The sequence below is a fragment of the Schistocerca americana genome, chromosome 8 (assembly GCF_021461395.2).
Source record: "Schistocerca americana isolate TAMUIC-IGC-003095 chromosome 8, iqSchAmer2.1, whole genome shotgun sequence".
NCBI classification, from domain to species: Eukaryota; Metazoa; Arthropoda; class Insecta; order Orthoptera; family Acrididae; genus Schistocerca; species Schistocerca americana.
In genome coordinates, this window is record NC_060126.1 from 52,630,108 (window position 1) to 52,774,286 (window position 144,179).

Here is a 144,179-nt window from a genome sequence, read left to right on the forward strand (position 1 = left end):
ATGGAGAAGACACATCATTCAATGCTGAATGGGAACTGCTTCCTGAACGCCACGTAAAGTGCTTAATACACCATCGTACTATTATTATGTGGAAAAAAAATATTCACTGGAACAGTATGGAAAAAACTGAGTTCAGGGAAAATAGATCAGTGACAAAATCTTTTATGGTCGACACCGCCAGTCACTTAATGTAATCAAGTCTTTCAACGAAGTGGGTGAATGATGTGCTAACAGATATGGCTGTCAAGATTGATGCTGTAAAACAAAAGTTAATCGTATGGAACAATCAGTTTCATGACATGGAACAGTTCTCATAACTCAAGCAGTCACTTCTCGACCAGACACCGAGCGAGGTGGCACAGTGGTTAGACACTGGACTCGCATTCGGGAGGACGACGGTTCAATCCCGCGTCCGGCTATCCTGATTTAGGTTTTCCGTGATTTCCCTAAATCGCTCCAGGCAAATGCCGGGATGGTTCCTTTCAAAGGGCACGGCCGACTTCCTTCCCCGTCCTTCCCTAATCCGATGAGACCGATGACCTCGCTGTTTGGTCTCCTTCCCCAAATAACCCAACCCCAACCCCTCGACCAGACCTGATTACCTCCGTTTAGTAACTGAAAAATTTCGTCATGAGGTCTCTCAGAGATTTCAAGACTTTGCTCTTTGAAGACTGGTTTCGATTTATTTGTGACTGCTGATGTACCTCCTCATTACCCCCAACTTGAGCTGACAGATGCACAGCGTAGCACCCTGCTCGATGGCCTTTTAGTCCAATCTAGGAATTTACAGGAATCCTGTAAAATGTTACTCCAAGAGCCATGTCGCTGATTGCACGGCGAAGTCGGTAAAAGGAGTGAATGTTACATTCAGTGTAGATGTGCGAGCTGTTTTCCTTTTTCTTTCTTTTCTCTTTTTTCTCTTGTAATAAAATCCCCCAACGTTGAGGTTTAACAGATTGTAATGGGCGTAATACCATGTATTTGCATCACGAACTATAGTTCCAGATGTATTAGATGTAGCTTAGTGCCCGCTGCTTCGATCGAGTAGTCTGTACCGTCTGCTATGATTTTTTTTTCTCTTTAACCAAGTTTTTATTTTGTTCACAAATTTTAATAACTTCCAAGCTTTTCGCGCTAATTAAGGTCATAGAAGTATGGTGTTTCACGAATGTGCTTCGAAAAGCGATTTTGGTGTCTGGAGTCCAAGGGTTTAGTCAATCATACCTTTTACGTTCTTTTGCTGATATTTCCATAGGAACTTTCCTTCCCTGACGTATGTTTTTTAATGTAGAACCGGGAAGTGAAATATCACTTTTCATAGATTTAGCTATGAAATTTTTTAATATAAAGTGATATTTTCTTAATAATTTAACCCTCTATTTCACCCCCCAAGGAACTGAATTTTAAAAAAGAGTGAAAAACTTATTTTTAAATTTCTGACGGAGAATCCGAATACCGACGTTCATAGATGCAGCTTCAAAAATGCTTTAGCAGTACTTTAATAATGAATTGTTTCCAAAAAATTATCATCCACTATTTTACCTCTTAATGGTTAAATCTCCAAAAACACCGAGACGTATATTTTTTTATATCTTAGAGAGAAACCAAATACTAATTTTTGTAGTTCTTCCTTCAGAATTGCTTTAAGAGCGCCATATTTTCGAAAAGCCTTTCATCCCCTGCTTCACTCCTTTTCAGTGGTATTTAGAACAATTCCTTCTTAAACGATATCTACAGTATAAGATCCAGACCCTCTCCAAATTTCATGTTTCTATCGTTAGCGGTTTGGGTGAGCGATGCTGTCAGTCAATCAGTCGGGACATTGCCTTTTTCAAATAGAGACTGAGTATTCGAAAGTTACGTTTTCCTACACATCCACATTAACTTACATTTTTCTACATTTAGAGCAAGCTTCCATTCTTCACATTTTCTCTGTCATTTCGTATACTTCCACAGACACTCAACGAGCACACCTTCACGTAACCCACAGCGTCATCATCTAACAGCCGTAAACTGCTGCTCAACTCGCCCATCAGATCATTTTAGTACGTAGATCTGGTCCTTTCATTAAACTTAAATTAATTTGTGTTTTGCGAAAAGCCGCTAATATCGAGTAAACAGGAGCGTGAGATTACGTGAGTTTTGTCGTTAACAATAGTGAGCTTCATTCCACTAAATTAAATGTTGTGCATTTCAAAGCACATTCCAAATTATTTCATTTAACTGCACTATACTATCTAAAGTCACTAACTGCAATATTTATACTTTTTTCCTTGTAATTTTAACTACATATGTGTACGCATTCTGTTGCAATGCGATTATTTCAGTATTACTTCTGACAACTACTGTTCAGGTCATTACTACCTTTTCGAACAATAATTGCTCTCTTGGGATGGTGACCGTAATTATTAATCATCTTAAACCATTTCACTTTAGTTGTTGTAGCCTAATCGATCCATGTGGTACCCTTTTGTGTTAGTACTGAGCGATTGTACTAATTATCAACAAAGACGACATAAAGTATAAGAGTGGCAGAGTAGTAAGAGAGAAATAAACTATTTTTCGGAATAGCTTGTTGTACACATCTTCCCTTCAATCAGGTTCAAATTTCTTCGGAAACGGTAGCCTTATTGCAAATTTTATTATTTCCGTTAGGCACATGCAAAACACGGTCAGTTTTCGACAGTGAACGATTAGTAAGGAACGGGATGTTACGTTGGTGCTTCGTCGTTGTGCTGGATAAGACATTTGGTCAAAGTGTGGAGCAGTAGCGGTAGGCGGAATGATGATACTGATCGAAGACACAAAAGAGACGACAGCGACAATGAGCTGACGTGTTGGACGCGGACTCGCTTTTATAGAAGCGGAAAGTACCGAACGACGTCATACGGCGCTTCTGCTCCGCGCAGCCGTCGGCGGGATGTGGGTCGGTGGCGGGCAAAGTGACCGCAGATCGCAATTACCCGGCCGTCTGCCCGCGTCACGTAATTACCCCGCCGCTCCGGCTACGGGCAGAAACTGCCAATTAAGCGAGGTACGTACAGACAGAGCAGTACGTGGCCAATTCGCTGCCGCCGTTAGAACTGCTGCACATCAGGGGATGCCCAGGCGTGTAGAAACTGAATAAAATTCACTGAGGACCCCTTCATATAGGTGCCAGATGAATATCGTAAAAAAAAAACAATTATGTATACGCCACAGTGTTCTCTACACGTTTAAAAATGTCTACGCCTACGTACAGACGCCACAAACCACCATAGGTTGCATGGCGGAGGCAACTTTCGACACCTACCACCCATTCCCTTTTCTGTTCCACTCGCAAATGGAGTGAGGGTGTTAAGGCATAAAGTCAAGCGCCGTTACGCAAGTCGGGAACGACAGAGACGATCTGGCTGTGAGAAGACGTCAGCCAATCACACGGTGACCAACCCCTCTCTAGGACGACAACGTTCGCTTAGGGGAGACAGGTAGTCGACCCAACTATATCCGATCCGCCGGCAACCCAACCAAGAGATAGTCAACGGACCCACCGACAAGACGACTTGCTTTCTACCCGACCAGTACAAAAGAAACTCCAAAGCCAAAACGTAATACTTTCAATGGTAAAATTTATCAACTGAAAGACGGATTGGCAGAGGGTAACAGTTTCACTGGGACGCTGGCTGACATTTTTGTAAATCACTTCGAAAACGAATTCTTTGACGAAAATCCTGATATCGCTAAGAAAATTGTATTACAGAAGGTATGTTGAGGAATCTATTTTATAATACAAAGGAGATAAAAATGATATCGAAAACGCAGAAAAAAAATTGAGCTCTCAACACCCGAAAACTAGAGTCACTACGGATTTTGCCCCCTCCCCTCCCCCCATGAACCACGGACCTTGCCGTTGGTGGGGAGGCTTGCGAGCCTCAGCGATACAGATGGCCATACTATAGGTGCAACCACAACGGAGGGGTATCTGTTGAGAGACCAGACAAACGTGTGGTTCCTGAAGAGGGGCAGCAGGCTTTTCAGTAGTTGCAGGGGCAACAGTCTGGATGATTGATTGATCTGCCCTTGTAACACTAACCAACACGGCCTTGCAGTTCTGGCACTGCGAACGGCTGAAAGCAAGGGGAAACTACAGCCGTAATTTTTCCCATGGGAATGCAACTTCACTATATGGTTAAATGATGATGGCGTCCTCTTGGGTAAAACATTCCGGAGGTAAAATAGTCCCCCATTCGGATCTCCGGGGGGGGGGGGGGGGGGGACTACTCAAGAGGACGTCTTTATCAGGAGAAAGAAGACGCGTCCTACGGATCGGAGTGTGGAATGTTAGATCCCTTAATCGGTCAGGTAGGTTAGAAAATTTTAAAAGGGAAATAGATAGGTTAAAGTTAGATGTAGTGGAAATTAATGAAGTTCGGTGGCAGGAGGAACAAGACTTCTGGTCAGGTGAATACAGGGTTATAAATACAAAATCAAATAGGGCTAATGCAGGCGTAGGTTTAATAACGAATAAAAAAAATAGGAGTGCGGGTAAGCTACTACGAACAGCGTAGTGAACGCATTATTGTGGCCAAGATAGACACGAAGCCCATGCCTTCCACAGTAGTACAAGTTTATATGTCAACTAGCTCTGCAGATGAAGAAGAATTTGGAAAAATATATGATGAGATAAAAGAAGTTATTCAGGTAGTGAAGGGATACGAAAATTAATAGTCATGGGTGACTAGAATTCGAAAGTAGGAAAAGGGAGAGAAGGAAACATAGTAGGTGAATATGGATTGGGGGTAAGAAATGAAAAAGGAAGCCGTCTGGTAGAATTTTGCACAGAGCATAACCTAATCATAGCTAACACTTGGTTCAAGAATCATAAAAGGAGGCTGTATACATGGAAGAATCCTGGAGATACTAGAAGGTGTCAGATAAATTATATAATGGTAATACAGAGATTTAGGAACCAGGTTTTAAATTGTAAGATATTTCCAGGGGCAGATGTGGACTCCGACCACAACATATTGGTTATGAACTGCAGATTGAAACTGAAGAAAGTGCAAAAAGGTGGGAATTTAAGGAGATGGGATCTGGATAAAATGACTAAACCAGAGGTTGTACAGAGTTTCAGGGAGAGCATAAGGGAACAATTGACAGGAATGGGGGAAAGAAATACAGTAGAAGACGAATGGGTAGCTCTGAGGGATGAAGTAGTGAAGTAGCTAAAAAGACGAGGGCTAGTAGAAATCCTTGGGAAACAGAAGAAATGTTGAATGTAATTGATGAAAGGAGAAAATATAAAATGCAATAAATGAAGCATCCAAAAAGGAATACAAACGTCTCAAAAATGAGATCGACAGGAAGTGCAAAATGGCTAAGCAGAGATGGCTAGAGAACAAATGTAAGGATGTAGAGGCTTATCTCATTAGGGGGAAGATAGATACTACCTACAGGAAAACTAAAGAGACCTTTAGAGAAAAGAGAGCCACTTGTAAGAATATCAAGTGCTCAGATGGAAACTCAGTTCTAAGCAAAGAAGGGAAAGCAGAAAGGTAGAAGGAGTATGTAGTCTATACAAGGGCGATGTACTTGAGGACAATATTATGGAAATGGAAGAGGATATAGATGAAGATGAAATGGGAGATTATACGATACTGTGTGAAGATTTTGACACAGCACTGAAAGACCTGAGTCGAAACAAGGCCCCGGGAGAATTAGAACTACTGACGGCCTAGGGAGAGCCAGTCCTGACAAAACTCTACCATCTGGTGAGCAAGATGTATGAGACAGGCGAAATATCCTCAGACTTCCAGAAGAATATAATTATTCCAATCCCAAAGAAAGCAGGTGTTGTCAGATATGAAAATTACCGAACCATCAGTTTAATAAGTCACAGCTGCAAAATACTAACGCGGATTCTTTACAAACGAATGGAAAAACTGGTAGAAGCCGACCTCGGAGAAGATCAGTTTGGATTCCGTAGTAATGTTGGAACACGTGAGACAATACTGACCTTTCGATTTATCGTAGAAGAAAGATTAAGGAAAGGCAAACCTACGTTTCTAGCATTTGTAGATTTAGAGAAAGATTTCGACAATGTTGACTGGAATACTCTCTTTCAAATTGTAAAGGTGGCAGGGGTAAAATACAGGGAGCGAAGGGCTATTTACAATTTGTACAGAAACCAGATGACAGTTATAAGAGTCGGGGGCACGAAAGGGAAGCAGTGGTTGGGAAGGGAGTGAGACAGGGTTGTAGCCTGTCCCCGATGTTATTCAATCTGTATATCTGCAAGTAGTGAAGGAAACAAAAGAAAAATTCGGAGTAGGTACTAAAATCCATGGAGAAAAAATAAAAACTTTGAGGTTCGCCGATGACATTGTAATTCTGTCAGACACAGCAAAGGACTTGGAAGAGCTGTTGAACGGAATGGATAGTGTCTTGAAAGGAGGATATAAGATGAACCTCAACAAAAGCAAAACAAGGATAATGGAATGTAGTCGAATTAAGTCGGGTGATGCTGAGGGAATTAGAGTAGGAAATGAGACACTTAAAATAGTAAAGGAGTTTTGCTATTTGGGGAGCAAAGTAACTGATGATGGTCGAAGTAGAGAGGATATAAAATGTAGACTGGCAATGGCAAGGAAAGCGTTTCTGAAGAAGAGAAATTTGTTAACATCGAGTATAGATTCAAGTGTCAGGAAGTCATTTCTGAAAGTATTTGTATGGAGTGTAGCCATGTATGGAAGTGAATCATGGACGATAAATAGTTTGCACAAGAACAGAATAAAAGCTTTCGAAATGTGGTGCTACAGAAGAATGCTGAAGATTAGATGGGTAGAGCACATAACTAATAAGGAGGTACTGAACAGAATTGGGGAGAAGAGGAGTTTGTGGCACAATTTAATTAGAAGAAGGGATCGGTTGGTAGGACATGATCTGAGGCATCAAGGGATCACCAATTTAGTATTGGCGAGCAGCGTGGAGGATAAAAATCGTAGAGAGAGACCAAGAGATGAATACACTAAGCAGATTGCAGTAGGTACTGGGAGATGAAGAAGCTTGCACAGGATAGAGTAGCATGGAGAGGTGCATAAAACCAGTCTCAGGACTGAAGACCACAACAATTAGTCTTTCTCCTCTTTCATTCCTTGTCCCAAGCCCATATTCTCCTGTAACCTTTTCTTCTACTCCTTCCCCTACAACTGCATTCCAGTCGCCCATGACTATTAGATTTTCGTCCTCCTTTACTTACTGCATTACCCTTTCAATATCCTCATACACTTTCTCTATTTGTTCATCTTAAGCTTGCGACGTCGGCATGTATACCTGAACTATCGTTGTCAGTGTTGGTCTGCTGTCGATTCTGATTAGAAGAACCCGGTCACTGAACTGTTCACAGTAACAGATCCTCTGCCCTACCTTCCTATTCGTAACGAATCCTACACCTGTTATACCATTTTCTGCTGCTGTTGATATTACCCGATACTCATCTGACTAGAAATCCTTGTCTTCCTTCCACTTCACTTCACTGACCCCTACCAAATCTATATTGAGCCTTTGCATTTCCCTTTTCAGATTTTCTAGTTTCCCTACCACGTTCAAGCTTCTGACATTCCACGCCCCGACTCGTAGAACGTTATCCTTTCGTTGATTATTCAATCTTTTTCTCATGGTAACCTCCCCCTTGGCAGTCCCCTCCCAGAGATCCGAATGGGGGACTATTCCGGAATCTTTTGCCAATGGAGAGATGATCATGACACTTCTTCAATTACAGACCACATGTCCTGTGGATACACGTTACGTGTCTTTAATGCAGCAGTTTCCATTGCGTTCTGCATCCTCATGTCGTTGATCATTGGTGATTCTTCCGCCTTTAGGGGCAATTTCCCACCCCTAGGACAAGAGAGTGCCCTGAACCTCTATCCGCTCCTCCGCCCTCTTTGACAAGGCCGTTGGCAGAATGAGGCTGACTTCTTATGCCGGAAGTCTTCGGCCGTCAATGCTGATTATTTATCAAAATTTTGGCAGTAGCGGGGATCGAACCCGGGACCGAAGACGTTTTGATTATGAATCAAAGACGCTACCCCTAGACCACAGGTACCCTGGCAATGGATACAGATCTTCTACACTTCTCACAAACTTGATCCCCCTCAGCCGCTTGTCTCTCCCATCCTTTCCCTCCCCCATCCACTGTTGCACCTGTATTCCCACATCCCACCCACTCTCCATCTCTCCACCTATAAAGGCACATTTGCATGCCGAGCGTGAGTTTCCTCGGAAACGCGAGATATTAATTAAATAAATAATCAGTGACAAATAAATAAAGCCTATGGCACACAACTGCAGCGCTGTGTCGCTGATAAAACAAAAGCACAATTACGTTACTCGTATGTTTGATTAAGAAAGGAGAGCTCTGGTTGAAGTGGTGCGAGAAGCACCTATTTTAGTTTATTGTCTGGCACACCGCCATATTTCATGTAATAGAAAATTACTGCGAGTTGCAACCATACTAGGCACTCGATTCTGAAAAGAATTTATATATTTAAAAGTAAGTAGGATTATGAACTGTAGGCTTATTCATTGAATATATCTGATTTAACTAACTGTGTAAATTTTTGTTTAGTAGACAATCACCTCTGTACGACGTTTTGGCATGGCTGGCAAATTATTGTAATATTGAGATTTAGATTATAAGTCCGCACCTACCGCAGCAGTCTTTGGAAACGATTTAATTACGAAGTCTGATTATTTCAGTTTTATTTCACGGTCAACTACGAGTAACATTGCCTTTACGAAAAAGCCATTGTCAAGCGTCTGATACCGAATAATTAAAACCTGACGACTCATAGGAGAGACAATCATACAGATAAAATAATTAATATTTTATTTTATTTAATTTATTTTATTAATTTTATATTGGCGACTGCGTGTCGGACTTGTTATTTTGCCATTTGTTACATTGTTCTCTTTGTTTCATGTGAAAAATCAACTTTCTGGACCTGGACTTGACTATATGAGAAATAACAAAAATCAGAAGATATTTTCCAATTATAAAATTTTTGCGGGAAGACGCAAAGAAGCTTCCAGCAAAATAAGGTAAGACGCAGCATCTTTGCATTAGCAGGCTTGACCAGACGTATAATCCAGTGTATTAGCTTTTCAGTAAAATTCTGTAGTGTTTCTTTTCCGCATAACAGTTTCAGTGATAAATTTCATTCTCAGTACTTTTCCCTAAACAATAACGTATGCAACAATACCAATACACGAGTGTACAATATGGCCGACTTCTGTACGATATCATGTAACATGGCCAGCAGCCATTACCAATAATCTCAAATTCAGTTTATATTTTTAAATTAACAGACAGCCATTGTTGCTACGACCGATTCATGCTCAACTGCATTTTATTTTAAAATCAGTGTCAAATATTTTCTTGAAACATATATCACGTGTGGCATGGTAATAACTAGAAAACAATACGCAGAAAATGGAACAGCAAAGACGTACTATTCAGACGCAATCCGACTCGGACGAGAGACAAATGTTAGAAAATGACTTTACGACAGCAACCGGTAGTGACGATTCATCAAACATTGACGCAAGTGTTGACGAAAATTTTGACAATAGGCCTTCCACCACAAAAATTTCAAAGTGTCAATCAGAGCCCATGTTAATGCATGACGTCACGTCTAATGACGCGGCGGGGGCAGAGACCTTGCAAACGGTAAACATTGCCGACATGTTACATATGCTAATGAAACAAAACGCCGAAAACATGGCAACCTTACAGACGCAAAATGAACAGTTAAAGACACAAAATGACGAAATCAAATCTGATCTCATAGCACTCAAGACAGGTAATGACACTTTATGCAAGCGTGTGGAACTTATAGACGCCACACTGACCAAACAGATGACTGAACTCAGTGCTAAATTTTCCCAGCTTAATACGAGACAAGAAAAGACTACAACTGACGTAGCACTTTTACAGACACAAGTAAAAAACCTTAATGTCACGTGTGAAGTTCTTACTGAACAAATCCAAACATATCCTTCAGTACATGACAACCTTGAAAAACGAATTACTGACGTACAGAATAAATTTGACAATGTTGAATAACACCTGACTGACATCTTACAATCTGATGCCACAGCTCATTTTCAAAATATTAATAAAGAATTTCATGATTGGGTAGTCAACAAAGACAAACATTTTGATAGATGCTTACGTGAAAATTTACCAACAATGGTGCACGACTCCGTAGCGCAATACATTACTAATAACAAACAGCTGATCAGTGACGCAGTACAATCCGTCACTGCACCCATGGGACAATTCACCGATCGACCACAGTCTGAATGTAACGAAAATATCAGTCAAAATGCACAGTTCAGGAACCAATATACATTCGAGTATGACACACACATACCGCACACGACAAACACACAAGAACAAAACACACCACAACTACAACACATACCACGATGTGCAAACACAAACACAAGCTATTATCATGGTAAACCACAGCAACATTATCGTAATTACTCGCCAGCTGGACATAGCAGTAATTACAGTGGGACAAATCCATATCATAATGCAAAGGAAGACGAAAGCTTAATGAAACACAGGCAATTTCAGATTTTTATCCCAGAAAAACGAACCATTCATCCGGTGATTTTTCTCAAATCTTTTAGTAACGCATTTCCACGCACTTGGAGTGACCGGAAAAAGATTTCATATATTGTCGGTTACATCCAAGGCGATGCAGCTGTCTGGGCATACAGTCAAGCTGACGTATGTACCACGTACAGTGAGTTTGAGCGTGCTTTTCTGAACAAATTCTGGTCGCAATCCGTTCAGGAGCGACTCAGAAGACAAATTTTAGAACCTGAAACTTTTAACAGTAAAAATGGTAACTTACGCAGATATTTCGAAAAATACTTGAACATGGGACACTTTTTAGACGAACCAGTCGCAACGCGAGATATACTCCGTGCGTTGAAGGCCAAATTGCCTTTCAACATTAAAGAAAAACTCCTACATATCCCGGATGACGATTCAGATTATTTTTTAACAGCTTTAGATTCGGTTGACATGTTACTTGAAGATCAGCGCTTCGCGCGGCAAAACAGCAGCCACAATGTTTACACTAGTGGTATGCAAAACATGCAGGCTTGCCAACACAATTCTGGCGCGCCCACAGTTGGATACGCGGTACAACAAAAACAGCAAACTCACATGCCGTCTCAGTACGGAAATCAAAATCAACACGCGTATTCCAATACAAACAATAGTTACAACAGTAATAACATTTCATGCGGCAATCCATACAAAAGGCACCGCGGTAATAACTACAACGGTAACAACGGATACAAAGGTAATAACAAAAACACAAACAGAAATAGAAATAATAATAACTACGAGCCAAGACAGCATCAAGGTTGGACTCGTAACGATCAGTACTTTCATTCAAACTCTGCTTTACCACAGCAGCCACCAGGTCAAAATTGGAGCATACCTTACGACCGACAGGTAAGTTATAATGCGCAACAGCAACAACAACCGCAAAAGTTTGGAGATCATAATAGGCAATATCCGAATGTGAATATAATAGAAATGACACCTGATGCACAACCTCAATCTGTGTCAGTACCTAGTACAAATGCTAATCCAACAAACTAGAAACAGTCACTACTTTGCCCCAGGTCGTGGCTGAAGAATCCTTGGGGGGCGGCTTCAATGTTAATCAGTTATTTGACACCACACTTGAACAACAGAATAATGATATGCCGAGTAATTCTAAACAAAAACTACCTGTTTTATTTATAAGATACAACCACAATAACAATATATCAGATGAACTTTTACAAGACAGTACACAATGTCGTTTAAACACAAATGAAATTGTTTTAGCATCCACTACTGGTGTAGTAGGTGGGATTCCAACTACTATTATCCTAGATACAGGTGCAGCTGTGAGCGTTTTATCTTTTAATTTTTATAAAAAGATGTGTGAATTGGAACCTGTGCCTGAGTTTCCTGCCCAAAACTGTAAAATAACTACTGCACTAGGTAATAAGTCATGTAGGGTTACGAAGCAAGTTTTTGTAAACGTTAAAATAGGTAATGGAACCGTACAATGGCCATTCCTGGTTGTACAAAACCTTGTGACAAATTGCATATTAGGAATAGATATTATGAGCGAGAAGGACTGCATTATAGACTTCTCCAAAGGTAAATGTATTTTAAATGATAAAAGCAGGGTAATTATTATTGATTTGGACAGGAGAACTCTAAAGCATGACAAACACTGCACAGGGTACAAGGTTCAGTTAGTACTTGACAAAGACATTCAAGACATGCAAACACACTCATCTGACGCAGAGCTAATGGACTTGAAAACATTGCTTGATCATAAGATAAGTGAAGCTACAGCTCTCAGTGTACATGAACGTATAAAACTACAGGAAGTGTTATCCAAATATTTACAAGTTTTTACCAAACGATTAGGTCTTATCAACACGTATGTGTACAAGATTGAAGTTAAGCCTCACAAGATCTTCTACCATAAGACATATAACGTACCGTTATCTCAACGACCTGCTGTGTGGCAAGAATTAAAACAAATGTTAAACTGGAAGGTCATTGAACCATCCACCTCACCTTACTGTAGTCCTCTACTTGTTGTCAAAAAATCAAATGGAAGCATTAGGTTAGTGTTAGACGCACGAGCTATTAATGAAATAATTTTACCGGTTCACACAAAACCTGAAAATTTAGAAGAGCAATTACAGAAATTTCTAGATGCAAAATATTTTTCCACAATAGATCTCGCTAATTCGTTTTGGCAGGTGGGTATCACTCCTGATTCTCGGAAATATACTGCATTTATGTTCGGGGGGCGAACCTATCAGTTTTGTGTTCTACCCTTCGGACTGAATGTCAGCTCTGGGGTATTCATTACAGCCCTGGATACCGTGCTTGGCGACGATTTAGTTGAGACAGTCACACACTATGTAGATGATATACTGATAGCTACACAATCCTGGAATGAACACGTTGACACACTTCAAAGAATTTTAGAAAAATTTGCACAAGCTGGAGTCACAGCCAATCTTAGAAAATCAAAGTTTGGTTGCAGTGAGATAAAGTATTTAGGACATATCATTAATTCACAGGGCATACGTCCGGATCCCAGTAAATTAGATGCTATCAGAAACTTTCCTAGCCCTCGAACTAAAAAGCAGTTAAAATCATTCCTTGGGCTATGTTCATTTTTCAGACGTTTTTTGCCACAACCACTTTTGAACAGTAAACATCTGCTAAATCTACTCAGAAAGAATCAAGTTTGGATCTGGTCGGAACAGTGCCAGAATGACTTTAATACAATTAAACATGCTTTAGTGAATGCTAACATATTGAGCCATCCAGATTTCAATTTAGATTTTTGTATGACTTGTGACGCTTCACGTACTGGCTTGGGCTGTTGCTTATTTCAAGTTGTAAAGAATAAAGAGGAGGAACAGATAAGAATTATTGGGTTTGCGAGTTGCACTCTAACTGAATGTGAGCGTACATACTCCACTACTGAGTTAGAAACACTTTCCATAGTATGGGCATTCAAGAAATTCAATTATTATTTATTTGGAAAACATACAGTAATTTACACCGATCACCAGGCCCTGACATTTTTGTTAACTTGTAAACTTGTACATCCTAGACTATCACGATGGGCAGTTACACTTCAGAACTACTCTTTTGAAATTAAGTACATAAGAGGTAAGGACAACACCATTGCAGACACTTTGTCTAGACTTCCACAAGGTATGAATGATACCAACAGTGACTTAGAAAATATAAATGACTACAGGATTCTCTTAATGCAAGACAAGCAGTATCACCAATATTATATTGATATGTGCAGAAACATGGCTGAATTACAAAAATCTGATCCTCACTGGTATAAAATAATAACATTACTGGTAGAAAAACACAATCATCCTTTGACTAAGTATTACAAGTTACACAATGATGTGCTATTTTACCGCCGACATCCAAATGCTACTAACTGGTGTGTATGCATTCCCAAAGAGTCTGAACGTAATTTAATTTGGCATACATACTTAGTATGGGGTCATTATGGGACAAAAAAGTGTTTAGCGAAGCTCAGTACATACTGTTATTTTAGCAATATGAGAAGAAAAATTTACAGGGAACTGAAAACATGTGTCATATGTCAAAAATCAAAACCTCAGAATTTATCCACAAAAACAGATTTACATTCTATTTTACCTAGTAAACCCCTGGAAATTCTGTGTACTGACATCAGTGGACCGCATCCAGCAAGCTCTGGAGGCGTCAAATATATCTTAGCTTTTTACGATATATTTTCTAAACATGTTAAACTTTATGCTTTAAAATCCGTCACTGCAAGTGCTATAATACGAAGATTCTCAAGTGATTACCTGACGCACGTGGGAAAACCTAAAGCAATTCTATCAGATAATGCAGCATACTACTCTGGGTACAAATGGAGAAATTTCTTGAAGGACAATAACATTAAAAGTATATTTATTTCGAGGTTTAGTCCACAATGTAACGCGACTGAGAGACTTTTCCGAGAATTAAATCGTTTCATGAGGACCTATATTTCATCAAAACATACTAATTGGGTGTCCTACCTAAGTCTTTTCGAAGACGTACACAATAACTTAAATATTTACGATACAAATTACACACCTAACGAGATCATGTTCAATTGCAAACAGAACGATCAGTGGATAGAACCATTACCTAAGTTGTCAGACAAGGAAATCACACCTGAACAGAAAATAAAAGAAGTATTGACTACATTGACACATCACGCACAAATACGAAACAAACATCACAGAAACATAATAAAAAGAAAACAAAAATTCGAGGTAGGAATGCTTGTACTACTTCGTACTCATCATAAATCTGTTGCACTCAAACGACGCAACGCTAAGTGGCATCTGCTACATGAAGGACCTTATGTAATTGTTAACATACCGCACCCTGGTGCGTATCTGTTACAACATCGTAGAACTAACAAAATTATTGGGCTATACGCACACCGAGATCTTAGAGCATTTCATGCTGAATAATGTCAAAGACATACCCATCAAAATATTGCTAAGCAACTCGAAAAACTCTGTTGCTACAACACAGATAATAAGTAGTATAGAAATTTTCATTTCAGCGTTCCAGAGTCGCAGTTGAAGACAGAAGAACTTTTCTTTCAACGCCGCGGCTCCACCGAGAAGACTGAATATTAAAGTAAAATTTATGATTACGTAGCAGTGAATGACATGTTAATTTTTCACGGAACATTTGTTATTGTAGGTACCACTGACTTGGTATGACACCTGACGAACTGACAGACGTCATCTGTGAAGCGTTCTTTTACTTTGAGAAATAGATTAGACGCACATCTCTCAACACGAAAAGCATCTATCAGTAGTCAAGGCCACACAGACACTCTACACACACGCACAAAACGCGAGGAATCGAACATTTTCTCTCTCTTACTATTTTGAATATTTATTGAGTAGCGAAAACGCCTGGTCTTGCCTACTGATGTAATGAATGTTGTGTCTAACCTATCTTAATTTCAGATGACATCACAAAAAAAACATCGATAATATCCCAGCAAAACCGCTAAAGAGGATGTAAATATCTGCAATTCATGTAATCAAATGTGACACAATGTAATAACATATAGCGATGTAATGATGATGTAAACATGTTTATGTGCAACTGTATTATGTTTATGCTAAGAAAATATGTGACGTGTGTATGTATAATTACTTTTTTTTTTTTAACTGATGTATTTGAACAAAACGAGTGCCAAAAAGACATTGCATAGTGAACCTCTGTTCACGGACATTAACGAACATTACTAACTCTGCAACTACGCAGAAACCTATGTGAAGGAAACGGTTAATGCCATTCATTATGCATCGTACCTATGTAAACGCGATGAACGATTTCCTTGATTAATAACTACGAACATTTAGGTGAGCTATATTCAGCAAAAAACTGAAAATGTGAAGTGAATAATTCGTGCATCGTCTAGTGACATTACTACAGTACCCAACTTCAAAATGTTAACTGGATTAAATGGACACAAAGTGCCTGTCCAGAAAACAACACGACGGGTGGAAGAATTTTGGTTGGAACTTCAGGGAATGAAATGTTCTCGAAATGTGACGGACACTCTTACCTGGACTGTCCAAGGATCGACGCCAGCTATGTGCCGTCCGAGGTTCTGCAACCAAGCTTCCACGGAATGTAAAAAACGAACTGCACGTGGACCAATTACTCGACGGGTTACGTCTGATCTGTAATAAGCAATGCTTTTACTCACTACGAACTGCATCACAACGACTATAATGGAAATAGGAAATGGACACGCTTATGTATTAATCACGTTGTTATACAACGATGTTACTGTGATCAAAAAACTTTACCACGGCGATACTAACCTGTAAAAAATTATTGTGCAGCAGATGAATATGAACTGTGATAACGACACGATGTGTATAGGTCAACGCACCTGAAACATACGGACATTTTTCTTTGAAGTATTTCAAAACAATACTATGTAACTAAGAACATTCAACAATCTAAGTTGTATTGTGTTATAACGAATATTGTAAATTTAAAACTAAGTTACCTGTCATAGAATGTAGTCTTCATATGTAGTCTTGGTTGAATATTTTCTTTGTGCAACGACTGAGAAACGCGCACACGAACAATATGAACTGCAATACTGTGCCGCGTGATCTAACTGTACGACATAACGGCAGTCACACAGACGCTTCTGCGCATGCGCGCACTCTATCTGCCAACATAAGAACTTTTACGGCGCACCCGCGTCATTCAAAGTTGTATATAATGTGTATAATGTAGGTCATGTAAATAGTTGTAGATAACTTAGATTTTCTTGTGCCTTTAGGTGAATTGCTCGCCTGCAGGTGTGTCCTTTCGCCTCGCAATTCAGGGGGCAATATAAAGGCACATTTGCATGCCGAGCGTGAGTTTCCTCGGAAACGCGAGATATTAATTAAATAAATAATCAGTGACAAATAAATAAAGCCTATGGCACACAACTGCAGCGCTGTGTCGCTGATAAAACAAAAGCACAATTACGTTACTCGTATGTTTTATTAAGAAAGGAGAGCTCTGGTTGAAGTGGTGCGAGAAGCACGTATTTTAGTTTATTGTCTGGCACACTGCCATATTTCATGTTATAGAAAATTACTGCGAGTTGCAACCATACTAGGCACTCGATTCTGAAAAGAATTTATATATTTAAAAGTAAGTAGGATTATGAACTGTAGGCTTATTCATTGAATATATCTGATTTAACTAACTGTGTAAATTTTTGTTTAGTAGACAATCACCTCTGTACGACGTTTTGGCATGGCTGGCAAATTATTGTAATATTGAGATTTAGATTATGAGTCCGCACCTACCGCAGCAGTCTTTGGAAACGATTTAATTACGAAGTCTGATTATTTCAGTTTTATTTCACGGTCAACTACGAGTAACATTGCCTTTACGAAAAAGCCATTGTCAAGCGTCTGATACCGAATAATTAAAACCTGACGACTCATAGGAGAGACAATCATACAGATAAAATAATTAATATTTTATTTTATTTAATTTATTTTATTAATTTTATACACCCTCCATACTCTTGCCCAAGGTGGCTTCCGCCAACTCCCCCTCCCTGATGATGCCCCAATCCCCTCCAAGTACCCCTCCTACCAACTTTCATCCTCCCCTTCCTCCCCATGTGGTTTTCCCCAGGGCACACTCTCTCCCTTCTCTCGATCCTCCCTTCCTCCCTCCCTCCTCTCCCCCCGGGCCTCCCCTACCCCTACCTTCTTTCCTCCCCCTCCCTCTCCTCTGCCACTGGCATCTGCACCCTCCCCTCTCCCTCCTCCCCCACCTTTTCCCCTCTGGCAGATCCCTGGATTCGTACATGAACAGTGAACATTCAGGTGCCAGAGATCATTGCCATCAGTTTCTTGTGTGCATTCGTGTTAGTGCCTTAGTGTTTCACCATCCGTGCTCCATCGTTCACATGAGTCATTTCTGTCGTTTATGCTCGTGTACAAGTGCTGAACGTTTTTTATTTTACTATGCCTGTGAACGGCTCCCTGTATTTTATTTTGTGTGTCTACTGTTTTTTCCCAGCGTTTTGTTTTGTTTTTCTATGTCTTCATATGTACTAATTGTAATAACTGTGACCGAAGAGCGGCGTAGTTTTGCCGCTGCCGGCCTACCTGTATAAGGTTTCAAAATGACAATAATGAAAAAAAAAGAACAACCAATTTGATGTGACGCAACATGTGAAGGTTGCTGTGTGTGGACGGGTTGCTCCTGTAACCAAAATTGCAGGTACGTTCTCGTACATTTGATGTTGATCAAATAGGACAAAGTAGGTTTGCATTTGTGAAATAGTAAATTAGTATCTTTATCAATTCAGATCTGAAGATGGTTCTAGAGGAACCAAAACCGGTCATGTGATTAAACATTTTTGCAATGAAGACGGATTATAAGTAACAAAATATTGGTACACAATAACACCATATGTTCCATGCTGCGAGTACGCTCACTCTGTTCTTCTCAAAATTCCCTAAACATTCAAAAATATCGACACAGTCATGCTGTATTAATATACAGCACGTTAGCTGTCAGCTGCAGAGAAAGAGGAGGTACAGCCGGTGGTTGAGCTCATCCCACGGCAGCTACAGGACTTAGTGCTGCCAGCTGGCTGCGCGCAGGAAGTTAAAGAGAAAGAAGAAAGTGGTACAAGCTGTTGTGACCAGGCGAAACAATTTTCGTCTGGCCACATCTACGGGTTCTTTGACTGTCCTGGGAGACGGCTCATCAAACTAGAATACATGAACTATTAGTTCATGCCTGATATAAATTAATAAAAAAATTACATACCTTTGACACCATTCTTCGCCACAGGAATACTGGATAACTTACAGGTGTTATGGTCTATCAAAGCGTCACTGATGTACTGATTAATAAACTTGTTTTCTTGAGTTACAATATTTAACAGTTTAATGAACAAGTCCACTATAAACTTGAACTGTCACGTTGGTCCTATACGCGACGCTGACTCCTTCAGATGAGGCCACGAACTGGGCAGAGCTGTCGCTAGCTCGGCTCTATGTTGACCTCAGTATGAGGGCGCTGCTGTGCTGAAAGAGGAGGCGAGGTATTCAGGAGGCGCATTGAACTGGGCACTCGATAATGTCTGCAGTATCGGTTCGCTTTGCCGACGTAGGTGAAGCAATTACAGTTCGTCAGGAACCGTACATTACTGATGATTGGGGTAGTGCAAAGGCCAAAGCCAGTGGGCTGTGCATGACTCGAAAGAAGTGATTTGAAGGGATGAATCACTCTATATTCTATGGTATTTTGACGGACGTTTTTGGGTTGGCGAATATCTGAAAAACCTGTCATCATGTTTAACGTATAGAGGAGGCAGTTTTACAGTAAGGGGGAGTTTTTCGTAGTTACGGTGTGGTCCCCTTATTGTACTTAAGAAAATTTAAAATGCGAAAGGATACGGACAAATTTTTCAGAATTGCCTACTGCATACAGCAGAGGAACAGTTTGTACTACAATGACAATGCACTATATCATAAACCACCATCTGTGAGGGAATGGTTTGTGTGCAATAACATTGCTAAAACGGACTGACCGGTTCACACTCCCGATTTGTATCCAACGGAACACTTTTGGAATGAGTTACCATGTTGACTTCGCTCAAGATCCCATCGTCTAATTTCATCACCTTCGCTGGTTCCGGAAGAATGGACTGTCACTCGTTCACAGACATCCACAAGCCTCATTGGAAAACTTCGTAGCAGAGCAGAAGCCCTCTTCAAGGCGAAGGGTGTACACAACTCTAATACGCATCCAGATACTTTTGGCAAGTATGACAGCAGGAAGTGCCATTACACCTGCAAGAAAAGGAGAGACGCTATCACGAAGATCCAGTCAAAAGCACACATTTCTGTTTGTACTCCATGCCAGGACCCACTGTAAAAAGTGGTCATTTAATAAAAGAGTAACAGATGTTTAACGCAATACAATGAAAGAACAAATTAGTGCATGAAACTGTCGTGCAGAGCGACGGGCGTGTGAGACAAGAAAGCCTTTCCATTCACGTCTTAACACACAGGTGAATGCGAGTCAGGCAGACATATGCTACGGTCCGTTCCTTGGACTCTTGCAGGTGGCGTAAAGATTTTAGCCGAACTTGATTAGTTAACAGCGGCCTCGGGAGGAAGTCCGTTACTTACGAAGTCTCTACATTATGAAAAAGAGCAGTACAGTGTACAGTTAGTGCAGTGCGAATTGCTTTGACCGATCTTACCCACCGGAGAAGAGCTTCCGACAGGTGTTTTGAAAAATACTGGAACCTTGTTTTCACAGAACTAACAGGAAACAAGAAGATCTACGATTGTTTCATGCGGGATAGTACAACAATACACGACGTCAGTACGTCTGTGACAAGATTCCAAGGTGTTTTTATGATGGTCATTGTAATATTGTGTACTTCACAAACCGAAAGATACGTAACATCGTATTGCGCAAACACACTCTAACTCGCTGCCACAGCTCTCGGGTTACCAAGCGACGTAATTGAAAAGAATTTGCCACCAGTCTGCGGAAGAGATAAATATGTGGGGCGTTCAGTAACTGATGCAATGTCTTTTCTAAAAGCGTTTTGCTTTATTCAGGATTCCAGTATAACATATTACTCCTCACTCGTTTGGTTACAAACCCTATTTTTCAACGTAATCTTCGTAAACTGCGACGGCCTTAAGCTACCTTACTTTGAGGGCCTGTATGCCCGTATGGTACCACTCTACTGGTCGACGTCGGAGCCAACCTCTTGCTGCATCAATTACCTCCCAATCATCCGAGTACTGCTTCCGAGGAGTGCACCCTTCATTGGGCCGAACACATGGAATGTGCGAGGTCCGGGCTGTAGGGTGGATAACGGAGAAGAGTCCAGTGAAGTTTTGTGAGTTCCTCTCTGGTAGGCAAACGTGCATGAGGCCTTGTGTTGTCATGGAGAACAAGAACTTCGTTGCCGGCCGGTGTGGCCGTGCGGTTAAAGGCGCTTCAGTCTGGAACCGCGCGGCCGCTACGGTGGCAGGTTCGAATCCTGCCTCGGGCATGGATGTGTGTGATGTCCTTAGGTTAGTTAGGTTTAATTAGTTCTAAGTTCTAGGCGACTGATGACCTCAGCAGTTAAGTCGCATAGTGCTCAGAGCCATTTGAACCATTTGAAGAACTTGGTTTGCATTTTTCTGGCGGCGAACACAATGAAGTAATTTCTTCTACTTTATGAGGGTAACACAGTACACTCCATAGTTGATCTTTGCACCATTATAGATGACGTCTAACAGAACACCCCTTCAATCTCCCAGAAGGCCGTAGCTATGATTGTAGCGGCTGAGGATGCTGTTTTCAACTCTTTCTTCGGACAAGAGGTGGTGTGGAGCAAACCCGTGGATTGTCATTTGTTTCCGGTTCGAAGTGATGAACCCACATTTCGTCGTCTGTGACGATGTTCGACAAAAAATTGTCACAGTGAACCTGGTAACCTGCAGGCAATGGTCCTTCCTTGCTCCTTACGGTCTTTTCAAAAATGGTTCTAAGCACTATGGGACTTAACATCTGAGGTCATCAGTCCCCTAGACTTAGATACATCAGACATTATTGTCATAAAGCTTCTTTTGTGTCTGCCCGAGGCAGGATTCGAACCTGCGGCCGTAGCGGCCGCGCGGTTCCAGACTGCAGCACCTAGAACCGCTCGACCACACCGGCCGGCTACGGTCTTTTGCTAGGCGGCGAGAAACTCAGCGGGCACACACCTTTGAGCACCCCAACTGGTGGGCGAGTGTGTCAACACTATAAAGAGACACGACCCGTTGGCCAGCGGGGTGTTTGATTGTGATCAGTCGATCACTTGGAATGAGAGTGCCTGCAAGTTCCAACACTGCACAGTCACAGCTGTGTGCGGCGGATAATAAGCTGCGTCTCTTTAAGTACATTACGCGGCCATGGCGTGCCTCTTTCCAGCCACGTCGATGTGACGAGGTCCTCCTTACTCGTCGTCGCATAGGCCACAGACTTCTGACGTATAGCTTCTTCCTCCGGCTCGACCACACTCCCATGTGTGGTGCTTGTAGCGTACACATCACTGCACTGTGCGCCACATTTTATTAAACGCACACGTGTCCTCTATTTTAAGTGACATTCCAGCAAATGTGGTTACAGTTCGAAAGTTTTGTGAAGTGTCCAACATTTTTGCCAAGATTTTAGAGCGAGATGATCTTAATGTGTTGACAGGGCGACTACCTTGCACTTTTTTTTTTTTTTTTTTGGTAAGTTGTCGGCTGGTCACATTGGCCTGTGCCGTTGTTTTAGCTACTCTGTCGCATTACTTCTGTTTTAAACCCTGGCACAATACCTTTCATCCTTTCTCCGTTGTCTTAAGGCGTGTGCGACAGAGTGATTGGGTGAGTAAATGCGATTGAATGCATGTGTTGTTTATTGGTTTCATCCTCACTGTGTGCAACAATTTAACGAGTTTATCCGCATTCGTTTCTTTTAAAACCATGCCGTTGGGCGCCCATAAAGTCAAAATACACGTACACATACAGACAGACACACACCGCCAACACTCCGGTAAGTCCCGGACTTAAAAAAATAACGCCGTTAGGAACTTCCTTGAAGGACGAGTGCGCAGAGATTACCTGCTGCGACGTACAACCCGTCAACTTCCTTTGTGCCTCAGAGGTTCCCTACTCTGGAACAGTCTCAGCCACCCGAATGGCGGGTTTTTCTGTACCTATTCGAGTCCCACCAGCATGAAGATGCTTGTTTCATGTCACCTGTTTTTTTTTTATGGTTGGTGATATACTGAGTAAATTATTAACACGACTGTATCCAAAAGCTGTTTCCAGGTTTCGTTTCCTCGATACATCAGGCATTATTGTCATAAAGCTTCTTTTGTGTCTAAATTTTCGCTGTGGTTTAATTCGCGATTCAATTTTTTAGGAAACTCTAAATAAAATTGATACGTGAATTTTCCATACAATGGCGGCTTTTTGCTTTTCAAGGTCCTAAGTCTGTCACTTGATTTATTGCTTCTCGGTACACAAGCGCTGCCAACATGTTCCAATATGCCGCGCATAAAAATGTGATTTTTCCGGGAAAGGTAGAGTCCGGTGTTTTGGATAACCATTGGGCTAGGGACCATTTTTATATCCAACAGAAGGATCTCCTTCCTGCAACTATCCTGCAGTACCAGGTTTGAATATCACGTACTTCCTCCAGCGTAGGCAAATTGAGCAAATCGAATCTTTCTTTTTCCATTAAATTCGGTCTACGATACGCCTTAAGAGGCGATCTAGCGGGAAAAAGCGTTTTTACCAATTTCGGCAGCTTCCCGTTTTCGAAGATGGTTATCGTTATCAAGAAACATCCCACAAAAACATGGTTTTTGGGTACCAAATTCGTATCATACATTCTAAGACGGTTATGCAGGGCAAATGGCTGAATTTCTTACGATATATTCCAAAGATTGCGATCTCGTACAACCTTGAATATTTTCTTCATACACTATGTGATCAAAAGTATCCGGACACCTGACTGAAAATGATTTACGAGTTCGTGGCGCTGTCCATCGGTAATGCTGGAATTCAATATGGTGTTGGCCCACCCTTAGCCTTAATAACAGCTTCCACTGTAGCAGGCGTACGTTCAATCAGGTGCTGGAAGGTTTCTTGGGGAATGGCAGCCCATTCTTCACGGAGTGCTGCAATGAGGAGACGTATCGATGTCGGTCGGTGAGGCCTGGCACGAAGTCGGCGTTCCAATACATCCCAGGGGTGTTCTGTGGGATTTAGGTCAGGATTCTGTGCACGCCTGTCCATTACATGGATGTTATTGTCGTGTAACCACTCCGCCACAGGCCGTGCATTATGAACAGGTGCTCGATCGTGTTGAAAGATGCAATCATCATCCCCGAATTGCTCTTCAACAGTGGGAAGCAAGAAGGTGCTTAAAAATCAATGTAGACCTGTGCGGTGATAGTGCCACGTAAAACAAGCCCCCTCCATGAAAAACACGAGCACACCATAACACAACAGTCTCCGAATTTTACTGTTGGCACTACACATGCTGGTAGATGACTTTCACCGGGCATTCGCCATACCCACACCCTGCTATGGGATCGCCACACTGTGTACCGTGCTTTGTCACTCCACACAACGTTTTTCCACTGTTCAATCGTCCAATGTTTACGCTCCTTACTCCAAGCGATGCGTCGTTTGGCATTTACCGGCATGATGTGTGGCTTATGAGCAGACGCTCGACCATGAATCTCTCACCTTCCGCCTGCCATAGGACTTGCAGTATATCCTGATGCAGTTTAGAATTGCTGCGTGATGGTCTGGATAGAAATCTGACTATTACACATTACGACCCTCTTCAACTGTTGGCGGTCTCTGTCAGTCAACAAACGAGGTCGGCCTGTACCCTTTGTGCTGTACGTCACCCTTCACGTTTCCACTTCACTATCACAACGGAAACAGTGGACCTAGGGACGTTTAGGAGTATGGAAATCTCGCGTACAGACGTATGACACAAATGACACCCCATCACCTGATCACGTTTGAAGTCTGTGAGTTCCGCGGAGCGCCCCATTTGCTCTCTCCCGATGCCTAATGACTACTGAGGTCGCCGATATGAAGTACCTGGCAGTAGGTGGCAGCACAATGCACGTAGTATAAAAAACGTATATTTTGGGAGGTATCTGGATACATTTGATTACATAGTGTATCTTCATCCGTTTCCGAGGTGCAGAGATTCAAATTTACCCTACGTGTACACGTAAAATACGCATGTAAAATGCACTGTGAGGCAGAAACGTAGTTTCTAAAGTGACGTAGCACGGAGAAGTATGTTGTAATGTGTCCCCATTATCATGAGAAGGGTTCTGAGAACCCTATGTTATTGCAATACTGCAGAGCACGTAAAATTTTTGTGCACATAACAACCGGTCTGAGGTGTAAAATTATACAAGTTTGCGTTATTTCAATTTCACATAAATAAACTGTCAAAATTTTACTGCCCTATAAAGTGAAATGCCATGCTGTAGCAGGGAAAGAAGCTAATTAGCAGAAAAATGCTTCTATCGGAGCACAAAAAATGCGAATATGGCCCTGTTTAAAAGAATGACTGAAAAGTGGAGTACCAGCTACCTCATTCCACCTTCCTCATCACCTTTAAAAATCTTGGCATGTGGACTTATTCGCACTGTTTCATGCTGAGAAAAGAAGAAATAATGGCAGTGGCCAAGAGACGGAAAAATAATAAATACTGCAAGACAGTAGACAATGGTTGTGGTATAGAAAGAGCGAAGAAGACAATGGCAGTGTGAGGCAATTAGAGGGACAGAGTGGCAATGGAACATAATTGACAGTGGCAGAACAGTGCTAGGGAAAGAGTGAAGGAGTCACTGTCAGAGGGAGAGAAATAAAGAGAAGGAAAAAGCGGAAGTGGGAGAGAGTCATTGACAATGACAGTGACAATGGCAGCAAGGAAGAGAGACGTGGCGACAGTGAGAAGGGTCAGCAGCAGTGAGGAAGAGTGAATGAGGTAACAGCAGTAAGTGAGAGCAAGAGGGAGACAGCGACACAGAGGAGACAGTAGGACAGAACGAAGGAGACAGTGCCCGTGAGACAGCTAGCGAGACACAAAGACATAATGACGAGTTGGGATGAATGAGTGAGTTAGCATGGGCAAGTGGAATTAAATGGGTGTGAGCAAGTTATAGGAATGGACTAGTGGGTATGTGGGAGTTACAGTTTGGGCAGCTTGTTGGGGTAAGAGGTGATCTGTATGTTACGAAGAGCGCTGCTATCTTCAGATGCTAATATTTTAGAGGAAGTTTTAAAGGGTGCTGTGGAACGCAGAGTGAGGCAGCTTATACCAAACTTTTCAGTCAAAGTCTTTGAAACAGGAGCATATTCGCCTTATTTATGCTCTGACAGGAGCAATTTTCCGCTGTTTGATTTCTACTAGACTCTTCCTTTGTATTCAGTCTCTCGCGGCTGCGGACGTGCGAGTCACGGCACGTGGACATCTTTTAGTGTTCGTGAAACATGATATTAGAATATAACTCTAATATTTGCGAGACTGAACTGGTATTCGTGAACTGGTGCAAATACGTTGGTGCAAAAATTTGCAGGGAGACGAAATGGAATGCTCACATAGGCTCAGTCTTACGTAAAGTAAATGACAAACTTGGGTTCATTCGTAGATCACTAGAGATATGTGTTCAGTCTACAAAGAATTCCCTTGCAAAACACTGGTGCGACCCATCCTAGAAAGCTGCTCAACCCTGTGAAAGTCGTACCAAATACGACTAGCAAAGGACATTGAACTTATACAAAGAACGTCAGCACGACTGGTCACAGGTTTGTTGGGCCCTTTGGAGAGCGTGACGGAGATGCTGAAAGAACAGAGCCGGCAGAGGCTTGCAGACACACGCAAACTGTCCCACGAAAACTTACTTAGTAAGTTACGAGAACCAGCATTACTTGATGAATGTAGGAACGTACTACAGCGCCCTAAGACTCGCTCCCACAGTACCGCGAGGACAGCATCGGAATGATTTCAGCGCTCACAGAGCCGTTTAAGCAATCATTCTTCCTGCGCTTCATACATACATGGTAAGGGAAGACGTCCTAATAACTGGTCAAATCTAGAGTGCCCTCTGCCATACACTTAATAGTGATTTCCAGAGTATGGATATAGATGTGGACAAGGAAACGCCGTTGTTAGTTCTCCGATTAAAAAAAATAAAAAAGTGGCAACCTGTTGTCCATAGTCCTACCAGAGGCTATGGTTTGGTGGAGCAAGAGCCGTCCCGTAGTCTGTGCACAGTAACTGCACACCGCAATCCCGTTGTCGCAACATGGAGAACGTCTTCTTGTTATTGGCGGGGTTGTCGGGGCCGCATTTATTCTTCTTAGACGCAGCTGCTACGGTCGCAGGTTCGAATCCTGCCTCGGGCATGGATGTATGCGATGTCCTTGGATTAGTTAGGATTAAATAGTTCTAAGTGTAGGGGACTGATGACCTCAGATGTTAAGTCCCATAGTACTTAAGAGCCATTTTATTCCGTTAGAGTTTGCACACTCCGGCGAATGGAACCGTGCTTCATCAGAAGGAAAAAGCTTTTCATGAGGAAACTCTGCATAGTGCAAATACTGCAGTAGACACTTGAGCTACTGACGTCGACTAATTGTATCTGAATTGTTCAGTCGACGCTACAGCGTTACGTTTTTAAGATTCCAGCCTCAGTGTGTGCAGAGCTCTACGAATAGATGGTGCCTACAGACTAGCCTCAAGTGCCTCCACGGTCTACATCTACATCTACATTTATACTCCGCAAGCCACCCTACGGTGTGTGGCGGAGGGCACTTTACGTGCCACTGTCATTACCTCCCTTTTCTGTTCCAGTCGCGTATGGTTCGCGGGAAGAACGACTGTCTGAAAGCCTCCGTGCGGGATCTGTCCAGCACTCTGTATGTTGTTTATCATCAACCATGACAAATTTGTGGTAGTAGTCGATTTATAATAAAAGTTGCGGACTACTGCACAGTTATTCGCACAAGTGTTAAGGAATAGCTATTAAAGCGCTCAAACATTTCTACGAGGTGGGTTCAATAAGTAATGCAACGCTTTTTTTGCTGAAAGCAAGATGCTTTTATTCAGGATTCACGACTGTTTTGGCTATAAAACTTTATTTTTCACTGTAATCTCCGTTCAGTGGGACGACCTTACGCCGACGTTGGATCCTACAGCTAGCTGCTTCAACGATCTCCCCATCATCCATGTGCTGCTTCCCGCGCAGTGCATCCTTCATTGGGCCAAACAGGTGGAAGTCGCGACGTCCGAGGCGTAGGGTCGAAGACGAAGAATAGTCCAATGAAGTTTTGTGAGCTCTTCTCGGGTGCTCAGACTTGTGTGCGGACGTTGCCATGGAGAAGGAGAAGTTCGTTTGCGTTTTTATGGCGATGAACAGGCTGATGTTGTTTCTTCAGTGTGGCACAATACACTTCAGAATTGATCGTTCCACCGTGAGAGAGAACAACAAACGGAATAACCCCTTCAAAGTCCCAGAACCGCCGCATTAACTTTACCGGCTGAGGTGCGACGTTGAACTTTTCCTTCGGACGAGAGGTGGTGGGGCTCCCCTCATGGACTGCCGTTTTGTTTCTAGTTCGAAATGATGAACTCGTGCTTCATCACCTGTGACGATATTCGACAAAAATTGTCACGATCTGCCTCGCAACAAGCAAGCCATTCCATTCGCAGCTATTTTCTCTCTCTCTCTCTCTCTCTCTTTACTGTCATTTTGAAAAATATTCAAAGGTGTGTGAAATCTTATGGGACTTAACTGCTAAGGTCATCAGTCCCTAAGCTTACACACTACTTAACCTAAATTATCCTAAGGATAAACACACACAACCATGCCCGCGGGAGGACTCGAACCTCCGCCAGGACCAGCCACACTGTCCTTTTGAAACCTCAGACAAGGAAGGCCGGCAGCGGAAAAACTACGCCGCTTTTCGACCACAGATAATACATTCAGTACAAGAGGAGACATCGAAAAACGAAACAAACACGGTGGATAAACAACAGTAGACACACAAAATTAAAATACATGAAGCCGTTCACAGGTGCAGTATCCAAATAAAAAACGTTCAGCACTCGGACACTAACAGAGGCGACAAAAATGACACAAGTGAACCATGGACTACAAACGACGAAACACTGAATCACTAACACAATGGCAAGCACAAACACTGGCAACGATCTCCGTACGAGTCTGGGGACCTGCCAAAGGGGAAAAGTGGGGGAGGAGGGAGAGGGGAGGCTGTAGATGCCAGTGGCAGAGGAGAAGGGAGGGGGAGGAAATATGGTAGGTGGTAGGGGAAGCCTGGGGGGAGAGGAGGGAGGGAGGAAGGGAGGAGGGAGAGAATGGAGAGAGGGTGCCTTTGGGAAAAACCCAGGGGGTGGAAGGAGAGGATCAAAGTTGGTGGGGGGGGGGGGGTAGATGGAGGGGATGAGGGCATTTGAGGGAGGGGGAGTTAGCGGAAGCCACCTAGGGCGAGGGTATGGAGAGCGGAGAGATGGTGAGCAGGTGGGATGTCGGAATATAGGCACAGCAGCGGAAGGTGATGGGAAAGGATGGGAGAGACAAGCAGGTGAGGGGGATCTAGTTTGCAGTAGGTGTAGAGGATCTGTATGCATTTGAGGAAAAGGAGGAGATGTGGGAACAGAACGAGGTCATACAGGATCTGCATTGGGGAGGGGAGGTGGATGCGATAGGCGAGGCGGACCGCATAGCGTTCCAGGATTTGAAGGGATTTGTAAAAGGTAGGAGGGGCGGAGATCCAGGCAGGATGGGTGTAGCAGAGGGTAGGGCAGATGAGGGATTTATAGGTGTGGAGGATCATGGATGAGTCCAGACCCCATGTGTGGCCAGAAAGGAGCTTGAGGAGACGGAGTGTGCCTTGGCTTGAACAGCCTGGAGATGGGGGGTCCAAGAGAGGCGAAGGTCAAGAGTGACGCTAAGGTACTTGAGGGTGGGGGTGAGGGTGATAGGACGGTCATAGATGGTGATATAGAAGTCGAGGAGACGGAAAGAAGGGGTGGTTTTGTCTACAATGATCGCCTGGATCTTGTAAGGATTGACATTGAGCAACCACTGGTTACACCAAGTGGTGAACCGGTCAAGATGGGATTGGAGAAGTTGTTGGGAGCGTTGCAGGATGGGGGCGAGGGCAAGGAAGTCGGTGTCATCGGCGTACTGGGAAGGGCGACGGGGGGTGAAGGCGGCGGCATGTCCGCCATATATAGAAGGTAGAGAAGAAGGGAGAGGACGGAACCTTGGGGCACACTGGCGGAAGGGTAGAAGGTGTAGGAATCCGTGTTTGGATGGTAGCAGCTCTTTTGTTGCTCTTTATTCTTTTGTTAGGCGATGAGAGACGAAGGAAGCACACTTGCTGCGATGATAGACGCTTTGCCCAACCACTCACCGCGCTTTTGTTCAGTTCCAGCTCTCTGTTTACCAATATATGCTCTGGTTTTCCGCGAAAAGAATCTCAATGACAGCTCTCTGCTTGGAACGCACCTCTGTTGCAGACGCCTCTTTGAAGGCTATGAATAGCGCTGCCGCTTGTCGGAACTTCATGAAACTGTAGCGGCTTAAGCGGGAATAATCCTCGATGTCCCACAACAAATTCCATATTTTTAAACCGAAATAGGTCAAGAAAAAATGTGTTGAATTACTTATTGACCCATCTCGTGATATTCACTGAGGAAATACTACATTCGCTTTTGTATGACTCCATACTATTAACCACAAACCTTAAGACATGGGATACGTATAAAAAATAGAAAAGTTAGATTTCTGGCACTTCAGCAAAAGCCTGCAAGCATTTAGTAAGATTTACAGAGTTACGATTCCCCCACCCTAACTTACCTTGGCCTCACCATTGACTGTCACCTCTATCCAATCCAAAACCCACAAGTGCCTCCGATTCCTCAAACTCGTCTCTGGCTGGACATGGGGGTTGAACCCCTCTACCATCCTCCACACCTACAAATCCTTAATCCGTCCCATCCTCTATTATGCCAGTCCCACCTGGATATCTGCCCCACCCAAATTCTATAAGCCCCTCCAGATCCTCAAGCGCCATGCACTCCGCCTTGCCTTCCATATATGCATCCCGTCCCCCATGTGGATCCTCTATGACATGATTCCTTTCCCCCACCTGCTCCTATTCCTTGAACATATCCGCATACTCTACACCTCCCGCCACCTTCATCCCCCTCATCTCCTGGTTGCTCCTCTCCAGCGTCCGCCCTCTGCCATGCCTTCACTGTTGTGTCCCCCCTACCCTCTACACCTTTCATCTCCTTTCCCAAGGTGGCTTCCATCAACTTCCCCTCCGGGGTGATGCCCTCTCTCCCTCCATTTATCCCACCTATCAGCTCTGATCCTCACCTCGCCCTCCTTTCCTTTGTCCTTACCCAGGTCTCCCTCTTCCCCCCTCCCATCCTGTTTTCACCCCACCTACCCTCTCTCTGCCTCCCTTCTCTCCCCCAAGTCCTTTTGTGTGTCCTTCCTCTGCCTTTCCCCATTCCCTCTCGTGTCTGCCCTGCTCCCCCCTTCTGAGCCCTCTCCCTTTGTCGGTTCCCCCCCCCCCCCCCCCACCTTTCGTTTTTCCTCTCCTCACCCCTTTTTCCCCCCTCATCTGTCCAGGTCTCTCTCCATCTGGCCTTGCCTGTGGTGTGTCATCTTCGTGCCCACTTTTTAGTGGAGTGTTTCCAGTGATTGTTAAGTGTTGTGCGTCTTTTCCGAAGTGTTGTGACAGGACACCATACCGTCGCAGGGTGTGATTTTTATATCTCTTGCGAACAGAAACCAGACTGTCGCCGTGTTCTTTAATTGTCTGTCTACTATTTTCCCTGTCTACTTCCTGTGTATTTTATTATCATCGTCCACCATTTGTTTTATGTAATAACTTTCTATAATTTTCCGCCGTTTTACAATTTACGTCACCATTTTATCGTCTGCTTTTATTGTTTCTTATCTTCTTATGTTTTAAAAATTCTGTAGGCTGAAGAGCAGCGTACTAAGTTGCTGCCAGCCCGCCCCCTTTGGGGGGAATCCAAATCCAATAAAGGAAAAAATAAAGATTACGTTTCCGTAGTGCCGCTGTTAAGGTACCATTCATGTTTGAAATTATATCCTTCCAAATTTGCGTGCACATTGAAACTGAATACATAGCGTCGCAAGTAACAGTTCTTATACTACAGACAGAAGTACTCTGGTACTGCGGAATACCAGGATGTTATAAGCGATAGGAAGCTTCTCATCGATATTCTTACATAGGAGTTCAAAATTTTCTGCTTAATTGATTACTTGATTACCTTGGGCTAACAAAATGTCGCTTTTATTACAGTCTTGTGTCAGGAACCACGTTCACGTCACGTTGTGAAGCCATCATGCAACTGACTCCTGAAACAATACTCAGAATCTTACGTCACCAGTTGTCAAATGTGTGAAATTTTAACACATGTTTCGGAACTACGTTATGTCGATATCAAATGCTATAAAACAAGGAAATCAATCAATAAATCTTAATACTACATGTACTGACAATCACATAAAAACGTTTATATCGTTTTGCAGTTAAAGCTTCTATGCCGTCAGGCATTGCGAAAAGTAAAACTCTAGTAGCAAAAACGAATTGTCAAACACAAAATTTTTCTTAGAACATCTCATATTTGCGTGTTACACTCCCAAGGCACAGTTGTAAACAAAGGCAGCCGCTTCCACCTACGGAAGATAGTACTTCCGTGCAACGTGTATATCACCGACCCCAACGATGCTACTATCATAAAATCTGTGAACGTTATACTTCGTTACAGACAGCGTGAAGGAACTGCACTTTGAGGACAAAGGATGGTTGTTGACAAATTTAGAGGAATACTTTTTGTGCGTTAAGAAAGGAATGCATCAGCGTGTTAACCGAGAAGACAGAAGTGTCGGAGGATTTCTGGTTCAACTTTAGCGATCTCCTCCTTCAGAAGCAGCCACCAATTTACTGGAATTAGCGGCCTCAGGTTTTACTTGTTCTGTTCACCATTCGATGCAGATGGACACGTTGCAACATAGGTGTAGTACCAGTTTTTCAAATTTACTAGGACTTGACATAGAATGTGTTGTGACCAGACGAATCTAGAATCATCCGGCTACAACTGTGGGTTCTTTGAGTGCTCATTGCAACTGTAACCGATGAAATATTAGTTCATTTTATTGCGTCAATGAACAAAAAGATTTACTTTGATACAATTCTTTACCACAGGAGTACTTGATAATTTACAACTATCATTGACTATGAAAACATCTTTTGATGCATGGAATCAAAAACTGTTCTCTTGAAGTATAACGTTCAATATTAACTCAAGTAAATGTTCCACTTCGACTTCGACTAAGGCAGTCGTACTAGATGACGTTGACTCCCGAAGCTGAAGTCACAAGCTGGCCCGTCTGTATGTTGACCTCAGAGCTATTGTCGGAGGGAGGGCTTGTCTTCTGGACCGTTGGTCGTTGCAGATTGCAGTTGGTCTGTGGTATCGATTCGCTTTGCGGCTTTGCTGTGGCACCGCAACTTTACAATAGACAGTACCATCGTTGAGGGAAGTGACATACGCCTCGCGGGAAAGTACTGTATTTGGTAAGTGAAAGATGCTACCTATTGTTTACAACTGTGCCTTAGGAGTATAGCACACCAACGTGAGATGTTCGAAGAAAAGTTTTATATTTGGCAACGCATGTTTGCTGCTGGATTTTACTTTTCACGATGTCTAATGGTATAAAATGATTAAGATAACTTATACTTTGGGACAATATAGATAATTCTGTGTTGTTGTAGTCAGTAAGTGAGGTATTGCCATTTATTTATTCGTTTCCTTCTTTTATAGCGTTTGATAATTTTGTGCTAAAAGTATCACATATTTGACAACTGGTGATGTAAAATTCTCAGTACCGATACATCGCTTTGTTTCATTCTTGTTCTCTACTATATTAAAGTATTCACATTGCCTTCCACGTCTTCTGCAATGACATGTTACCTGCGAACAAAACATTTTATGAATAATTTGTCACTGCTGTGAGCGCGTTTCTATAAAATTTTATGAAGCTTCCGGAATTGAGATTATCTTTCATTCGTGACAGCGTTAAGGCGACACTCACGACGAAAATTTTTTCCTTCAGCATCTGCTTCCTCAAACTACGATGGCCGCACTTACCAATGAAAGCTGACCTTTAAATATTTTAACACTCAAAAATTCATATCTAAAACTGTAACCTCTTTTCACCGCGCCCCTCGTCTCTAATGACTTATTCGTCGACAAGACGTTAAACCCTAAGAAATCAGCCTTTCTTCGAATTAATCCACCAGGATAGGTTCCTCATTCAGGTGTACATCATTTGATCTATGTACTCTGATGACGTCAACAGAGACTTGTGTAAGTGTTGGCTCTGAACAAGTGATAGATTTGTATAAAATGTTTGCCAAACCGCTCACAGGAACGCCTGGGTACATGCCGCTAACTCCTGCGGCTGTTTGCGAGGAATGACGTAAGCAACACAAAGTTTCCACCTGCTCATGTAGGGACGGCCACGGACGCGATGAATGTCATGTGAAAATTTAAGCTTCACCAAATATCCACGACATTTTAAATTTATTTTTATTTATTTATTTCTTTATTTTTTATTTGAACTGGAAAGAGCTGCCGATAGAGTCATGTGTGGGCGAAAATCGTTGTCAGCTAAAGTCAATATGCAAAAGCCGTTTAGGTTGCATGGCTCCTGGGGACCTGCGTCGGAAAATGGGAGGGTGGTCCTTATATGCTCTCGCCTTTCGGAATCCGAGCTTATGCTCCATCTATAATGACTACGCTATCGACGAGACTTCCTTCGTCCTTCTATATGCTCTCTTCCTTCCGATTCCGAGCTGTTGTTCGTAGCGATGTAAACACATACGCCGACGGGCCAAAACATAATGACCATTGCCCACCTCCTTGTGACGTCGCGGCCACGTAACGTGGTAAGGAAGATACAAGCGGAGAGGAGACGAATGGAGAGTCATGCTGGTGGCTATGTTGTTGTTGTTGTGGTCTTCAATCCTGAGACTGGTTTGATGCAGCTCTCCATGCTACTTTATCCTGTGCAAGCTTCTTCATCTCCCAGTACCTACTGCAACCTACATCCTTCCGAATCTGCTTAGTGTATTCATCTCTTGGTCTCCCTCTACGATTTTTACCCTCCACGCTGCCCTCCAATACTAAATTGGTGATCCCTTGATGCCTCAGAATATGCCCTACCAACCGATCCCTTCTCCTAGTCAAGTTGTGCCACAAATTTCTCTTCTCACCAATTCTATTCAATACCTCCTCATTAGTTATGTGATCTACCCATCCAATCTTCAGCATTCTACTGTAGCACCACATTTCGAAAGCTTCTATTCTCTTCTTGTCTAAACTATTTATCGTCCATGTTTTACTTCCATACATGGCTACACTCCATACAAATACTTTCAGAAACGACTTCCTGACTCTTAAATCTATTCTCGATGTTAACAAATTTCTCTTCTTCAGAAACGCATTCCTTGCCATTGCCAGTCTACATTTTATATCCTCTCTACTTCGACCATCATCAGTTATTTTGCTCCACAAATAGCAATACTCATTTACTACTTCAAGCGTCTGATTTCCTAATCTAATTCCCGCAGCATCACCCGATTTAATTCGACTACATTCCATTATTCTCGTTTTGCTTTTGTTGATGTTCATCTTATATCCTCCTTTCAAGACCATGTCCATTCCGTTCAGCTGCTCTTCCAATGTCATCGGCGAACCTCAAAGTTTTTATTTGTTCTCCACGGATTTTAATTTCTACTCCAAATTTTTCTTTTGATTCCTTTACTGCTTGCTCAATATACAGATTGAATAACATCGGGGAGAGGCTACAACCCTGTCTCACTCTCTTTCCAACCACTGCTTCCCTCGACTCTTATAACTGCCATCTGGTTTCTGTACAAATTTTAAATAGCCTTTCGCTCCCTTTATTTTACCCCTGCCACCTTCAGAATTTGAAAGAAAGTATTCCAGTCAACATTGTCAAAAGCTTTCTCTAAGTCTACAAATAATAGAAACGTAGGTTTGCCTTTCCTTAATCTATTTTCTAAGATAAGTCGTAGGGTCAGTATTGCCTCACGTGTTCCAACATTTCTACGGAATCCAAACTGCTTTTCCCCGAAGTCGGCTTCTACCAGTGCTGGTGACTATACGGGGCGCAAATGGGGAAGTACGCTGACATGAGCATATCTGGCAAAGGACAGATTGTGGTGGAGCGACAGGTTAATGGAAGAACTGGGTTGATTACGTGGGTTACCCTTCACCATATTTGTTACATACTCTTACTCACTCTTGCCCTCCTGCCCCGAAAACCTCAGCCGATTTTTGGCCTCCTTCACAACTTCCTTTGATCCAAATATCTGAGGCTCCTCGGCCATCTGGACTCTCCATCTTATTTTCGGTCTCCCTAAAGCTCTTAACCATTCGGATTTCTCCTCCGACACTTTTCTCAGTCTTGATCCAACCTCTCTTCCATAGACGTGTCCAGTCCAACTCATCTTCCTTGTCTTGGCTTCCGCAACAATGTCTGCTACATTATGTATCTCCAGGAACTCCCCATTTTTTCTTCTGCGCCATTATCCTCCCTCATAAGCTGGCTCAAATATCTTCCGCAGAATTTTATATTCGAAAGCCTTTACCTTTCCCTCTTTAAGCTTATCTATTTCCATGTTTCTGCCCAATACAGTAATACTGGTCTAATTATGGTTTTATATATCCATATTTTCGTTCCTCTTGACAAAATTTTGAATGATAGTAGGTTGTTGAGTGAATATGATGCTCTGTATGCCTCTTTTATCCTCTCTTCTCCCTGTTGTTTCTCTTAATTTCTGTTATTTACTCCGGCCCCACGTATTTAAACTCTTCCGCTTCTTCAAACACATGATTATCGATCTGCATTATTTCCCACCCTTTTGTCTTGTAATATCTTTCTACATCATTTTCCTCTAATCCAACTTCCTTAGCTTCTAGAAATAGCTTTCTTGTCTGTATTTGCAGGTCATTTATACACTTCTGGAAATGGAAAAAAGAACACATTGACACCGGTGTGTCAGACCCACCATACTTGCTCCGGACACTGCGAGAGGGCTGTACAAGCAATGATCACACGCATGGCACAGCGGACACACCAGGAACCGCGGTGTTGGCCGTCGAATGGCGCTAGCTGCGCAGCATTTGTGCACCGCCGCCGTCAGTGTCAGCCAGTTTGTCGTGGCATACGGAGCTCCATCGCAGTCTTTAACACTGGTAGCATGCCGCGACAGCGTGGACGTGAACCGTATGTGCAGTTGACGGACTTTGAGCGAGGGCGTATAGTGGGCATGCGGGAGGCCGGGTGGACGTACCGCCGAATTGCTCCACACGTGGGGCGTGAGGTCTCCACAGTACATCGATGTTGTCGCCAGTGGTCGGCGGAAGGTGCACGTGCCCGTCGACCTGGGACCGGACCGCAGCGACGCACGGATGCACGCCAAGACCGTAGGATCCTATGCAGTGCCGTAGGGGACCGCACCGCCACTTCCCAGCAAATTAGGGACACTGTTGCTCCTGGGGTATCGGCGAGGACCATTCGCAACCGTCTCCATGAAGCTGGGCTACGGTCCCGCACACCGTTAGGCCGTCTTCCGCTCACGCCCCAACATCGTGCAGCCCGCCTCCAGTGGTGTTGCGACAGGCGTGAATGGAGGGACGAATGGAGACGTGTCGTCTTCAGCGATGAGAGTCGCTCCTGCCTTGGTGCCAATGATGGTCGTATGCGTGTTTGGCGCCGTGCAGGTGAGCGCCACAATCAGGACTGCATACGACCGAGGCACACAGGGCCAACACCCGGCATTATGGTGTGGGGAGCGATCTCCTACACTGGCCGTACACCACTGGTGATCGTCGAGGGGACACTGAATAGTGCACGGTACATCCAAACCGTCATCGAACCCATCGTTCTACCATTCCTAGACCGACAAGGGAACTTGCTGTTCCAACAGGACAATGCACGTCTGCATGTATCCCGTGCCACCCAACGTGCTCTAGAAGGTGTAAGTCAACTACCCTGGCCAGCAAGATCTTCGGATCTGTCCCCCATTGAGCATATTTGGGACTGGATGAAGCGTCGTCTCACGCGGTCTGCACGTCCAGCACGAACGCTGGTCCAACTGAGGCGCCAGGTGGAAATGGCATGGCAAGCCGTTCCACAGGACTACATCCAGCATCTCTACGATCGTCTCCATGGGAGAATAGCAGCCTGCATTGCTGCGAAAGGTGGATATACACTGTACTAGTGCCGACATTGTGCATGCTCTGTTGCCTGTGTCTATGTGCCTGTGGTTCTGTCAGTGTGATCATGTGATGTATCTGACCCCAGGAATGTGTCAATAAAGTTTCCCCTTCCTGGGACAATGAATTCACGGTGTTCTTATTTCAATTTCCAGGAGTGTATTTTCAGTGAAAATGCTACATCATTCGCAAAGGCCAGTACATTCATTTTTATTCCCATGTTTATTCCCTCCTTCCTTCACTTTTTGCATCCATTGCTGAAGAGTTGAGGTGATATTCCATCTCCTTACCTGTCTTCTGTTTTTATGTCAGAAGCCATGGGATATTCTCCGTCCATTTTCACTATCCCTATTGTGCCTAACAGTGTAACTTTTAAAAGATTTTCTTTAGTACTCCAAAATCCTGCATTTTCTCTCACAACGTTGCTCTATTTATGCTATCGTAAGGTTATTTAAAATCAGCACACAATATTGCTATTGTTTCGTTGTAATTCCAATATTTTTAAATGACTTCTTTCACTAGAAATATCTAATCAATGGTGGATCGAGTCTTCATAAATCCCACTTGCTTCTCATCAGTTCCCTCTTTTAAAAATGGTTCCAATCTTTTCTGCAGAATCTTGGATAACATCTTGTAGGCTGTACTAATTAACGGGATGCCTCTATAATTTCTACATTCTTGTTTATCGCTCTCAGTGTAAACTATGACCGCTTTTTTCCAATCAGATGGGATTCATTCTTCGTTCCAAATGCTCGTCATGAGATTTTTTACCTGTTTTGCAGTTGTATCTCCTCCTTTCGTAAGTTGTTCAGTTCTTTTTCTACCTGCCCCTTGAGTCCTGTTGTTTTTTTAGTATTTTGATTACATATGCAGTCTCTTGCAATGTAGTCGGCGCAACTAAGACCTCTACATCTAATACTTACGTTGTTACTGCCTTTCTGTACTTCCGTTTTCAACATTTAAAAGTCCCTCAAAATGTTCCTTCCGAATTTCCTTACCTTTTGTCCTTTCCAAAACTGTATTACCACTTCTATCTTTTAACTGAATGTTCCGTCGGTTCTTGGTACTAAACATTATAACAAATGAAAAGCTCTAGTTTGCTTTTGTTCTACAGTATACTGTGGAACAAAAGCAAACTAGTCCTTTTATCCTTAACGCCATACATCCATTTTTTTTTTTTTAGGAACCTACTTGGCCTGTAAAAATGTCTTGCATTCCCTGCCGTTTTATCATCTTGCGAGCTTTTCAAGAGCCTTTCGACATGCTCACTCTTTTCCCTTCTCAGAATATTTCTAGTTTCCCTGTTAACTTTCTATGTGTATGTTCGCTTTCGTTGGATTCGTTGTTTACTCTTCTTTCTTCACTTTTTGCTCATATTCTTCCGAGAACCACAGATTTTTCATCCTTCTTTTTCTTTTTCCGCACACTTTAACTGCTGCTGCTTCCAAATTTGTTTTTTTATAATTTCCCGTTCGACTTCAATGTCAGGTTGTCTGCTATTTTTAGAAACTCCAATCTATTTTGAAGCTTAATGACAAATTCCCGTGCCTTTTCATTATCTTTCAATTTTTTCGCGTCGATATTCTATTCCATACATTATTAGCTGCCCTTGGTGTAGCTATTCGTTGCTGTACCTCTGTCATGACTAAGTACTGGTCCGTGCCTCCCTCAGCTCCTCTTAAGTATTTCACATTCTTTGCACTGCTTTTGTGGCTTTCCTCTTCCATGACATGCATGATCTATTGGGTTTTCTCGTTCTACCCTCTGGTGACACCCAGGATGTCTCTTGAACGTTCTTCTGAGGAAAGTACCAGCTCATAATCCTTAAACTGACTGCGCTCGCAGAGCTAACAAGTTTCACTCCCAGTTTCGGCGTGTAAACTCCCCGTCCTTGCTATTCCCTTTCAGATGGTCTCCCGAGCGACTGTTGCATTGGCGTCTCCAACAATGAGCTTCGTATTGTGTCCTGGTGACTTACTGATCTCCTTCGTAAATATTTCATGGAAACTGTCTTTCGTTTTATCCTTCACTCCTGCAGTTTGGGCATGTAGCGAAATTATTCTTGTGTTAGTGAATCTAGCTCTTAGTCTTATAACAGCAATTTTGTCTTCAATTGGTTGAAAATCTGTTACTGCCGCTGCATAAGCCTTATGCCTATTAGGTTTCTTGATGGCATTAAGTTTTCAATTGATAAAGCTTAAGGTTAAACTGTCTATGCACAACTGGCATGTCATAGTCGTTTTGTACACATGTCCTCCATGACAATCAGATAATGGTATACTCTCGAAACGCGTCATGACAACAAACAATAAAGGTATTCACAAAAAACATATAATAGTTTTGAGCAACCGTAAAGAATTATTAAAGTCTATTTCATAATTAGTTCCAAGTTTGGCGCTATTTTTCAAATTAAGCTGCACCATTTTGTCACCCTTCATTTACGAGTTTCCTACTCGAAATGTGGTAAAATCTGTCGATCCAGAAATTTGCAATTTCTCCATTTGTAGCTTATCAAACCTGCAGAGAAAATTGAAAAAGAAAAAACTGAAATTCGAGTGGGGAACCTAAACTACCCCATTACACATATATGGACCCCACTCTGTAATGCGACCCTGGCCACTAGAAGACACAGGAGAAGTATTGTGCTGTCAGTAGAGAAGCAACGACGGCAGAGTGGGTTCGGTCGAAAGACCACAGTGACTCGGAACGTTGACTGAGTAACAGATCCATGACGGACATTTCAATACTCACACAGCTGCCCAAATCCAGTGATAAGTGAAAATGCGAAGGCACAACCACAGGTAAGCCAAGACAAGGCAATACTCGTGCACTGACGGACAAACACCGTCAAGGGTTGCGGACGGTGGTCGCAAAAAATCGCATGAAATCATCGGAAGCAACTACTAAGTCCTACCAGCGGTCCAGCTAACACAATGACTGTGCTGAAGGAGTTAAAAATAATGGGGTACAGTGGCCCAGCAGCCCCTACCAAGTAACACACCCCTGTAGTCAGTGCTAGGCGCCCCTCGAGAGTGGTGTGAAGAGCGGTGACTGGAAGCTGCTGGCTGGCAGTAATGAATCACTCTCTACCCTGTGGCAATCCGAGTGCCTTTCACGAATGCCCGGAAGAACGCTGCCTGCCATCAAGTGGTAACAGTGCAGTACGGTAAGTTGTGTAGTGGTTCGGGAGTGCTTTCCGTGGTTAGGCTGTCACACCCTTATTCCTATTAAGAAAACGCCAAATACCGAAGGATGTGAAAACATTTTACAGCATTGTGGACAGTAACATCCCTGGAATAGACTGGCCTGCCCAGACAGCAGATCTGAAACGAATTGAAGACCTATGGATTGAGTTAGAATGTCGACTTCGGTCAGACACTAGCGTTCTCTGGTTTCGGCTCTTAAGGAAGAATGGGCCATTCCTCCACAGCCACTGCGACACCTCATAGAAAGTGTCCTCGGCAGAGTGTAGGCCTTCACAAAGGCGAAACGTGGATCGGCTCCGTCCTAAAGTCCACCGATAGATGACTGGATCCTTTCGATCAGGCGGTGTATACAAAACCAGACCCTTCGACAAGGAATTCACAGACACGCATGTTTCATAGCAATTGCGCTGTTTCTACGCCGTCCATTATCATACATACAGTGCAGTGCGACCTTCAACTGTTGGACGTATTTACATCACTAAACATTCTTTTCCTTCCACTGTCTGTTGGCTTTTAATTGCGGTGCACATCGCCGCTGTCGACGCACCTGTATAGATGTTCCCCGCGTTTACGGGAAGATAGTGATAACAGCAGTTCTACGAGTGATGTAAAACGGATCCGCATTCCTACACTTGAGCAAGGCGTTCTCGTCTCTCGGGAAGCAGAAGGCCGGCAGATCTAGCAACAGGTCTTGTGTGGAACGCTTTTTCTTCAGCCCCCCATACATGGTTGTTAGGTTTTTAAGACCTGTACTAACCTTGTCAAATCTGTACATTGTTCTGTGATACTTCAAGGTTGCGTCCAGGACACTTCATTTGCCTTGCAGACTTCTACACATTTCGTAGAACGTCGATAAAAGGATGTAGCATATACATATCGGCAGTACAGTACAAAGAGGGGCCCTGAATTGCTACTAGGAAATTTTGAACTGAATGAAAGGAATGTCTGTCAAGGGACATTTTCCATTTAAATCTCGTTACTGACATTTTTCTGTTCTGTTCCGAATCTACTGAGAATGATACTTGCAGAACAATGCACACGTTTTTGTGTGGTAGTCAACGTACTGATACCACAGTCTAAATCGTTATCGCTGAGCGAGAGCGAGTGCTGAAGTTCTTTTTGCATCACTTCGTTTCATTAACTCCTAATGCTACGAGGAAGCGTGGGTACTAAGAGGGTGGGTGAATTGTATATCCCTACATGATTGAAGAAAGACGATGTTCTGAAACTGACACCGCAAGTCGCACTGACACGTTTTGGTCTACGGAAATTCTTTGCGAATGGCTAGACTTGTCAGAAATTATGATACCAAGGACCAGCATGTAGTATAAATAAAGCAGAACACAACTGGTTTCGCGTTTCATTGACACAGGAGATCATTTTTAAGGACACTCAGTCTTTGTACATCACACTGAAAGTGACATAGCTCTATATTATCGATAGATGACAGAACTTCTCACGATCGGCGCATCGCCTGTCTGTATTGATTACTTCCCTGACTGACTGCATCTTTATACTACTAGATTTTTCTTTTCTTTCTTGCTGTGAAAGAAATCATCATCTGCACGGGAAACATATTTTTAATGTAGTGTTTTACCATTACCTGCTTCATTTCCACCTGCGTCTCTCTCTCTCTCTCTCTCTCTCTCTCTCTCTCTCTCTCTCTCTCTGTGTGTGTGTGTGTGTGTGTGTGTGTGTGTGTGTGTGTGTGTGTGTTTTTCGAGGTGGAGTGAGTGTGTGTATTAATATGCATCCTAAGACCAAAGAAAGACGACACACTAAGAAGGAATTATCCGAATGGGACGTGAACCGGTACATGTGATGTACATGTACAGACAAACAAATGATTGTAGTTTCAGAATAATGAGGTTATTTATTAAACACAAAGAGCTTCACAAACTGAGCAAATCGATAACGTTCCGCTCCGCCTCTGGCACTTACGCAAGCAGTTATTCTGCTTGACATTGATTGATAGAGTTGTTGGACGTCTTACTGGGGGATATCGTGCCGCATTCTGTCCAATTGGCGCGTTAGATCGTCAAAATCCACCGGTGGTTGGAGATCCGCGGCACCCTTACACTGCAGCCGTACGTCGACGATAATCTACGCCCCCTTTTGTTGCCCTTCATGGCGAGCCACCCTGGACTTAACTCATCAGCAGTGTAATGCCCGCCAGCACACGGCGAGAGTTTCTACTGCTTCTCTTCGTCCTTGCCAAACACTACCCTGGCCAGCAAGGTCACCCAGATCTCTTCCCAGTTGAAAACGTTTGGAGCATTATGGGCAGAGCTCTCCAGCCATCTGGGAAATTTGACGATCTAATGGGCCAGAAGGACATCCAGCAACTCCATCAATCAATGCCAAGTCAAACAGCTGCTTGCATAAGGGCCACACATGGACCAACGCGTTATTGACTGGCTTAATTTTAGAAACTCCTTCTCTTGGAAAAAAAAGACAATTTCCCTGAAATTGTAACCATTTGTTTCCTTGCAATTGTACAGTACGTCACGTCTGCTGATTCGCGTCTCAATTGGATAATTCCTTCAGGGTGCGATTTTCTTATTGCGTCAGAGTTTATTTTGTAAGTAGGCTGTTTATGTTTTCTTATTGGCAATGTTACGTAGCGCTCTGTATGAAAATCACTGGCTGTGCTGTGTGCAGTCTGTGGCTGGTTGGCATTGTTGTAATACTCGCCATTGTAGTGTTGGGCAGCGGCAGCTGGATGTTAACAGCGCGTAGCGTTGCGCAGTTGGAGGTGAGCCGCCAGCAGTGGTGGATGTGGGGAGAGAGATGGCGGAGTTTTGTAATTTGGCATGAACTGCTATATTTATATATGATGATATCAAGGTAAATACATTATTTGTTCTCTACTAATATCTTTCATTTGCTAACTATCCCTATCAGTAGTTAGTGCCTTCCATAGTTTGAATCTTTTATTTAGCTGGCAGTAGTGGCGCTCGCTGTATTGCAGTAGCTTGAGCAGCGAAGATTTTTGTGAGGTAAGTGATTTGTGAAAGGTATAGTTTAATGTTAGTCAGGGCCATTCTTTTGTGGGGAATTTTGAAAGTCAGATAGCGTTGCGCTAAAAATATTGTGTGTCAGGTTAAGCACAGTCCTGTATAAATTGTCCAAAGGGGACGTTTCAATTTGTCTTATTTAAAATTAATATGAGTGTCAGAGACATAAACTGTTCAGACCCAAATCGGCTTCGTTACTCTGGTATTCCCTGAGGTGAATTTCACCCGTTGTTCCTTTTCACATTTAGAAAATGAGATAACAAATAGTTCAAATACGACTAAAGCTACAGAAACAAGTACCAGAGCGACTATCGGAGATAACTCATCAAGTGTGGATCCAGTAAGGCTGTACTACAGTAATGCAAAAAGAAGCATTCACGTCGATAGACAGAAAGCAGCCACGTATTGACTGAGAAAAAACATCGTTTTTGTAAACAGTCACAGTGAGATGTGCGGAACATAATCCAGGGCATATCAAAATTGAGCATCAGCAGGTATTGGCTGTCAGCGATTAACATCATGAATGAGGTCACTACGCGCTCCTATCATACTGCGTTGTGGGCGTATGCGGGCGCGCGTTTGAGGATAGTGTGTGCTCAAGGGCGAGGTTAGTAGTGCTGTTCGCCACTTTGATCCATCTTCTTTTTTTTTTCTTACCCCGTGTCTTCAGGTGGTCACTATTAATATTACTGAATCCTGCAATGTCTGTGGTAGAGGGTGGACAGAAGCTTACTGTAGACACCGCTCCCCCCCCCCCCCCCTCCTCTCCTCGAACGGAATTTGTCTACTCAAACTTTCTACGCTTATCATTTTCCCGTATGAAAGATAGCGAACATTTTCGCAATGTTTGCGAATCTTTTAATTGAGGCGAGACGTGGGTACCGTTCCGATATTGACCTAGTCGGAGGTGGACAACCGCCTAAAAGCAATATACAGGTTGGCCAGCACACCGGCCTTCGTCGTTCGATTCGTGTCCGCAGGGACTCCCCAAATCCCACAGGCGGCTTGCTAACGTGCGCATGTATCCCTGCTTTCATATCAGAGTCGATCCACACTGGACGTTTCAAGCAGTCTGTAAATGGTAACACACGGTCCAGGCACATTGATGTAACCAAAGCCTATGTTGGACGTCAATGTGCAATAGCCATTCACAGACCAAAAGTGGCAGCACTAGCTGTGAAGGGTATATAAAGCGTGTTTGAAGGACGCGGAAAACAGTGCAGTAGTTCTCGTGATGCGGAAAGCGAGCCATTTATTTGAGGCCGAGAAGGGCATTATGATTGGATTTCAGCGCAAGGGTGGAAGCATTTCCGCAACTAATAAGTCTGTGAACTGTTCTAATTTTTCCGTGATTAAAGCATACCGTGCATGGCAAAATAGCGCTACCTAAAGCCGGCGACGAGATAGCTGTGCCGCGTGGGATTAGCCGAGCGGTCTGAGGCGCTGCAGTCATGGACTGTGCGGCTCGTCCCAGCGGAGGTTCGAGTCCTCCCTCGGGCATGGGTGTGTATGTTTGTCCTTAGGATAATTTAGGTTAAGTAGTGTGTAAGCTGAGGGACTGATGACCTTAGCAGTTAAGTCCCATAAGATTTCACACACATTTGAACATTTGAGAAAGCTGTTGCGTCACGGACCTTAGCTCATAGTGGTGAATGACGGCTGCGGAGACGTGTACGGGCAAGTAGACGTGCAGCTGTTGGGCAGGTGACCCTCTACTCTAGATGAACCACGCGGCTACCAACAGTGTCTCCTCAACGACCGTTCAGGGAACGTTGCTGCGTTGAGCCTCTGCAGAAGGCGCCCTGGTTCATCCATCCATGCTGACTGACCAGCAGCAGCGAGGGAGGATGGAATCTGCACGCCAGTAGCCAGTACCTCAACTTTCCGTCTGCTGAGTGGCGACAGGTGGCGTTTTCAGATGACAGATGGCCGCTAACGTGAACGGCGTGAAACCTTGCAACAATAGTCGGTATGCTCCAGGCCGGAGGATGGAGCGTTATGGTCTCGGGAATGTTTTCGTGGCACTCCGTGGGTGATCTCGTGTAAAGGGCCAACCATCACAAGTATACCTCTGTCATTGGCGATCATGTCCACACTTATATCAGATTGGTTTTTCCTCGGCGCAATGGCCTCTTCTGTCAAGACAACGCAGTCTGTCACAGGTGACATTGTGCGTGAGTGGTTCGAACAGTACTGCGATGATCTTGTCCTCGGATTTAAATTTAAACCCAGTCGAAAATCTGTGTAACCACTTCGACTGTCCTGTTCACGTAATTTATTCTCAAGCGACCACCTAGGGCAGCTGGACACGGCACTGGAGTCGGCTTGGCTCCACATCCGTGCCAGTACTTTCCAGAACATCACCGACACTCTTCAGGTCCCTTTCATAGCGGTCTGCGCTGCAAGAGGTTGTTATTCAGGCCTTTGGGAAGTGAGCATATTTATGTGAGTGGACAGTGTACAAGTGGACAGTGTATAAGTTTTACAGATGACGAATATGCCACCATAGTATTTCTTAGTGAGCTCTGAAATAGAAGTGCTGTTTTTCCTGTTTACAACTCTGGTACAAAGTTCAGAAGCAGTGAGGTAGGGAATTCAAAAAGAATTTACTCGTATTTTCAGTAAAAAAACCATGAGACTGCTACTATTTGCAGAATACACACTTCTTTGGAACATGCGATAGAACGGAGTGTTGTGAAACGGAAGCAGTTCTTCAGTTGGTACATGGCGATCTTTCCGCGAAGCACGTGAAGAATTTTACGTGTGTCTGTGTCCTACATATAAAGTGAGGCGAATGTTGAGTCAACGTTTCTTATTTCATTTTATTTTCAGCTTGTGGAATAGCTTCGAGCGAATGGTTAATCTGGAATGAAGTTGTTGAGTAACTGTGCCCATTACAGATATTACAGATTATGTCCGACGGAGAATACCTGAACTAAGTAAGAAATCCCTTGATCAGTGGATGAGATGGATCACTTTTATTAGGCACTAGCGTAGTCGGTTCACAAATTGACCGAAATGGAAAATGTTTCACCATTAACACCTTGACCAAACGCCACCGAACTGATACTCCATTGTTTCTATGCCTATGTAAAATGTTGAAAGTTCCTGGCAGATTAAAAATGTGTGCCGGACCGAGACTCGAACTCGGGACCTTTGCCTTTCACAGGCAAATGTTCTGCTGACTGAGCTATCCAAACACGACCCAGGATTCGTCCTCACAGATTCTGTTCTGCCAGCGCCTCGTTCGCAGCAGAGATTCTGTGAAGTTTGGAAGGTAGGAGACGAGGTACTGGCTGAACTGGAGGTGTGAGGACGGGTTCTCAGTCGGTAGAGTACCTGTTTAAAAAGGCAAAGTTTCCGAGTTCGAGTCTCGGTCTGGTACACAGTTTTAATCTGTCAGGAAGTTTCATATCAGTGTCCACTCCACTGCATAGTCAAATTTCATTCTATATAAAATGTTGATTAATAAAATTCAGTCTGTTTCCACCTAATTTTCAGTATTTCCAGCACAGGAATGACGACATTTTATTGTGTTCCAGTTACAAACTAGGTAATGAAAATTCGGAGCTAATTACAATTTAGACGATATATTCTGGAAACTAGGTGAAACATCACTCTTGCCCAGGTAAGTAGCCAAAGTTCATCTACCGTAAACACTGCCACAGTAACACCGTCGCGACCGAGAGCAGACCTGCTCCGTACTCCAGGAGGCCCACCAGGCGACTCCCCTTCTGGGCTACGACGATGCGACTTAACCACGTGGGGCTGTGAGCACTTTGATGTTACGTCGCGCTGTCGCCACTGGAGCGTTGGCACATGGTGCTCGAGAAGGTGGTGGCTGCGTCTTACGTGCGGCGATCGAGCTGTATGTACGCACGGAATAACAGTTTTCACATGTAAAGAACGGTGTGAGTATGTGTTGAGTACTGGGTGTGTCTGATGTTACTGGAGATCGCAACACACCATGACCACTAGACGCCAACGTCCGGCATACCGCCAGATTTTGGATTTTGGGAGAGGTCGCGTTATTGGCATGAGGGACACGGGAGCATCATGTCGGTAGATCTCATAGACAGCTGGCGCTACTGAAATATTACAGAATGAGTCGTACAATCCAGTGACACCCTAGAGCGACCTTCAGTGGAATAATCACGTAAAACAAACAATAGGAAAAGCAGGTGCCAGAATGACTGAGATTCATAGGAAGACTCTTACGTATAACTAATACACGATAAAAGTGGGTTCCAAGACTCTAGTTCCACTGATTCTTCAGTATCGTTCATCAATCTCGGACCCTCACCTAGTAGGACAGATAGGGGAGATAGAGGACATCCAACGATGAGCGGCGCGCTTAGTCACGTGGGTTCCAAGGCTCTAGTTCCACTGATTCTTCAGTATCGTTCATCAATCTCGGACCCTCACCTAGTAGGACAGATAGGGGAGATAGAGGACATCCAACGAAGAGCGGCGCGTTTAGTCACGTGGGTTCCAAGGCTCTAGTTCCACTGATTCTTCAGTATCGTTCATCAATCTCGGACCCTCACCTAGTAGGACAGATAGGGGAGATAGAGGACATCCAACGAAGAGCGGCGCGCTTAGTCACGTGGGTTCCAAGGCTCTAGTTCCACTGATTCTTCAGTATCGTTCATCAATCTCGGACCCTCACCTAGTAGGACAGATAGGGGAGATAGAGGACATCCAACGAAGAGCGGCGCGCTTAGTCACGTGGGTTCCAAGGCTCTAGTTCCACTGATTCTTCAGTATCGTTCATCAATCTCGGACACTCACCTAGTAGGACAGATAGGGAAGATAGAGGACATCCAACGAAGAGCGGCGCGTTTAGTCACGTGGGTTCCAAGGCTCTAGTTCCACTGATTCTTCAGTATCGTTCATCAATCTCGGACCCTCACCTAGTAGGACAGATAGGGGAGATAGAGGACATCCAACGAAGAGCGGCGCGCTTAGTCACGTGGGTTCCAAGGCTCTAGTTCCACTGATTCTTCAGTATCGTTCATCAATCTCGGACCCTCACCTAGTAGGACAGATAGGGAAGATAGAGGACAACCAACGAAGAGCGGCGCGTTTAGTCACGTGGGTTCCAAGGCTCTAGTTCCACTGATTCTTCAGTATCGTTCATCAATTTCGGACCCTTACCTAGTAGGACAGATAGGGGAGAGAGAGGACATCCAACGAAGAGCGGCGCGTTTAGTCACGTGGGTTCCAAGGCTCTAGTTCCACTGATTCTTCAGTATCGTTCATCAATCTCGGACCCTCACCTAGTAGGACAGATAGGGGAGAGAGAGGACATCCAACGAAGAGCGGCGCGCTTAGTCACGTGGGTTCAAAGGCTCTAGTTCCACCGATTCTTCAGTATCGTTCATCAATCTCGGACCCTCACCTAGTAGGACAGATAGGGGAGATAGAGGACATCCAACGATGAGCGGCGCGTTTAGTCACGTGGGTTCCAAGGCTCTAATTCCACTGATTCTTCAGTATCGTTCATCAATCTCGGACCCTCACCTAGTAGGACAGATAGGGGAGAGAGAGGACATCCAACGAAGAGCGGCGCGTTTAGTCACGTGGGTTCCAAGGCTCTAGTTCCACTGATTCTTCAGTATCGTTCATCAATCTCGGACCCTCACCTAGTAGGACAGATAGGGGAGATAGAGGACATCCAACGAAGAGCGTCGCGTTTAGTCACGTGGGTTCCAAGGCTCTAGTTCCACTGATTCTTCAGTATCGTTCATCAATCTCGGACCCTCACCTAGTAGGACAGATAGGGGAGAGAGAGGACATCCAACGAAGAGCGGCGCGTTTAGTCACGTGGGTTCCAAGGCTCTAGTTCCACTGATTCTTCAGTATCGTTCATCAATCTCGGACCCTCACCTAGTAGGACAGATAGGGGAGATAGAGGACATCCAACGAAGAGCGGCGCGCTTAGTCACGTGGGTTCCAAGGCTCTAGTTCCACTGATTCTTCAGTATCGTTCATCAATCTCGGACCCTCACCTAGTAGGACAGATAGGGGAGATAGAGGACATCCAACGAAGAGCGGCGCGCTTAGTCATGTGGGTTCCAAGGCTCTAGTTCCACTGATTCTTCAGTATCGTTCATCAATCTCGGACCCTCACCTAGTAGGACAGATAGGGGAGATAGAGGACATCCAACGAAGAGCGGCGCGCTTAGTCACGTGGGTTCCAAGGCTCTAGTTCCACTGATTCTTCAGTATCGTTCATCAATCTCGGACCCTCACCTAGTAGGACAGATAGGGGAGATAGAGGACATCCAACGAAGAGCGGCGCGCTTAGTCACGTGGGTTCCAAGGCTCTAGTTCCACTGATTCTTCAGTATCGTTCATCAATCTCGGACCCTCACCTAGTAGGACAGATAGGGGAGATAGAGGACATCCAACGAAGAGCGGCGCGCTTAGTCACGTGGGTTCCAAGGCTCTAGTTCCACTGATTCTTCAGTATCGTTCATCAATCTCGGACCCTCACCTAGTAGGACAGATAGGGGAGATAGAGGACATCCAACAAAGAGCGGCGCGTTTAGTCACGTGGGTTCCAAGGCTCTAGTTCCACTGATTCTTCAGTATCGTTCATGAATCTCGGACTCTCACCTAGTAGGACAGATAGGGGAGAGAGAGGACATCCAACGAAGAGCGGCGCTTTTAGTCACGAGTTCGTTTAGTCGAGAGCAAGGAAGGCGTTGTGCGTTAGGGAGAGGTTTACTATTGACATTTCGAGACAGTTATCTCCGGAAAGAGTCTGACAAAATATCGCTTCCTCCGACATACCTCTCGTTGAAAAAGTTTGAAAAATGAGAGCACTCTTCCCACGTGCCATGAGCAGGAGTGGGACAGAAAGGCGGCATCAGTTAGTATAACCAGAAGTACCCTCTTTCATACACTTGGCTTGCGATATATTGGTGTAGATGATGTAGTGTAGAGTGGTGACGGGATGGATTCAGAATAACAGTGAGGCAATAAGAATAGGCACGGGCCCATTCAGAGTGACAGGAGGCCGTAGGGATGTCGGACTGACTCTGATGAATAGACATGACTGCAGCTGAGATTCGGCGATAGGGAAGAGATTTCTGGAAGCCGGGTTGAGCTCGGAGTTGCCACGCGTCGTTCACCACTGACATCATACCACAGTTAACGGTTTAATACGACCCTGAGCCAGCGTCAGCTAGGAAACTGAGTGGCATTCTGTAGTATCCAGAGCTGAATCTCGCTTCGCTTTGTGGTGGTCAGACATATCAACGTGTCTTTAGATGTGCTGCTAAAATGTAGCACAGTGCAGCGGTTTTCGAGACCTATACCTCTCAAGCAATAGGCACCAAGTTGTGGGGAGGTATGTGTGTGATAACAGAACTGATTTGGTAACTCTTAAAGAGTTCTCACCAGATGTGATAAGAATAGTAACTCTGTTGAAACTTCCTAGCAGATTAAAACTGTGTGCCGGACCGAACTTCCTGACAGATTAAAACTGTGTGCCGGACCGAGACTCGAACTCGGGACCTTTGCCTTTCGCGGGCAAGTGTTCTACCAACTGAGCTACCCAAGCACGACTCACGCCCCGTCCTCACAGCTTTACTTCTGCCAGTGCCTCGTCTCATACCTTCCAAACTTTACAGAAGCTCTCCTGCGAACCTTGCAGATCTAGCACTCCTGAAAGAAAGGATATTGCGGAGACAAGGCTTAGCCATAGCTTGGGGGATGTTTCCAGAATGAGATTTTCACTCTGCAGTGGAGTGTGCGCTGATATGAAACTTCCTGGCAGATTAAAACTGTGTGCCGGACCGAGACTCGAACTCGGGACCTTTGCCTTTTGTGGGCAAGTGCCAAGGTCCCGAGTTTGAGCCTCGGTCCGGCACACAGTTTTAATCTGCCAGGAAGTTTCATATCAGCGCACACTCCGCTGCAGAGTGAAAATCTTATTCTAGTAACTCTGTTGACACGGCGCTGGTGAATGACGTACCAAATCGCATATTCCAGCAGGGTAATGCAATACCGCACGCAGCATTTCATAACAGAAACGTTTTGAATAAGGTACTGATACTTGACTGGCCTGCCAAGACCGCTTATCTATTACCTAGAGTCATTAACTGTGTAGTTCACTCATGGTAAGAAATCCCTCAAGATGGCATTCAGAGACTGTTTCCTTTTATGCCACAACGAATACAAGAGTGTCCTCGTGCTCCTGGGAGTCACACCTCAAGCGAATTTTGAAGATGGACATCAGCTACAAACGGAATGAAATGTTAATCTTTTAATACCCATTACTTGATAAACATCTCCACCAGCATCGAACTTGTGGTTAATGATGTAACGCTTCCCATTTCTACCAGTATATTTCATTAGAATTTTGTTTCTGTGTATGAATAAAAATCAAAATCTACTGAAAAAAGTAAATATAAACACCAAATCAGTTTCCAGCTCTATGAAATGTGTTACATTCATAACAGTAAATGACGACGTACTCAGAAGAAAATTTTCAAATGAGCATCAATTGTTAGTAATATTGTGTAAAAATTTGAATTAACTCGTCATAAATTAGTCACGTGTGTTTGAATCACTAATGTTTGAATCACTAAATTTCTGACAAAAGCCATATGTGTGAAATGTGTTTTGAGGATTTTCTTAATGTATAAAGATCAAACAACTAAAACAGTGCAGCTCTTCGAATATGGACACAATTTTATAAAACTTTTTAACGCTTGATTACACATCCCACTGTCCGCTGAAGTATCCGCTGTTCTTCCTGCAACATCTCGTCAACGGCTGGGCAGTCTCCACTTGTAATATCGTCCAGAGATCACGGTGCCACACCACAATCGGCAACGAGCATCGATAGCACAGACGTTGCCGATGTCTCCCTACAATCCGCAACGACGAATGGGAGAGGGTGAAGAAGACACGCCCCCTGTCTCAGCACTGCGGAGCCCCCACGCAGAGGTCCATGTAGAGCCGAGCTTCGAAGCGCTCCTGAAGCGATCAGCGTCGTCGATTAGGACTAGACAGTTTTCAAGTCTTAGATGCAAATGTAATTTTGTGAATGTTGGGCGTTGGGCTTGAAGAGAACAGTTTGTTAACTAGCGCATAAAATGATGCTTTAATAGTCAGTGCCAGTTGTAAGTTATCTAGCTCTCCTATGGCAAAGGGTTGTTTCAAGTTAAGAACATCTTTTTATCGTTCATGCAGGGAAGTGAACTAATCTTTCTTATGTTGAAGTTCAGATGAGCCATCTCCCAGAACGCTCAAAGTTTCGTCTGGTCATAACACCACTTGCTTGTTCCCTATCTTTCCCATGACATTGATTCTCTCACAGTGCGTGCAACAGCTAACAGATTCGATATTTATCTTCGTAATCACTCGTTCGGTAGCTTACTTTGTTTGTTTTTGTTATTACTCTTTGAAAGTTCACAGATACACATGTTGAGTCCAGACGCTGCAGCCATTCTTTCGTACGCTTATCGACGTTGTTGACTTAGTGTTTTGATTTGAGGAACACCTGGTCTCGATGACAGGTTAATTTCGAGCACTTCTTGGAAAAGTGGAAGAATTGTTCTGGAGATATCCGACATTATTCCTCGCGTCAGCTGAGCTCTATGAAAGTATCATCTCCGTTCGGCGTATCTGTGTGAACTCTGCACCGACGGGAATTTTTCAAAGTGCAAACGACGTGTCGGCAACGGGGTCAGGGGCCTTATGATCCTGGGGAAAGTGACAGTCGGATGTTCCATTATCGTTATGGACTTTGTTCGGGACTCTCTGATTGTAGCACGCAGCTGACAGAGGTGATCTGGCGCTTCTTTATCGCTATCAAAGTTCTCACACATACACGTCTAATTATACTGTAGAAAGCGACACAGTTGTTTTGAGTGCATAGCGTCAACTGTAGCTCCTACTTAGAAAAATAGCCTAATTCAGTTTAAAGCGACTTTCAGTGTGATGTTCGTTCGATGACTGCTTACCATACTTTTGAATTTAAGAGACGCTTGAAATACTAACTTGGTGGATGTCACAACAGAGCAAGGATATACACACTGTGTTCATAGATTTATAGCATAGTGCGCCGTGAATCATGAGTTATTTTGACAAGGTTGAAATGTAAATAAAGAGCTCTACTTATAAGTTCAGTACTGTTTGCGTGAAGCAGCACGAGAAAAGTCCGTGATTTGTGGCGAAATAATTCGTGGCTTTGGCGACGCGATAATGCACCTGCTCACACTTTGTTGATTTTTGTGAATTTACTGCCAAAACAATTCTGTAACGATGCTGCAGCCTCCATATTCCGTATATATGGTCGCGAGTGACTTTTTTCTGTTACGACACTATAGAAAACCTTAAAGAGGCGTCGTTTAACCACCATAGATGAGGTTAAAAACATGTACTGACAGAGCTAAAAGTTATCCTGAAGATAGAGTTCCAGGTGTCTTTCATGGATTGGAAAAAGCATTGGCACAAGTGTATAAAACACAATGGGCATTATGTTGAAGAGGACGATATTTATGGAGATGAATAAATAAAACTGTTTCCAGTAATGCACCTCGTGTGTAAAAAAGAACATGAGTGCATTCACGATATGCATCGACAACACACATGCGAACATTGGAAAATCCCTGTTCCACAAGCGGTGCGTTATCGTATCGGTACGAGCCGTGTGGACAGTCACGTGAACATTTCATGCAATGCAGAGCAGTGGGACTAAAAGCAGCCGGGAAAGCTCCGTGCCGTAACCCAAGCTTTGTATTCGCAGGCGTTTGCATCTCACGGCGAACTGGTGCATTGTCTTCGGACAATCCTTTTGCAAATGTCACCCGCAAACACTTCGTCATCGCTCGCCAAGCAGGACGTTAGCATCGGTGAATTTTTTTTCATACAGCAAATCTCCTCTTTTGCTCTTCCCTTTCATACAAATGTTAACACACCGTAGACAAAAGTGCGCATGATTAGAAAGGGTTACAAAATTGATTTTCAGCTCTCTGAACACGGGACAAATCTCAGAGTTCAAAACTGTGATCCACCTTTTTCTGATAACCACCCTTGTGATGTACATTAAGATGTTCTCCATATATTTAAACAATATAGAAACATAACGCTATTCCGAGCATTAGGGCATTAGAAATTGATAAACTTGTAGCGAATAATATCGGCTTAGTTGTAAAGGAACAAATGCAATTTCACTTTTTCTGCCGAGAGAGGATGGGAAACTGCCCCTAAAGGAGAAAGAATCAGCAATGACCAACGGCATGAGGATGCAGAAGGTAATGGATACCACTGCATTAAAGACGCGTAACGTATACACACAGGACATGTGGTCTGTAATTGAAAAAATGCCATGATGATCTGTCCATTGGCAAAAGATTCCGGAATAGTCTCCCATTCGGATCTCCAGGAGAAGGCTGCCAAAGAGGAGGAGACTATGAGAAAAAGACTGAATAACCAATGGAAGGATAACGTTCTACGGGTCAGGGCGTGTAATGTCAGAAGCTTGAATGTTGTAGGAAAGCTAGAAAACTTGAAAAAGCAAACGCAAAGGTTCGATCTAGATATAGCAGGGGTCAGTGGAGTGAAAGGGAAAGAATACAAGAATTTCTGTACAGGTAAGTACAGGGCGATATCTACAGCAGCAGAAAATGGTATAACGGGAATGGGATTCGTTATGAATAGGAAGGTAGGATTGAGAGTGTGTTACTGGGCACAGAACAGTGATAGGGTTGTCGTTGTCACAATCGGCAGCAAACCAACACCGACAACGGTGAAAATGTGAAAAAGCAAATTCAAAGGCTAGATCCAGATATATTAGGGGTCAGTGGAGTGAAAGGGAAAGAATACAAAGATTTCAGATCAACTATACATGCCGACGTCGCAAGCTAAAGATGAAGAGATAGACAAAAGTATATGAGGATACTGAAAAGTTAATACAGTACGTAAAGGGAGATGAAAATCTAACAGTCATGGGGGACTGGGATGAAATTGTAGGGGAAGGAGTAGAAGAAAAGATTACAGGAGAATATGGGCTTGGGACAAGGAATGAGAGAGCAAAAAGGATTATTGACTTCTGTAATAAATTTTGGCTAGTAACAGTGAGTACTTTGTTCAAGAATCAGAAGAGGAGGAGGTATACTTGGAAAAGGCCGGGAGATACGGGAAGATTTCAATTAGATTACATCATGGTTAGACAGAGATTCCGAAATCAGATACTGGATTGTAAGGCGTACCCAGGAGCAGATATAGACTCAGATCACAATGTAGTAGTGATGAAGAGTAGGCTGAAGTTTAAAAGATTATTCAGGAAGAATCAGTACGCAAGAAGTGGGATACTGAAGTACTAAGGAATGACGAGATACGCTTGAAGTTCTCTAAGGCTATAGATACAATAAGGAATAGCTTAGTAGGCAGTACATTTGAGGAGAAATGGACATTTCTTAAGGGCTGTAACAGAAGCTGCAAAGGAAAGCATAGGTACAAAGAAGGTATCTGCGAAGAAACCATGGGTAACAGAAGAAATACTTTAGCTGATCAATGAAAGAAGGAAGTACAAAAATGGAAATTCATGAATACAGAAATACAAGTCGCTGCGGAATGAAATAAATAGGAATTACAGGGAGGCTAAGACGAAATGTTTGCATGAAAAATGTGAAGAAATCGAAAAAGAAATGATCGTCCTTAGGACTGACTCAGCATATAGGAAAGCCAAAACAACCTTCGGCGAAATTAAAAGCAAGGATAGTAGCATTATGTGTGCAAAGGTAATTCCACTGTTAAATCCTGAGAAGAGAGCGTACAGGTAGAAAGAGTACACTGAAAGAAGTGGGAAGATTTGTCTAATGTCGTAGAAGAAGTTACAGGTGTCGATTTAGAAGAGATAAGGGATCCAGTGTTAGAATTAGATTTTAAGAGAGCTTTGGAAGGCTTAAGATGAAATAAGGCTGAAGGGTCAGATAACACCATCAGAATGCCTACAATCATTGTGGCAACAAAACGACTATTCACATTGGTGGGTAGAATGTATGAGTCTGTCGACATACCATCTGACTTTCGGAAAACATCATCCACACAATTCCGAAGACGGCAACAGCTGACAAGTGCGAGAATTATCGCACAATCAGCTTAACAGCTCATGCATCCAAGTTGTTTACAACAATAATTTACAGAAGAATGGAAAAGAAAATTGAGAATGTGTTAGATGACGATCACTTTAGCTTTGGGAAAGATAGAGGCACGAGAGAAGCAATTCTGACGTTGCGGTTGATAATGGAAACAAGACTAAAGAAAAATCAAGACAAGTTCTTAGGATTTGTCGATCTGTAAAAGCCATTCAACAATGTAAAATGGTGCAGGATGTTCGAAATTCGGAGAAAAATAGGTTTAAGCATTAGGGAGAGGCGGGTAATATACAATATGTACAAGAGGCAAGAGGGAATAATAAGAGTGGACGGTTGAGAACGAACTGCTCAGATTAAAAAGTGTAAAGACAGGAATGAAGTCTTTCGCCCCTACTGTTCAATCTGTACATCGAAGCAGCAATGATGGAAATAAAAGAAAGGTTCAGAGGTGGAATTAAAATTCAAGGTGATAGAATATCAATGATACGATTCGCTGATGACATCCTGAGTGAAAGTGAAGAGGGAGGGATTACATGATCTGCTGAATGGAAAGAAGAATTTAATGATTACAGAATATTGATTGAGAGTAAATCGAAGAAAGACTAAAGTATTGAGAACTAGCAGAAATGAGAACAGCGAGAAACTTAACATCAGGATTGATGGTCACGAAGTACATGAAGTTAAGGAATTCTGCTACCTAAGCAGCAAAATAACAGCAGAGTAGCACTGACAGAAAGGGCATTCCTGGTCGAGAAAAGTCTGCTAGAATCAAACACTGGCCTTGATTTGAAGAAGAAATTTCTGAGAATGTACGTTTGGAGCGCAGCATTGTATAGATGTGAAACATGGGCTGTTGGAAAACCAGAACAAAAGAGAATCGAAGCTTGTTGGAAACTAGGTGGACTGATAAGGAATGAGGAAAACATTGACAAGGAGAAGGGACACCTGTTAAAACATCAGGGAGTAACTTCCAGGGCACTAGAGGGAGCTGTAGAGGGCAAAAACTGTAGAGGCAGACGGAGACTGGAATACATCCAGCAAGTAATTGAGGACGTAGGTTGCAAGTGTTACTCTGAGAAGAAGAGGTTGGCACAGAAGAGAAATTCGTGGCGGTCCGCTTCAAAGGGTCCGAAGAGTGATGTTTCAAAAAAAAAAAAAAAAAATCGCAATTGACTTCAATTACGCATTTAAAGAAAAATTACATATTTAGTGCAGTGCATCAGATTTGTAGATTTACGCTAATGTCTATCAATTTCCTTGTGAAAAAAAGAAGGACAGAGCACGAGGTTGGTTTCCCATCCCTAAATGTCTTAACATCTGTCTGATCTAATGCCCTTGTTTGTTATGCGGTTACATGATCTTTAACAATAATTTTACGTATTTAATCATCCTTTGAGCATTTTGTGCAACGATATTGATAAGTGATTTGAACAGAGGTATAGAATGCACAAAATGTGGATAATGTCACATGGAAACAAATTGTGTTTCAATTATGTGTAAAAACAATGAAAATCGTATGTCATGTCACTGTTGTAACCCAAACACACACATCACTCCACAGAACTTCACTGGCACAATCATTACTGCTCTTCGCCAGGCCCCCTAGAACGAGTTTCTCAGTATCCGACTGCACTGAAACAGTCAAAACAGAGAATTAGGAGCAGAAGCATCCTTTATGTAAAAGATATAGCAAATGCACCACATATACTGTGGGATTAAAAACAAGGGCCATATCTTCCGACAGAAGGCAACATTGCTGAAAAACAAAAGTATATTTAAGAAGAACTTGTTTCAGTGTGAATCATTTATGTGTTGTTCAACAGTATTATCAGTACCTTTCTCCAGTCTTTCTGAAATATACTTACGTCTTCATATTTTTAATTTCTACAGGCAATGCAGCTAGGAGGAAGAAAAGTAAAGATGGAGAGCACTTCATTTAATGACAATAATTATTATCTGGATTCATTCGTAACTTACTGCTCGCTTTTTCGACTTTCAGGAGCCTGTTTTTCCTTTTGTTGTTCTAGTTTTCACACACACACACACACACACACACACACACACACACACACACACACACACAAGAATACTGAAGTGTACTTCAAAACACTGCTTTCTTGAAGTTGGCAATACACGTATCAAAAACACGTTAACACACAGAAATACAGTTCTTCGATTTCTTAGTCACTGGTGCCCCAAATACTTATCTTCTCACATTAAACACCTATCATCATTCCACAACCGTAATACCAGATCGGATACGTCTAGCATTTTGGCTGTACCTTTACATAACACAAAATCTTTCTCCATGTCATTCTCCATCTCAGCCATACGACTATGGAACGCGCTCCCCTGTGATCTGCGTCTTATCCAGAAGCACTCAACATTCAAGAGGTAACTCAAAACTTACATATTAGGGACTGTATAGCCACCTTTGTTGTGTCCCTCTCATCTCTTTCTTTCTCCTCTCCATCATAGCTTCGAATTTTACCATTCTATTTCTCTTCCTCTAACCTAGCTTCCTCTTCTATGTCTCTTTCACCCCACTCTATCGTCTTATGTCTCTGCTCGGTGTGAATGCTCACAAGCTGCAAGAACATAACTAGAAAAATCCCAACTGGCAATAGGACTGACATTCATAAAAGAAAAATACGTTTACTTTCATATACATAGTCATTATTATTATTATTATTATTTCTACCTCAATCAATCACTTAGCACTGCTGGGTTCTCTAAATTATTTTCTGTATCACGAACATTGGAACAGTAGTCCGGAAAATATCAGGTAAATTAAATTCTGATCAAGCTTCAAAAGAAAGCTGAAGATCCACCTTCTGTCATAATAGCCACCTTTGCTACGTTCTGTGCAGCTCATTCTCCTGAGTCCCGCTTCCACAGAACTTGTTCCAACCCCTTTTTAGCAGAGTTGTATCCTGTGCTTTCCTAAGAGCCATTTTCACTGTCGTTTCAATATTCTCCTCTTCCTTTATCTACTCCACTTCAGATAATATTAAACATGTTAGTGCTTCATACTCCCAGCTGCAGCCGGACAAATTGCGTGACTACCACACTCTATGTCTACTTCACCGACTCCTCGTCGCGCAAGCACCCCAGTACCTTGCTTTAGAGATTAAACACGTGTCATGCCATCATAATCGAAACTCCGAGGTCACTCTTATTTGGTATCCTACCTGTGCCCATTCACAAAACAAAAACTTTTGCAAACTCCTTCTCAGTTGCCGCTGTCCGCCTCTGGAACAAACTGCCCCTTACCTTGCGCAAAAATCAATCCCTTGCTGTTTTTAAGAAGAAGTTGAAGCATTTCCTACTATCATCCTCATAACGTTCTCCACAAAATTAATGTGCAAGGCCAATCCTCTCATCTGTCAAATAGCAAAAGCTAGTGTCTCCTATCTTGTTCCTGAGATGCCTTCCTCTTCATCTATCTCGATTACCCACGCAGTCTTCTTTTCCTTTATATTTCCTTAATTATGCTTCATCATGTCTCTCTATTCTTCTCCTCCCTTCACCATCAATCTCCCTCATACTCCCTGCTGCTAGCACTCCTATCTGTCTCTTCAATAATGTATAATTATAGCAGTACTTATGATCTACGAATATAAACTCTATATGTATGTATTTTTCCAGGTGTGCCTTTGTAATTGTTTATTTCACTTTTTGTACTAGATGTAGTTTAACATGCCTACTAAAACATATGAATATAAAATAAGTAGAATGCTTGGTTAAATGTAAGAGAGGGCCTGATGGCCCAAATCTTGCCAGGTTAAATAAATAAATAAATAAATAAACATGGCTTCAAATGTGCTTGGCTAGTCTACATGATTCTAAATGTCCTTTACTATTATAATAATTATTATTTTTCATATTGTTATTAGTGTCAGCTATTATGCGCGGTGTGGGATCCTTACCAGATAGGACTGATGGAGTACATCGAAAAAGTTCAAAGAAAGGCAGCACGTTTTGTATTATCGCGAAATATGGGTGAGAGTGTCACAGAAATGATACAGGATTTGGGCTGAAAATAATTAAAAGAAAGGCATTTTTCGTTGTGACGGAATCACCAACTTTCTCCTCCGAATGCGAAAATATTTTGTTTGTTCGCAGCTCACGGTCTCGCGGTAGCGTTCTCGCTTCCCGACCACAGGGTCTCGGGTTCGATTCCCAGCGGGGTCAGGGATTTTCACCTGCCTCGAGATGACTGGGTGTCTCGACGCGCAAGTCGCCGAAGTGGCGTCAAATCGAAAGACTTGCAGCCGGCGAACGGTATACCCGACGGGAGGCCCTAGACACACGACTGGGTGTTGTTGTGTCGTCTTCATCATCATCATGTATGAAATGTATGACAAAAATATGGAACAGATGTAACTTACTTCCACACTTAAAATATCTGTTTCTTTGTCAAAAATACACGATCTTCATCAGCGATTGAGTGTTTATGGCCAGTGTTACAATCTCAAGGTCGCCATATGAAACGTCCCCTTTGAACAATTCTTACACGACTGTCCTTAAACTGACACACAATATTTTGTTAGCGCAACGCAATCTGACTTTCAAAATTCCCTGCAAAAGAATGGCCCTGACTAACATTAAACTATACCTTTCACAAATCACTTACCTCACAAAAATCTTCGCTGCTCAAGCTACTGCAATACAGCGAGCGCCACTACTGCCATCTAAATGAAAGATTCAAACTATGGAAGGCACTAACTACTGATAGGGATGGTTAGCAAATGAAAGATATTAATAGAGAACAAACAATGTATTTACCTTGATATCATCATATATAAATATAGCAGTTCATGACAAATTTCAAAACTCCGCCATCTCTCTCCCCACATCCACCACTGCTGGCGGCTCACCTCCAACTGCGCAACGCTACGCGCTGTTCACATCCAGCTGCCGCTGCCCAACACTACAATGGCAGACAACAATGTAAACTAGCCACAGACTGTACACAGCACAGCCAGTGATTTTCAAATTGAGCGCTACGTAACGTTGCCAATAAGAAAACATAAACAGCCTACTTACATAGAGAAAACATAAACAGCCTACTTACAACACGACTGGGTGTTGTTGTGTCGTCTTCATCATCATCATGTATGAAATGTATGACAAAAATATGGAACAGATGTAACTTACTTCCACACTTAAAATATCTGTTTCTTTGTCAAAAATACACGATCTTCATCAGCGATTGAGTGTTTATGGCCAGTGTTACAATCTTCTTTTCACATACAAAATGTCTGTGAGAATACCGAAAGGGTGCAACTTACAGTATTTCTGCTTCTGAATTGTTCTGTAACTGTACAGAACACATGTACTCTGTTAAAATAATAGGGTAAGCAGGCAGCTGACACTTCTTCCTAGGTATAAATGAGGCTGTGCAATAAACGAATACACCCAAGCAGTATTATAGTGGAAAGAAGATGATGCAACGAGGTAAGTTAAATAATACTATTGATTGGCTAATATAGCCTCATATTCTATTACATTTGATCGTGGACATAACTTTGATAGTACGTTAACCCAGAGACGCTACGTCTTCCAACACTTTAGTACAACAGTCCATACTAAAATGTCAAATTTTGATGAAATCTTTAATTCATTTTATCACTTAAATTGCATATTTTCGGAATAGGTAAGTACGACTTCATAATTTCTATATATAAAACGTAATGTCCTGACTGACTGACAGACTCATCATCACCCAGCAAAAACTGCTACAGATAGACACTTGAAATGTGGAGACTGTGTGATCGTATACTGTAGGCGTCGTTTAAGAAGAGGTATTTCGAAATACTGACCCTACTGGGGTGAGGTATGGGATGAAGGGTATTTTGAAACAATGTGGCTGTTAAGGTAATTTTGAAACTTTACCTACGAAAATTGGTATTTGGTTTTTCAGTCAGAAAATATACAATACGAAATTCAGCATATTTGGAAATTCAACCACTAAGGGGTAATACAGTGATTGAAAGCTTTTTTGAAAATAAATAAAACTAAAGAACTATTAAAGGATCTTGAAGGCTATGTCTATGGAAAATGGCAGTTAGAAACAAAAAAATACGTGTTTCAGTGTTTATGAAACTTCAGCTCCTAAGCAAGTGCAATTGGAGATTAAATACTCAAGAACATATTTCGTTACATTACAGAAATTTAAGCTAAGTTTAAGAAAATTATTATTTCACTTGTCGGTTAGATATAAGGAAATACTTGTTAGGGCAGGAAAGTTGCTATGGAAATATCTCCACAAGAATGCAAAAGGCATGATTAACAAAGACTTGGGATCCCACCTACCAGAATCGCTTTTTGGTCAGAAGTACATTTGGAAAAAACCATGTTTAGATTGCCTTAATTAACATGAGAAGGTATCAAGGTGTTGCAGTTTGTGAACAACACAAAATTCGATTAGATGAACACGAAAAAAGAACCTCTGCAAGTCATACAGTCTATATGAGTGAAGCAGCAAACCCTACGTGAGTGTCCTGTCACACCCAAAGGAATCAATACAACCTGAATCGTGTTTCGCCTGATTTGTATACGGCCCACATAACGTAACTGTTTTGCAGGTCCTCTAACCTATTTGTAGTACAGTCGTTCGATTATACATAATGGATACCGTAACAGATCACTAGAGAACACTTTTTTTAAGATAACAATCCAGATGTAAATCAAAACTACGATCTTGCAAATACTAGGAAACGTGTAGTTCGAAATGAGACGTCCTTAATGTTTGTAAACTCAATCTTATAACAGTAAGTGAAACTTCAAGATCGTTACCACACTCATTAGAATTTGAGCGAACTAACTCCATCATAAAGGTCAATCCAGCAATTTTTAGGCAAAGTTAAATATTTTTATGAGCAAAATATTTTGAGACAGTATGTGGACTCCTAAAGTACTCTGACAATTCGAAGTATTTTTGTTTCCCACGCAAGTAAAATGTGGTTTCTGATACGAGTGGTATGTCATTCTGATCTCTCGCAAACTATATGCAAACATTATATGACAAGTAATTTCTCTTTATTCATGACTGAGCAATTATTTGTCCATATTTCTGAACTTTAAACGATATACCGAACTTCTTTTGTTGTTGATCTGGGTTGAAACCAAGTACCTATAGCCTTGTAACTAACCAAAGTTTTCGTACCAGTGCGAGACTCGATCACAGTAACGTTCGTCACTGGTGACGGGCATAAAGAGTCGTGAAATACCGAAGTTTTCACCATTATCTGTTAGCAAATCTTAACTTGAAAAATTTTGTGTACTGCCTGTCAAGACTCTTATCTCCCCGCAAAATGCCTATGGAAAACATTTAATATCATATCAAGCAACAAAGTTTGCTTGCATTCAAAACATTGTGCCATGGTGTAAACTTTCGTGATGCAGATTCAAACCCAGCATGTAATCAGACTGTTAAAAAAGTAAAATCAGGTGATAAGTATCGATTTTTTCACCAGCAGCGCTATGTTTGAATTGAAATGTGGATGCGATTTCTTTTTTTTTTTTTTTTTGCCTGACCCTGAATCGAACCCAGCACCTAGTGCTGTTGTTTTCTATCCATGAATTGTTTGCTCACCAGTAGTGAGATACACTTTTGTTGGAGTAGAAATAATGGCACATTTAGCTATTGTTAACACATGAAGAGACATTAAAAATAAAATTATTTATCACTAGCAATTCGGTGCACATACGCTAGGGCTTCAAATGAAAACGTGAATATTTTTGTGCTGGACCAGCATTCGAACCTACATGTGAGCCTTTCATGGAGACCTAGAGGAGCTTGCAATCTTGTAGAAAACAACGAAATGATCGAACTATATTGTTCCGTATGGGTCAGATACCTCGAAAGAGGAGATCCGAATTCGAATCCCAGTCCACCACCAAACTTATCAACAACTCAAGTTCAAATAAAATAAGAGCACTGTGACCTGAAGTGATCATTGGCTCGTTAAATAAAATAAAGTTTATGGCATAAGGAACCTCACTCGCCACAGAGTTTCTATTTGCCATGACTTCCGCCTCTGCTACAGCCCTAGCTAAACTGCCTCTACCCCAGTTGCTACCGAAGGTATATGCTATTTATAAAGCGGATTCAGAACTACAGAGCCACCTGATGTTCTTCACTTCGCATGGTTTAGGCGAGGAGATCTGTTTGTGTTTGTTTAAAATAAATGACCAAAGTGGCAGCTGAACAGATACCTCACAACTAAGAAACTAGGATCAATTTACGAGACTGTTGAACACTATATTTGCTTTACTCATGATTTTGTAGTAACATATGATCTGTTTTGCATACAAATTAGACACAATGAAAAAAATCTCTTGTCTATTAAATGGTTAATTATCAGTAGGCATCTGACATGAAATCATGCTAGTCTCATTTCAACGGGATGTAAAGATGCTTCTAGCCAACATAGACTCGATTTGAAGCCATTCTGAAATGTTCACCATCAAGCAATTTTTTAGATCGAGAAATACCATTGCAAAGTATGAAGTTAAGAAATATTTTGATTTTTACTGCCCTTATCACTATAGCTTACTCGTTCTACGACTGCTAAGCGCATGCTAGATGGAAGCGTTTGATAGTTCTTGGTCATTTTTAAAAGTAGTTGGTCGAAACCGGAAAATATTTAGTTCGCAGCAAATGGTTACGGCGTTCTGTGGCAAGTGGACCATAACAAGTAGATATTTACTTCTTTCTGTGTCTAGGGAATGCTTTTCAAGTTAATATGTAACATCTCCAGTTATTTGCAGATTACATCAAAACTAAATTAACTGATAAACACTTCACTTCGATACGAAAGTTGCGCTGCACTACTTATGTTACTTGGGCCTGGCAACGACACTTATGGAACGCTGGAACTAAAGTGTGCATCATTTATGACAGCGGCCGAGTTTAGGTTCGTTCTGCGCATCTGACGTCACAAAACACAGTCAGCCAATGAACAAAGAACGACGTTGCCAGAACTCGACTGCAGCGCAGAGCATGGACGAGTGTCTACAGTTTTAGAAACGTTTAGTCATAAATAAAGTAATTGAACAAAAGCAATGTCTTGATAGCAGACTTTCTTTTATAGAAAGTTTGAAAAAAACATTGTTTATACCAATTGCTTCATATTCTATTAATTAATTAAACCAAACAAGCAATAAGCCTCATAATTCAGGCGATAGCAAGGAAAGGTGTTTGTATCATTCTCACTAACCGCTTTTTTGTTTTTATTATATTCCACAATTTTTTTTTGTAAGCATATCAGAATAGTTGTCTTGGATTTCTATCAAAACAGTCTAAATCTTTAATTTCATGACAGTGTATACATTTTTTGAATCTGTGTCTTTGTCATTCCTTTTTATATTTTATCACTTCTAAACGATAATAATATTTTTGATTGTTCTTCACTTGGAATGCGTTTCAAATGTCCTTTGTAATAATATTTAGGAACGTGTTTTCCATATGCATGAAGACTTTTATATTTATTACTTTATTATGATCTCTTTCAAACAAGGCATACTTATTGTCGATAACCGTCTTTTGTGTATTTCTGTGAAGTGAAATAACTGATTTCTCAACCTGACAATTTTTGAAAATTTTATATTTAATTGCTTCCATTTATGTACAAATAATTTATTAGATAGTACAAAAATGTGAAATAAAAATATTCTAATTAAAATATTTTCGAGTAAATGGAATAATCCCTGGATCTAAAAATAACAAACATGATATATTGATGAAGAAGTTACAATAATGACTGACGAAAATATTGTACTTGGATTCATGCTAAGGATGTAGATGAAATATTAGAATATCAAAGACCAAATGTGCTATTATCATTAATACTGATAATGGATGTAAAATAATAATGGAGTGTGAGGTATTTGCTATGGTTTAAGAGAAGCACTAATACCACTTTGTCTGTGAGAATAATTGTTACACTTTACAGACTTACATCATCTAAATTAAAACTGATGATAATTATTTCAAACGAATTGTTTTTTTCGAAAATATTAGCAACAGTGAACATCAATGGTAAATATTAAACATAAATGTTTAACAGTAAATGTAAACACTAAAAAATATAATTAATATTGTTTTTTATCGTTAGTAAATGTTTGTGATATTTAACCCAGAACTTGTGAAAAAAGCTAAATGATGTTAAAAAATTAAAGATCAGTTCGAAGAATTTAAAAAAAAAGAAAATACTGACTTGAACTGAACATGAAAATACAGAAAGGAAAACAAACCTGTTGTTGATACACTCAAAGATAAAGGAAATGAAGTTTTAAAGGCATCTCAGAAAAATAAAGAGGTTGAATAACAAATTTTTTCTTATCATCATCAACAACTATATTATTTAGAATACTTTAATGACATACCAAAAATCAAACAATGTGATAGAGAGTATATTTTAAGCAAATCAGAAATACATGATTTACTGAATAAATATTAAGAAGAGGTTAAAGAAAGAATAGTGTCAGAAGTTGAAGGGGAAGCATCAGATAATAAAAAAATAAATGTAAATGAAAGTATACTAGATCATTTCAAACATACTGAAGATATAGTTTTCAGAATATGACCTGTCAGTACATTTAAATTTCTTAGTGAAGTATCAGTAAAATTTGATGTTGTTAATTTAACAGATGGTAATAAAACATATGATGGAAAAGATGGATTAATGAAGGTATTACCTAAAAACTAAATTACTAATGATGATGTGAATAAATAATTTAAGTCTGTTGATTTATCAAATTAATTGGATATCTTGTTTCATTCAAATAAATTATATTCTGAATATAATCCAATTTAAAGTAAAATAAAGTAGAGGTAATAAATATAAGTATTTTATAGAGGAAATCGTCAGTGTTTAATTTTCATAAAAAATTCTAACACATTTAGATTCAGATTCAAGTATAGATGAAAAAATTGGTCAAGGTTTTATTAAGAAACTTACAGAAAACCCATTAGGAAAGGGAAGAATTAGTTGGAAATAAAAATTTATGTAATGAAAAAGTTGGAATAACAGAAATGTTAACAAAGAGATTTATTGATTTTATTATCAATAATTTTGATACTCAGTTGTTTGAAACTTGGAACTTCTTTCATTGTACAACTTTATTTAACTGACTTATCATTCAAAGTATTCACAAAAGTAACAACAGAAAGAATAAGGCAAACAACTGACAAACATCTCACTGAATGCCAAATAGGATTCAGGAAAGGAAGATCAACATTGTCTCCAATCGAACTCCTGCTAAAGAGTGTATGGAAGCCCTTGAAGACAGAGTAAAGTTCTATGAAGTATTCATTGAGTTCACAAAAGCTTTTGACATTATAAACATAAAATTAGAGACAAAAAAGTAGAGGAAATCCTAAGTGAAAACAAGATATGGACACAAACGGCATCAAGAAGGAGCTGACCTGCACACCAATGGAAAGAGTGGGAGGCGCCACACCTCCAAGAAGACAGAGTTCAGCGCCCCCTGTCAACGCTGACTTAACCAGCAGCCCATTGCTGGTCGGCCCAGTTCGGCTGCAGACTTCGAGAGCATCGGTACTGAGTAATAGGAATATGATACTTAGCCTGCGTTCTGCGAGTAGTAATAGAGACTGAAGTACTTGCAAGCAGAAAGCACAGGAAGGCACCCGATAAAGAGAGTTATGTTTATTTTGTTTTGAAAATTAAACTTTCCTCCTGATTAGAAAGTGTTTTGTACAGATAATTTTGGATCCCTGCTATCGGTCATCGCAGCTTCTCTCCTTTCTTGTTTGTGTCGGTGCTGACTTCAGAGTAGCCGACACAACTACTTTTATTACAGTCGCAAAAGATGTTATATAACATTTAGCGATATGTGGACAGTTGTTTTACAGAAACGATAGATAAGTTTTGTCTTCGGCAGACTACAGTTAGTAGTTAAGTTTTGTCTCTCACAAGAATTGTCCTTGCAAGTCACTATCATGCCGGTCAGTCAGTAAGATTCAGGGACAACCTCTGAAGATGTGCTAATGTAGCTGCGGACGAAACGTCACGAATGGAGAAGTTTGATGAACCACTACGATACAACCCAAAAGACTCGTATGATATCCTGGAGCATCACAAAGTGCTACAAGTTTCTTTGCTGATGCCTGTGATGAATGAATGTTGGTAGCGAAGCTGATTCCATCAGATGGTACGTACTTCAGTTTATTTCTCTGTAGTCTTTCAGCAAAAGAGCGCCAGTTTCCATGCTCCAAAAGGCCTATCGATGCTGTGCTATTTAAGTAGCTATTGTACATACCGATCTCAACGGATTCTTTGATGATAGAACTTCATTAGGTAGTCACGTGGGATAAGATATTTCATATCTATCAAAACAAATGTCATGTCTGTTGTGATGCTGTGTTCAGTAACACCAAATTTCTGAATGCCGCGATGTTAAGAGTTGCGTCGTCAGTCTGTGCGGCGTTTTGAAATTATGCGACAGACTGACAAGTGCAGCATACCGACACACTCTGTGGTAGCATTTGGAAGTTCCGTGACCTGTGGCAGCTCCGTGACATAAATCGGCCAACTACATAGGAATTCACTGGTCATCCCGAGCATTGTGACCACCTACCCTCGCATTCGGGAGGACGACGGTTCAATCCCGCGTCCGGCCATCCTGATTTGGGTTTTCCGTGATTTCCCTAAATCACTCCAGGCAAATGCCGGGATGGTTCCTCTGAAAGGGCACGGCCGACGTCCTTCCCCATCCTTCCCTAATCCGATGAGACCGATGACCACGCTGTCTGGTCTCCCTCCCCAAACAACCAACCAACCAACCAACCACCTACCTAATAGCTGGTGTGTCCACTTTTGGTGCGGATAACAGTGACTTCGCGTCGTGGCATGGAAACAGTGAGGTCATAGTAGGTCGCTGGACGGAGTTGGGACCACATCTGCACACACAAGTCATCTACTTCTCGTAAATTCCGGGGAGGAGGGCGATAAGCCCTGAGGCCTCGTTTAATCACATTCCAGATGTGTTCGATCGAATTCAGATCTGGCGAGTTGTGGGGAGGGGGGGGGGGCTCTCGCATCAATTTAAAATGACTCCTGTATCCCTCGAAGCACTCCATCACACTCCTGGTCGTGCTGAAAAATGCCACTGCCACTGGACCCGTTGATGCCCACGTGAATGTTCCCCTGAGCATAACGGAGCCGCCGCCAGCTTGTCTCTGTCAAAAAAATGATTCAAATGGCTCTGAGCACTATGGGACTTAACATCTGAGGTCATTAGTCCCCTAGAACTTAGAACTACTTAAACCTAACTAACCTAAGGACATCACGCACATCCATGTCCGAGGCAGGATTCGAACCTGCGACCGTAGCAGTCGCGCGGTTCCAGACTGAAGCGCCTAGAGCCGCTCGGCTACACTGGCCGACTTGTCTCTGTCCCGCAGTACAGGCGTCAAGAAGCTGTTCCCCTGGAAGATGACACATTCGTGCCCTCCCATCGCCATGGTGAGGAAGGTGTCGCGATTCATCAGACCATGTAACGCTTTGCCACTACGCCAACGCCTAAAGTCGATGCTCACGTGCCCATTTCAGTCGTGTTTGACGATGTGGTGGTGTTAACATTGCACATGCATTTGTCGTCGGTTGAGGAGACCCATCATTAGGAGTGTTCGATGTACTGTGTGTTCAGACACACGTACTCTGCTCCGGAATAAAGCCTGATGTTACTTCCTCTGCAGTTTGCCGCCTGTCCTGTTTCACCAGTCAGCCCAGCCTACGATGTCCAACATCTGTAACGAGGTATGGCCGCCCAACCCGACGACTTCTGCACGTGGTTTCACCTTGATTAAGACACGTGTTGAAGACAATCACCACAGAACTCGTCCGACACCAGACAAGTCGTGCTGTTTCTGAAATGCTCGTTCCGAGCCTCCGGGCCATCACAATTTGCCCTTGGCGAAACTCATATGTATCGCGCTCCTCGCACATTCTACACGCTGACATACGCTCACAAATGCTACATGTACCGTGCATGTGTTTGACAAGCAGTCATGCCTGGCCAGGTGGCGCTGCTATCGCATGGACAGATCTGTATCGATGGTGGGTCGGTGGTCATAACGTGCTAACTGATCAGTGTATATGACACACATTATCCGTAATGAGTATTAAGACGTCATTAACTGAATTGGCAATTGCGAAGGACAACCATCAGCTGTAGAATGGAATGACGACAATGAAAATTTGTGGCAGACCGGGACGCGAACCCGGACTTCCCGCTTATGGCGAGCGGTCGCCTCACCACGACCCACGGCCAGACCCAAACTTCCATATGTCGTCAACCGCGAGTCTACGACCTGCACTCCTACATTCTGTATATTCCCGTACAGGTCCGACGTTGCACTTGAAAATCGTTTGCCCGGTATCGACAGATACACAGGGTGGTCCACTGATCGTGACCGGGCCAAATATCTCACGAAATAAGCGTCTAACGAAAATCTACAACGAACGAAACTTGTCTAGCTTGAAGGGGGAAACCAGATGGCGCTATGGCTTGCCCGCTAGATGGCGCTGCCATAGCTCAAACGGATATCAACTGCGTTTTCTTAAATAGGAACCCCCATTTTCTATTACATATTCGTGTAGTATTGAATGTTTTAGTTGGACCACTTTTTTCGCTTAGTGATAGATGGCGCTGTAATAGTCACAAACACATGGCTCACAATTTTAGACGAACAGTGGGTAACAGGTAGGTTTTTTAAATTAAAATACAGAACGTAGGTACGTTTGAACATTTTATTTCGGTTGTTCCAATGTGATACATGTACCTTTGTGAACTTATCATTTCTGAGAACGCACGTTGTTACAGCGTGATTACCTGTAAATACCACATTAATGCAATAAATGCTCGAAATGATGTGCGTCAACCTCAATGCTTTTGTCAATACGTGTAACGACATTCCTCTCAACAGCGAGTAGTTCGCCTTCCGTAATGTTCACAAATGCATTGACAATGCGCTGACGCATGTTGTCAGGCGTTGTCGGTGGATCACGATAGCAAATATCCTTCAACTTTCCCCACAGAAAGAAATCCGGGGACGTCAGATCCGGTGAACGTGCGGGCCGGACATCCATCATGTTGGAAGTACATCGCCATTCTGTCATGCAGTGAAATATCTTGTAGTAACATCGGTAGAACATTACGTAGGAAATCAGCATACGTTGCACCATTTATACTGCCATCGATAAAATGAGGGCCAATTACCCTTCCTCCCATAATGCCGCACCATATATTAAACCGCCAAGGTCGCTGATGTTCCACTTGTCGCAGCGACAGCAGGGGTAAAACACCTACTTGGGCATCATCATTTGTTGCAGGTCGTGGTTGACGTTTCACATGTGGCTGAACACTTCCTGTTTCCTTAAATAACGGAACTATCCGGCGAACGGTCCAGACACTTGGATGATGTCGTCCAGGATACCGAGCAGTATACATAGCACACGCCCGTTGGGCATTTTGATCACATCAACATGACATCGACCTTTTCCGCAATTGGTAAACGGTCCATTCTAACGCGGGTAACGTATCACGAAGCAAATACCGTTCGCTCTGGCGGAATGCTACGTGATACCACGTACTTACACGTTCGTGACTATTACAGTGCCATCTATCACGAAGCGAAACAAGTGGTCCAACTAAAACATTCATATTTCTTTACGTACTACACGAATATATAATAAAAAATGGGGGTTCCTATTTAAAAAACGCATTTGATATCCGTTTGACCTATGGCAGTGCCATCTAGCGGGCAAACCATAGCGCCATCTGGTTTCCCCCTTCAAGCTAGACAAGTTTCGTTCTTTGTAGTTTTGTCGTTTGATGCTTATGTCGTGAGATATTTGGCCCGGTCACGATCAGTGGACCGCCCTGTATAGAATATTGCAATGCCTCTGTTATTCTGATCTCAATTGCGAATTCAGGTAATGTATTTCATAACGGATGCAGTCACCGCTGTGCGTGCGTGCACGGTCGCACGAGGTAGCCGCGTGTCTTAGGTACCTTGCTACGGTTTGCGCCCCGCTCCCCCCCTCCCCCCCCCCCCCACCCTCCCAACGGAGGTTCGAGTCCTCTCTCGGCATGGACGTGTGTGTTGTGCTTAGCGTAAGTTAGATTAAGTAGTGTGTAAGCCTAGGGACCGATGACCTCAGCATTTTGGTCCCATAGGAACATACCACAAATTTCCAATTTCCTGCATGCATGCATGTCCAAACGAACTTTGCATCGTAATCAGTATAGCACAGGCACCGCAGGATGACGATGAAAATAGTCATCGAAAAGTTGACTGTAAAAAACAAATCTGGCTCTACAAGGATACAGAGAAGTTCAAAATGGCTCTGAGCACTATGGGACTTAACATCTGAGGTCATCGGTTCCCGAGAACGTAGAACTACTTAAACCTAACTAACCTAAGGACATAAGACACATCCATGTCCGTGAGAGGATTCGAACCTGCGACCGTAGCGATCGCGCGGTTCCAGACTGAAGCGTCTAGAACCGCTCGGCCACAACGGCCGGCGATACAGAGAAGTATCAGTCCATGAATGTGGCTGCTGAAAGACCCGTTTTCAACGTGAGAAGCTGTTTTCTCCAGTGGAGGAAGCGGGTATAGCGCTCCGTAATAATTCATGAAGACGCAAACAGGTTCCGTAAGAGGGCGGGGATCTGCCACCCGTAGAGCGGGCAGGGCGTTACATCAGCGCCGCGAACGCCGCGCAAGTGTTGCGAGGCGAGTGTGTCTGGTCGGTGCGCCTGCTGCCTGCGTAAGGCGCTTCCCAACAAGTGACAGCGCCGCGATAACACAGCAGGGCCAGTCACACGGGGCTACATCTGCCTCTGCGCTGGCGACCCAACAGTTTGGCGGCTACGGCGTCTCGTACCGGGTCACGAGTCGACGCGTCTGCTGCCACTTCCTAACACTTTTCTTCCTCCTGGTTTGGCCAACTAGTGATCACGTGAGAAGTTCATTTCCTTCGCACATGATTTTCCTTACATCTAATCTAGTTTGACACTTATCACAATATACGGGGTGATTATAAATAAAGCTGAACTTTCAAAAAAATGGCTCTGAGCACTATGCGACTTAACATCTATGGTCATCAGTCCCCTAGAACTTAGAACTACTTAAACCTAACTAACCTAAGGACATCACACAACACCCAGCCATCACGAGGCAGAGAAAATCCCTGACCCCCCGGGAATCGAACCCGGGAACGTGGGCGCGGGAAGCGATAACGCTGAACTTTCAAATCACTGTAGAAATAACACCACTGGTCAGAATGACGTCAAATTGCAACGTAATATTATCGGAGAAAGGGGAAAACATATGCCAGAATAAAAATAAATAGTTACAAAATGTAGCAATAGATCGCGCTGTGAGCAATGTAACGTAATAGTGGTCGACTACAAATGACAAATGAATCATACAACAATGCTTAAAGTATACGTCTGACGTTAAAAAAACTGTACTAGTCAGTGTACATGGGTGTACAGGTTTCATACTGTTAAAAACGGAAGCTCATCCACCACGGCAAGGTCATACCACATCGGATGGGAAAAATCGGTTTTTAATTATCCTGAGGCCAAAAACCGCATAAAAAGCATCAACCAAAATCAAATCGGATTATTAATTTCCGTGTGCCTGGCACAAAACATGCCTGGCGCAAAACATGTTCAATATACTGTCCACCGATGTGTGAAACTAGTTGAAATCGAGTAGCTGCATGTTCCACAACTGATCGAAGTGTGTCTGGGGTCATGTTCAGAATGTGTTGCGCTATGGGTGCCTTCAATGCAGCTAAGTTTGCAATCCGAACACTGAACACAACATCTTTCAGATAGCCCCACAGCCAAAAGTCACACGGATTAAGGTCAGGTGATCGGAACGGCCAGGCTGTAGGGAAATGGCGACTGATAATTCTAGCATTTCCGAAATGGCGTTTCGGCAGCTTCTTAACTGGATTTGCAATGTGCGGAGGTGCACCATCATGCATAAATAATGATCCCACCCACACATCCACGCTGTTGGAGAGCTGGAATGACGTGGTTGCGCAAAAGACACTCATAGCGCTTACCACTGACAGTACGGGCAATCGTCCCGGAAGCACCTGTCTCTTCGAAAAATATGGCCCTATGATAAATAATGCCGTAAACCCACGCCACAGCCCACCCGGTTGGCCGTGCGGTTGGTTTGTAGGCGGTTTTCCATCTCCCTCGGCAAACGCGGGCTGGTTCCTCTTATTCCGCCTCAGTTACACTATGTCGGCGATTGCTGCGCAAACAAGTTCTCCACGTACGCGTACAACACCATTACTCTACCACGCAAACAAGAGGGTTACACTCGTCTGGTGTGAGACGTTCCCTGGGGGGTCCACCGGGGACCGAACCGCACAATAACCCTGGGTTCGGTATGCGGTGGCGGAGGGGTGGACTGCAGTAGTCGTCGTGGGGTTGTGGACCACTGCGGCTGCGGCAGGGACGGAGCCTCTCCGTCGTTTATAGGTCCCCTGTTAACATACAATACAATACAAACCCGCGCCACACACTGACCTTTTCAGGATGAGGTTGTACTGGTTGATTTGCGTGTGGATTTTCCGTTGCCTCGCGAGGTAGCCGCATGGTCTGGGGCGCATGGATCCGCACGGCTCCCCCCGTCGGAGATTCGAGTCCTCCCTCGGGCATGGATGTGTGTGTTGTTCTTAGTGTATGTTAGTTTAAGTTACATTAAGTAGTGCATAAGCTTAGGGACCGATGATCTCAGCGGTTTGGTCCCATAAGACCTTACGACGAATTTCGAAATTTTTTTCTGTGTATTCTGTGTATTGACATATCCTGTCAGATGGAAGTGGGCCTCATCTGTCTGCAACATCTTCCACAGCCAACAAATGTCCATTTCCATACGAGAAATAAATCTTAAAGCAAAGGTCTCTCTTGCTGGCCGACGGGGCGTTAAACACAAATCTCCTCCTCCTCCTCTCTTGCTGGCAGGTCAACAGGAAGCAACTCGTGAACATAGCTAATTTTGAACGGACAGCAAAGAAGGATGTTTCGTAGGATTTTACGCACCGTGCTCACGGGTATGTCCAATGTTCGGGCAATCCTCCGTGCACTACACGTTTGCACACCATCACTCGTCTCCTCCTGCATTGCTGTGGCTACTGCTTCCACTGACGTCGAATCAGTTCGTTTCCTCCTTCTACCAGGTTGCACACCAAAAGGACTCGTCTTTTCGAATATCCGAATCATTTTGTCCAGACCGACGGTAGTCATCGGACCAACACCTTTTTTCAAACCCTTCGGTGTCCGGTACCTCTGCAGAGCGACGTGTGCACAGTCATCGTTCTTGTAATACAGCTTTACAAGCAGAGCGCGATCCTGCATTGTGACAGTCATGGTGAACGCCACAGACGCGAAAGGAGGAAAAGCCGTGTACCCAGCGTGTTTTTATCAACTTCAGGGCTCGTGCACAAGACACGTGTTTTCATTTACGTATTCTAACACATACAGCGCTAACTATTGATCAATTTTAACCCTATTCTTTTTCTTCTGCCATACGTTTTCCCCCTCCTCCGATAATAGTGCGTTGCAATTTGACGTCATTCTGACAAGTGGTGTTATTTCCACAGCGTTTTGAAAGTTTAAGTTTAACTATAATGACCATGTACACTGCCAGAAAAAGAACAGTGAATCGTTTTAGAGGTCTCCAGTTCATTCAAGATTTATTGTTGCAACAGTGACTATATGCAATGATTAAATTTACAGATCAACAGCCAAGCGTTTCTGAGGTACGCGACATCGACCCGTGCTGAAACTCCCATGTTAGTAGATGGTGGAATCTCCATGGATGGCAATGTTGGCACTGATTCTGGCATCTAGTCAATCGAACAGATGGCGCATACTGTCCTGGGATACGTTATGCCACACCTGCACGACGTATTCACGTCGTTCTGTAAGAGTTGTTGGTTGACGAATCACACGAGACACTCTTCGTCCCATCATATCGCAGTCCGCCCCCGGTAGCTGAGCGGACGCCGGCACGGTAGCTCAGCGTGTTCGGCCAAAGGGTTCGCTGCCCTCTGTAATAAAAAAGCTGAGTTAATCGATCAACAACGAACTTAAAAGGATGTCTTACGACGTCCGCCTTGACCAGATGCAACGAACAAAAGCGAACAAAATGAGATTAAAAAAAAAAAAGTGGTCAGCACATGTCAATCCTAAGAGCCCGGGTTCCATTCCCGGCTGGGTCGGAGATTTTCTCCTCTCAGGGACTGGGTGTTGTGTTGTCCTAATCATCATCGTTTCATCCCCATCGACGCGCAAGTCCGAAGTGGCGTCAAATCGAAAGACTTGCACCCGGCGAATGGTTTACCCCACGGGAGGCCCTAGTCACACGACATTTACATTTTATCGTATCTCACACGTGGTACACTAGAGGGAGTTCCGGAGATCGTGCTGGCCAGGGAAGTTGCTGCACGTCTGTTAGCGCATGTTGAGCATCGAGGGCAGTGTGTGGGTGAGTGGTATTCTGTCGGAGCAATACCTTACCTTCTCGTCGCACGAACGGCAAAAGAACTGGTCTAACAACATGCTGCACGTACCGAGTGGTGGTAAGCGTCTCCTCCAGAAATACCAGAAGTGAATGAGAGTTGTAGCTTATCGCACCACACGTTATAAGGCCTGGGTTGGGACCAGTGTGTCACAGACGAATGTACTTTACCACCCTGCGCCCACCGTGTTTGACGACCATCACCTGCGTGCAGGCGGGATCCGTTGTCGCCGCCGCCGGCCGAAGTGGCCGAGCGGTTAAAGGCGCTACAGTCTGGAACCGCACGACCGCTACGGTCGCAGGTTCGAATCCTGCCTCGGGCATTGATGTGTGTGATGTCCTTAGGTTAGTTAGGTTTAAGTAGTTCTAAGTTCTAGGGGACTTATGACCACAGCAGTTGAGTCCCATAGTGCTCAGAGCCATTTTGTTGTCGCCGCCGAAGACCACGGCGCGTCATACCATCTCCCAAGAGTTCCTATGCCGGCACCAGTCAAGCCATGCACATCGATGCCGTGGCGTGAATGCAAGACGGACTAGACGTTTGCGTGCCCGTATTCCTACTGCTAATAACCGGTTCGCAACAGTTAGTGCTGACACGACTGGGCTCAAAAGCCCTCTTACTTGTGCTCTGGTAGCTGTACGATATGGCGAGCGTCTGTGCTGGTGGAAGTCCAATTTTTTTTTATTTTATTTTATTGAGTTTCGATTCCCCCCAGAAGGGGGCGGGCTGGCAGCAGCTTGGTATGCCGCTCTTCAGCCTACAGAATTTGTTTTAAAAAGATGAAGATAATAACTAATAAAAATAGACGATAAAATCGGAGACTTAAATGGTAACATAGCGGAAAATCGTGGAACTTAAAACATAGAACGAAGGGTTGATGATGTTCATAAAATACATATGAAGCAGACAGGTAAAATAATAGACAGACAATTAAAAAATACAGCAACAGTCTGGTTTCTGTTCACAAGAGATATAAAATTCATACCCAGCAACAGCATGATTTCTGTTCGCAACACTTTTGAAAGACGAACAACACTGAACATTCACTTGAACACTGCACTAAAAAATTGACACAGATATGACACACCACAGCCGAGGGCAGATGGGGAGAACCTGGACAGATACGGGAAAGGAAAGGGGGGTGGGGAAGGAGAGGAAAAAACGAAGTAGGGGGAAGGGGGGAAAGGAGTCGATGGAGGACGAGGACCCATAAGAGGGGGGGGGGGTGCTGGGCAGACGTGACAGGGAGTGGGGAAAGGCAGAGTAGGTGTATACAAAAGGACTCGGGGGGGGGGGGGGGAGGGGAGGCAGAGAGAGGTTAGGTGGGGAAAAAACAAGATGGAAGGAGGGGGGGTGAAGAGGGATCCTAGGGAAAGGACAGAGGAAAGGAGGGGGAATGAGGATCAGAGTTGATAAGAGGGATAAATGGAGGGACAGAGGGCATCATCTGGGAGAGGGAGTTGATGGAAGCCACCTTGGGAAAGGAGATGAAGGGTGTAGAGATGGAGGGTGAGGGGGATCAAGGCGGCAGGAGGTGTAGAGGATGCGAATATGTTCGAGGAATAGGAGCAGATGGGGGAAAGGAATGAGGTCATAGAGGATCCGCGTGGGGGACTGGAGGCGTATATGGAAGGGGAGGCGGAGTGGATGGGGCTCGAGGATGTGGAGGGACTTATGGAATTTGGGGGCGGGATGGGGGCGGTTGAAGTCCAAAATCTCGTCAACAGGCAGCATAACGTTCCCGTGACCACTGATACTAGCGCCATTGTGCAATATACGCATCACGTCCAACTTATGAGGCAATTCTCCAGAAGTATCATCCCACCAACTTGAAGGTCAGAGTCTGACCCCTTTAAAACTCATTCATCTGGGTGTAGTAAACACGAGTGCATTTCTGTGGCACAGTTGCCTGCTTGCTTCACACGTTTGCATCACACTGAGCCTTTTGTCTGTCAGCATTCCCTGTTAGAGGACAGACACAGATGGCGCCCTAGTAGTGTGCTGTCACTGTAAGACACCACCTGTTTCCCCTTAGAAGTCCGCCAGCGCGCACGTTAGCAATTGCGGACTGAGGGGTGGCGCCAGTGTGGCAGTATACGCCAATTAGGTGCCGCCCCTCCAACTCCCGGAAGACTATACGACAACAGCGCCCTTTGCGAGGGTGACATAAAGGATGCCAACGACAACACTCTGTAGTCAGTTCGTCATCGCATATCGTCTCCTCAGATCCAAAGTTCAGCTAGACGTACAGCGACTGTCAATGTCGTAGTAAGTTAGGCCTGCGAGAAACAGCGTACCTAGAAAAAATGGTTCAAATGGCTCTGAGCACTATGGGACTTAACTTCTGAGGTCATCAGTCCCCTAGAACTTAGAACTACTTAAACCTAACTAACCTAGGGACATCACACACATCCATGCCCGAGGCAGGATTCGAACCTGCGACTGTAACGGTCGCTCGGTTCCAGACTCTAGCGCCTAGAACCGCTCGGCCCATACCCAGAAAGGTAGCTTATTCTTGACTAAAGATTTTATTCAGCGTTTGGAAATGCTTGTTATACATGACTGCTTCTCAAGAGATAGGTAAATGTGTTTGATTATTCAATTATAGAACTGTCTATTGATACTCTGTAGTGTATGCAGTTACCATGGCCTGTGTCCTGCTTCCTAGTCTACGAATTACTGTTATGACCACCCGCCATACAACAGGTAGTGTAAGTAGGCTGTTTAGGTTTTTATATTGGTAACGCCATGTAGCGATCTGTATGAAAATCACTGGCTGTGCTGTGTGCAGTTTGTGGCTGGTTAGCATTGTTGTAATATGCACTGTTGTAGTGTTGGGCAGTTGGATGTTAACAGCGCGTAGCGTTGTGCAGTTGGAGGTGAGCCACCAGCAGTGGTGGATGTGGGGAGAGAGATGGCGGAGTTTTGAGAGCGGATGATCTGGACGTGTGTCCATCAGAGACAGTAAATGTGTAAGACTGGATGTCATGAACTGATATTGCAGTAGTTCGAGTAACGAAGATTTTCGTGACGTAAGTGATTCATGAAAGTTATAGGTTATTGTTAGTCAGGGCCAATCCTTTGTAGGGATTTTTTAAAGTCAGATTGCATTGCGCTAAAAGTATTGTTTGTCAGTTTAGTGTTGATCAGAATAGGTAAAGAGCGAAATGTCTGAATGCGTTCAGTTCTGCTCAGCTGTTTGAAAATCAAGTAATGTAAGAGGTTTATCAGCACAGTAATTCATTAATTTTCCTAAGGGGACGTTTCATATGGTGACCCTGCCAGGATTCGAACCTGGAATCTTCTGATTTTTTCTTGTAGTTTGTGTAGTTAGTGTAGCTATTGTTTATTGCTAGCACGTAATTATAGAGAGAATTTCCTTTGTAGTCATAGTTTTTCATTGTTGTACAGTAAAACAATTCTGGCATGCATGTAGATTTGCACCAAGTATTCCGCAGCTGCACTAGCAATTAACGAAATATTATTTTCAATGCTATGTTAATGTGTTTTCTTATTTTGCTCTTCAAATTGTGCTTTTCTGTGTTATCATGTGAAATATTGTGACAATAATGTCTTGTGAAAAAGGTAATACTAGTAACCTGAGAAATGACATTGAAGACAAAAGCAGTGTGTTAGTGCCACCGAGTAATGAATTAACTAATGTTCAAAGTAGTGATTTGCTAGTTGTGCATAGGGAAATGGAGTGGGCTGCAAATAATGGTGTAGACAGGGAAATAATTAGTGAACAGGGAAGCATTATCGATTGATAGGTCAGGCAACAGCTCGCCTCAGGAATCCGAAATGACAAGACACAATCTCGCAAATACTGTAGATTCAGGTTTTGTGTCCTCACTGTTTTCTCAAATAAGTCAAGACACAATTTCTGCTTTTCAAAATGCGAATATTGCCGGTTCAAACGCGCTGCCAAATAGCACTGTGGAACATGTTTCAGACACCAGTGCATTGTTATTACAATTAGTGCAACATACGGGACAGAAGCTTCAAAAGTTAGACACAATGGAACAAAATCAGAGACAAACACAGCAACAGCTTCAAAAGTTAGACACCATGCTTGAACAAACACGTGAAGATTTACTGCTGAGTTACTTAAAATCGAATTAAATATCAAAAAGTCTTTAATGATGTAAAAACACAAATTTGTGAGCATTTTCAACGTATTTTTTTCGCGTCATGAAAATCGATTACAGAATCATGAAGCAGCCATAAAAGAACTGCAAACTATTGTTCATGAAAATCACGACACCTTGCAAGGTAAAATTGACTCAGTTGCATCTACCGATTCGGTTATGTAACTTGCAAAAACTCAGGAAAGCTTAAAGGACACAGTAGATACGATTTCAACACAAATGGACACTCTGAAACTTGGTTCAGAAAAACACACTGAGGAAATAAGTTCACTATCGGGGAAAGTAGCCAAACTGTCGGATCAATTCACTAACTTATCTACAAAGGTGGATGATTTTCTGAATGACACAAGACCTGTAGCCTTCACTGACACAGAAGAGTATGAACAAATTAAGAAATTCAAACAAAATCAGAATCAAATTAATACGCAACACAAAAGAGAAATCCGGGAAGTACAAGATCAGTTGGCACAAGTAATACAAGAATTACATATTTCCGAGGACACTCACGCTCCAATACGGGAAGAGGGACATAGAAATACGGAACAGCCACAAAATAATAACACAGGGCACTTCGGAAATTATGAAAGAAATTGGCAAGGTACACCGAATTTTGAGATGGGGCCGCCGAAACGCAGTAACAATGACCGATTTGCGACTCGCGGACATGATGATTTTGACTATAAGCTGTTTATTACTACACGTAAATTCAAAATATTTAAGAATTCTGGCAACGAAATTCATCGACAAGCATGGCTCCATCAATTCTCTCATTGTTTTCCTCCCAACTGGTCATTGGAGCACAGATTAGAATTTATGTGTGGCTACTTAGAGAATGAACCAGCTGTAAGGATGCGATTGGCCATTCACGATTGTCACAGTGAAGGAGAATTTTATCATGCCTTCCTCTCAGCATATTGGTCTCAAGCTACACAAGACCGAGTAAAACATAGCATCATAATGATGAAACATTTCGAACTATCTGAATTCTCCAGTCTTGTCAAATATTTCGAAGACATGTTACATAAGAATCAGTATCTTTCAAACCGATACAGCCCTCAGAACTCACCCGCATTTGCTTAATCAAATTGCCTGAACATTTACGACATATTATTTAGGCAGGACATTGCAAAGACGACATTGAAGCTTTCCAGGGACTCTTACAAGAATTGGAAATTGACACTGACAATCGAGGAACGCGAAAAGAGGAACACAAAAATTACGGGTCACATCAGTCACAATTCCGCGATGAAAGAAATAATAACTGGACACGACAAGGCTATTCTAACAACGCAAATCGTGACCAAAACAGACACCACCTGTATAACAACCGTTGGCACAGTAGTAAGAATTACATGGAAAGATCACCTCTCCGCGGTAATGACTATCACAGAGAGAAACAGACAATATGGGAACCAAAATAATTATTATCAAGGGAGACAGAATAACTTCAGACGCAACAGTCCACCGTGCAGTTACGATTCCAGGAGAAATTCTCCACCACATGACCGACAAAAAAGAAACTATGTAAACTACCGACAAAACGACAGACCTGAATTTCATCAGAACTGGCGGGATTCAAACAGGGCAGGGCCCTCTCGACAAGGTGAATTTGTAGAAATTAGATCTCCTAATCCTAATAACGACGCGCGCCAACAAAGGGATAGACAATGACTCGCACCGCAGGCAGCCACATGCGCCAGCTGGCTCAGAGAAAAATAACGTAGAAGCTAGCCTTGAGAAAAATTCCAGTTACTCTTTACCGACATATACTGCATACTAATTGCGTTCAAGTTGATATTCTGCATACTGAGGAAGAGTAAAGGTTTACACCACATTTCACATGTAAAACCGTTTATTGAGAGATAATCTTTTTAACTTAGTCTCTGTCATAATATTTTTCACTTCACGTTACTAGTACGCTTTGACATAGAAACTGTTAACATGCAACAATGATTTAAAGTTAACTATCCAGTCAAGAAACTTGGCAACTTATTTAGACAAGTAATTACGAATGCATTGTTATAGTGAACAGACGACACAGTGTTATTGTGTGTGTACATTCTTGCTTGTTAGTTGCACGTTTACATAACGACTATAAGGCTCACATACTTAGAACATGTACCGGTACTGCTAATGAGATTTTAATGCAACATTTTGGTTTACTTGAAAAGATATTCTTTATTTGAAGTACATTCTGTGAGATTAAAGATGACTTGGCATTTGGTTTCTTTGATAGCTACACGATTATATCATGACGCTACTAATATGTTACACAATTTACATTGTTGCTTTTGCGGTGTATCTGTTTTATATCTGCACAGTTCTTCTGAATTCTTCTGGAAAGTAAAACATGTTTTAGTAGTAACTTTTGTGGTATAGCTACAATGAGACAGCTTTTTCCATAGCACAACAATACATTACAGTATAGTACTTTCTTGATCACGGTAATGTACGTAATAACTACGATATCTATATGCATAGCGTTTCACTTTGTTTATGATGAGAAAAGTACATAGACTTCTGCAGAACTTAGGTTTCGGAGGACGATAACTACAACACTTCCACAGAATTATCTTACAGCAACACGCACATTTAGCGCTAAAGGACACGTATTTAAGTGATTAATTTTGTACTTAGAACATTTATTTTTAAACATTTTTGAATTACAAATAAGGTTTTCCGTGATACATTTCATTCCATTTCTGTAATCTGTAAAACCTGAGGGTATAATTACATTAATCCTCAGGGGGTACACGCCTACCTTGTGTACCATGTGTTCGGCAAGCACAAGGAGCCCTAGCTAATATGGTATTTGCTTATACAACTTTACACATCGGTACCATATTTCTCTAACACATAAAATACACAGATATCTGATCCTTTAATTGAGAGAGACAAACATTTTTTACTACATCAGTGACACATCTTTACGCAATTACACATTTGGATAACTTCACACTTCTGAAATTGTATTTTGTATGTACATTGTGAACTGTTCATATATTTTTCGGAACCATTGTGATACTACGTAAGCTTTGAACGATGTATTTGGTATGGGATCATGATTTTTAAAGTAAGTTTGAGGTAGAAGACACTACTGAAATGAGCAGAGAATTGTTGTTAGGCTTTGAAATTATTGCAGAAAGCTGCGACGTTTTTGAGATTTGACTGAGGGGTTATGATGTTATTTTTATGACGACGATGTGTATTATGCTGTTGAGGTATGTTTATCATCAATAAGCTGATGCTATATGAGGAATTTGATTATGCTACATATTTATAATGATGAAATATTGAAGAATGTCGAGGAATATGTATATGTGTAATAAGGTAAGGAATAATGAGTAGTGGTTAGGGACGCTAATTTGTGAAAAAGAATGTTGGAAACCAAGAATCGTACTTTAAGAGTTATGAAATGTGTGTAAATGCGTGAATGTATTACAATGCCGGCGAAAATTTTTTGGACACTTATATTTATAGGATTTTGTTTCTACACATTTGTATCGCAAATTCTCAACCTGTGAAATTTTTTTTATATCAGACTGTCACTGCTCTTGTAAATATTTCGGTAAGAAAGTTAAGTGATCTTCACGTAATGCGTCGCGGGCGTCCAGCTGTGCCAGCTGCCTGGTGAAAAAGCCATTAGGTGGAGAAAAAAAGGGCCATTAACCTAGCTATTGACATTCCTTTGTAGAAAGCATCGCAAATATGACACGCTATTACTTAGAAACATATGATTATGCTGTGGAGCACGTACTTTGTGCTACTTAGTGAAATGCTTATGAATTGATGGGAAATATTCTTACATCTGCACACCTGATGATGACAAGTGTCTTTCTACGAGAGTTGAGAGAATTTCTACTAACTTATGAAATGCCACATGACTATTGAATGATATTTTTATGCTTCACTTACAGCAACACGCATATTTGATATCTGGTTTCCATCTGTGTTGCAGCATTGGTTTTATAAAATAAAATTAAATGCATTTGCTAATGTGAACACTTTCTGTCAACAGATCTGTTAAATAATAATTTTATGATCCACATTCTTCGAAAAAGGAGCACTTGAAAAGGAAAGAACAATAGGAAGGGTCTAATAACAGTAACTGCATACATAATTTTCTTTTCAAGTACTTCGTAATTTTTATGGTAGAATAAGTTGTTACGGTGCACCACTTTAATTACATAGACATTAAGATGTGAATAGACATTTCCCTTATCTGCATTGTTATCTTTAGTGTACTATTTTTTCTGCTTGAGCTTTGTCATGTTTAGATATAAGTTATAGTATTTGCTGCTGCTGTTTGCCAGGCATAGTGCTACTGAATTTCACTTTGTATTACTCTGTTAAGCCAGTTTTACTACTGAATTATTTTTCTTGTTTGCTGCACATTGCCTTATATTAGTTGTAATATTGCATTTGTTTTGCTAATTTATATTTATTGCTGCTAGCTTTGCCTATTTGCATTTTTTTGTCATTGCTGTTTGTGTTAATTGTTTCATGCTGCTGCATTGCCTCGTCTCTTAGTTTAGCATCTGAGCTCAGTAGATTTAAGTTAGCTTAAGAGGGGGTAGGCTATATAAGAGAATGAGTTGTGATGAATTGGAAGAAATGCATTGACAAGGTATAAAAAACGTGAAATAAGAGGAAACATCTATGAAATGAAGTTTTGGGTTGGACTGCAGTACCAGACGTCTCACTGATAACAAACCCTGTCCTTTCCTTTGTGTTATTCCACTATGTGTCTGAGTACCTTGTGTATTTGTGTTCTTCCTGTCTTTATGTGTTTATCTGATAAGAGTTATGTTGTAGAATTTTTCTAATAATCAGCTACATGCACTATGATGAGGAATACTGTTATCCTCAAACATAATTTGCATTTATAAAATGTTATTTAGTTTGTAAAGATGTTTAGACATTATTTATTCTGTTTTGTTTTAATGCTCACGTGTGAAGTTGATGTTTCGAAAGTTATTCAGACCTTTTATGTATTTACTTATGTCATAATTCCTGTAACACTGATGTATATGTCATTTCTATTCTTTTGTAAAGTCCCTATTACTACAAATGTTATCTGTATTGTTATGTTCTTTAATGACGTATTTTTTACCTTTGTAATTGTATTCTCATGTTGTAAATTTATAATTGTATAGACACCAGTTATTCAAATTAAGTTACGTTTCACCGCACACCTTTCTGTTGGTCATAGTATATGCACAATAGATGAGAAGTTGGAACTGTTAGTGTTTGCAAGTGTGTTGATAATTCAGCAAGGGACTGGTTAACAGCATTGCTGGTTCTAAAGACAATTCCAACAACTTTGTGAGTGCACGAGTGATGGTTTATGGACTTGCTATATTGTCCGCAAGACTCTTCGGTGGTGATTGTGCACCTGCACAGTCGCAACAGATGGCTGCTGGCCGTCTCTACAAGAACTACAGTGGGTCTGCATCTTTGATGGCCCACCAATACCATCATTTCTACAAGGGCTGCAGTGGATCTGCACCTCTGGTGGCCCACCAATACCGTAATCTCTGCTACATCTACAGTGGTCTGCTCTGTGATGACCTACCTACCAATATTCGACTGACTCTGCTGTGGGTTTGCTCTGTTGTGCATGTCAAGAGTCAGCACTGTCTTTCCGTTGGAAGGACAACACTACTTCTTCAAGACTGCATGGAAATCCACTACTTCCGTGTGCATTTTCCTTTACTGCTCAGACTTAAAAAAAAAATGCAATTTTACTGTGATGAATGATCAGGACTGTTTTTATGGACTGTGAGAAAATTTTAGCTTTTGACCAACATTGTATCAATAAGTGTGTGCCTTTGATATCTTTGTTATTGTAATTATGAAAAATTTCTTCAAATCTGTATTGGCCACTGCCCAAAACAATTTGCAAAATGTGATCACATGTCAGTTATAGTGTAATATATTTGTACAATGAATATCAGTTTATCATCTGCATTTCTTCTTGGTGTAGCAATTTTAATGGCCAGTAGTGTATATCCGAAATTTTAAGCGCAAATTACAAACTCAAAAAATATTTTGTTCAAATGTGAAGGTTTGCTTATCTTATGCTTCAGGATACTGTAGTTGGTCTTTTTGGAGTGTGGTAGGTGGGCAGTAGCTCTCTACAAATTATTATTGTTGCGTGCTGGTGTTTCTATGCCAGTAAGTTGGTGAATCGATTACATGAAGTGGTCCGCAAATGTGGTGTATGTTGTTTCCACTTTTCAGCAATTTAGGTGTTCAGAGTATGTTACTTAAGGTTTGTATTTCACAGGTATGCTCAATGAGAGTCGTTGAAGGTTAGTTGAAATTTGTCTGTACTTAATATAAATTCTACAAATAAGTGTTCGCAATCTTGTTCCTCATGATCAGTAGGAATCGTAGCTCATTCACATGCATCCGGCATCTTTTTTGTTGTGACTTGGCAAGACAGCCAAGCCACAACGAGGTGAAGCCGAAAGGCACGCGTTTAATCTCACGCAGGCCGGCGTGAGGTCTGGAACAGGTCAGGGATATGAGACTAGCAAAAATAGTACGTATCTGTTGGAATACTTAACTTTAATCCATAATTGGTGAACATCGGTCTGACGGTACATGCATCACAAGATAAATAGCAAATGATAATGGCGCCTTGCTAGGTCGTAGCTAATGACGTAGCTGAAGGCTATGCTAACTATCGTCTCGGCAAATGAGAGCGTAATTTGTCACTGAACCATCGCTAGCAAAGTCAGCTGTACAACTGGGGCGAGTGCTAGGAAGTCTCTCTAGACCTGCCGTGTGGCGGCGCTCGGTCTGCAATCACTGATAGTGGCGACACGCGGGTCCCACGTATACTACAGGACCGCGGCCGATTTAAAGGCTACCACCTAGCAAGTGTGGTGTCTGGCGGTGACACCACATTTTTAATGGCAAAAGTTGCAGTGCAGCCCTGGGCTCCTAGCACATAGATGTCGAGGTATCTAGCCCACCCTAGGAGTTTAAAATCGAACCTACTTCATACACAGAATAGATTCTAACATGAACTAACCTCCTTATGTCGCCAAAAAACAGACAAGTGAGATCGGATGCACGGTGACCAAGCTGTCAACGGTGTTTCCTGACGATCTTCGGTGACGGCTCCATTTTGAATACAATCTAAGAACCACGGCGTCCACAATCCGCCGTTGTCTCGCAGAAACAAGAAAACTACGACATAATATTGGTTAATCATTGCTTTGTATTCGTTATGCTGTGAGCGACATATCCAAGTATTTGCGGAAGACCTATCACAGTTAAAAACGGATTTCTTTTTAAAGACTGTTAGGAACTTACTACTATGAGGCGCATGGACCATAATATCATTTTAAGAATAAGTATTCTGCTTTGTTCTAAGCAGTCCGTTGTTCACTTTTCAGAGTGAACTGAAATGACAATATTCTCATTTTGTCTCCAGTAATTTACTGCAGTGTATAGCATGCTTTCGTGTTCTGGTCACGCTAAAGAGATTGATTTCGGTCTTAACGAAACATGCAAAGCTGTCTGAAACCTACTTCCACACTTGGGACCTTTCGCCAAGCTCGAATCGCTCCACCAGAAATTCCACTGGAGGCAACAAGTTACAAAGAGAGGGGCACATCTTCCACGTCAGATCAACACCCACACCGGTACTCAAAGGCTAAAATCAAAACCTAGCGTCTATACCTTGTACTTAACACTCGTGATATTTCGTAGCCGTTCCTTAGTTTCAAAATTACTCATCGATTTCTTGAGTTGTAAGAAAGTACCTATGACCTGTAGGTTACTGCTAATATCTGTAGTGGAAAAAGCTACTTTTATTAACAAATATTTACTGAGCAGGTTATACATTATACAGTTCTACGTGTAATAGTACACTGTTCAAGATTACCAATAAAATTTGTTTTGAGCAACACAACAGGGGTCGTAACAATGAGTTAAAAAGAAAATTAAATTAGTTGTAGGAAACAGACTTTTAAAATAGTAAGTGTTAGTAATTTAAAAGAAAATAATTGAAAGATAGGAAAAGGACGACCTGCAAATTTTCTTTGATTGTTAAAACAAAATATAGCAGATGCTAATCCATGTGGAAGGACCTCGACTGAAATATCAAGACCGTCCCTCCTGAAGTAGCGTGCAAAATTATCTCTTCTTGTATTAATCACTGAATTACATCATGAGTGATTCTGTGTGTGTGTTTGTACCGCCTAACAACTAGAGCTATATACTACATACACTACTGGCTATTAAAATTGCTACACCAAGAAGAAATGCAGATGATAAACGGGTATTCATTGGACATATATATAAAACTAGAACTGACATGTGATTACATTTTCATGCAATTTGGGTGCATAGATCCGGGGAAATCAGTACCCAGAACAACCACCTCTGGCCGTAATAACGGCCTTGATACGCCTGGGCATTGAGTCAATCAGGGCTTGGATGGCGTGTACAGGTACAGCTGCCCATGCAGCTTCAACACGATACCACAGTTCATCAAGAGTAGTGACCGGCGTATTGTGACGAGCCAGTTGCTCGGCCACCACTGACCAGACGTTTTCAGTTGGTGAGAGATCTGGAAAATGTGCTGGCCAGGGCAGCAGTCGAACATTTTCTGCATCCAGAAAGGCCCGTACAGCACCTGCAACATGCGGTCGTGCATTATCCTGCTGAAATGTAGGGCTTCGCAGGGATCGAATGAAAGGTAGAGCCACGGGTTGTAACACATCTGAAACTTAACGCCCACTGTTCAAAGTGCCGTCAATGGTAACAAGAGGTGACCGAGACGTATAACCAATGGCACCCCATACCATCACGCCGGGTGATACACCAGTATGGCGATAACGAATACACGCTTCCAATGTACGTTCATCGCTATGTCGCCAAACACGGATGCGACCATCATGATGCTGTAAACAGAACCTGGGTTCATTCGAAAAAATGACGTTTTCCCATTCGTGCACCCAGGTTGGTCGTTGAGTACACCATCGCAGGCGTTCCTGTCTGTGATGCAGCGTCAAGGGTAACCGCAGCCATGGTCTCAGTGTTGATAGTCCATGCTGCTGAAAACGTCGTCGAACTGTTCGTGCAGATGGTTGTTGTCTTGCAAACGTCCCCATCTGTTGACTCTGGGATCGAGACGTGACTGCACGATCCGTTACAGCCTTGCGGATATAATGGCTGTCATCTTGACTGCTAGTAATACGAGGCCGTTGGGATCCAGCACAGCGTTCCGTATTACCCTCCTGAACCCACCGATCCCATATTCTGCTAACAGTCATTGGATCTCGACCAACGCGAGCAGCAATGTCCCGATACGATAAACCGCAATCGCGATAGGCTACAATTCGACCTTTATCAAAGTCGGATGCGTGATGGTATGCATTTCTCCTCCTTACACGAGGCATCACAACAACGTTTCACCAGGCAACGCCGGTCAACGGCTGTTTGTGTATGAGAAATCGGTTGGAAACTTTCCTCATGTCAGCACGTTGTAGGTGTCGCCACCGGCGCCAAACTTGTGTGAATGCTCTGAAAAGCTCATCATTTGGATATCACAGCATCTTCTTCCCGTCGGTTAAATTTTGCGTCTGTCGCACGTCATCTTCGTGGTGCAGCAATTTGAATGGCCGGTAATGTTTTTTGAGTGCTTATGTAAGGCAAATTCCTCGCACTATTTGACTATTTGTGTTACGATATTTAGACCTACATGTTGTATGCTTAGGTTTTTGTGTTGTATGTTTGTGCGCATGGTGCTGCTTCCCTTAACCAGTGCCATAGGTCCGAAGGGAGCGTCGCAACTTAAACTTCAAGCCTCACCTCCCCGCATGGTGCATTCTTTTGTAATGATTGTCTCGTTGCTTATATTATCCATTTTCCTTTGCGTTATATAGTTATCATACTTCGGGTGCAGTTTACATTCATGGAACAATGACGTGGTTTGTCTGATTTTGTTATAATTAATTAATTTATCTAATTTAGGTGTTATACTCATGGCGTTATGAGTCCGTGTCTGACGTATTTCTGTCACTTTCTGTGTCGGCATCTAAATCGGCGTCTCCGGCGGTTTCTGAGATTGTGTCCTCCCACGTATCCTGTTGTCGTGTGTCTTGTGTGTCTGTTCGAGACGTGCAGTATGGTTTTTTTTCTTGATTATAGACTTCATGCAACGCTCTTGAAACATTATCAGTGATGTTGCCTAGAACAGACCATATGTCTGGGTCGTCTAACATTTCATTGGTGTCATTATATGGTGTTACAGGTCGTACGTGTGTGAGGATACTGCAATGTAATGCCACGTGTTCAGGAGACCCGTATGCTCCACGTGTGCCCATAGCGTTCTGACTGAGGCCCACGCGGTTTTAATGTGCTGGGTACTGGACGTGGCCGGTCAAAAAAAGAAAGGTACCGCGGCTGGGATCTGCATGCTTCAGCTTCAGTCCTTCCTGGATATTTGAGGAAGAAGGTGAAAACGCGATGAGTAACTGTGTTTTCCGTAAGTGCCCCGCTGCTGACATAATGGGATTTCTTACGGCTAGCCACAGCGCCTCACACCAGCGTCCACTGGCAACGCCATGTGGTCCACCGGCTGCTTCAGCCAGCGTGGGAACTGAAATCTTAATCCCTACTCTGTGCGTTTTGCAGTATCGTTTTACTGTCTGAATGCTGTATGATATCTGCAGACGCGATACAAAATTGTAGATCTTGAACATAAGGAGTACCTTACCATGTGCTCGTGTGTTTTCAATTAAATCCGTAGCTGATGCCAGCACAATTCACTAGACAGGTTCTGCCTTCAGCAGAATCGTTTCTCAGATAAGCTGCCATCACTAGAAGTACTTTCGAATTTTTTGCATGCATTTAACAGCGATAATAAGGCAGGTGTTCCTGAGACCTTCGAGATTTCCTGCTGATCCTAAAACTGTTTGGAGTTATTAGTGTATTTCATGTTCATTGTGAATAGCGGCTAGATCTCACGAAGTGAGGTTTTGCATCCTCATTTCATGTGGCTTCTCTAGAAGCAAGGATGCAATTATACCTGCACTGCGTATCATGAAATTAAAGCGTATTGACTGAATGTTGCATTCATTTAAATACATATTCAGGTTCCCCTTGTATTACTCTTTGCACATTAATCAGATAGCATAAAGATCGGGTTAGTTCTCGTTCCTGGGTGAAAATTTCATATAAGAGGGAGAGTATTTTCATGACATTTTCACTGAAGTTGTACCAGTTACGCGCTCATCTTCGTTCAAAAAAATAAATGGGAAGCTTTCCAGAGACGGACTGCAAATGGAGAGCTTCTTGCAATGTGTATGAGAGCATTCCGGACGTTAAACGTGTCCACGCATATCACAGCTGTGTACACACCACTAGGACTGATTGTGTGCACAATCGTCAGCGTACGAACTCACATCATCTGAGAAATGCCTGACCTGCCAGCAGATATTGACTCGTATAACGTCGATGCTCTGTGGCGTCGTTGGGTGATGTCTTTGGACATGGATTCCTGCCCTCAGTTTGTTCCCCAAGATACCCCGCACAATACCTCGAAGGTGCTTAGTTACACACTGTATACATTCCGAGAGACGAATGTCGGGATGGTTCCTTCGAAAATCCGGTTTTCTCGCTCATCCTTCCATATTCCCAGCTTAGGCTCCGTCTCTAATGATCAGGTCGTCGACGGGACGTTAACTAATGTGCTACTTTCCTTTACAAAACAGTAGAACACTGCAATTAGGACGCGATTGTTTAACGTCTTCGTATCTTACCATACCGATCAGATTTCGTTCAAGTTCAGTTCCTTTCTTTCTTTTCTGTAGCGATTCCTTCGTACAGTACTGTGTCCGCTTTTTCAGAATTTAGCGAATTTTATTTTATTGTTTAACTTTGTAGATGAACGCCCTTTCTGACGCGGCAATCATCAAAGTAGCCTAAGGCAGGTTAAGTCGTGTATCGCTATTCGTATGTGAATCGTGTAAACTGTTTTCCGTTTGTTGTCGTATTTTCACTGTTTGTACATCGTTTCCTCTGAGGCTCAATTTTGGACCAGCTCAGCATTTACCTAAAGGAACGTGCGAAACAGTCGAAAAATCACTCAAGCTGACCACTGTACCAGTCCACGGTCGTCCATACTTCCCCCGAAATCGATGCATGTTTGACACACCTCCCTGCCTCGCAACTAAGCGCGCTGCGCCTTATGCTGTAACAGCCTGATCTATTTCGTCCAAGTTCAGTCAAAAAGAGCAAATTGAAAGACCTCGCTAAACACAATCGTATCAAGACACATAGTCTCAACTTAAGTACACATGTCTGTTCGTACGCATTAATCACTTTCACAGGCAGATACTCGGTTACCTGGTTTATGGAATTGAATTTGTTACTTTAAGATTCATTTATAGTGCCGCTAATAATATTATAGATTCCAAAATAATATTTCTTAAACTCTAAGTCAGAATGAAATTGACAGTCGGCACAGAGGTTCAAAAATGGTTCAAATGGCTCTCAGCACTATGGACTTAACATCGGAGGTCATCAGTCCCCTAGAACTTAGAACTACTTAAACCTAACTAACCTAAGGACATAACACACAGGATTCGAACCTGCGACCGTAGCAGTCGCGCGGTTTCAGAATGTAGCGCCTAGAACCGCTCGGCCACTCTGGCCGACTGGCACAGAGGAAACGAAATTGTGAATCGGGGCCAACTGTGCTGTCGACAGAGTCATTTAATACGGAATATCTTTCAACACTCCATAACTGGAATACCAGATGCGATAAGTACATTATCGTCGCTGTAGCTTTGCATAAAACCAAAATTTTTGCCATATCCTTCCCCATTCCACCCATATATCTGTAGAACAAATTACCCTGTAAACTGTGTGTTACCCAAATACACTCCAGATTCTAAAACACTGGTTGAAAAAACGCTAACCTCATTTGCAGCATGTGTAGATTTAGAGAAAGCATTGTCAATGTAAATTGGACTACACTCTTCAAAATTTTCTAGGTATTAGTGATAGTAAACAAAAAGTGAAAGATTGTATCTGTGGTGTCGGCCAGAGAGCGAGGTGCCAGTGCATGCAGCATCGACGAATGAGCGACGCCGGCGTAGCCAAGCCACACCCACAAACGTTTCACTGTGTCGCTGTATGAGCGACCGAGCACTGGACCGCCCAGCCCGGTCCACGATGATCGAGGAAGACGACAGAATCGTGTTCTAGTAGGCCAGCTGTGTATCAATATACAGTATTAGACACGGCTATATGTAACAGTTATCGTTAAATGTACTCTGAGTGAGTTACACTTTGTCTGTTCTGATGGGACGACAACGTTCAGAGACAGTTGTAAATATTGATGTCATTCCTATGGAAATGGATTCTACAGAGTTGAGTGATTCTTCTTATCTATGCTGTAATAAAGTGAGCTAATATTCCATGTGTTATAGTATCCACTCCGACTCCTCCCAGAGCACACTAAAGAACGCACCGTTTTACCGATGAGTGTATTTTCGTCTGGTACAACTACTTTCAACTTGTACAGAAGCCAGACTTCTATTGTAACAGTCGAACGACATGAGAAGGAAGCCATATTCGAGAAGGAAGTGAAACAGCATTGCATCCTGTCCCTGACGTTATTCAGTCTGTACAATGATACCTAGGGAACCAAGTAGAAATTAGAGAAGGGAATTCAGGGAGAAGAAATAAAAATTTCCTATAGGAGCCAATTATCTTTCCTTTACTTATAAATGCGTCTGCAGCATTGCATTCAATCTTTTGCCATCCCTGCGTAGCAATTTAGTGCTTTCTTTCTATCTCATATTTTCACGGCTTTATTCCCTTTGGTCTGCTTCGTTTGCTCCATTTTTACATTTTCTTTTTTCTTTAATTACATTCTGTACCTCGTATGTTACCCAAATATTTTTATTAGATCTTATCCTTTTGCCTGTATGATCCTCTGCTGCTTTCCTATTTCGTCTCTCAGAGCTACCCATCCATCTTCCACTGCATTCATTTCCCCTGTCTGATTCGAGCCTTGCCTAATGCTCTCTTTGAAACTCTCGGCAACATCAGGCTCTTTCAATATAACCAAGTCCAATCTTCTTATTTTGCTATCTCTCTACCGTTTTGATGTGCATTTCATAACTAAAAATTACGGTCAGAGGCCAACTGCTCCTGGAAAAGTTTAAAATTTGAAATCTGGTTTCGAAATCTGTATCTTACCGTTATACAATCAGTCTGAAACCTTCTAGTGTCCCCAGGTATCGTGCAGGTATACAACCTTCTCTCATGACAATCACCCCAAGTGTTAGAAGTAATTAAATTATGGACTGGCAAAATTCAACAACGCGGCTTCCCCTTTCATTACTTTCTCCCAGCAATTTTTCCTTCTCTTCCTTTTTCTCCTGTCAAATTCACGTCACCCATCACAATAAAATTTTCACCTCCATTAACTATCTGAATAATTTCTTTTCTCTCATCATACATTTCCTCAATCTCTTCACATCTGCGGAGCCATTTGGGATATAAACTTGTGTTACTGTGCTGGGTGTTGTCTTCGTGTCTGTCTCGGCTACAATAATGCGTTCGCTATGGGGTACTAACAGCTTACCTGCTGCTATTATTTTATTCATTATTAGACTTACTCCTGCATTATCCGTATTTGATTTTGCGTACATAACCCCTACTCACCTGATATGTTCACCTCGCCACCGAACGTCACTAATTCCCATTATAATTTGCTTGAAGCTATCCATTTCCCTTTTTAAATTCTTTAACCTGATTACTTGATGAAGGGACCTAAAGACCTAACATCTCACGCCCCAAGCCGTGGAATATCAGTTCTGTGTTTCCTGTTGACGACACCCACCTGAGTAGTACCCGCCTAGAGATCCCTCTGGAATATTTTATTCAAGAGGATGACATCATCATTTAACCATACAATAGTCCTGCATGCCTTCTGGAAAAAAATAACGGCTGCAGTTTCCCCTTGTTTTCAGCCATGTTGGAAAATGTTACGAGGCCAGGATAGTCAGTCCTCCAGACTATTGCTCCTGTAACTAGTGATAAGACTGCTGCCCCTCTTCAGGAGCCACGGTTTACTCTGGCCCCTCCTGATGTACCCGTCAGCCACGATAGCACATAACATAGGGCCATCTGCATCGCTGGGGCAAGCATGCCGTACCGCCTCAGCAAAATTAGTGGTTCACGAGGAAACGTGACACTAGTGAGACCAATTTTTTTTTTTATTATTGCCTAATACTAGGGTGAGTCAAATGAAAATCTTAAATATTTTTTTAAATATTATTTATTGTGCAGAAGTGGTACAAAGCTGTATCACTTTTCAACATAATCTCCCCCACGCTCAATGCAAGTCCTCCAGCGCTTACAAAGTGCTTACATTCCTTTAGAAAAAAATTCTTTTGGTAGTCCGCGCAACCACTCACGCCCTGCATGGCGTACCTCTTCGTCAGAACGGAACTTCTTTCCTCCCATTGCGTCTTTGAGTGGTCCAAACATACGGAAATCACTTGGGGCAAGGTCTGGTGATTATGGTGGATGAGTAAGACACTCAAAATGCAGGTCTGTGATTGTTGTAACTGTTATACGGGCAATGTGGGGCCTTGCATTGTCATGTTGCAAAAGGACACCTGCTGACAGCAATCCACGGTGCTTTCATTTGATTGCAGGCCGCAGATGATATTTTAGGAGATCTGTGTATGATGCACTGGTGACAGTGGTCCCTCTAGGCATGTAATTCTCCAAAATGACACTTTTTTCGTCCCAAAAGAGAGTCAGCATAACCTTCCCTGCTGATGGTTCTGTTCTAAACTTCTTTGGTTTTGGTGATGAGGAATGGCGCCATTCCTTGCTCGCTCTCTTCATTTCCCGTTGGTGGAAATGAACCCAAGTGTCGTCCCCACTAACGATTCTTGCAAGGAAGCCATTACCTTCTCGTTAAAACGCCGAAGAAGTTCTTCACAAGCGTCGTTCTCTCATTTCAGGAGTCAGCTGCCGTGGCACCCATCTTGGAGACACTTTGTGAAACTGGAGCACATCATGCACAAATAGGTGTGCTGACCCATGACGAATCTGTAAACATGTTGCAATGTCATTCAGTGTCACCGGCGGTTTTCCTTCACTATGGATTCAACTGCTGCAATGTTCTGTGGAGTCACAACTCGTTGTGCCTGACCTGGACGAGGAGCATCTTCCACTGAAGTCACACCATTTGCGAACTTCCTACTCCATTCGTAGACTTGCTGCTGTGACAAACATGCATCACCGTACTGAACATTCATTCGTCGATGAATTTCAATAGCTTTCACACCTTCACTACACAAAAGCGAATAAAAGAAAGCCGTTCTTCCCTGGTGCAAGTTGCAAGTGGGGCGGCCATCTTTATACTGATACTGCGACGGTATGTGTTCGTCTGCACTATGCTGCCACCCACAGGCCATTCTGCACGCTGTTTGTAGCACGCTTACCAACTTACAGGATAACGGCGCGAAATCTCGATTTGCTATTACAAATATAAGGTTTTCATTTGACTCACCCTCGTAGAAATGCTCGGTGAACATCAGAGGGAATGTTTGCCGAAAATAATTCGTGGTTCTAGTAAAACGTTGCTGGATAAATGTAAAGAAGTTGTGTTCGTACAAGCTCATTACGATGATGTAACCTATGTATCATGTACAGATCATGACAAGAAGACAAAACAGATTAGGGCACATACAGAGGCTCAGAGAAGATCGTTTCACCCTTCAGTTAACACGAGAATGGAACAGGTAACCAAATCGATAACATTGGTACGATGTACAATTCAGCATTTACAAAACGTCCACATTCTTCGTAAACGACCTCAGAGTTACGCGTTAGTCACAGTTATGCAAAGATTTAGCTTCCGGAAAAATTAAGGTGATAATACACTACTGGCCATTAAAATTGCTACACCACGAAGATGACGTGCTACAGACGCGAAATTTAACCGACAGGAAGAAGATGCTGTGATATGCAAATCATTAGCTTTTCAGAGTATTCACACAAGGTTGGCGCCGGTGGCGACACCTACAACGTGCTGACATGAGGAAAGTTTCCAACCGATTTCTCATACACAATCAGCAGTTGACCGGTGTTCTCTGGTGAAACGTTGTTGTGATGCCTCGTGTAAGGAGGATAAATGCGTACCATCACATATCCGACTTTGATAAAGGTCGTATTGTACCCTATCGCGATTGCGGTTTATCGTATCGGGACATTGCTGCTCGCGTTGGTCGAGATATAATGACTGTTAGCAGAATGTCGAATCGGGGGGTTCAGGAGGGTAATACGGAACGCCGTGCTGGATCCCAACGTCCTCGTATCACTAGTAGTCGAGATGACAGGCATCTTATCCCCATGGCTGTAACGGATCGTGCAGCCACGTCTCAATCCCAGAGTCAACAGATGGGGACGTTTGGAAGACAACAACTATCTTCATGAACAGTTCGACGACGTTTGCAGCAGCATGGACTATCAGCTCGGAGACCGTGGCTGCGGTTACCCTTGACGCTGCATCACAGACAGGAGCGCCTGCGATGGTGTAATCAACGACGAACCTGGGTGCACGAATGGGAAAACGCCATTTTTTTGGATGAATCCAGATTCTGTTTACAGCATCATGATGTCGATCAGTGTTCGGCGACATCGCGGTGAACGCACATTGGAAGCGTGTATCAGTCATCGCCATACTGGCGTATCACCCGGCGTGATGGTATGGGGTGCCATTGGTTACACATCTCGGTAACCTCTTGTTCGCATTGATGGCACTTTGAACAGTGGACGTTACATTTCAGATGTGTTACGACCTGTGTCTCTACCCTTCATTCGATCCCTGCGAAACCCAACATTTCAGCAGGATAATGTACCACTGCATGTTACAGCTCCTGTACGGACCGTTCTGGATCTCTCACCAATTGAAACGTCTGGTCAATGGTGGCCGAGCAACTGGCTCGTCACAATACGCCGGTCACTACTCTTGATGAACTGTGGTATCGTGTCGAAGTCGCATGGGCAGCTGTACCTGTCCACGCCATCCAAGCTCTATTTGACTCAATGCCCAGGCGTATCAAGGCCGTTTCTCAGTATCTATGCACCCAAATTGCGTGAAAATGTAATCACATGTCAGTTCCAGTACAATATATTTGTCCAATGAATACCCGTTTATCATCTGCATTTCTTCTTGGTGTATCAATTTTAATTGCCAGTAGTGTACCACCAAATGCCATTGTCGGTACAGACCAAGAAGTTTCAAGGATCCGTGCAGAGTTGTGGAGAGGAGAACCGGAACTGTGGGAGTCTGTAGCAATCGCACTAGCTGCCGGAGGTGAAGCAGTCCCCCGCGTCGCTGATCGCGGCTGACGAGACTGCAGCTGCCGCCCGGAAGACTCCAGGTGTAGACACAACACGCAGAGCGGCCGCCTCCGTACCTGCTTTCGTTCCGCCACGAGAGTTTCTCGTCGCCGCGCACACCGGCTGGAAAGTGCGCGTGTGAGTGCGTGAGGGCAGTGAAAGAGCGCCAGCCGCGTGGCCTGAAGAGTTGCGTGAGTCCCAAGGCCAAGGTCGTTCTGCCGCGCTGCGCTATGCGTGTCGCATACCGGCGGAGCGAGTACGCTCACAGAAGGAACGTTTTCAACTTCTTCTGGAAGCACTAGAGGTCGGTACGGGGAAGTACCTGTCGAGGACAATTGGTGACGTTACATTCAAAACCTGGCCAGCTGCGAGTAGGGCTGCTACACTGACGGATCCGTATAGACTTATCCATAAAACTTCAGCCGTGCAGCCGGATAAATTTGAATTCTTCTTTTAATTTTTCGGCTGAATACCGTCCAGCCATCTTCAGAGTGAGCCGAGGTGACAGACGCCCCTCCACTTGCTCCGTCCTTTTAAAGCCGTAGACCGCACCACTGCGCATGCGGCCACAGATACACAAGGCGCCAGAGACGTTAATCTGCGGCAAAGACGTAAGGCATATGCATGGAAATAGATCTATGGCTGCGCAGTCGATCCATGCTGTGATATCGATGTATCACTGCGAGCTGCACCGTCGCGACGTCTTTCTGATTTTATTACAGAAATTGCCGGATTCCAAGATTTGTCCAAACTGAAGCAGCTATCTCTATTAATTAAATTCGTCGCCAAGCGAATTTCAATTGCTTTCTTCACTACTGAGTCCTAGAAGGATGAAGTCGAGGTCAATTTTTTTTTCGACGTTATCGTACACCATAGAGTGCCCAGTGTCGATACAGTGCTCGGCCACGCCAGATTTATTAGGTTGTAAGAGCCGGGTGTACCTACGGTGCTCTGTGCATCTCTCCTGGATAGTACGTGTCGTCTGTCCGGTGTATGAACGGCCGCACTCGCAGGGGATCTTGTAAACCACACGCTTCCGAAGCACCAAATCATCCTCAACCGAACCCAAGTGCTGTCTTTGATGGAGGCCGTAAAATCACTTTCACTTCATGCTTACTGAGGATCCGTCCTATTTTTGGCGATAGGCTTCCCACGTATGGCAGAAAAACCATCGATTTAAAACTTTCCTTGTCTTCTTATGATTTTCTTATACCCACAGTTGGTTTCATTTGTAGCGCCTTATGAATCTGCTGTTGTGAGTACCCGTTGGCTTCAGCAACTCTTCTCGGGTGTAAAAGCTCGTCCTCCACACTGCTCTCGTCAGCAATGACATGTGCTCTGTGTACTAGGGTTCCGAGTACACTCATCGTCTGTGCGTAAATATAAATCCGTATGGGTCGGATTTCGATAAACCGCGTGTCCCAAGGAGCCATCATCTTTACGCCGTACCAGCACATCCAAAAATAGAAGGCATCCATCTTTTTCGATTTCCATCGTGAACTGAATTTGCCTGTGGATGGAGTTCAGATGATCTAAAAATCATTTTAACTTGTCTTCACCATGGGGCCAAATTACAAACGTGTTGTCAACATACCTCCAAAACGCTGTGGGTTTCAAGCTTGCAGATTCCAGCGCCTTCTCCTGGAAGTCCTCCACAAAGAAGTTGTCCACCAAAGTCGACCAAGGACTACCCATGGATCGACTGCGCAGCCGTAGATCTATTTCCATGCATATGCCTTACGTCTTTGCCGCAGATTAACATCTCTGGGGCCTTGTGTATCTGTGGCCTCATGCTCAGTGGTGCGGCCCTCGAATTTAAAAGGACGGAGCAAGTGCTTGGACGTCTGTCACCTCGGCTCACTCTGAAGATGGCTGGACGGTATTCAGCCGAAAAATTAAAAGATGAATTCAAATTTATGCGACTGCACGCCCGAAAATTTATGGATCAGTATTTGCGCCGCGAAAATATGAAGATACTCACCGTACAGACTTAATTACATATACAGGCACGTCAACCATTGCCGTAATTGAGGATCTCGACCAGTTTTGCCTAGATATCGACACTGATACTGGCATCTGATATCGGTCCCACGGATTCCAAGATTTTCAATAATGTTTTAATTTCAGTAATATGAATTTCACATAAAGTCGTGTAGGAGGCAGGCGATCATTATTATAATAATCAGTAGTTCTCCATTCAGGCTGACTGGGTCGCAATGGTGAAAGTCAGACATCAGGCAAGGAATGATTTTATTGCTCGTATGACGCGTTTCGAATTTTATCCATCACCATATTTCGAGAAGACATTACTGCACTTAGATACCGCCTTTTCATATTGTATTTGAATCAAACATTTGCGGACTAGTTCGCGAATGTTTGTTTCACATACATCTTGAAAGACCATATCTACCTGCAGTAAACGCTATTGGATATCTGTTGATGGATAAATTCTGAAACACTACATATGAGAAACAAACCCAGTTAGGCTGCACGGAGCACTATTGATAGTTTTAATTTCAACTCGGATGGCAGAACAACAGATTACATGAGGTACATAAATATTCACAATAAAATCAATAAATTCAGAAAAAAAGCAGGAATAGAATGGAACAGATAGTTTGGGAATTATTGGAAAATTGTATCAAGTGAAATTAGAAGATGCAACTGTGATATGGTTGATCATTTACAGTCAAATAATGGCTGTGCACGAGATGTTCTCTAATTTACAGGGCTCCCAACAAATCATTTTGTTACCCTTTGTTTGCTAATTGTAGGACACCACAGCCACCAGACAGTCCTATGTCCTCAATTTAAATACTGGTGACAAATATTGTATCCTCTTTGCGGATGATAGTCGGTTAATGTCTGATGATGGCCTACAAAGCCGAAAACAGGTTAACAAAACAGATTAACACTGTATAACAGGCACAATAGTGAGTTACTCCAAAACATTATTCCATACGACGGTACTGAATGAAACTATGCAAAACATATCAATTTATTGATGCGTCTTTACGCAAGCCTTACAATGATTCTGAGTGTAAACATATCTGAATTGTTTAAACTCTCATTAACTCATCCATAAAACCACATAACATATTCCGTTCTGCACATGTAGGGGCACGCCGCTTTTCTCACCATGTGTAACACCACTTATCATTGGTGCAGTACCCCCACATTTCTTTAAATTGAGAGTGAGATCATTCACAGAAAACCAGCCAATGATACTTTTAAAAATATTGTTTATTCTGTTATGTATGTATGCTTCGATTGATTACTCGTATAATACTTTGTTGGATATTAGACAGTAATTTACTTACATACATGAGGAATAAGAGTGGACTAATGACTGAGCCTCTGGGAACGCCATACATGATTTCTCCCCAGTCAGAAGAATCTCCCCGATTACATTGGTTGTATTACTAAGTACAATTTTCCGCATTCCTTTTGTTAATTGTGACAATATCTATGTTTTTGGATGTGGTCCGACTTTAACAAAAAACAATTTTGATTTTTAACCCAAACATATTTCACTGCAGTTGCAGCATCTGCAGTGGCTTTTATTTCTCATCTATTAAAAATGAAGAATGTTCTTTACTGTGTAATGCAACTATTAGTTTTTAAATTGTAATTACAGATATTTGAAAAAACACATAAATTATCAATTCATACCATTTTGCACCATGGTGTGGTTGTCTGATGTGTTGTGTTTCTACAGTGACTGTTTTGTTGCACAGTTTGTCATCTGCAACCACTTACACCTTAAAATAGATAAATGGTTTAAGCCAAAACTACGATTTGAAATTGGACATCAAACACTCAAAAACAAAAGCCTCCTCCTCCACTTACAAACACACAGAACCCACATATGATCATACATGAACAAGAAACACCCACAATTAAAAACAAGTGGTTCACTCTCACCTACAACAACAAACCAGTCCACAGAATAGGCAACATACTCAAAAAACAATGGGTAGAAATAGCCTGCAGGACAGACAACTCAACACAGAGAAAACTAAGAACAACCAACACAAGCACAGACAAACACATCTGGTATTTACCAGCTAATATGCCAGGACTGGAAATCAGTTTATACAGGGTGTTACGAAAAGGTACGGCCAAACTTTCGGGAAACATTTCTCACACACAAAGAAAGAAAATATGTTATGTGGACATGTGTCCGGAAAAGCTTAATTTCCATGTTAGAGATCATTTTATTACTTCTCTTCAAATCACATTAATCAGGGAATGGAAACACAAAGCAACAGAACGTACCAACGTGACTTCAAACACTTTGTTACAGGAAATGTTCAAAATGTCCTCCGTTAGCGAGGATACATGCATCCACCCTACGTCGCATGGAATCCCTGATGCGCTGATGCAGCCCTGGAGAATGGCGTATTGTATCACAGCCGTCCACAATACGAGCACCAAGAGTCTCTACATTTGGTACCGGGGTTGCGTAGACAAGAGCTTTCAAATGCCCCCATAAATGAAAGTCAAGAGGGTTGAGGTCAGGAGAGCGTGGAGCCCATGGAATTGGTCCGCCTCTACCAATCCATCGGCCACCGAATCTTTTGTTCAGAAGCGTACGAACACTTCGACTGAAATGTGCAGGAGCTCCATCGTGCATGAACCACATGTTGTGCCGTACTTGTAAAGGCACATGTTCTAGCAGCTCAGGTGGAGTATCCCGTAGGAAATCATGATAACGTGCTCCATTGAGCGTAGGTGGAAGAACATGGGGCCCAATCAAGACATCACCAACAATGCCTGCCCAAACGTTCACAGAAAATCTGTGTTGATGATACAATTGCGTGCGGATTCTCGTCAGCCCACACATGCTGATTGTGAAAATTTACAATTTGGAATGAAGCCTGATCCGTAAAGAGAACTGAAATGAGGACTGACACATTGTTGGATGAACCATTCGCAGAAGTGTACCCGTGGAGGCCAATCAGCTGCTGATAGTGCCTGCACACGCTGTACATGGTACGGAAACAACTGGTTCTCCCGTAGCACTCTCCATACAGTGACGTGGTCAACGTTACCTTGTACAGCAGCAACTTCTCTGACGCTGACATTAGGGCTATTGTCAACTGCACGAAGAATTGCCTCGTCCATTGCAGGTGTCCTCGTCGTTCTAGGTCTTCCCCAGTCGCGAGTCATAGGCTGGAATGTTCCGTGCTCCCTAAGACGCCGATCAATTGCTTCGAACGTCTTGTTGTCGGGACACCTTCGTTCTGGAAATCTGTCTCGATACAAACGTACCGCGCCATGGCTATTGCCCCGTGCTAATCCATACATCAAATGGGCATCTGTCAACTCCGCTTTTGTAAACACTGCATTGACTGCAAAACCACGTTCGTGATGAACACTAACCTGTTGATGCTACGTAATGATGTGCTTTGTAGCGTTGCTCTTGGGGGACGAAAAGAAAAAGAATTGTTATTTTATTTTTTGAAAAATGTCGAAAAAGTGAATATTTTGGTGGGCCACTTGGCAACAGAATCAGGGATTGATTCCACTATTATAATAACATACGTTGAGCATTAAATATCTGGATAAGAGCAGCATATTGATATATATATTTGACACCGTTCGGAAGAAACATCATTTCTGTGCATTTTTATAGTCGCGATGTAGTCATACCCGGAGTAACACTAAGGGACCAGAAAATTTATAGACTTTAAAAGAAATGCAACACTACACAAACAAAGTTGGTTCAGAAATAACAGGAAAACAATAATGTTCCTTCTGCCTCATGCTGCGTTCGGCCCATCAGCGTGATCGTAATTTCTGGTGATGAAGTAACACAAAATAATTATCATTCAGGTAAATAAGGAGATGGAATCATCAAGGTTAATTTACTAAAATAAGCACACTTATCTTTAACACACGTTTTTTTAATGCTACATACCTTTTCATATTAAATTACAATAGATGACCATTGTGGTTAAATACTTTATACATAACAGTCAAAATGTCCTCTTGACGCTGTCTGTTCGATATCAGTTACAAGAAACTACATGTTTTCTGATTGGAATAAATAACAATTAGCATATTCACTCAATATTTTCACATAAAATATAAAATACAGTTGTGGAATGCAGCAAGTCCGAGTCCACCTTTCATACAATACAAAACAGTAAAAGGTGAGGCGCCAAAAGCCTCATTTGTCTTGAAACAACAGAATTCTTTTTTATACCATTAATCGATACATGTACATAGAGATTTACAGGCACCGCGCAAGAACGGCAAAGATAAAGAATAATAGATTCTGTCGCTACTATGCGATGGTTCATTTCTTTTACTTCACAATTGTTCGATAGCTTTAGGCCACCAGGCGTTTACTATTGAGCGTATATTAATGTTTGTGAGGCGAAATTTAGTAATATTACACTGCCTCTCATGAGGAGGGAAGGAATACCGAAGGTATTACTTTCATCCTCATGCCCATTGGAATATTTGTAATTTTCGGGTGTAACATACAGGTTATTGAAAGTTTCAATTCACATTCATTCCATAATAAAAGAATTAAGGCTTCAATTTGTAATTACTGACGGTGGATCATTGCGAATTTGTTCTGTTTTTCTATCAGTGTTTGCATGGATTCAGTCTTTCTTGATGATTCTTAAAATTAAGGCTATAAGCACACATATTTACAAAATTTATGAGGAAATAGAGTCACACTTCGTTTTCCATCGTTGCAAAAGTAATTTGACTACCACAACTGGTACACAACTTTCTGTTTCGACTGTATTCATTATATTGTCATCGTCTTGTCGATTGATTGCCTTATCCGTTGTCGCACTTAATTATACATTTATTTTCGTCGCACATACACTATTTATGATAGACTTGGATTGTAGAGCGGCCACTGGTGATGGCTTCCACAAGGAAGTCCATATCGTTCACTTTCAGGGCTCGAGTGTGGCTCTCAGAATTATTTCACATATGAAACAGATAAAATATCTTATATTAGAATAACTTACAAAACTAATTTTATATACATGTGGGATGGGATATAGGAAGGATCGGATCCTTTGATGTATTTTCGTGTGCTTATTTTCATTCGTATCGTGACCTCTCGTTAAAGTTTACATTTCAACAGGGTTCAGAGATGACCTTGTGACTTGTCTCTGTGTACAATCAGTCATTATAATAATTACGCTAACTTCTCTATCTTAGAGTCTCTCGGAAGGTTTATGATACATACAAAAATGTTTTCAGTACTGGGTGTGAATGTTTTTGCTACAGAATGTAGCGCACAGCAACTGTGTTGGCGGTTGAACGTTTACATTATTTCGTCGCGTGGTGGCTGTCCACCTCCACTGTTGCGAGCAATCTTGAAATTCAGTCTGTGAGCGCGCACGTGATCGGAGCTTTCTTGGAGAGCGTTGATTTCGCGCTTGAGGTGCCGTGCGTCGCTTTTGTTCGGCGGATCGTGACTTTGTGCTTTTTAGATTGCTGGAGGGAGCTTCTGCCACCGAAACTGCCTCACATCACTTCCTGTCCACTATCCAATTACGGATTCACAGGTAAGTGGTAGCTACCGCTGCAACTGCATGCGTGGAATGACACTGATTATTACACACTGCACACATCAATGAATTTTTCACACATATGGTGCAGTAGAATACTGCCACTGAAAATCGGCGAACTTTAAAACTTCACTTGCACTGTGGTGAGCGTCTGCGTGAACGGGGTATTAAAAGAAATTCTCGCTTCATAACATCACACGGTGTTTACAAGTTGATTTACATACTAATATTTACAAGAGTTCATTTAAATAGAGAAATAATCTAATTTACCACTTTGAATCAGATCAATTGTTTCTTAATTAGTCTTTTTTTTATGCCTACGGTCACAGGTAAGCTATTATAAGTCCTTTTCCTTTGACCAAATTCATTCCAATCCCCTTTACAAATAAATTTCATTCATAGTAATCTTTATCACGCTTGCTTATTCATTTTGTAGGCCCAATACATTTTTTTTAGTGCTCGTCTTATTTAGTGACTTGTGAGGGGAGCTTCATTTATGTCAAACGTTTTTCTCGTATGTGCTTGTCTTTAAAGAAAGTTCGAGGACAGATTTGAAAATAGCAATTCCGCCTCTGAATTTCGTGTAGAAATACGAACAGTCGAAAAAGAAAAGTGGGCAAAGCGGGCCTACTCGCAGATCGTCGACAGAACTTAAATTACTCCTCAACCAGGTCGAAAATTTGATTTACATTACGCATTACAAAAGCAATTTGCGCGTCGTGAACCTACTCATTTTAATATGTAGTGCGTCACTTCCCAAGCGCACGTGCATCTTTACAAGTTGATCCTGAGGAGTGGATAGGATCAAGGATCTTAAAGGATTTGCACTTAGGAAAGGGATACAGTAATCACAGAGAAAACAATAAATATTGCAGTGCGCACTTAAAATAAAGTCTATCACTTCAAGCATGTATATCTAATATGTATCTTGCTGCAGCTTGCTTACTACTCTTTGCTCATTTCTTAGACTGAGGCAAGTTTATGCATTACGCATTTGGGTATTAATTATCATTTGTATATATAAGCCTCTCACTAGAGTGCTGTTGTTTGCTGCTGTCGCGACCTGTGAAGCTTGGGCGAGATCCTTGTTCTATTTGCTGCTAGTTTGTGAATTTGCAGTATCGCTAATGCTCAGTAGTACCGTGAAGCTGGCATAATAAACCATGTTACTCATATGTTCTTTTACTCAGCTTGTTTATAGTCTGGACTCATCTTACTTTGCGTTATATAATAAACTTCCTTTTCATTCCATCACGCTTTTACTTAAGGTTAACATCAGGCCTTTTTAGAACAATTGCACTGCGTTATCAATCTGTTCATGCTTAATCCTAGGTATCTGTTTACTTCAAAGAGATGTCATTTCATCGCTGGCACAGCACTGTGCTAGAACTTACTAGTTAAATCTACCGACTGTTTTGCGCTAACAGGTGGTGCCTTATTTACGACACATTTGAAAATAGGGAATAACCTCATGGAATCGAATCTTTTCACACAACTTTCCTCTTTTGTCTGGACGTTTAAGTATTGCCTTTTAAAACAGGTCATTAATTTGTCCTCGATTAAATTTCACTTACTAATACTAAGCATATATAATCATCATTTTCATATTACTATTTAGCGAGAGAAGTGCATTATTCGCTCCTTCCTCTTTCCTCATTGTAGTACCTCGGGGCTAATTAATACCTCTCGAGTACATCATTTTTCTTACATACTAAATTATAACTAAAATTTAAAATCGCCTCTAGGACATGTCCTCCTGTTTACATAAAGATTATTCATGTAAATACTTGTCTACAACTTATTCTGTATTGTACACTCCTGGAAATTGAAATAAGAACACCGTGAATTCATTGTCCCAGGAAGGGGAAACTTTATTGACACATTCCTGGGGTCAGATACATCACATGATCACACTGACAGAACCACAGGCACATAGACACAGGCAACAGAGCATGCACAATGTCGGCACTAGTACAGTGTATATCCACCTTTCGCAGCAATGCAGGCTGCTATTCTCCCATGGAGACGATCGTAGAGATGCTGGATGTAGTCCTGTGGAACGGCTTGCCATGCCATTTCCACCTGGCGCCTCAGTTGGACCAGCGTTCGTGCTGGACGTGCAGACCGCGTGAGACGACGCTTCATCCAGTCCCAAACATGCTCAATGGGGGACAGATCCGGAGATCTTGCTGGCCAGGGTAGTTGACTTACACCTTCTAGAGCACGTTGGGTGGCACGGGATACATGCGGACGTGCATTGTCCTGTTGGAACAGCAAGTTCCCTTGCCGGTCTAGGAATGGTGGAACGATGGGTTCGATGACGGTTTGGATATACCGTGCACTATTCAGTGTCCCCTCGACGATCACCAGTGGTGTACGGCCATTGTAGGAGATCGCTCCCCACATCATGATGCCGGGTGTTGGCCCTGTGTGCCTCGGTCGTATGCAGTCCTGATTGTGGCGCTCACCTGCACGGCGCCAAACACCCATACGACCATCATTGGCACCAAGGCAGAAGCGACTCTCATCGCTGAAGACGACACGTCTCCATTCGTCCCTCCATTCACGCCTGTCGCGACACCACTGGAGGCGGGTTGCACGATGTTGGGGCGTTAGCGGAAGACGGCCTAACGGTGTGCGGGACCGCAGCCCAGCTTCATGGAGACGGTTGCGAATGGTCCTCGCCGATACCCCAGGAGCAACAGTGTCCCTAATTTGCTGGGAAGTGGCGGTGCGGTCCCCTACGGCACTGTGTAGGATCCTACTGTCTTGGCGTGCATCCGTGCGTCGCTGCGGTCCGATCCCAGGTCGACGGGCACGTGCACCTTCCGCCGACCACTGGCGACAACATCGATGTACTGTGGAGACCTCACGCCCCACGTGTTGAGCAATTCGGTGGTACGTCCACCCGGCCTCCCGCATGCCCACTATACGCCCTCGCTCATAGTCCGTCAACTGCACATACGGTTCACGTCCACGCTGTCGCGGCATGCTACCAGTGTTAAAGACTGCGATGGAGCTCCGTATGCCACGGAAAACTGGCTGACACTGACGGCGGCGGTGCACAAATGCTGCGCAGCTAGCGCCATTCGACGGCCAACACCGCGGTTCCTGGTGTGTCCGCTGTGCCGTGCGTGTGATCATTGCTTGTACAGCCCTCTCGCAGTGTCCGGAGCAAGTATGATTGGTCTGACACACCGGTGTCAATGTGTTCTTTTTTCCATTTCCAGGAGTGTATTTTCCAGACGCTTTGTTTTAATACATAAGGTTTTCTTTTAGCACCGGTTAACGTCCGTAGTCAGTTCAGTTCAGTTCTTGTTACTCATTGATTAATCCTGATCTCCAATACCTTAGAATTTTCTTACAGCTTAAATTAACTTAATTCCTGGCGTTATAAAATTTTCTTAAATCATGATGGTGGAACAATCCTTTGATTTTATTCGTGGCAGGGTCAGATAACAAATAGCTACCCATGTGTGGTTTCCTCATTATCACAAAGGGACCTTCATAAATGTGTTGCCACTTACGATTCTTCTTTAACAACAGGGATGGTTTAAAGTGAGTCCTGACTAATACCCTTTCTCCTTCTTTGAAATCTATAACTCTGTTTACCTTCTTATCAAATGCCTTTTTTCGGAGGTTAGCATACATTGTCAATGATATGAGATAATCTTGCATCTAAGACTAGCCTTAGGCTACCATCTGATTTTAGTACAGACAATAAAGGACTCGAATAAGGTGAATGAGATACTTCTATCACATTCCAGCGTAACATTTTCCTGATCTCGCACTTGACAGCTTCGCGTCTCGCATATGTAATGGAATAGCTTGTTCTACAGTAGGTTGAATGGGGCAGGACATCCATTCGATATTCAAAGCCTTTTATTAGTCCAGGTTTCTTAGAAAATACTTGAACTTAATCTGTTAACAAATTGTAAAGCTCATTCTTCTGTTGTTTGGATAATTCAGTGGACTCACTAGCTTTACCGTATAATTCATTCTGACCGGGAATTAGGTCTTTATACTCATTGTCATTAACACTTTCAGGATCTGTCACGTCTTCTGTCTGACTGTACTGTTGACTTTTAGTCCATGGCCGTACTGCTATTTGAAACACCCCAAAGTTTGTCTTCACCTTACTTCTTAACAAATTTACAGTTATTTGTTGCTGGCTCGCTACTAGAGTACAGATTCCACACTCGATGTCAATTTTAGCTTTCGTCTGCCTCAAGAATTCCATACTCAGGATACATGGCACTGATAGGTTTTTAACAATAAGAAAAATGCACGTTACTGAAATAGACTCTATCTGGATTTGAAGGTGAGTCTGAAGATTTACACGTTGTGTTAGTGGACCAATTGCTCCCGATACGGTGCAACCTTGAATTGGAAGTGATAAAACTTTGCATACAGAGGATATTTGCTTAAATAAACATAAAGATAAGACATTTATATTAGCTCCTGTATCTACAATGGCTATTACTGATATGTTGGCAATTGATACTCTTATGGAAGCTCGAACTTGTTCGTCCCATACGTCATCATTATCTTTCGTCTCAGTGTCTGCTACTAGATCATCCCGTAAGTTTGTCTCTTTGTCATACCTAATTGCTTTAATTTCGTGTGGACTAAGGGACAGGGTGCCCCCATTCAAACCTGCAGCATCCTCTAGGAGGCTCAAAGGTGCTGCTTTTAATTTTCCGCTCGACGCTTACTTTCCTGCTGATTTATATTTCTTAAAGTTTCTTCCGTCTGGAACTGGTGTTGGTTTTGTGGTACGAAATCGGTTGGAAATGGATCTTGTTGTCCTGGCGTATTCGCTTGCGCATAATAAATTTGCGTATTATGCGGGCGTTTAGGCTTCAGACTTCCCAAAGGTCCGTTCGCTTGTTGCGTGAAGTTTATATTTTGTGGCTGAAAGGTATTTTGCTGTTTCTTGTGTTGATTGTAACCGTTACTGAATGGTATACGTTGGTCTCCACCTTGATTATGCCATTTATTTCCTTTCCACTGACGATTTGAATCGTAAGACTGATCGTTTTGATAATTACCGTTGATCCATTGCGTGTTTCCATATTGCTGGGGATGGGTATTATAAAGTGCATTTCCGTACTGAGGTGGTGACGAATTATATATTGGATTGTATCTCTGGCCGTTATTGTACTTATTTTTGTATTTGCTGTTGGAGTACGTAGTGTGTTTATTTTTGAAACCGTTGTGGGGTTGGTACTGGCTGTCGCTGTGACGCGCTTTCGCTCGGCCACCATTGTTGCCTGCGTATTCTGTATTGTGCTGGCCGCCTGCACTGAAGTGGGCGTTGCCAACATCAACTCTAGCGTCCTCGTAAATCAGATCTAACGAGTCTAACACAGATAGGAAAGTGTCCGTATCGTCCTCAGACACGTTTACTAACTTTTCTCTGATCGCAATCGGTAGCTTAGTTTTTAGACTCATAATAACGTCTTTGGCGGTGATCGGCGAATCCCAGAACTTGATTTTCGCTAAATACTTTTCAAAATATCTTCTCAAACTACCGCGCTTACTGTTAAGCACTTCGGCGTTGTAAATCTCTTTTCTCAGGCGCTGCTGCACACCAGAACTCCAGAATTTAGCTAAAAACATCTGTTCAAACTCTTTGTAACTTTTACAAGAGTCGACCATTTCGGTTCCCCATAAGGCAGCATCGCCTACGATAAATCCACTAACGAATTGAATTCGCTGGCGGTCACTCCAGTTATTCGGGAAAATTCCTGAAAAATTTCGGAGGAACACTATAGGATGAATTTCTCTTTTCTGTGGGTGAAAGGTCGGAAAAATACGATGTTTGATCACGCTTTCCTCCTGCATCAAACTGACAAAAGTGGGTGGGCTGATACTCTGGTTAACTTGTGCTTCTATAGAACTATGAGTTTGAGCGTTATCCAATGGTGAACGGTAATGTACCTGCTGTTGTTCATTACATCGTGGTGAATTATTCCATTCTCCTGACACGGGAGGTGGGGAATTTTCAGGTTGACATTTTAGTGTACGAACTTCATCAACTATCTGTTGACGCCATTCAGGTAAATCTTGAGCTAACGTTCGTCTTATCTGGCCTAATTCACCGTGTCTCCTGTTTTTCCTGGGGCTGCCAATATTTCAAAGGTCACGTTTTTGACAGTTTCCCAGAGTTCGTTCTTGACCTCGTTTTCTATGAATCCGTCTTTGTTTTTAATCCACTCTTGGTAGTGGTCAGACAATGCTTCAGCATGTGCCTTAACAGTATTCTTTATTTGATCCTCTACATTAAGAGTCTCAATCTGCTTGGAAAGATCATCAACAACACTCTCGATCGTGTCTACTGCGGTTTTAACTCCTTTGACCTCATCAGAGATTGCAGTATAATCTTCTTTTAAGGTCGCAGCTTGTTTTTGATATTCTATCACTTTTGAATTTATCTCTCCCTTGGCTGCTTTGATTTTTCATCTAACCGTTTTGAAATATCCTCTATTTTTGACTCTACTTGTGTGTCAATTTCTAGCCTCATGGTCGTTATCTGACTACTGATTTAGCTTTGGACATTACCCAACAGGGTATTTAAATCAGCTGTTATGTCTGCCTTTAGTTCGGCCTTTACCGAATTTAACCGTGTATTTAGGTCATTTATCTCCGTTTGCAGATCTGTTTTTACTGAATTTATGTCTGCTTTTACTGAATTGCACAGATTTGTAAGGACCTGATTTTTATTATGCCGTCTTTCGGCCTTCTCTTTTTCTTCGCGGGCCTTTTCATCTAATCTCTCCTGTTTTTGGCTTTCGAACTTACGTTCCATTATTGCTTCGATCATTGCAGCTAAGTCATTTTTCTCAAAAGCGGGAATAGTTTGCACACTAGGACCGGCTTCTAAAACTTCGGTCGAGGCTGCTTCTGCCTCCGCTCGTGTACCTATCGCGCGTGATCGTAATGGATAGTGAGGTCCATTCGCATCACTGCTGTCGTCTGCTTTTGTTTGTGTCCGCTGTTTACCGTCAGCCATGTTCATGAATTATTTGTCAAACGTCAAAATGCTACAGATATTGTTTGTCACTGCCGTCAGTCGTTTGTCTGTGACGTAGTGCTATGGCTTACTGGGACCTAAGATGAAATTTTAACTCTGAGTAACAACTGACGTTCATGTACGCCAAGAAGACAAGATGGTTCCTACTAATTACAAACAAATGAAATATCACTCGTTTTACCAGTTTTTAGCATAATTATCCGCCATATCGTAATTTTTTTTTTTTTTGTACTGACAACAATGGTACACTTTCACTGAATTTAACTACATAAGAATGGACTATGGACAAATTGAAATAAAGCTGTTTCAAGGCAAGGAAAGACAGGTTTACGTACTGATCAACTCGAAAGATGCAACGTCACTACGAAAGCTTGGCTACTGCGTATAAAAATTTGACTTACTATGGCTGTCTTGATGGTGATACGGCTGGATACTCGTGTTTTTTGGTAATTTCATCAATCGTTCTTCTGAATTAATTAAAAGGTTTATCCACTTCTCTTCCTCGGTTGAATTGCATCCACATGAAAAAATGAAACAATTATTAGAACAAGCACTGAAAATTTTTTAAACACATACATGAAATGATTTTTTGATCAAGTCCCTGTTCGGGCGCCAAGTGTAGCGTTGCTCTTGGGGGACGAAAAGAAAAAGAATTGTTATTTTATTTTTTTGAAAAATGTCGAAAAAGTGAATATTTTGGTGGGCCACTTGGCAACAGAATCAGGGATTGATTACACTATTATAATAACATACGTTGAGCATTAAATTCCTGGATAAGAGCAGCGTATTGATATATATATTTGAGATCGTTCGGAAGAAACATTATCATTTCCGTGCATTTTTATAGTCGCGATGTAGTCATACCCGGATCAACACTAGGGGACCAGAAGATTTATAGACTTTAAAAGAAATGCAACACTACACAAAAAGTTGGTTCAGAAATAACAGGAAAACGATAATGTTCCTTCTGCCTCATGCTGCGTTCGCCCCATCAGCGTGATCGTAATTTCTGGTGATGAAGTAACACAAAATAATTATCATTCAGGTAAATAAGGAGATGGAATCATCAAGGTTAATTTACTAAAATAAGCACACTTATCTTTAACACACTTTTTCCTAATGCTACGTACCTTTTCATATTAAATTACAATAGACGACCATTGTGGTTAAATACTTTATACATAACAGTCAAAATGTCCTCTTGACGCTGTCTGTTCGATATCAGTTACAAGAAACTACATGTTTTCTGATTGGAAAAAATAACAATTAGCATATTCACTCAATATTTTCACATAAAATATAAAATACAGTTGTGGAATGCAGCAAGTCCGAGTCCACCTTTCATAGAATACAAAACAGTAAAAGGTGAGGCGCCAAACGCCTCATTTGTCTTGAAACAACAGAATTCTTTTTTATACCATTAATTGATACATGTACACAGAGATTTACAGGTACCGTGCAAGAACGGCGAAGATAAAGAATAATAGATTCTGTCGCTGCTATGCGATGGTTCATTTCTTTTACTTTACAATTGTTCGATAACTTTAGGCTACCAGGCGTTTACTACTGAGCGTATATTAATGTTTGTGAGGCGAAAATTACTAATATTACAGCTTGATGTTAGTACTGTAGAGCAATGAGTCGCATGTGAACACAAGCACCGAAGTCAACATTACCTTCCTTCAATTGGGCCAACTGGCGGTGAATCGAGGAAGTACAGTACATACTGACAAAACTAAAATGAGCTCTAACATGGAAATTAAGTGTTTCCGGACACATGTCCACATAACATCTTTTCTTTATTTGTGTGTGAGGAATGTTTCCTGAAAGTTTGGCCGTACCTTTTTGTAACACCCTGTATAGGGCAGACAAGCAGAAACTTTAATACCAGGTACACAGAACACAGAAGAGCATTAAAAAGTAACAGCTGCCATTCCATATTTGCTGAACATCTAATGGATAAGAAACATAACCCAACAAACATCAATACTGATTTGAAAATTCTCAAATGCAGCAACAGCCCGCCACAAAAACTAATAATTGAAGAAAATTACCAGATACAAAAAGCTGTAGTGGAAGGGAGACAAGTGATAAATGAATACACAGCTCCCTCCAATGGAACTCTGTTCTCTGCCATCAGAGAAGACCAAACTATAGACTTCCCCCCCCCCCCCCCAGGCCCTCCTCCCCCCCCCCCCCCCACACAAATCGTAAAACCTACTGTCACATTCACTCTGTCCCTCTCTCTCTCTCTCTCTCTCTCTCTCTCTCTCTCTCTCACACTCCACACACATCACATCCACACACACACACACACACACACACACACACACACACACACACAAAATTCACGGACACCTCTGAAAGATTCAGAACAACTGCCAGGAACACCTTTAACTGTTCCACTGTCAGCCATATTGTTTTTACACCTTCAACTGTTCCATTGCCCACCATGTTCGTTTTTACAGTTGGTAAACAGTGAAACAGTGACAGTGATAGCGACAGAGGCAACTCAATATATGGTATATAGTGTTTGACAGTGATGAGGATGACACACACACATACACATACACACACACACACACACACACACATATATATATATATACAATTTCAAATCGTAATTTTGGCTTAAACAATTTATTTACTTTAAGGTGTGAGTGGTTGCAGTTGACAAACTGTGGAACAAAACAGTGACTGTAGAAACACAACACATCAGAAAAACCACACAATGTGGTAAAAAGGTATAACTGATAATTTATGTATTTCTTCAACCATCTGTAATTCGAATTAAAAAACTTATAGTTACTTTATACAAACAGTAAAGAACACTCTTTATCTTTAACATATGAGAAATAATAGTCCACTGTAGATGCTGCAACTGCAGTGAAACATGTTCGGGTTAAGAAACAAAATTGTGTTTTGCTAAAGGTGGACCGTATCTAAATATATACGTATTGTTAAAGCAAACATGGAAAAAAGAGCTTCAACCCCAAGATGATTATTGTGACAATATCCATTGGTTGGCTGTATCATCAGTTCCATATAACCTCAGTTTATCTGGAATAATATTCTGAGTCACACAGTCAAATGCCTTAGATAGGTCGCAGAAAACACCAACCGTCGTTATTTTCTTATTTAATTCTTGTAAAATTTAGTGGGTGAATGTGTAAACGATATTCTCAGTAGAGAAACTCTTTGGAAACCCAAGCTGTGGTATACGGAGAAGGTTATTTTTTCTCAACTGAGATGCTATTCTAGAATAATACCAATGACTACGCTGACGGTGCTTTATCTTATATGTTCGATACTTTCGAAACCAAGGACAAAATATAATTTGTCCTTCCCTCAGTATTCTGCACATCGTAATAGCTTCGCTCCATTGAATGTAAAAAACCAAACAACGCAGACACAAGCGCCAGAAAAAAAATTGAGCTCTGTATTCCTCCCAATAAAAAGATCGGAGTTGTTTTTGAGAAATTTGGCGTTAGATACTCTGAGACTGTGGAAAAGTCATGTATGAATATTTTGGCTGTAAAATCTGAAATATGTTATAAAAATGTAGCTGTTATTGAACAGCATCAGCAACAACATGCGGTAGAATGTATACTACTTCCGTAAACTTTTGTAATGTTACATTGTCTGCAGAATGTCTGCAAATGCGCAGTGTTACTACTAGTTCTACAAGCTATAATAATCATTTAAATAACTTTGTGACTAAATCGCATCAGTACATTGAGAAACCCCAGATACACTTCAAATCTGAAATAACCTGTTCGACGGGCAAATGTAAATAATATTACAGTCCCGTTACCAGCACATGGAATATATTTTACTGCCCTATTATCCCATAATGGGGTTTACAAAAAATGAGAATTTTTCAAATCGCCGATTAAGCGTAATGCACCCAGGGGAAGTACACATGTGTCAGCTATCGACCATGAAAATATTCACGGTATCCACCAGAAGTTGAGACTGCAAGCTGCTGAAACATGACTTGGATGTTACCGAAATTTATTTGGCCCCAGCTAATTTAACGATCTGGCTTTGTGTGAGTGTAGGTGACCATAAAGACGACTACTTGAGCAGACGTATTTCACAGTAACAACAAGTGTCCAAATCCACTGTTGGCGATGTTTCTGTGAAGTGGAAAATTCAGGGCAGTGCCTCCGCTCTCTGTGGCCTCGGAAGAACAAGGACGACAGCCGTGCCTCCTTGCTGCAGCCACCAACTGCATGATGCGTAAGGTAGAGTTCTCTCATGTGTACATTAATCAGCTTTAAAGATTCATTTATTTTCTTGTTTGTTTGTTCAATGAGCACTTGCCACAAATATTTCTCGTATTTTGTTGTGATGTAGAACAATTTTAATTTCGTTATTTATATGACCGCTGATTTATGTGTTGATTACATGATATTTGGACAATAGTTTTATGATTGCCATTCTCACATTTTCAGGCTGTTTTGCAAATAATTTTATCGTGTTTACATTTATTTATGTCCATTCAGTTTTCTTTATAGTCAGGTCATCTTGTGGTCTTTCATCATTCTATTACATGTTTAGTCACTCTTTTCAGTTTGTGAATCATTTTATTAAATCGACATGTTTTCTATTAAGACTTTGTTTATTAACACTATGAAGAAGATTACATGAACTTCATGCTATCTATTGATTTCGGACTCAATTTTGTATTATTTATATTAGTATATATATACATATTATGTATAAATTGAAATTATATGTCTCCAGGGAAGTCTAGTTACACCATAGCACTACATATATATATAGTTTAGATCATTTGTTATTTTCTCAGTGAACGTCGTCTAACAAGCTAGCATTCCACGTGGACTGCAATACGCACACACACACACGCACACGCACACACACACACACACGTATGTGTATGCCTTCATTGCTAGTTTCTTTTCCCTTGCGGCAGTATAATGCCTCTTTGGTATTTTAAATTTTGTTTTACAACATTTATTAACATCATACTTGGTCATGTATATACGAGTAATAATTTTGCTGGCTCACGGAATATTACATTTTCATACGTTTCCTTATGTTAATTACGGTAAGGTATTTTTTTTCTTCTCTTCCTTTCGGTTCCTTTATCTTTAATTTTTGTTACGTGCCACTATGCAGGTGATATTGTTTAAGCTGCACAGAGCAGTAACAAATACAAATACATGCGAGTTACACAGATAGCATATTATAGGAGATGTTAAAAATTAAAAATAATTGTTATTAAGGTATTCTAGCTCTCTATTCAGTGTCATTGAGCTGTTCACATAAATTAAACGCAACAGGGACCCCGAACAGTCAGCAATCTGAATGAGAATATCCTCACTGTAATACGTTAACATTCGCCTCACATAGCCCCATAACAACTGCTGTAGATTAAAAATAATGGAGACCACAATCAATACGCTAAATTGACACTCACAATACCTGAACAACAAATATTTTTAATTTTTAATAACTTCAGAACACGCAATAACGTATAGCTAGCGTATATTTATATTTCAAATGAAGTGTTTACTGTTTCAGTATGCAGTTAATTAAATCTAAACTCTAATATTGAACAACTGTGTTGACCTCTCCCTACCTTCCACCTTTTCAATTTTGTACTACCTTCAACTAATTTATAAGCTCTAATGGTCATTAAAAGTTTTGTACATAATACCGATATTTTTGCGACAAGTTATGTGTACATTATAATATCCAATCTGATGGCTTTATAAAGAAACTTTGTCCAAATTTTCGCTGCCTGGCGTTATTTAAAAAATATCTGAAAACAAGTTGTCTTGAAGTCCTTAAATAACACAACATCGTATGTAAAGCACATTTGTGAATCCCAGACTGATACGAAAAATATATTTTGAAGCGTGTTGTACATACCACAGCTATTTGTTTAGAATATGAATGCCATGGCAAGACAAATCGCCGTACACTGGAACGTATGTAAGTGTATACGCGTTATATATAAATAAATTGGCATGTTTTTTCCGTAAGAAAACATAAAGATGGCGCTAAATATTCAAATATTATTGTGCAGTGCTGGCGCTGACGACATGGTGCTGCTGAATGCACTTACGCAATTGAAATCGTTAGCCATCCCAAGGTGGATATGAATGCCCGGAACTGGATGGAGCTGAAAAGTTTTTTGACTATTATGGTGAAGCATTACGTGAAGAAGAAGAGATTTCTTCTGAGAGCTGACTGCTGGGGGGGAAAAAAGAAATCGACAATTATACGACGAGATGTTTCAAGATCAAGTGCCATCATGAATTATTAAAGTGATTCCCACAACACGCACCCGCTGGAGCAACCTTGCGATGTCTGTTTTTATCGCCGGGTAAAGAATTTGATTAAAATGCTAATAAAATGGTAGTATCTCATCGGGAGACAAAAAGAAATCACATTCCGAGAAGGCTGCATCAAAATACATTCAGCTGCCAATATCTGGTGAAAAAGCGCGTTACGCATGGGTTTTTGCCACACTGTGCGACGAGAGAGAACATTTTATGAACGTAAATCAAGTTTGTTTTTGTAAAGTAACTTTAAAAGCACCACGTAATTTTAAAAGTGCACCGTTTACAACCTTTGCAAGGTGACAAGACAATTACTGCTTCGTCTGTTTTTACGATAAATATCACCCCAGCACTTGCAGATCTTCGACTGTAAAATAATAAAAGTATTTAATTTCATTTACGAAGTTCCCACGTATGCTTTACAGTCCCTTCCTGGAAATTCATTTGAAATCCCAGATTTCTGGTGGTCATTATTTTTCAGGGCTTTTTTATTTAGCAGTGGAAGTTGAAAAAAGTATCTGCATACGGATCGACGCTACGGACCTCGAATTACCGCCCTGTACTCTTTCCGTTTCGACAACCACTGTCTGGACAGTAGGCTAACATAAATTTTTCATATCTCGCTCGGGCCGCAACAAAAATGATATATATATATATATATATATATATATATATATATATATATATATATATTTTGTAAACGCGTGGACATAAGGAGGTCTCAGGTCCGTCATTTTATTTCTGGCCAAGCCCTGGATATACACTCCTGGAAATTGAAATAAGAACACCGTGAATTCATTGTCCCAGGAAGGGGAAACTTTATTGACACATTCCTGGGGTCAGATACATCACATGATCACACTGACAGAACCACAGGCACATAGACACAGGCAACAGAGCATGCACAATGTCGGCACTAGTACAGTGTATACCCACCTTTCGCAGCAATGCAGGCTGCTATTCTCCCATGGAGACGATCGTAGAGATGCTGGATGTAGTCCTGTGGAACGGCTTGCCATGCCATTTCCACCTGGCGCCTCAGTTGGACCAGCGTTCGTGCTGGACGTGCAGACCGCGTGAGACGACGCTTCATCCAGCCCCAAACATGCTCAATGGGGGACAGATCCGGAGATCTTGCTGGCCAGGGTAGTTGACTTACACCTTCTAGAGCACGTTGGGTGGCACGGGATACATGCGGACGTGCATTGTCCTGTTGGAACAGCAAGTTCCCTTGCCGGTCTAGGAATGGTAGAACGATGGGTTCGATGACGGTTTGCATGTACCGTGCACTATTCAGTGTCCCCTCGACGATCACCAGTGGTGTACGGCCAGTGTAGGAGATCGCTCCCCACACCATGATGCCGCGTGTTGGCCCTGTGTGCCTCGGTCGTATGCAGTCCTGATTGTGGCGCTCACCTGCACGGCGCCAAACACGCATACGACCATCATTGGCACCAAGGCAGAAGCGACTCTCATCGCTGAAGACGACACGTCTCCATTCGTCCCTCCATTTACGCTTGTCGCGACACCACTGGAGGCGGGCTGCACGATGTTGGGGCGTGAGCGGAAGACGGCCTAACGGTGTGCGGGACCGTAGCCCAGCTTCATGGAGACGGTTGCGAATGGTCCTCGCCGATACCCCAGGAGCAACAGTGTCCCTAATTTGCTGGGAAGTGGCGGTGCGGTCCCCTACGGCACTGCGTAGGATCCTACGGTCTTGGCGTGCATCCGTGCGTCGCTGCGGTCCGGTCCCAGGTCGACGGGCACGTGCACCTTCCGCCGACCACTGGCGACAACATCGATGTACTGTGGAGACCTCACGCCCCACGTGTTGAGCAATTCGGCGGTACGTCCACCCGGCCTCCCGCATGCCCACTATACGCCCTCGCTCAAAGTCCGTCAACTGCACATACGGTTCACGTCCACGCTGTCGCGGCATGCTACCAGTGTTAAAGACTGCGATGGAGCTCCGAATGCCACGGCAAACTGGCTGACACTGACGGCGGCGGTGCACAAATGCTGCGCAGCTAGCGCCATTCGACGGCCAACACCGCGGTTCCTGGGGTGTCCGCTGTGCCGTGCGTGTGATCATTGCTTGTACAGCCCTCTCGCAGTGTCCGGAGCAAGTATGGTGGGTCTGACACACCGGTGTCAATGTGTTCTTTTTTCTATTTCCAGGAGTGTATCATACATTTGGTCGAAACCAATGATGACAAGTAGGTCCGATCCCTTTGACAGAAAACAAACAAATGTGAGATTTTCCTTCATGTGCACTTGACGCGTGGTATGAAGTAGACATGACGAATTTGGGTGGCGCCCCTGCGTCCCCTTCTCCAAAACAACGGAATACACTATCCGACAAAAAGCATGTGGGCACTCCTGCGTAAATGTGGATCTGACCACTAGATCGCAGCGTTCAACATGACTATCTTTATGCAGTTTTGTTAAATAAAGACATGGTTGGAGACCGTGCCTATTATATGAAAAAAATTGTTGTTAGTGTACAGCAACCAGCCACAAGCTGGTTTTAGGTTACTTTTAAAAAGTACGGTTACCGGTTTCTTATTTTTCACAATTCATCATTAGATGATTTTTTTTTTCGTGCTTTCATAAAAACAAATTATAAACTGGTTTCCTGTGAGTTGCCGTGAGATATTCAACTGGCGCATTTTTTTCTGCAGTTTTCTTGCAAAAAATGGTTCAAATGGCTCTGAGCACTATGGGACTTAACTTCTGAGGTCATCAGTCCCCTAGAACTTAGAACTACTTAAACCTAACTAACCTAAGGACATCACACACATCCATGCCCGAGGCAGGATTCGAACCTGCGACCGTAGCGGTCGCGCGGTTCCAGACTGAAGGGCCTAGAACCGCTCGGCCACGCCGACTGGCTCTTATAGTGTACATTACACGAAGAACACAACCACACAGAACGACAATGTTGCGGCACGCTCGAGTTCCGTGTTAACTCTTAACTGTAACATTATTGAAATCGAATGCCAGAGTGCTACCTAACGTTTCCATGTTTACTTGTAAGTAGTCCGCTGATTGCTGCATGGTGATTAGAAACAGTACCCATTAGTCCCTTTTTCGGCGACGACCGGACGTGTGTTCTCAATACAGATCCACTCCGTAGCTCATCTCATCCATGGAACGTTCCGACTTCGTTTTTACAACACAGCGTAAACACGGACTGTAAATACTGATATTAAAACCACAAAAGCTAGCAGGAAATCTCATTTCTGTTCCTTATACCTAACAAGCCCCACAGTGAAACCTAGTCCCGCCGACCCGTTAACCGCACTCCCGTCCCATCTCAGTAAGATCCTAAACTTAAACATCCATAAACATCTAAAGCGGCATGTACTCCACTCTAAAACCAAGCCTGGCTTCCGTCCCATGTAATGCGCTTTTACCATGTCAACTTCCTTTCACTGCAACTGAAAAAACGCCATCTCGCTCTGGTTGTCCCACTGGCCTTATAGCTTTCTTCCCGGCACAATGCCCCTCTTCTGTCACCGTCAACCACCTCCAGTCCAGTGACTTCCGTCCATCTGCAAGAGCACCCCACGTATTGGTCCCATCCTATCAGCTCTACCTCTTCTACAAAGCTGGTATTCCTCATCCACGTACCGTTATCCATCTGTTACAACTTTTCGAAAACACCGACTGTCTTATCTTCTACATAGTCTTCTAGACTTACCACCAATCCATCTACAATTACGAGGGTCGTTTTTTTTTTCGGCCAGTTTCGGTTGAAAAATTGCGGAATCTTCTGTGGGACATGTAGAATACTCCCGCCTCAGCCCCTACAGTTTCATTAAGATCCGATAGGTGGCGACACTAAGTACTGACCAGCCAGATCAGCCCCTTACCCAACAGAAGGTATCTCTCTCTATCTCTGTCACAGATAACAGCGGCCACGCGTTTTGGCATGGAAGCAACGAGGCGTTGGTATATCGCTGGACGAAGTTGGCAGCACATCTGTAAACAGAATTCACCAAATTCCCGTAAACTTCGGGGAGGCGGGCGATGAGCTCTGAGGCCAAGTTCAGTCACATCCCAGATGTGTTCGATCGAGTTCAGATCTCGCGGGTTGGAGGGCCAGCGCATCAATTGGCGCTCGTCACTGTGTTCGTCGAACCACTCCGTCTCACTCCTGGCCTTGTGACATGGCGCATTATCTGGCTGAAAAATGTCACTCCCGTGGTGAAACGTTATCAAGGGGTGAACGTTGTCTGCAACCAGTGTACAATACTCCATTGCCGTCATGGTGCCTTGCCCGAGTTCCACTGAACCTGTGGATGCCCACGTGAATGTTTCTCAGAGTATAATGGAGCCGCCGCCAGCTTCTCTCCGTACCACAGTTCAGGTGTCAAGGAGCTGTTTCCCTGGAAGACGATGGATTCGCGCCCTCCTAACGACGTCATGAAGAAGGTACTGGGATTCATCAGACGATGAAACACTCAGCCACTGCGCCAACGTCCAGTAGCGATGGTCACCTGCTCACTTCAGCCATAGGTGGCGATGTCGTGGTGTTAACATTGCCACATTCAGGGGTCGTTGGTTGCGGAGGCACACCGCTAGGAGTGTCTGGTGCACAGTGTGTTCACATACACTTGTACTCTGTCCAGAATTAAAATTTGATATTAGTTCTGCCACAGTTCACCGCCTGTCCTGTTTTTCCAGTCTGCTTAGCTTACGAAGTCCTTCATTTGTAATGAGGGGTGGCCACCCAACCCCACGACGGTTGATCGTGGTTTCACTTGATTCGCTACTTGTTGAAGACACTCACCACAGCACTCCTCGAACACCCGACAAGTCATGCAATTTCCGAAATGCTCGTGGCGAGCCTCTGGGCTATTACAATCTACCCTCGGTCAAACTGAGACAGATAGTCTGCCTTCCCCATTCAACACACAGACAGACACTAGATGCACTGTGCGTGTGTCTGACTAGCAGTCATTCCTCGCCAGGTGGCGCTGCTATCACCTGGACGGGTTTATATCGACACTAGATCGGTGATCATAATGTTCTGGCTGATCAGTGTGTGTATCCTTCAAAATGGCGTCTATAACGGACATGCATTCCTAGGAGAGTGCTCTCACTGAATTTCTTTAGGCAAAACCAGAGCATCGGAGACATTCATTGGTGCTTATAGAATGTCAGTGGTGAACAAAAGCATGGTGAGTGGTTGGACGAGGAATCTGTCATCATCGCAGCTGGGCAGCCGCACAGAGCTGAGACTTCTGCAATGTTGAAACGTACCGTAAAAATGCAAACAAACTTCTCCTTCCCATGACAACACCAGACACCACACACGAGAGGAGTTTGCAAAACTTCATTCGACTGTTCTTCCTCATCCACCCTAAAGGCGGGTCTCGCACCTTCCGACTATCCATCCGTTTGGCCAAATGAAGGATGTAATCTGCGGGAAGCAGTTCGTGGATGACGGGGAGGTTATTGATGTAGTAAGAAGTCGGCCCGACGTCGATGAGTAGAGTCATACCTCGTTGGCATTCAGGACCTCCAAGTAAGGAGGCGTAAGGCAATCGCATTGAACGGAGCTGAAACACTGCGTTTTGTGGCCCAAAGATTGAGGAATAATAAGATGTATCGAGATCGTTAATAAAACCAAAATGCCTTTAAAAATGTGTATAGCGTTAGCTATTGAACGCCCTTCGTAACTACACTTCAATAATATCAACGCCTGATATAGCCTCTGATGTCTGATCGTGAATCCTGTCAAAACTCAAAAAGAACTCACTTCCCACCTCTTCCGATTCTCTGATTTCTACCTCTCCATTAATCGTTTCCATCTCACTAACACACTAAAATATCTTGGAATAGCCATCGATCACAAGATAATCGGGGATCTCAATTCACTAACCATCAATCAATAGTCCCTCTACAGTTAAAACATGGAAAATACATCTGTGCATAGTCCACTACACGTACAAAAGTGTAGTACGCGAAGGTGTCATCACTGAGCGAGTAGGGGAATACAAGATGCAAAATTTCTAGTTCTTGCGATGAATGGCAGCTAGCTATAATTGTAGACATATGTAAGTTAATGCAGATGACTAGAGAAAACAAATCCTTAATGTTCGAATACAGCATTGGTAGTGTCCTGGTTGACACAGTCATGCCTTTTAAATATCCGGTCGTAACGATGCAAAGCGACATGAAATGGAACTAGTATGGAAGGGCTGTAGTAGGCAAGGTGAATGCTCGACTTCGGTTTTTTGTTAAAATTTTGGAAATGTGTGGTTCATCTGTAAAGCAGACCGCATATGGGGCGCTGGTGCGACCTGACCTTGAGTACTGCTCGAGTGGTTGGGATCCCCTACAGGTTGGATTAAAGGAAGACACAGAAGCAGTGCATGCGCTCGGTGCTAGATTTGTTACCGGTAGTTTCGAAAATTACGCAAGTGTTTACGGAGATGTTTCGGGAACTGAAATAGGAATCCCTGGAATGAAGATGACATACTTTTCGAAGAACACGACTGAGAAAATTTAGAGAACCGGCATTTGAAACTGACTGCGTAACGATTCTAATGCCGCCAACGCACATTTCGCGTAATGACCACGGAGATAGGGTAAGAGAAATTAGGGTTCATACGGAGGCATATAGTCGTTTCGCACTCGCTCTACTTCCGAGTGAAACAGAAAAGGAAATGAATATTTCAATATTTCGCGGCCCTGTCAGCAACTGTATAAACATAAATTTTAATTTTAATAATCAACATCCTCACTTGCACAGTTTACCTAGAATTTACCTAGGTTTCAGTCGGGATAACCCAGCCTTCTTCAGAATATCAGTAACTACCGTTTTTCCACAATGGACATCGTCAAGCTAAAACTACAAATCCACAAATTATCGTCAGACTGTAAAAACTTATCTCAAACTTCCTCGGCCCCACTTCGCGACATCGATGCGTCAGCCACGAGTGTTGTACTGGAATAAACGGTAGTTACTGTTATTCTGAATAAGGTTCGGTTATCCCGACTGAAACCTAGGTAAATTCTAGGTAAACGGTGCAACTGAGGCTGTTGATTATTAAAATTAAAATTAAAAGGAAATGAGTAGTCGTAATACAGGGAACCCTTCGCCACGCTCCGAACGGTGGTTTGCGGAGTACAGATGTATTTGTAGATGCAAAACCCACCCTTACCTTCTGCGTCGTAACTTGGGCCTCTACACCCTAAAAACGTTTGCGCTTCTTGCAAGTCCTAGATTAGGACACACTACGCCTCACCCTCCATATCCGTCTTTTCCTCTCCCATATGCATCCTCTAGCAGATAAATCTCTCTGTTCAAATTCTTCGAACCTCTTCGCAAATCTTATTCGTACTATAAACTTAAAGACTGAAACATCATTGTCTCCCACCATTCTCCAATCTTGGACTGCTTATACAAACATTCCCATCTTCCTTTCTCTCCTTCACCACCATATCCTGTCTCAAAAAAACTTCTGCAGGCTGTCTCTTCCCTGCTCAGAATTCCATGCTAACGTATACTCATCCCACGAGCTACAGCCCTAGACCACATCTGCTTCCATCAGATCAAAACTCCGATGCTGCTCCGTCGTTCCTGACCACTAACCCTCCTCCCCCCTCCTCCCTCTCTGTTTCAACCAGCCCTCCTCTCAACTGTCGATCACACTTCACACTCGAACTTTCTTCCAATGACAGCAAAAGACACATAATATTAACTGAATGTAGGTACAGACTTAATAAAAATATTTAAAAAAAATATATTGTTGCTCATAGAAGTAATCAGTCTCGATGATGACATAACGTGTTTGGATAGCGTGCAAAAAAGTACGAACTTGGTCTTGAAGATGGAACGGCCGGCCACTGTGGCCGTGCGGTTCTAGGAACTTCAGTCTAGAACCGCGTGACCGCTACGGTCGCAGGTTCGAATCCTGCCTCGGGCATGGATGTGTGTGATGTCCTTAGGTTAAAGTAGTTCTAAGTTCTAGGGGACTGATGACCACAGATGTTAAGTCCCATGGTGCTCAGAGCCATTTGAACCCTTTTTTGAAGATGGAACGGGTCTAGCTCAGTGTAAAAAAACTCTAAGTAATTATAAATGTGATTGTAAAATACGAATATCGAAAAATTGTGATACCTTGCAAACTTCAGAATTTAATGCTGTTCCTATGTACTCAGTTGGATAAGCTTTTGCTTGCCGTCAGCACTGTCGACGCGTGTAGTCAGTACCGTTGAGCACTCGGGGTTCGAGGTCAGAAATAAGTACACAGCACAACACAACGGAAGGTCACTTGTTTTAAATAAGGAGAATGTAAATTCATATGATTATAACGAAAAAAATAAATTAAATCTTAGAGAAAGCTCGCGAAAGGAACTCTTTTATTTTAAAACTTTATAACAAGATCAGACTTTTGTAACATCCAAATTAAGAATCTGGGTAAAATGGTGAAGAGAGAACGAAGAAGACTGATCCCAACATATAATCAACATAAATTCTAAATCATTTTAATTGTGGTTCCCATTCTCAGTATTCGAAATAACAGTCTAATTGAAACTGACGATCTTGGCAGTTGATGATATGCACAAGTTAAAAAGGGAATATTGTCGCAGTGGACTTTTGCAGACAAACAAACGGTAGTGTGACTTGAAATACAGCTTATCGTAACTTGTGCATTCAGTTCTTGATTTAGTGCTCATGCTGGAATCGAAGTGACTGAGAGATAACGATTACGTTTGCAAATACTACAAATGCTCAAATAAGGGGGAAAGTGATAACTCGATATATAGGAGGTGGGAAAAATTCTGGTAATTAAATACACAGGAACGAACATTCACTGTGATAGTTGGCCTCACACAGTTTCTATGGTAACATATCTACGAGGTGCAGCAGCAACGATTACGGCCCATGTAGATTGTACCTTGATCAAGACAACCGGTATCTGATAGTGACTAATTGTAATGTTCAAGATATGTCTCTATGATGATTTAAAGAGGTTTCTCGGTGAATACATGGCTCGATATTTTTCACCTACATTAAGCTGTTATTATTTAACTTTCCGAGCTATTCACTTTTCGAGTCTGTTCTGATAGTGGATCTGAGATTTAGTTCTTCAACTGCGTGGAGTTCTTGACGCGAAAACGTCGCCTCAAACTGAATGTCATGTCTGAACCGTTTGTGACCTTGGTACTGAGCAAAGAATGGGGAGCAAGCTTTGAGCTTGCCTAAATTTCAAAGTAACAGTAGTTATCAACGACACATATTTTCAGTTTTAAGCTCTCTTTTGCTGTCTGTTGGTACTTTTAATGCACTGATAACAGACTGGAATATTTTTACAGCTGCATAATTTGTTATTTCTGTGTCAAAGTAAGGCTAACCCAATAGTAGGTAACGTGAATTTAGTACCTAACGTTACGGTTATTTTACTGTAGCGTTCACATGTGACAATTCCGTTCCTAAACGGAACCACTGAACTGATTCTCTACAGTCAGTGGCTTTAGTTACAAATAATTGTCCAGAATATCTTAACCTTTCCAGTTTGCCCTTCTGAACGCTGCTGCACTTCAGAATTTACTCGCAACGTGCGTTAAACAAGTCGCGCCACTGCAGGTTATCGGCACTGTCTTCTGATCAAGTGGAAGAAGATAACACTTCTCACGAAATGTGAGATTACACTCTTCGCGTCGGGTTTCATCCAGTTCTCGGTACCTAACATTATCTAGGAATCAGCGCCCTTCTGAATAAATGTGGAAACCGGGTCGATATTATACGCGGTTCAGCATACAATGACTTGCTTAGCGTTATTCTCTTCCACATATCGCACTGACAATATTATTTCGTAACACGCTTTAGGATCGGTGGACATGCTTTCAAGCATCTCACAATCTCGTCTAACGTAAAAATAATTCACATGTGCACTCGTCGCGTACGTTTGATATTCGAGTGTCGATGAATTGATCGTGTGGTCGTTGCCTGTAGCTGTTACAGCTGACACCTTTCTCCCTAGGCCTGCTTAACGCGAGTTGCTTCTATCAAATTTATAAGTACACGTTCTTGGTGACATCGGTTTCCTGAAAATTTAAAGCCGCTGTCTAAGGCATATGTTTGTACCTGATATTTCTCTCCTAATGCGGGAGACATCTTCAGACACAATGAAGATGCAGGTAGTTCATTCTCCAACGTAAACTGGTTCAAAATGCGAGTTGATCTGCATACGTGGATTGCCTTAAAGAGCTAAATGTACACTGTGTCTCCTGTAGGAGACTAAGGCCAAATTCCTAGAAAACCGCCGGCCGAAGTGGCCGTGCGGTTAAAGGCGCTGCAGTCTGGAACCGCAAGACCGCTACGGTCGCAGGTTCGAATCCTGCCTCGGGCATGGATGTTTGTGATGTCCTTAGGTTAGTTAGGTTTAACTAGTTCTAAGTTCTAGGGGACTAATGACCTCAGCAGTTGAGTCCCATAGTGCTCAGAGCCATTTTGAACCTAGAAAACCATAGCCATCCAGGGATGTGAACACGAGCTGTGAAAACTTGCATTGTATAATGGGCAAACGTTGTCATGACTCTGAAAGCTCGTTTGTTATTACTGCGTTCAGTTTCTGAGTGTGTCGGTGAGGCCACAGCATAGAAGCCTGGCAACGTCTGAACACGGGAAGGCCGTTCGCCACTGGTAAATTGGCCACAGCTCTCGTGCAGCAGGTCCCTTAGAAAAATGACAGATGCCACGAAATTTAGTGCAGTAAACAGTAAACGGGGCGAGTGATGAACCGCGTCAACGGACTACAAAGTAAGCGGAGCATTTAAAGTTTCCGTTACAGATACCTCTACACCTACGATCGACGCAGCGGCTCACTTCGACGACTGTAACATGGCTGGTCTTGGAAAGTGTTGATAGCGTCAGCAATGCGTGGTAACGGTACAGATTATGGGACGTTGACAACAGTTGGGGCCCTCATACGGACACTATTCACATAAAATCGGAAAATCCACTGTATCCGGGATAATTAGCCTAGTATGCTAGAAAAAGCTGATCCTACAGCCTGCACTGAGGATTCTGAAGACTGAAGTGAATGGACAAACACATGTCATCAATTTTTGTGATATCTCAATTCTATTTAGTCACGATTCGTGGACTGGATGTGCTGATCATTTCCTTATGGCTTATGTTTCAGTTTTGTGTATTTCGGTCTTCTTACAGTGAGCCTAAATGGTCTGTTTATGTCCAGTAAATGATGGTGATGAAACTGAGCAGGAAACGGGATATTAGTTTAATTGTATTTCCCCATTCGTATTGGAAAAATCACCGCCCCGTTTAGTGACTGGGATGCATGGAAATAACAGTATCAGAAATAGCAATTATTTTCTCAATTGATGTCATGCCATTCTTCTGTTACCACACCCCCGCCGTTCGGTGCGCTGGCATCGCCGCAGCTGTCAAAATATTGCATTGTTTTGCCCTATAGAGTTTCGCGACTGTTTGTCGAAGACCGTGTTACAGTTTCTATGGTAACATATCTACGAGGTGCAGCAGCGATGATTACGGCCCATGTAGATAGCACCTTGATTATTCAATAGCTCCAAACGCTTTTGATTCCAGAATAACACGTGATTTCCCTCAAATTTAAGTGCAAGAGAAAATCAGTCCGTTCCTGCTTGCAAGTACTAATACTTGCACTGTTCCAAAAATTATCATTATTTATGTACCACTACTGCTTCCGTGTTTGAAGCGGTCACTTGAAGAAGCACTCACAAGAGTTGCCCTCGCGCTCGTTAGGCTAAAAGTCAAGTTGCATTGCTCTGGAGGTTTTGTTTTAAAATACAAATACCGTTGAGCCCCTACATTGCAAGTACGTAGTTGGCATTTGGTCTAATTGTTGTCGTTGTGGTTTTTTGTTCGAAGGCTGGCTTGGTGCATATCTCCACGTTACTGGATCCTGTGCAAGCCTCTTCATCTTCGAATAACTACTGCAACCTTTAGCCATGTGAATCTGGCGACTCTACAGTTCTCGGAACACTAACATAGCTTTTTATACTATTAGATTCAGTGCTCCGTTATCCTATAGAGCTAATTAAACATTCTTCTGCAGCATCGCACCTCAAAAGCGTTTCACTTCCATACAACACAACCCTCTAGACAAATAACCTAAGTAAAGACGTCTCAGGACAAAATCATGTTCCACGTCAGCAATTTTTTTTCACATTGGCTTTTTTATTATTGGCAGTCTGCAAATATACGGTCTACTTCAGGCACCATCAATCATTGTGCTGCCCAAATAGTAAATCCCATCTACTGATTTTAAAGTCTCATTTCCTAATTCAGTTCTCTCACCATCACTTGATTTTATTCTGCTACATGCCTTTAACCTTGTTTTGCTATTGTTGGTATTCTTATTACGATCCCTTGTTAGCACACTGCCCATTCCGTTGAACTGCTCTTCCAAGTCCACTGCTGTTTCTGAGAGAATTATAGTGTCTTCGGAAAATATCCACGTTTTTTATTTCTCCTCTCTGAATTATTAAAAAGTTTTCCTTCGTTTCCTTTACTGCTTGCCCAGTGTACAGATTAAACATCGTTGTCATGGGATGTGATCCTATCTCATTCCGATCGCAATTACTGCTAACGTTTCATGTGCTTCGTTTCTTAAAGCCGCAGTCTGTACTAACTTGGGAATTTCAAAGAGTACTATAAATTACGCTTTGTGGAATTGTGAAGTACAACAGATGAATTTTTATGCTGAGTAGAGTTTCCTTTCTTTGACCTTGATTCCTGTGTTTTGTTTAATGAAGACGTACTGCGTTCTATGAAATACGGTATTGTGAATTGGCATGCCTACTGCAAATGCTCGTTGTTTAATACTTTGTCTCATGTTCTCTTGAGCAGTGCCGCTATGATTTTCGGCTTTTAAAGATGTTGTGTAATTATTTTGGTGGCTCCATTTTGGGGGTGAATAGTGATTTACTATCAAGGGAACTTCCCCATCGTTCCGCAGTTGCTCACGCTAACCACGGGACCACGGCGCTCCGGAGCTCACAGGGTCCTTGATGTTAATTATGTTGCGCATCAACTACTCAGTTTGTATATTTTGCTTATGTTTTCATAGTTCCATACGACTTCATCGTGTTTTCTCGATTGATCTGTGTTGAGTTTTTCAAGGCCTATCCACTGTGCCAGCTTATAACTAAATCTGAGGGGGGTGCGATGGGGAGGTTCCCTTGTAAGTAATGTATAACCATCAGTGACATGTGAGTGCACAAACATGTCCACCAACGGCTGATTAAGGACACTAGACAGATTACTGGAGGAAATTAGGTTTAATGTTTCTCACTGCCAATCAGTATATTATGTTGTCGTCACAGAAGCAGTGTCGACATTTCTAATATTTATAAATTACGGCAGTTTAGCGAGGCATTAAAACGGCCACTATCTCTCACACCACACGCAAACGGTATGTGTGGGGAAAGCTTAAAATCAGTGGCGATTTCTTCCAAAACAGTCAAACCATGATGAAGAAATTCGGTTTTGAGTGTGTTTCTGCTCAGAATCGTGTAAAATATTCCACACTCATTCCTCTAATGTTATCACGTGTGAGTGTTGTCTTACGTATTCATATCAATCGTTTTCAAAAGAAGCGCAGCCATACTTTCAGTTTAGTCCCTCATATCTTTGCTGCTGAAAACGAAGGTGTTATAAACCTTCACCAACTTTGGCCAAATTTCTGTTGACTATGAACCGACGAAAACAAAGATTTTGATTACAGTACCGTTATCCAGGTTCTCTTAAGAAACACTTATAAGGAAAGTATCTCAAAAGGCCCGTATAAACAGAAATACTGACCATCGGGTACCGTAAGAAAGGCTAAACTTCCTTGAGATCAACGTCATCTGGACGCCAGGAGAGATATTTGCAAGAAAGATCACAGATACAATAACAAATAATTTTGAAAGACGAATTCGAGGAAGTAGAGAGTTTAGCTAATAGACGTGTGGTCTCTCTGTACTTTGCCAAAGCTCTTCATGATATTCCAGTAGCTAAACTATGGGCGTTAATGAGAGAAAGAAGGAAACTAATACACTTTAACTGCCGGTTTTCAAAGTATCTATTGCAATATATTTGAATTGTGGGAAATGGGTGGTCACCAAACAAAAGAATTTACAACGAACAACAATGTAGGAGATGGATGCTGTGTGTCCGCTAAATTCCTTATTATCTGTATAGCACATCTCATGAAAACGTGCAAGAACGTAGTAGCAACCCAATTTGGAATACTGTTTCGTATGGAGATCACTTGTCTATTGTAAAATTCTGAAAATGATTTGAAACTGTAAGTATACAAACGACATCCAGTCTGGTAAAGTATCACTTGTAATATTCACAAATAAAGAAGAAGTCATTGATTTTCGAGGTAAAACTGCAAAAAAAGTTCTGCCGATCATAATCCTTGAACAAGTACTGTAATGTCAATATTTGGGAGCCAAATTTAGAATTAATAATATGCCGAACACCGAAAACTTCAGTTAGATATTTAGAACATCGTAAGGTGTTATAATGAAAAAAACAAGAAAAACGAGGATACACGTCTGCGAAAGACTGATAGTCCCAAGAAAAACGTTTATACTTGTGAATAGGAAGCTTCAAGAATCACTTCAGTGCCTCAGTGAAAACAGATTTTTTGAAATTGTTAAGGTATGTTTTAAGGGAGAAAAGACGTAATTCACGTAAAGAGATAATTTAGCCTAAATATGCAAGATGTCACAAAGGAAACCGCAAAAAACTTTTAGCACACATTCGTGGCAGAGAAAAATAGTTATGTGGGCATGGGTTCTGAAATACTCTATGTCCACGTTAGAAAACATTTCCTACAATTTTTAATAACACATTGATCATGAAAAGATGCAGGTACAGAATATAATAGCATACCCAGAACACCATATGAAATTCTACTATTATAGTAAGATGACAAGAACTATGCCCCTTACATGAAGTCATTAAAGATCACCTAACTCACGTTGAGCGAACAGTAGGGCTGAACAAAAATGACTGACAAGGCACAATGCATCTTGTAGAGGGTATAGTATGGACGTATTGAAATAATTAATGTCACGTGATGGTTTTAAAGTAATTCACACAACATGAAAACTTTGTGGAAACGCGTTGATTTACTGGAGGCTAGTTTACCCCAGGGAAGTATTCGAGCGACTGTGGCTGGCGGGGGAGCGGCGAAGGGAAGCGACAATAGGCAGCTTAGGGCGGCTCAAGCTCTGACAAAGTGGTAACAGGGTGCGGCCTCTGGCTGCCTTAAGATGAGACACAGTGAGTGGGTGGTTGACCCCATGCTGGTGTGCCGGGAAGCAGACAGAGAACTTGTACGCCTATTGATAAATGTCATCCTGTTTTCAGTGAAACATGTGAGAAAGCCATGCAAAGCTATGGTGGAGCGGTCAACAGGGGTCAAAATATGCGTGTTTGTGACTATAGCAACTTCATGCTGAATTCACGGTCTGCAGAGTCTGAAGTAAATCAGGTGAAGAGCAACAGAATGAAATAACCCGGCCTCCGATGCGAACGTAGGACCAAGGAATTTGAAGTACTCTCCTGGGAGTCAGAATTCCGGAAAAATTGGTGTTTGTGCAGATGCTAACCTTGATGGGTGACCTGGGAGGAGCTAAATACCAGAAGTTGATAGGAAGAGAAATTTTGTGGGAATTTGTTCACTTCCCAGAGCAGGCATTTGTCAGCACTGGGAAGCGACATATAATTAACACAACTTGCGTTGCAACTGGCATAAGTGATTTTGCTGGAGGGGAAACCGAGGCGAAGAGCGGACTGGGAGAAGTCTCTGTAGTAGTCTTCTGTTCCCAGTTTGCCTAGAGTGCGGACGCGGCGTTCTTTACTCAGCTTGCCTGGGAAAGAGTGATCATCTCCGCAGTTTAGGACCTAGAAAATGGAACGATTGGAGATAGGAAATTTTGGTTCAACATGATAGCTAGAAGTGAATAGACGAGCACAGCCTTGCAGCACCACGAGGTCGGCCGACGTCTGCACAACGACGCCGCTGCGTCACGCTGTATTTGGCGATATTGCGCCCTCTCCGGACACTGATTAATTTGTTGGATCACGTCGGCAAAGTTTCCATGAGGGTTTCATGGGCCGTGTATTGTAGAATTCTTCTCGCACTTCGCATTATGCCTGGGTCAGTCGATAGGAATTACTTTTGAGTTATCGCGCCTTACTCCACGCAAACGCAATTTATTACCACTGCCTGTTAGGAGAGTCGTGTAATGTGATGATTGAAGATCGTGAGTTAAAAAATAAATGTGTGCTGCATCTGTTTTCAATCAAGTAGTTGAAATCCCAAGTCAGTTTCTTAAGCCGGCCGGTGTGGCCAAGCGGTTAAAGGCGCTACAGTCTGGAACCGCGTGACCGCTACGGTCGCAGGTTCGAATCCTGCCTCGGGCATGGATGTGTGTGATGTCCTTAGGTTAGTTAGGTTTAAGTAGTTCTAAGTTCTAGGGGACTGATGACCAGAGCTGTTAAGTCCCATAGTGCTCAGAGCCAGCCAGTTCCTTAATTAATTTTAAGTTCAACATTTGCATCTGGTGTTCAATAGCTGAATATAACATCAATGTGCACCCCTTTTAATTAAAAGGGATCAATTCTGAATCAATTAATGTCAACACTGCCACCGCAGTTCAATCAGGAGTCACAGGGCCTTATTACTTTCTTTGCGTTATCCGACATTGCAGCAGTTTTGCACTCTCTGTTGATCTGTTAGCCAATTACCTGGGGGAACACACACCAAAACCAGATAAGTGACGGGTGGGGTGTTACAATATTTTACAAGAAATGAAATATTTCCCTTCGTTAGTCGCTTGAAACCCCTTACTAACTGTAGTATCCCTGGAGTTTTGCACATGCGTTTCCAGTCTTCAACAACACAGCACGAAATTTCTCTGCATCTTTTACTGGTATTCTGTGTATTAGTGCTTTAAAATGACCCAAAACACACACACACACACACACACACACACACACACACACGAAAATAGTCGGTTGAAGTACGGAGAAGGTGGACGTCAACGAATTGGTTCGCCTCTTTTTATCCACATCTCATATAACCTGTTATTTGCAACTCGTTAGGCATTAACAATGAAATGAGAAGCTCCATTACTTAAAATGTTATGCTCTATTTTAGTGAGACAATGAGAGGAGAGTCACGTGTCTATATTACCCACAGCGAAACGGAACATAAGGTAAAAAGCCTAAAAATTACAACTTAACCAGGCATAACCAAGCTGGCAATTTGAACATTTCACGTAAGAAAGGGCTCCATCAGTTCCTTTGTGTTTCCCATGACTACTGTACTGCAAAGTATAGTACAAAATGAGTTCTACAATGTGAACAAAAAGTTTCTGTGCTCACGCCCATACAACATTTTGATAAGAGGAAGGAATGTGTCCTGCTAGTTAGCTGTATCCGTTTGTTGCATTTTGCAATGGTGTACAGTCAGTGAACACGGCGTACAGCGGCGTAGCGGTGATCCTACGCCTGTGTGATTGAGGAGCAACCTGTAAGGCTCGCAGATATCTACTTACGTGCAGGCGAGATATAGGTTTAGCTGAACTAGCAGTCATTGTAGTGGTTTCTCCTGCAATAAAAATGCAGTTCACGATTCCTTCCATCATGAACTATGCTTTGAGAACTGGGACTGATAATTAAAATTATACAATTGTGCATCGGTCACACAGATTTTCACTTCCTTCGGTATGTGTTTCGACAGTTAAGCCACAATCACGGGGAAGCATTTTTTACGAAGCTGCATTTAGTGGCAATCGTCGGCGATCTCTTGCAGCACCGTGTGGGATGGCCACCAGGTTAGGCTGTATTTCATTGACAGTTTATTTTTCCTAATCTTATGTTAACAGGTGCTTCGTCCCGTTTACCTCAGAAAGCCAGCTGAATACATCTTCGCTACTACCTGTTTGTGAGTAATAATGGTAATAGAGTTTGCATTTTAGATGTGTTTACATGGATACTCGGAAACATGTAAGCAATTAACAAGTAAAATTGTATTCAAAGGTTACTGCCATCATTAGAACGAGTACGATTCAACATGGGTCCATTCTCATTCTGAGAAGTATGTCAAATGTAAACAAACATGAATAGATTGTCAAGGTTCCAAAATGTGGAGCTAACAACTGGAATAAAGCAGAAGCTAACATGGAAATAAAGAAAACTAAATGTTACCGATGCAAGGCACGTTACAACCTCTTGATCACCAGACACGCTACTGCAAGGAGCCACTAATTCTTTTGAGGGTTGTGTAGCGTCATTATGGACGCTATAAAAATTCATGGAAATCACAGATTGTATCGTGACTGCATTCTATAATTATGCGTTTCGATTTATAGATCACCATCATATTAATTAAAGTTTGAGTGAACTTGTCTTATATGTGTTTGAAGTCATCTATTTAATCCACACAACTTGAGTAATATGATGATGATGTATATATGGAAATGAGCAACTAAAGAAAGAAGACGCTACGCAGCCTGCTACTTCCATGCAATTTTGTAGCGTCCATAATAGCACTGATACAACTTTCAAATTACGTAAAAATGGGACACACCTCTCACGTAACTTAACGTCTCAACTGTTATCGTCAATTGCTGCTACTAAATGCAGGTACATCAAAGATGCCTTCAGCTAATGATGAAAGTTAAATCGTCGGAACTCGTAATGGATGAAGTGGGTGGCCCAGATGCAAAAGCCACTAACTGCATGGTAAGCGAAACTGAGATAATAGCGGAAAATTCGTCCCATTCAAACTGTTAAATTTGAGGGCTTAATTTCTTTTTTAAAAAACAAGTAAGAAATAATTAGTTACTCAATAATGATGGCTGAAATTTGCGTTTGTGTTTTATACTTTAAAATGTTAAGCGACATATTTACTTACTGGTTTCTGCACTCCATTTGTGCAGTTAGCAGTTTTTACAAACGTATCGATACAGTAACGAAACAAAAATTCGGTTGCAAAACCAGCTATTCGGTGACATGTTAGGAATGACAGAAAGATGGGATTTAATTATCGCGAATGTAAACAAAATATGATTTATTTCAAAGAGAAGTCTTAAAATTCTACAAAATTGGCATATAAAAATTCGAAGGGGACACTATTTTACCAGGAAAAACTGACTTCTTTAAGGTCAAAAAGAGAACAGAAATGAATGTTCGTCAGTAGATTTAAACATCATGCTTTCGGCATCACAAGATGTAGAAAATAAAATGTGCTCAAAAGCACAGCTTAGTAAAACACTGATATAATTTTATAAAATGATAAAATAGCATCTTAGTTAAAACGGCAACAAAAATTCTAGAAAATAAAACTGGCTGAAAATTGTTTTTAAATGACACCGTCCTCAGAGCTGTACATCATCTCAAAATGGCTTCCCGCTTCTTCCTCGTTCTTAGGGTCGGCAGAAGCGACCCTAGGAGTGTCTTCCTGCTCGTCTAACACCGAGGCGTAGAGTCTGAGTTTGTCGTTGGTCGCCCAGTCTTCACCAAAGTGGAGCCCCAAAAGCGTTTTAACGTCTCCGGACTTGGCTTGCGAAGATTCTACAGCTGCTGTGATTGGTGTTGAGCCGTTCCCTTCGCTAAAATATTTTACCCTCTTCAGGATGCTGTTCCGCTCTCCATCTTCAAAATTGTGAAAGTGCTCTTCACGAATTAGACAAATCCTATGGTATTTGCTGTTCGTGAAAATAATTTTTTTGGCTTTTTGAATCTGAAAGTCCCAGTTCCCAGTGACTTTCACTACGCCTTCCACGTATATTGTAGCAATTACTGTCAACACAGATTTCATTGCATAGCTTTGCTTTAATAGTACTTTTCATGAAACTTCCTGGCAGATTAAAACTGTGTGCTGGACCGAGACTCGAACTCGGGACCTTTGCTTTTCGCGGGCAAGTGCTCTACCAACTTTTTTTTTTTAATCTCATTTTGTTCGCTTTTGTTCGTTGCATCTGCTCGGGGCGGATGTCGTAAGACATCCATTTATGTTCGTTGTTGATCGATTGACTCAGCTTTTTTTATTACAGAGAGCACGTAACCCTCTGACCGAACACGCTGGGCTACTGTGCCGGCGTTTTTTGTCCGTTTTCGTTCGTTGTATTTGCTGTGGGCGGACGTCGAAAGACACCCGTTTCAGTTCGTTGTTGATCCGTTAACTCAGTTTTCTTATTACAGAGGGCAGCTAGCCCTCTGACCGAACACGCTGAGCTACCGTGCCGGCACCAACTGAGCTACCCAAGCACGACTCACGCCCCGTCCTCACTGGCAGAAGTAAAGCTGTGTCCTGCCTGGGTAGCTCAGTTGGTAGAGCACTTGGCCGCGAAAGGCAAAGGTCCCGAGTTCGAGTCTCTGTTCGGCACACAGTTTTAATCTGCCAGGAAGTTTCACATCAGCGCACGCTCCGCTGCAGAGTGAAAATCTCATTCTGGAAAGTACTTTTCACGTTCTCATCTTTCTGTTTTGGAATCATTATTTCTTTTGCACTGATCAGGACGCCGCTTCCTTTCCGGTAGGGACCGTCGCCCTCTGTCTCATTCTTGTCCTTTTCAGCTATTACTACGCGTTCGATTTATTGCAGAATTTCTATTACTTCAGCTACTCGCACTTCGTTTGTAACATCTTCTGCATTTAAACCGTCCACAAATTACTCATTTTCTTCAAAAGACTCACGCAAGTACGTCAACACACGTCCTGCTGACCCGCTGAACTGTGCTTACTGGCTTATATCTCGACAGCGCATCGGCAGTGAGGCCCTCACTGTTGCGAACGCGCAGCGAACCTCACCCTGAATAAGAAAAATATCCCATCCAATTCTAACAAACTGAAATGTAACTTTCTGTATCTGGACTGGTAAGTCTGATGTCAGTATGCGTGCTTTGTATCCGGACATGGGACGGCGACCACCACGTTTATTGAATTTGGTGGGTTTTGCAAAGTTGGAAATTTAGCGGGCTTTGCACCGAAGAGAACGTGCAGTTAGCGGCTTTTGCACCCGAACACGATTTTCTACAGCTGTTTTCAACGCCTTATAGGGGTTTTGCACCCTGAAACTTATTCCATTGTGCAGGCGATGAAAAGATCTATTCGGCAGTGTGTTCATCTCAAAATCGACAAAAAATGGATGTAGCGGCTTATGCATCAGAGCTACTGAAGTGCAAAACATGTGTGACTGAGGCATTTTATTATGTACGAGGCGTGTTTTCTTAAATAAGTACCGTTTTGAAATTAAAAAAGACGTGCTGAGATATCTCAATAATTTTATTTTTACATGAAAGCCTGTAGCTTAATCTTCGCACTGACGCCATTACAGTCTGGTTCTTCCTTGCTTACGTTGTGTACTGAGTGTTTAGGATGCCTCCGGTAATCGGGAGTCCCGCCGACTGTGAAGTACGGGCTATTAGAAGATTTCTTAGTGCTAAAGGTCTAAATGCGATCGATATTCATCGTGAGATATGTGCAGTTTACGGAGAAAACATTATGGGTGATGGAATGGTAAGAAAGTGGGTGAGAGCATTTAAAGGTGGCCGCACAAATGTGCATGATGAACAACAGAGTGGGCGTCCTTCGGTCGTTAATGAAAGTTTGATGCAGGAAGTGGACAATAAGGTGAAAGAAAACAGACACTTTACGATTTCCTCCTTGCGGGATGACTTTCCTAATGTTTCTCGTAGTGTTTTGTATGGTACTGTGACCGAGCACCTGAATTACCAAGAATTGTGCGCGCGTTGGGTACCGAAAATGTTGACGGATGTGCACAAAACCAAACGTTTAGACAGTACATTTACTTTCCTTGAGCGGTAGCACAACAACCGGAGATGATTTCTTAAGCCAAATTGTTACGGGCGATGAAACATGGGTGGCCCACGTCACACCAGAATCAAAGCAACAGTCCATGGAAGTTGAGCAACGGCATCGTTCTGCCGCAAGACCAAAGATATCATCACATCTTTTCGATGGGGAAACTCTAGATCATCCTCCGTTCAGCCCCGATCTTGCGCCCAGTGACTACCATCTGTTCCTGCACTTGAAGAAACACCTGGGCGGTTAGCGTCTTCAAGACGATGTCAAAACAGTGGCGATGGAGTGGTTGACAAGTCAGGCGGCAGACTTCTATGAGAATGGTATTCAAAAACAGATACAACTTTATGACAAATGCCTTAATATTGACGGAAATTATGTAAAAACATAGATTAAGGTTCAGACTTTCGTGTAAAAATTAAATTATTGACATGTCTTAGCACGTCATTTTTTTTATTTCAAATTGGTAATTACTTAAAAAACACGCCTCGTATTACAGTTGATATAAATGAATGACTACCCGTAAATCCAAGTCGTTCAACGTGGTGAAAGTTATCGATGTCCAGCGCCCCAGCTGAAGACAGCGGAAAATAACAACCCGCTGACCGAGATTCGCTGGCGGCCATCGACCGCCGGCCGTTGTAAAGCGAGCGGCGCGCGCAATAAAAGAGCCTGCTAGGCCTAAAGCACGGACCGGGGACCGCTCGCCTAGCCTAGCGCCCGCCTGTCTTCCGCTCCGTAGCGTCGTGCTGGTGGTTTATTTGGCGGTCCCCAGCTCGCACTCTTTACGTGCGCGTGGGTTGACTCAGCGTTTTCTTTTCTATCTTG